The 144,179-nt window shown below is 39.4% G+C and overlaps 3 protein-coding genes and 2 long non-coding RNA genes across 7 annotated transcripts in view; 2 read left to right on the top strand and 3 right to left on the bottom strand.

Moving 5' to 3' along the window:
* Positions 1-43,308: 43,308 nt before the first annotated feature.
* LOC131382173 (uncharacterized) lies at positions 43,309-62,734 on the bottom strand. 2 transcript variants are annotated; one of them, XR_009211423.1, is made up of 3 exons: positions 62,701-62,734; positions 50,470-50,613; positions 43,309-43,407 (listed from the first exon to the last, which is right to left on the bottom strand). It is a non-coding gene; the product is annotated as an uncharacterized LOC131382173 (long non-coding RNA). The 2 variants fall into 2 exon arrangements; XR_009211422.1 differs by lacking the exon at positions 62,701-62,734 and adding an exon at positions 53,629-53,810.
* On the top strand, positions 52,625-106,879 carry DAPP1 (dual adaptor of phosphotyrosine and 3-phosphoinositides 1). The gene is made up of 9 exons (XM_032179273.2): positions 52,625-52,812; positions 73,699-73,821; positions 78,293-78,426; positions 91,465-91,595; positions 99,826-99,873; positions 101,260-101,322; positions 102,013-102,098; positions 104,220-104,307; positions 106,300-106,879. The coding sequence occupies exons 1-9, from the start codon at positions 52,712-52,714 to the stop codon at positions 106,366-106,368; spliced, it is 843 nt and encodes a 280-aa protein (XP_032035164.1). The 5' UTR covers positions 52,625-52,711; the 3' UTR covers positions 106,369-106,879.
* A 12,300-nt stretch (positions 106,880-119,179) lies between these two features.
* Positions 119,180-132,554, bottom strand: LAMTOR3 (late endosomal/lysosomal adaptor, MAPK and MTOR activator 3). Its single transcript, XM_032179189.2, has 7 exons — positions 132,383-132,554; positions 131,995-132,040; positions 129,969-130,003; positions 125,294-125,352; positions 123,518-123,651; positions 122,047-122,110; positions 119,180-120,036 (listed from the first exon to the last, which is right to left on the bottom strand). The coding sequence occupies exons 2-7, from the start codon at positions 132,001-132,003 to the stop codon at positions 119,963-119,965; spliced, it is 375 nt and encodes a 124-aa protein (XP_032035080.1). The 5' UTR covers positions 132,004-132,040; positions 132,383-132,554; the 3' UTR covers positions 119,180-119,962.
* A 61-nt stretch (positions 132,555-132,615) lies between these two features.
* LOC131382171 (uncharacterized) overlaps positions 132,616-144,179 on the top strand; it is a 13,501-nt gene continuing 1,937 nt past the window's right edge. Inside the window, exons 1-2 of the long non-coding RNA XR_009211419.1 lie at positions 132,616-132,719; positions 138,418-138,481. This is a non-coding gene — a long non-coding RNA (uncharacterized LOC131382171). The remainder of the gene's footprint in view (positions 132,720-138,417; positions 138,482-144,179) is intronic.
* Positions 134,288-144,179, bottom strand: part of DNAJB14 (DnaJ heat shock protein family (Hsp40) member B14) — a 48,613-nt gene continuing 38,721 nt past the window's right edge. For both annotated transcript variants that reach the window (XM_032179041.2, XM_032179141.2), the window contains 3 exons: positions 144,081-144,179; positions 142,067-142,239; positions 134,288-139,473 (listed from right to left, as the gene is read on the bottom strand). The exon at positions 144,081-144,179 is cut by the window's right edge and continues 11 nt beyond it. In XM_032179041.2, coding sequence (XP_032034932.1) covers positions 139,349-139,473; positions 142,067-142,239; positions 144,081-144,179 — 397 coding nt within the window. In that variant the 3' untranslated portion in view covers positions 134,288-139,348. The remainder of the gene's footprint in view (positions 139,474-142,066; positions 142,240-144,080) is intronic.

Here is a 144,179-nt window from a genome sequence, read left to right as displayed (position 1 = left end):
GCTCACGCCTGTAAACCCAGCACTTTGGGAGGCCAAGGCGGGCAGATCACTTGAGGTCAGGAATTCAAGACCAGCCTAACCAACATGGTGAAACCCTGTCTCTACTAAAAATACAAAAATAGCCAGGTGTGGTGGTGCATATCTGTAATCCCAGCTACTTGGGAGGCTGAGGCATGAGAATCACTTGAAACCGGGAGGCAGAGGTTGCAGTGAGCTGAGATTGTGCCACTGTACTCCAGCCTGGGCGACAGACCGAGACCCCATCTCCCAAAACAAATAATAATAAATAAAATCATGTATATAAAGCACTTAACCCAGTGTCTGGCAGGTGGTAAGCACTCAACAGTGAGCTATAATTATACCGCTTCTTTGCTGTACTTTTAAAAATCCACTGCCAGAAGGATGTCAGCTACTTATAACTAAGCACTGGCAGCACCTTCCAATCACCTTCACAAGATTGTCTCTTAAATATTTTTCCTGATATCTCTCTCTGCTAGTCACTTGATTGGTTTCTCAACCAGCTGGCACTAGGATACAAGACCCCATCATTGGCATCTTCTCAGGCACATTATATCATGGGTGATCTTAAGGAGAAAATTATATTTGTCTGTTGAAGTTTCTTCTATAGTCCTGAACATCATGAGTGTCTTCCCACACCCATCCTTTGGCACATTTGTTATTTCCCCACTGCTGTCTTGAACCTCTGCAGCATCCATGCCATGGCCTCTGCTATTCTTTGCAGCTTTGCAGCAAGTTTGTCTTGAAACCTCTTGGAACGATGTTTAAAATATCGGCAGCTTCCAAAGTCTAATTTTCTTTTGCTGAAGGGAAAAGACTGCCACTGTCCTTGCATCATTGGACTGATCATGTCTGTACCCAAGATTCTCAGCATCCCATGGGAGCCTGACCTGTGTAAAAAGGAACCTAAAAGCTCATTGCCTGAATGGCAAAATAAATCTAGGGTTCCAAGAGATGCTGTTGTTACTGTGTGAATCTGTCAGAAGGTGGGCATGAAAAATGGTGCAGTTCTAGAAAGGAGGATTCAGCCTCAAGGAGAGAAAATGGAAGAGACCCTAAGAAGAAGCCATAATATATACTAGCCAGGTTAAGTTCAGAGATAGACTCCTACAGCCTGGTGCCCAGAATGACGTCGTGTGAACTGATAGCCTTGAGAAGGGATTAAAGCAAAGAAAGGGAGAACTCTGGTTTGCTTAAACATCACTGCATCCAGACTCATGGTGGAAATGGTGATTGGTCTGGCAGGTGAGCAAGGACAGTGCACTGGAGGGAGAAAGTGTCCTACCACATGAGATAATTTTTGCATCTTTAACCTCAGCTATATTCAACTTAAAAGTGGCACTATTTTTGCCAAATGGCATATTGTCATGAGTGACTCAACCTTTTAGCAACTAATTCTGGCAAATTTGTTTCTGAAGTATGAGTCATCCTAGTGAACCCTATTGCAGGTCTTCTGAGTACCATTCACAGCATTTTTCTATGTGTGCCCTGGCTGACTCAGGCCATCGCACATGCCAACTATTTTGACACTGCTTCTTTATTATTTGACTGGTAACTGAACCCTAACTTGCATTATTTCCCTTCTCTCTCTACTTTTCCTGCTTCCAAAGCAGTCCCTTAAAGAATTCTGCTTTCAAAAAATCTGGTTATACAAAAATCATACACATAAAAATATATACATGTACATTAAAATGTTTACCTATATTAGTGGTTGTCCTTGGGTAATAGGTGTACTTGTTTCCCATTGACACATGGTTTGGCTCTGTGTCCCTACCCAAATCTTATCTCGATTTGTAATTCCCACATGTCAAGGGAGGGAAGTGATTGGATCATGCACTTTCATCCATGTTGTTCTCATGATAGTGAGTTCTCACGAAATCTGATGGTTTTTTAAGTGTTTAGAATCTCCTCCTTTGCTCTTCTCTCTCTTGCTGCTTTGTGAAAAAGGTGCTTGCTTCCCTTTCGCCTTCTGCCATGATTGTAAGTTTCCTAAGACCTCCCCAGCCATGTGGAACTGTGAGCCAATTAAACCTCTTTCCTTTATAAATTACTCAGTCTCAGGTATTTCTTTATAGCAGTGTGAAAAAGGACTAATACACCCATAGTTGTTGTAACAAATTACCACTAATATGTTTTCTTACAATGCTGTCATTAGTGATATGGTTTAGAATTTGTCCTCTCCAAATCTCATGTTGAAATGGGATCCCCAATGTTGAATGTGAGGCCTAGTGAATGGTGTTTGGGTAATGGGGTTGATCCCTCAAGAATGGCTTGATGCTTTCCTCACAGTAATGAGTGAGTTCTCACTCTATTAGCTCATGTGAGAGCTGTTTGTTTAGAAAAGCCTGACATCTTTCTCGCTCCTTCTCTTGCCATGCGATGCCTGCTTCCCCTTTGCCTTCCACCATGAGGAAAAGCTTCCTGAGGCCCACCAGAAGCAGATGTTGTCATTATGCTTCTTGTGCAGTCGGCAGAAATGTGGGCCCAACATAAACCTCTTTTCATTATAAATTACTGACCTTCATGTAGTATTCCTTTATAGCAATGCAAAATGGACTAATACAGTCAGGAAATCCAAAATGAGTTTCATTGGGTTAAAATCCAGATGTCAGCAAAGCTGTATTTCTTTCTAGAGGCTCTAGGGGAGAATCTGTTTCTTTGTCCTTTCAGCTGCTGGAGGCTGCCTGCATTCCTTGGCTCACGGCCCCTTCCTCTGTCTTCAAAGCCAGCCCAACCTTCTGATGCAGCCATCTCTCTGGTCTGTCTTCTGACTTCCTCTTTCATTTGTAAGGACCCTTGTGATTAAATTGGGCTCACCTAGTTCAAGAGAATAATTTTCCTACTTTAAGGCAGCTAATTAGCAACCTTAATTCCATCTGAAACTTTAATTCCCCTTTGCCACATAACCTATCATATTCAGAGGCTCCAGGATTAGGATATGGACACCTGTGTTGGCCATTATTCTGCCCACCACAGTAGGATCGTGGGTTGTTGTTATTGTTTATTTACCTCACATATATTTTTAAATTTCCACATGATAAACATATATTATTCACATAAATTTTTTAAATGAACTCACAAAATACTATAATTCTCTTATCCGTAATCTCCCTTTCAATGTTCCTCCCCTAACACTACTACCACCCTGTATCTTAAGCGAAAAACAAAGTCACTGAAATTTTCTCTAGGTGGTTACTCATGACCACTCGTGTCTTTTAACAGCTTCATTGTGTCCCCACAGTTGTCTTTGACTTGCTCTTTGGTTTTTACTATTTCTTCTACTTCTGTGGTTGGGAGCAGGGGCAATGTTTGTTTCTAAAATCTTCTCTATCAGAGTCACCATTGACACTTTACTTGGGAGTATTTTGACAGGTTTATAACATATACTTCCAGTCTCTGATATTTAGAAAAGAGAATCAGAATTCTCTCTATCAATCTTGCCTCTTAGGATAATAATAGCTTATACATAGCATTTATGATGTTTCAGGCACTGTTTTAAACACACGTTAGATATATTCAACTAACTCATTTGCCATACACAACAATCCAGTGAGACAGCTACTATCATTGTAGCCATTTTAAAGATAGAAATGAGGCATGGAGGAAGGACAAGAAAGTGTGGCACAGAGGATAAGTAACTTGCCTAAGGCCTCACAGCTACTAAGAGATGTAGCTGGAATTCCAACTCCAGAATTCATCCTCTTACATATTTTGCTATATTTATACTCTTATATTTTTATATCTTCCTGTTCCAACATTTAAAAAAATTGTGATAACTGTTTTTGTCTCTCATCCCCTCTGCTTAAATTAACATTTTTGGGGAACTAATTTCTTTTATTAGCATAGCAAAATTAGAAAACAAAGTACAGCATCAGCTGGGTGCGGTGGCTCACGCCTGTAATCTCAGCACTTTGGGAGGCCATGGCGGGCAGATCACGAGTTCAGGAGTTCAAGACCAGCCTGGCCAATATGGTGAAACCCTGTCTCTACTAAAAAAGTACAAAAATTAGCTGAGTGTGGTGGCACGTGCCTATAGTCCCAGTTACTTGGGAGGCTGAGGCAGGAGAATTGCTTGAACACGGGAGGTGGAGGTTGCAGTGAGCTGAGATCATGCCCCACTGCACTCCAGCCTGGGCGACAGAGTGAGACTTTGTCTCAAAAAAAAAAAAAAAAAGAAAAAAGAAAGTACAGCGTCTTTTACAATCTTTATACTAGGCACATAAATGCTGTGGATTCTGTTGGTAGTTATTCTTTTTTGGAAGAATATTTAAGCTGATTCTAAGTATTTGGTTTCCAATCACTTTTGTGTTATTTCTGGTTTCATTTGACTGCTTTCTGCAACATAATTAAATCCTGTTCTATCATAATCAAGACAAATATTATACAGCAAAATAGATGTTTCTTTTATATTAATTTTGGGAAAGAAGAAAGGAAACCAACATATATTGATTGGCTCTTAAGCTGGAAAGCAGAAAGTACTTTTTCAAATGTCTCATTTAACCTTTGCAATAGAGCTGTGAAACAGGTGGTACTATCCCTATTTTGCAGTTGAGAAATGAGACTTTGGAGAATCATTGTATCTACCCTTTACTGATGGCATCCACCACTTTGTTTTTATGCATTATTTTAGTTGATTCTTAGAACAATCATATGATGTGGTATTACAAATGAGGAAACTGAGGCTTAAGGAGGTTAAATAAATTTTGTAAGATCATATACCAAAGCTGGTTTCTCTGACTTCAAAGACTATTTGCTTTACTCTATTACACACTGGGATCTTGGCTCCAACTTCTATTGGAGAATCTGCTATTATTGTGCTCTTTAATCTTTGTCTTCATGAGTTTCTCTGAATTGGGATAAATTCAAATGCCTACATGGGCCCAGGCGGGTAACAAAAGGAAGGGAGACAAGCCATGTGTCAAAAACACAGTGTTGGGTTGGAGCAACCAAGAAGGCCGAATAGAAACAGCTCCACTCTGCGGGTCCCACCAAGAATGAAAATAGTGAGTGAATTCTGCATCTTCAATTGAGGTACCAAAGTTCTCTCGATGAGACTGACTACGTGGTAGACATGACCCACAGAGAGTGAGGAAAAGCAGGATAGAGTAAGGGACCATCTGGGAGCTTCACTCAGCAAAAAGAATTCCCTCCCTCCAGCCAAGGTGAGGGATTGTGCTACCCTTCCCTGAAAACCACACTTTTCCCACAGATCCTTGCAACCCATATATCAGGAGGTTCCCTCATGAGCCCATGTCACCAGGGCCTTGGGTCCCAAGCAAAGAGCTGTGCAGACTCACGGGGACTGCTCTGTGTGCAGCAACTCGAGCAGGCACTGAGACATGGGAGTTTTTGCATACTCTGGCTCCAGGAACCCCAGTGAGACAGGAGATCCATCCATTCCTGTAGGAAGGGGGTTGAAGCCAGGGAGCCAAGTGGCCTTGTTCCCATGGAAACTCACAGGCTAAAACCCACTGGCTTGGAATCCCCATCAGCCAGCACGGCAGGCTAGAGACTGACTAAGAAGACCAAGTTCCGGGGTTGGGAGAGGCAGCCGTCATCACTGCGGCTCCAGTTCACCATTTTCCCCTGCCACTGGTGCCAGTGAGACTGGGCAGTTTGGACGAGGAGTAATTCACCACAGCACAGCACAGGAGCTGGGACAGTTTGTGGCCAGACTGTTCCTTTAAGCAGGACTCCAATCCACTCCTCTTCACCAGGCTGGGGCTCCCTGTGGAAATTTCAGCATCCCCAGCCAGGGGTTTATGGACAGAACTCTGATATCCCTGAGACGAGCTCCTAGGAAGAGTAGTGGCTGCAGGATCATGGATCAGCAGTCTTAGTCTTTTCTGCCTGCTGGCCCTGGAGGGTCAGGGTAGCCCAGACGAGAAGGATTACCCCCAGGGCAGCACACTTGCTCTGCCAAGGGGCAGCCAGACTGCTTATTTCAGTGGGTCCCTGATCCCACACCTCTTGTCTGGATGAGATCTCCCAATAGAAGTCTCCAGACACCTCACAAAGGAGCATTCCGGCCAGCATCAGGTCAGTGCCCCGCATGGACAGAGCTCCCAGAGGAAGGAGCAGGCTGCCATCTTTTCTGTTCTTTAGCTTCCATTGGTGTTACTTCCAGGGGCAGGAGAAACCCAAGAAAATGGGGTCTGGAGTGTGACCCCAGCAGCCCTACAGAAGAGAGGCCTGACTGCTAAAAGAAAAATAAACAGAAAGCAACAACATCAATCAAAAAGACCCCAAAAAACCCTGTCCAAAGGTCAGCAGACTCAAAGGTCAAAGGTAGATAAACCCATGAAGATGAGAAAGAATCAACACAAAAAAATACTGAAAACTCAAAAAGCTAGAGTGTCTCTAATCCAAATGATTGCAACATGTCTCCAGCAAGGGCACAGAACTGGACTGAGGCTGAGATGGATGAATTGACAGAAGTAGTCTTCAGAAGATAGGTAATAATGAACTTCGCTGAGCTGAAGGAGTATGTTCTAACTAATTGGAAAGTTAAAAACCATGATAAAATATTACAGGAGACGTTCATCAGAATATCCAGTTTAGAGAAGAACATAAATGACCTGATAGAGCTGAAAAACACAACACGAGAACTTCACAATGCAAACACAAGTATCAGTAGCCAAATAGACCAAGTGGAAGAAAGGATATCAGAACTTAAAGATTATCTTGCTAAAATAAGACATGCAGACAAGATTAGAGAAAAAAAGAATGAAAAGGAATGAACAAAACCTCCAAAAACTACGGGATTATGTAAAGAGATTGAATTTATGACTGATGGGCTATCTGATAGAGATGGGGAGAACAAAACCAAATTGGAAAACACACTTTAGAATATCATCCAGGAGAACTTCCCCGATCTAGCAAGACAGGCCAACATTCAAATTCAGAAAATCCAGAGAACCCCATAAGGTACTACATGAGAAGAACAACCCCAAGACACATAATCGCTAGATTCGCCAAGGTAGAAATGAAGGAAAAAATGTTAAGGGCAGCCAGAGAGGAAGGCCAGGTCACCTATAAAAGGAAGCCCATCAGACTAACAGCAGACCTCTCAGTGGAAACCCTACAAGCCAGAAGAGATGGTGGACCGATATTCAACATTCTTAAAGGAAAGAATTTCCAACCCAGAATTTCATATCCATCCAAACTAAACTTCCTAAGTGAGAGAGAAATAAAATCTTTTTCAGACAAGCAAATGCTGAGGGAATTTTTTACCACCAGGCCTGCCTTGCAAGAGCTTCTGAAGGAAGCACTCAATATGAAAAGAAAAAACTGTTATCAGCCACTCCAAAAACACATTGAAGTACACAAACCAATGACACTATGAAGCAACTACATAAACAAGTCTGCAAAATAACCAGCTAGTATCATGATGACAGGATCAAATTCACACATAACAATATTAACCTGAAATGTAAATGGGCTAAATGCCCCAATTAAAAGACATAGAATGGCAAGCTGGATAAAGAGTCAAGATCCAGGACAGGTGTGGTGGCTCACTCCTGTAATCCCAGCACTTTGGGAGGCCGAGGTGGGTGGATCATTTGAGATCAGGAGTTCGAGACCAGCCTGACCAACACGGTGAAACCCTATCTCTATTAAAATACAAAAATTAGCCAGGCATGGTGGCACATGCTTGTAGTCCCAGCTACTTGGGAAGCTGAGGCAGAAGAATCACTTGAACCCACAAGGCGGAGGCTGCAGTGAGCCAAGATTTCACCACTGCACTCCAGCCTAGGTGACAGAGTGAGACTCCCTCTCAAATAAATAAACAAATAAATAAATAAAATAAAATAAAAAGTGTCAAGATCCATTGTTGTGTTGTATTCAAAAGACCCATCTCACATGCAAAGACATGCATAAACTCAAAATAAAAGGATAGAGGAAAATTTACCAAGGAAATGGAAAACAGAAAAAAGCAAGGGTTCCAATCCTAGTTTCTGCAAAACAAACTTTAAACCAACAAAGATAAAAAAGACAAGGGCATTACATAATGGTAAAGGGATCAATTCAACAAGAAGAGCTAACTATTCTAAATATATATGCACCCAATACAGGAGCACCCAGATTCGTAAAACAAGTTCTTAGAGACCTACAAAGAGACTAGACTCCAACACAATAATAGTGGGAGATGTTAACACCCCACTGTTGATATTAGACAGATCACTGAGACAGAAAATTAACAAAGATATTCAGGACTTGAACTCAGCTCTGGATCAAGTGAACCTGAAAGATGTTTACAGAACTCTTTACCCTAAAGCAACAGAATATACATTCTTTTCAACATCACATGGCACTTACTGTGAAATTGATCACATAATTGGAAGTAAATCACTCCTCAGCAAATACAAAAAAAAAAAAAAAAAAACAGAAATCTTAACAGTCTCTCAGACCACAGTGCAATCAAATTAGAACTCAAGATTTAAAAATTCACTCAAAACCACCTAACTGTATGGAAATTGAACAACCTGCTCCTGAATTACTCCTGGTTAAATAATAAAATTAAGGCAGAAATCAAGAAGTTCTTTGAAACCAATGAGAACAAAAAGGCAACATACCAGAATCTCTAGGATGCAGCTAAAGCAGTTTTAAGAGGGAAATTTATAGCACTAAATGTTCACATCAAAAACCTAGAAAGATCTCAAATTGACACCCTAACAACACAACTGAAAGCAAGAGCAAAGAAACCCCAAAGCCAGCAGAAGACAAGATCAGAGCAGAACTGAAGAAGATAGAGACACAAAAAACCCTTCAAAAAATCAATGAATACAGGAGCTGGTTTTTTGAAAAAATTAATAAAATAGATCACTGGCTAGACTAATAAAGAAGAAAAGACGGAAGAATCAAATAGACACAATAAAAAATGATAAAGGGGATATCACCAGTGACCCCATAAAAATACAAACAACCATCAGAGAATATTGTAAACACCTCTATGCAAATAAACTAGAAAATCTAGAAGAAATGGACAAATTCCTGACACATGCACCCTCTCAATACTAAACCAGGAAGAAGTTGAATCCCTGAAAAGATCAATAACAAGTTCTGAAATTGAGGCAGTAATAAACAGCCTACCAACCAAAAAAGCCCAGGACCAGATGGATTTATAGCTGAATTCTACCAGAGCTCCAAAGAGGAGCTGATACCCTTTCTTCTGAAATGATTACAAACAATTGAAAAGGGGGTACTCCTCCCTAACTCATTTGATGAGGCCAGCATCATCCTGATACCAAAACCTGGCAGAGATACAACAAAAAAAGAAAACTTCAGGCCAGACAAAAATCACAAGATTATCTCAATAGATGCAGAAAAGGCCTTCAATAAAATTCAACATCCCGTCATGCTAAAAACTCTCAAAAAAACAGGTATTGAAGGAACATAATAATAAGAGCCATATATGACAACCCCACAGCCAATATCATGCTGAATGGGCAAAACCTCAAAGCATTCCCCTCGAAAACCTGCACAAGATAAGAATGCCCTCTCTCACCTCTCCTATTCAATAGAGTATTGGAAGTTCTGGCTAGGGCAATCAGGCAAGAGGAAGAAATAAAGAGTATTCAGTTAGGAGAAAAGGAAGTCAAATTATTTGCAGATGACATGATCCTATATCTAGAAAACCCCATCTTCTCAGCCCAAGAGATTCCTAAGCTGATAAGCAACTTCAGCAGTCTCAGCATGCAAAATCAATGTGCAAAAATCACTAGCATCCCTATACATCAACAGGCAAGCTGAGAGCCGAATCATGAATGAACTCCAATTCACAACTGGTACAAAGAGAATAACATACCTAGGAATACAGCTAACAAGGGAAGTAAAGGGCGTCTTCAAGAAGAACTACAAACCACTGCTCAAGGAAATCAGAAAGGACACAAACAAATGGAAAAATATTCCATGCTCATGGATAGGAAAAAGTCAATATCTTGAAAATGGCCATACTGCCCAAAGTAATTTATAGATTCAATGCTATTCCCATTAAACTACCATTGGCATTCTTCGCAGAATTAGAAGAAACTATTTTAGAATTTGTATGGAACTAAAAAGGAACTCATATAGCCAAGACAATCCTAAGCACAAAGAACAAAGCTGGAGGCATCATGCTACCAAACTAAAAACTATACTACAAGAGTACAGTAACCAAAAAAGCATGGTACTGGTACAAAAACAGACACATAAGACCAATGGAACATAATAGAGAACTAAGAAATAAGACCACACATTTAGAACCATCTGGTCTTTGACAAACCTGACAAAAACAAGCAATGGGAAAAGGATTCCCTATTTAATAAATGGTGCTGGTGGAACTGGCTAGCTATATGCAGAAAATTGCAATTGGACACCTTCCTTACACCTTATACAAAAATTAACTCAAGATGGACTAAAGATTTAAATGTAAAACCCAAAGCTGTAAAAACTCTAGAAGCCACGCCTGTAATCCCAGCACTTTGGGAGGCCGAGGCGGGCGGATCATGAGGTCAGGAGATTGAGACCATCCCGGCTAACATGGTGAAACCCTGTCTCTACTAAAAATACAAAACATTAGCCGGGCGTGGTGGCAGGTGTCTGTAGTCCCAGCTACTTGGGAGACTGAGGCAGGAGAATGGCGTGAACCCGGGAGGTGGAGTTTGCAGTGAGCGGAGATCGTGCATCTGCACTCAGCCTAGGGGACAGAGCGAGACTCCATCTCAAAAAAAGAAAAAACCCTAGAAGAAAATATAGGCAATACCATTCAGGACATAGGCATGGGCAAAGATTTCATGACTAAATTGCCAAAAGCAATTGCAACAAAAGCAAAATTGACAAATGGGATCTAATTAAACTAAAGAGCTTCTGCATAGCAAAAGAGACTATCATCAGAGTGAACAGGGAACCTAGAGAGTAGGAGAAAATTTTTGCAATTTATCCATCTGACAAAGGTCTAATATCCAGGATCTACAAGGAACTTAAACAAATTTATAACCAAAAAGCAAACAACCCCATTAAAAAGTGGGCAAAGGACATGTACAGAAACTTCTGAAAGGAAGACATTCATGCAGCCAACAAACATGAATAAAAGCTTAACATCATTGATCATTAGAGAAATGCAAATCAAACCCACAATGATATACTATCTCATGCCAGTCAGGATGGCAATTATTAAAAAGTAAAAAAACTACAGCTGGTGAGGTTGGAGAGAAATAGGAAAGCTTTTACACCATTGGTGGGAATGTAAATTAGTTCAACCACTTTGGAAGACAGTGTGGCGATTCTTCAAAGATCTAGAACCAGAAATAACATTTGACCCAGCAATCCCATTACTGGGTACATATACAAAAGAATACAAATCATTCTGTTATAAAGATACATGCACATATATGTTCATTGCAGCCCTATTCACAATAGCAAAGACATGGAATCAACCCAAATGCCCATCAATGATAAACTGTATAAAGAAAATGTGGCACATATACACCATGGAATACTATGCAGCCATAAAAAGGAATAAAACCATGTCTTTTACAGGGACATGAATGGAGCTGGAAGCCATAATCCTCAGCAAACTAACACAGGAAGAGGAAACTAAACACCACGTGTTCTCACTTATAAAGAGGAACTGAACCATGAGAACACATGGACACAGGGAAGGGAACAACACACACTGGGGCCTTTAGGGGGGTTCACGGAGAGGAAGAGCACTAGGAAAAGTATCTAATGCATGCTGGACTTAATAACTAGGTGATGGGTTGATAGGTGCAGCAAACCACCATGGCACACGTTTACCGATGTAACAAACCTGCATATCTTGCACATGTACCCTGGAACTTAACAACAAAAATTGGAAAACAAAAACCAGAGTGATGGAGCTCAATGGAAATGGCAACTCATCCTAGTCCTCAACACCCAAGGGGCACAAGGATAGAACTGAATCACAACATAGTTGGTTTCCCTTGTAATTCTCTGTAGCATTTAAAAATACTATTCTGACAAGGAGGTCCACAGGGAGTCCATAATTGTGAGTCTGCATCTATGCGTCAATGTAAAGGTTAAGAAACTCAGCATCCAAAAGCAGTTGAGATTGGCTGGGGGCTCAGGGGCTGTGAAGTCCCCGTGTATGATTTCCACATAGGAACACCAGTCCTGTGTTCTAGATCTTCAGATTTTTCAAGACAAGCCAGAAAGTTAGACTTTTAAATTACACTTTTTAATTTTTCAGTGATGGCAGTCAATTCAGTTCTTCACTCTTGGGCCTCTGCTCTAAACATCCCCATGCTCTGTCTTGTTCATTTTACTTATTTTCTTCTTCTTTTTCCCACAATTTCATGGAATCTCTTTTCCTCATTTTTACACCGGTTTTTAAAGAAATGGTATATTTCTAACTTTTAGTACTACCTTTTATTACACTGGTAATACCTGTTCTTTGCAGATAAATCAAAAAGTACAGTCAACAGAATTGGTGTCTGAACCAGATCTGTTAAGATCTCACACATTTAATCTCAACCCTCCTATGCCTCAGAATATGCCATTAAAGGGCAATATCGTGCTACATTCAAATCATCTCTCTTCTGGTTCAGAAGTTCCCTCACCATGGCCGGGCACAGTGGCTCACGCCTGTAATCCCAGCACTTTCGGAGGCCGAGGCAGGCAGATCACGAGGTCAGGAGATCGAGACCATCCTGGCTAACACGGTGAAACCCCATCTCTACTAAAAATACAAAAAAAAATTAGCCGGGCGTGGTGGCGGGCGCCTGTAGTCCCAGCTACTGGGGAGGCTGAGGCAAGAGAATGGCGTGAACCCGGGAGGTGGAGCTTGCAGTGAGCCGAGACGGCGCCACTGCACTCCAGCCTGGGTGACAAAACGAGACTCCACCTCAAAAAAAAAAACAAAAAAAACCCGGTTCCCTCACCACTGCTTAGTCTAATGAAAGCCTCAGAAAGGCCAGGTGTAGTGGCTCATACCTGTAATCTCAGCACCTTCGGATGCCAAGGCCAGCAGATTGCTTCAGCTCATGAGTTCAAGACCAGCCTCGCCAACAGGATGAAACCCTGTATCTACAAAAAAATTCAAAAATTAGTTGGTCATGGTGGTGCACACCTGTAGTCCCAGCTATTTGGTGGCTGAGGCAAGAGAATCACTTGAATCCACGAGGTAGATGTTGCAGTGAGCTGAGATCACACCACTGCACTCCAGCTGGATGACAGAGTGAGACACAGACTCAGAAAAAAAAAAAAAAAACCTTCAGGGCACGACCCTGTGTTTTCTTGGGCAAATGTTACCAGCACTGTAGTTATTGATCCTCTTTCATTCGGGGCCAGATGGGTCTGCTTCCTGCTCTTGGAAAGTTAGTTTGTCTGGCTGTTCTTTGTTCATCATTAAGATACCACCTGACTTAAATCCTTAAATATTATATATATACAGTTAATACATTCCTATTGTGAAAACAAAACAAAGACTCATAAAGCAAATGATTCTTCATTCTCCTCCTCAGTCTCCAAAGTAACATGTGACTCCCTTCACCAAAAATTGTTGTAAGATTGGCTTGTATCTTCCAGTCATTTTCTATAAATACATATATATGTTCATATGCAAATATGTAGCTTGGATTTTGGACATAAATGGGATCATGTTTAATATTGAAAGGTGTTGCCTTTCTGTTTTTATATATTTGTGTCAATATATATACATCTACCTTGTTCTTTTTAAATACGCCTGAGTATTCCATAGTGAGCATGTACCATAGTTTAAGTAGTTTATAGGTGATGTGTATTTAGGTTTTATTCAATTTAGCCCCATTATAAATAATGCTTTAATAACATCTTTGTATATGTAGGGTAGCAGAACATACCATCCCCAAATATACCATTTTTGCATTAGGATTATTTTGAGCTGAAGGCAAGTGAAAAGACGCTATTAAAAATACAAATATTAGCTGGGTGTGGTGGCAGGTGCCTGTAATCCCAGCTACTCAGAAGGCTGAGGCCGGAGAATTACTTGAACCTGGGAGGCGGAGGTTGCAGTGAGCCAAAATCGTGCCACCGCACTCCAGCCTGGGCAAGAGCCACTGCTGTCCCCCTATTTGCCTAAAAGTAGGACATAAATTTGTAAAGGTGTCCTTCTTATCCCCTTTACCAGGAAGGACACAAGTTAATCACTGGAGACAATTCTAGACCCTTGTCAGCTGGAAGACTGCATCAACTTTATTAACTAGCCCTTATCTTCCATCAGTTTTCTTACAGGTTTTCCTTCTTACAATTTGCTGCACTAGAAACTCAAAATCTTTTTTTTTTGTCTTCTCATGGCTCTAAAATTTATTGTTGTCATTGAGATGCTGTATAAGTGCAAGTTCTGACTAACCTTTGAGTTACTGAACTCTGAGTGCTCCCATATGTATGTGTGATGAACATGCTAATAAACTTCTGTTTGTTTTTCTCTTGTTAGTCTAATTTACAGGGCCTCAGCAAATGAACCTAAGATGGGCAGAGGAAAAATTTTTTTCCTCTTCTACATATATATGTCTTTGTTTATATGTGGGAATATTTATCTACGACAGAAACTTCAGGATAGGATTACTAGATTGAAGATAATGCATTTACAATTTTGGCAGCTGCTACAAAATTACTATCTAGGATAGCCTTTTAAATATACATTTCTTTCAAGAGTTTCTAAAATGATATAATTTTATTTTTTAAATTTTTTTGTCAGTCTGATGAATACAAAATTAATTTCTCATTTTTAAAATTCACATTCTCCAAATTACTCTTCAGATTATGCATCTTTTCTATGGTTAACATCTATTAACCTTTTTGTTCTAATTTTTGAATTATCTGTCCATATTTTTTGCCTATTTTTTCTGTTGGGTTGATTGTGAATTTTGGTTATAAAACTTTGGCTCATTAAATGAGTCAAAAATATTGTCCACCCTCTGATGGGGTTCAGGACATGTTACCTCAAAATTTGGTGTGTTGGCATTTGGAAAAACAGCAGAAGCAGGAAGGTCTCTATGGCCCTCCCGCATCCTTATCCTCTGAAGCAGGCTATAAAACCTAGGAATGATTGTCTGATCTTTCCGTGAAGCAGGTCATAAGACTCTCAGCTGAGGGGTACCCTCCCTATACCTAGAGGAAAGGAACATCCTTATCTCTGAAGAAGAAAGGTCACAAGAAGAATATGAACTAATAGGACTTGCTAAATTTCCCTCAGTTTATTATCATTAGATTGTACTCTTTCTCCAATCCTGTTTCTCCACAACTATCCACTTCATCAAACCTAACATGAAAATACATACACTTAACCATTTCTTCAGGTCTTCCACTTCTTACAAAGGCTCCCATGTCGCATAAAACTTGTATTAAATAAGTTTGAATGCTTTTTTCTTGTTAATCTATCTTTGTTTTAGGGTCTTTAGCCATGAACCTAGTGGTAGATAAAGAAAACAATCTTTTTCCTTTTTTTACACCTCTGTCACCTATCTTTTCATATTTTTTATAATAAGCTTTGTGATATATGCAAAAATCTACATGCATGTTTTGGTCGAAGCTTTCAATCATATTTAAATGACTTTGAGGTTTATTTCTTGATTAGCAAACTTCTCCACTCCAAAATAATGAAAATTGTTTTCTATGTTTTGTATCTAACAATTTTACACGCTCTTTTCCCCTTTAACTATTTAATCTACCTAAAATTTACTACTAGTAAGTACTCCCGGTAATTACATTTTAAAAAGTGTTGTGTCTTTATCCTCCTTCCAAGCCAGATAAGTACCTTCCTATGCTTCCACTTCTCTCACTCTTCACTTCCATCTCCTCACACTGTCCTCCATGGTTAAGCCCTTCTGGAATTTTAGTTCTGTGTTGTCACCCTGACTCATCTTCCTCTCATACCTCACTTCCAATCTATTGGCAAATCTTGTTATCCTGATCTTCACCATGAATTCAGAATCCTACTTCTTATCACCATCTTCACCATAACCACCCTGGTCCAAGTTCCACCATCTCTTGCATAGGTGGTTATGGTGATCTCTTCTCGCATCTCCTGCTTCCATCCTGCCTTTTGTTGTGGGCTGCATTATGCCCACCTCAAAAATTTATATGTTGAAGTCCTAACCCCCAATACCAAAGAGGGTAGCCATATTGGGAGACAAGTTGTTATAGCAGTGATTAAGTTAAAATGAAGGCCTTAGGGTAGACTCTAATCCAATATGACTGGCGCACTTAGGAGAAGAGATTTGGACACAAATATGCAATTCAAGGGGGAAGATGAAACGAAAACACAGAAAGGAGACAGTCACCTGCAATCCAAGGAGAGAGGCCTGGAATGGATCCTTTCCTCATGGCACTCAGAATGAGCAGACCCTGCCTACACCTTGTTCTTGGACTTTCAGCCTTCAGAACTGTGAGGAAATGAATTCCTGTTGCTGAAACCACCTAGTCTGTGGTACTCTGTGAAGGCAGACTAAGAAAACTAATGTACCCTTTATCACCCTATGTGCAACACAGCAGCCTGAGTGACCTAGTTAAAACCTAGGTCAACTTAATACCTTTTCTGTGTTCAAAATTCTCCAAAGGCTAAGAGCCCGGCCACTTTCATAGACCCACTGTGATCTGCTACCCCCACCCCACCCCATCTCCACTGTCTCCTCTCCTGCAGTTCTCACCTCACCTGCTCTGCTCCAGCCACACTAGCTGTTTGGTGTCCGTCATCCTCCAGGCCCTGGCTCCTGCCTCAGGGTATTTGCCTGGGCTGGGCCATCTGCCTCGGGTGTTGGTGCCACAGATATTCACTGGGTTGTCTCTCCTCACTACCTTCAGGCCCTGTTCAAGAACAATCTTTTCAGTGAGGCCTTCCCTGGCAATTTTGCCTAAAATTATAATCCCCCCACACCCCACTTTCTGGCCCCCTTGGCTGCTTTATTAGTCTCCTTAGCCCATATTATTATCTAATATAGGGTATATTTTATTTATCTTTTGATATTGTCTGTCAACCTTCTAGAATATAAATTCCACTAAGAGCAAGGATTTTTGACTGTTGCATTCACTTTTTAATCTTCGGTGCCTAACACATAATTGGTGCTCAATAAATATTTATTGAGTGAATAAGTGAATTAGTGTATAAGGAAACGTCCTGCATCAACTAGAACCCTTCCTTCTTCCTAGATAAAAAGCCTTGGCAATGATACAGGATATTTTTGGTGCTGCTTCACCAGTCAGAAATCTCTGCGGTCAGTGGCACCTCTACCCAGGATGCGCTCGGCTCGTGCTACTGGCCCGGATCCCATGCCCACCATGGCTCTGGCTCAGTCTGCAGCTGGTCCAGGTGTGCTACAACCGGCTTCTGCCTTGGGCACCGGTGTCTGGATGAGGGGGACATGGTGCTGCCTGAAAACTAGGAGTTGCCAGCAATCAGTAGAGCCCCAAAGGGGTGTTACAGCTTTTGCTTGAGGAGTCCTGAGGTCTGAGCCCCTAGGAAGTGTCGTAGTTCATGTTCATTCCCTCCACACGCGGCTTCGGTGAATGGGGGCATATCACAGCTCATTCAGTCCCACCACTCGCAGCTTGGTGAGAGGGGGCGTGTGGCACCCAGGGGCTTTTTCTCCCCCATTGCTAGGTGAGCAGGAAGGAGGGTTAGAGTATTATAACTCCTTTCTCATCTACTGTTCAGGAGGTTCCAGATTCTTATCCAGCGTCCAAGAGGAAGGAGGTATGTGGACACCAGAGAGTGAGCAAGATGGAGAAGAATTTTGTTGAGCAACAGAAGGAAAGCTCTCAGCAGAGAGAGGACCCAAGAGCAGGCAGCCTTCTTTGTGAGAGGTGTCCCAAAATGGGTAGACTCATGTGCAGCAGAGCCCAGAGTTTTTATGGTCTCAGAATGGGGGAGTCTGTGCTACTTGGTCAATGAGCGGGCCTGGTAAAAGCACTATTTGATAGGCTAAAAGGCATGGAGGAAGTTCACGCTCCAGTCATGGACTCTACCACAAACTGGCAGCTCAATCTTTGGGCTTTAGGCTCTCTTTGGCTTGAAGGTCGGGATTCATCTGTACCTACCCTTGTCTGCCCAGGAATTTGTCTGCCTTCTACCACTATCAGTAATATTAATTTTATCATTCCCTTTCCACAAGTTTACACTGTAATGTAAAACTTTGCTTGGTAGTAAGACCACCTTTGCAAAATTAAGAGAAACCTGTAAGAGAAATCTGACATAGTTGACTCTACCTTTCTTCTAACCTCCAAGCTGTCCTTTGTCATTCCTGGGTATAGACCAAGCTAACTTTGGGAGAAATTTAATTTATAGTTTAACGTAAGGCAAGGATGATAATATTTCTTCCCAAAACTAAATTGCCTTTGTAAAACTAATAAAAGCCCACAAGATTAGGATTATGAGAGGGGCCTGAATTCTGCTAAAATGTATGTGCAGTGAAATGATAACCAACAAATGTTCCAGAGATCACAAGATTTGTAATTTCCCCAATTACTCCTGAAGATAACATCACTACTGTAGAACCTAAGATTGGTTTTTGAGGTTTTTTTCAGACATTTGCATTTCTGACAACGAGCTCAGCTACAACTGTCCACCCAGACCTGCAACTCATGACTCAACTGGTCCTGTGGCCCCTACCCAGAGGTGAACTCAGCACAGGGGGACCATTTTTCACATCCGTATAATTTCATCCACAACCAATCAACACTCCCCATTTCCTAGCCCACTGCCTGCCAAATTATCACTGAAAAACCTTAACCTTTGAGCCTTCAGGGAGACTGATTTCAGTGACAACTCTGTCTTCTGCATGGCTAGCCTTACATTAATTCAACTCTTTCTTTACTGAAATACCATGTCTTAGTGAACTGAGTTCTCAGTTAACTGGTTTTTGTTGTTGTTGTTGTTGTTGTTGTTGTTGAGACGGAGTCTTGCTCTGTCGCCCAGGCTGGACTGCAGTGGCGTAATCTTGGCTCACTGCAAGCTCCACCTCCCGGGTTCACACCATTCTCCTGCCTCAGCCTCCCGAGTAGCTGGGACTACAGGCACCCGCCACCACGCCCAGCTAATTTTTTGTATTTTTAGTAGAGACGGGGTTTCACCGTGTTAGCCAGGGTGGTCTCAATCTCCTGACCTCGTGATCCACCCGCCTCAGCCTCCGAAAGTGCTAGGATTACAGGCTTGAGCCACCACGCTCGGCCAGTTAACTGTTTTTAATCTGTGTAGTCGGCAAGAAGAACCTGTCGAGCAATTACGCTGTTTTTACTAGTGGCGTTAACTTATCACACCATATTTAACTATGATATAATATTATTTAAAACCTTTATCAATGTGAAACAGATAAGAATTCTTTCTTCTTCATAACTGTCAGTGGCTCTATATCATAATATATTAGATTTAATATATCAGCCCTTTCCCTGATAAATTAAATCTAATATAAATCAAATAAATCTAAAATAAATCTAATATCTTTGCTAATCCAAAATTGCCCTCATACCTATTTGCAAGGTTTCTTTCAGCAATAAAATTCAAATATTCCATAAATACATCCTTACTTAATAGAATTTGCATGGTGACAACTATACCATGGTGTTTTGTTTTGTTTTAGAGATAGGGTCTAGCTCTGTCACCTACACTAGAGTACAGTGGCACAACCTTGCCTCAATCATTGATTTTGGTTGTCAAACCATAGTTTCAACTTGACAAAAAAAGAATTAGAAACCTTGAATTTAAAAATACGTACAGGCTAGGAGCTATTGCTTATGCCTATAATCCCAGCACTTTGGGAGGCCAAGGAGGAGGGATCACTTGAACTCAGAAGTTGGAAATCAGCCTGAGCATCATAGGGAGACATTGTCTCTAAAAAAATTTAAAAATTAGCCAGATGTGGTGAAACTACCTTTGCAAAATTATAACTTAGACAGTGAAAGAGATCTGACCTAAGTAACTCTGTCTTGCTTCTAACCTGTTGACTGTAGTCACCCTGTTGTACTGTCAAATACTAGATCTTATATATTCTTTCTAACTATATTTTTGTACCCATTAACCATCCCCACATCCCGTACTCTCCCACTACACTTCTCAGCCACTGGTAGCCATAATTCTGCTCTCTATATTTGTGAGTTCAGCTGTTTTATTTTTTTTAGCTTCCACAAATAAGTGCAAACATGTGAAGTTTATATTTCTGTGCCTGGCTTATTTCACTAAACGACCTCAAGTTCCATCCATGTTGTTGCAAATGACAGGATTTCATTCTTTTGATGACTGAATAGTACTCCATTGTGTATATGTACCACATTTTCTTTATCCATTCATCTGTTGATGTACACTTAGTTTGCTTCCAAATCTTGGTGATTATGAGTAGTACTGCAACAAACATGGTGGTGCAGGTATCTCTTCAGTGTACTGATTTCCTATCTTTTGGGTATGTACATAGCACTGGGATTGCTGGGTCAGGGGTAGCTGTATTTTTAGTTTACTGAGGAAACTCCAACCTATTCTCCATAGTGGTTGTACTAATTTACATTCCCATAAACAGTGTATGAGGGTTCCTTTTCTGCATATCTTTGCCAGCATTTGTTATTCCCTGTCTTTTGGATAAAAGTCATTTTAACTGGGATGAGATGATATCTCATTGTAGTTTTGATTTGCATCTCTTAGACGATCAATGATGTTGAGCACCTTTTCCTGTACCTCTTTGCATTCAATGTTATTATTGATAAGTAAGGAATACTCCTGCCATTTTGTTATTTGTCTCTGGTTGTTTTGAGGTCTTCTCTTCCTTCTTGTATTCCTTTTAGTGAAGGTGACGTTCTCTGGTAATATGTTTTAATTTCTTTCTTTTTACTTTTTGTGTATCTGTTGTATGTTTTTTTATTTGAAGTTACCATGAGGCTTGCAAATAATACCTTATAACTCATTATTTTAAACTGATTACAACTTAACATAAACAAACCAACCAACAAGCAAAGAGAAAACTAATAAAAACTCTGCACTTTAACTTCACATTAATGAGTAATAAGAAATTATATGAAGGTACGAATCTCTTTTGTCTACTCTGACTGTATTTTCAAATAGCTTGTCTTCAAGCTCACTAATTCTTTCTTCTCTTTGATCAATTCTGCTGTTAAGAGACTCTGATTTATTCTTCACTGTGTCAATTGCACTTTTCAGCTCCAGATTTTCTGCTTCTTTCTTTTTATTTCAATATCTTTGTTAAATTTATCTCTCAGGATTCTGAATTCCTTCTCTGTGTGTTTTCTTGGATTTTACTGAGCTTCCTCAAAACAGTTATTTTGAATTCTCTGTCTGAAAGATCACATATCTTGGCCTCTCCAGGATTGGTCTCTGGTGCCTTATTTAGTTTGTTTGGTGAGGTCATGTTTTCCTGGATGGTCTGGATGCTTGTGGATGTTTGTTGATGTCTGGGCATTAAAGAGTTGGGTATTTATTATAGTCGTTGCAGTTTGTGCTTATTTGTATTTGTACCCAACCTTCTTGGGAAGGCTTTCCAGGTATTCAAAGAAACTTTGGTGTTGTAATCTGAGTTTTTGGTCACTGCAGCCGTAGCTTCTTTAGGGGTAGCCCCATGCCCAGTAATGCTGTGGCTCTTTCAGACTTGTGGAGGTATCATCTTGCTTCCAACCTATTCTTTTTCAATATGCCCCCAGTAAGCCCCTGAACTAATCCTGTCTTTTTTGGAGGCCTTCTCTGACTGTTTCTCTTCTCTCCATGCTACTAACAAAAACTGGGTCATGCCTAAAGTCCCTTCCACTGAGCCTCTATGAATATTATTCATGCTTGGTTAGTAACTGCCCACAAATTATTAAAGCTTCCATTTGTGCAAGATTTGTGTTGTAATATGTTCAGTCTTCAAGGAAATATGTTTTTAAGCAACAATTCAGTCTGCTTTTTAGTTTCCAAATGATTTCTAGGAATCAGAAGCATCATGAGACTGCTCTAGTAGTTGAAGCTTCAATTACATCATATTCTTTGACTCTATTTCAATGGCTTCCAATCAACCAATAAGTATTTACCATGTGATGCCATGATGGGTAGCAAAGGACATGCATTACCCAGCCCTAAAAATAATTGTCTTCTGGTCATGAAAATCAAATTAACAGTGAGAGGCAAAAACAAAAATGCAATTTGAGTGATTGAGATGAGTTGTGCAGAGCAGCTCAGAAAAAGGACAGATAATATGATCTGCATGAATCAGCAAGACCTCGTGAAAAGAGCATAGGGTCTTAAGTTAAATCAAAGGGTGAATAGGAAGGATAGGGTAGGAGGGAGAGCACTGCTGTCAATAGGAACAGCATAAGCAAAAGCATGGACATTTTCCTGAGGAATTCTATTTAGAGGACAAAATTCTCCAGCCTTCAGCCTTTTCCTCCTTTCCTCCAAAATGCATGGTTGCCTGGCCCTCGTGGGGATCTAAAAGTACCCTAAACTTAAAGTTTGAGATAATATGTGGAAGTCTACCCCTGAAATAGTAATGAGCAATCTCTTGGTTTCTCTACTATATTTTGAAGAAAATAAATGAACAAATGTCAGATTCAAATAGATCCCTCAAGAAGGATAATTTTAGTTGACTGGAAGCCTGTCTGGGCACGTACAAGCACACAGATATCAGTTACCTTTGGTTACTGAAGAAGAGCAGGTGTCTAAACAAAGCTGCTGCTAGTCAAACTAAATTAAAATGACATTGCGCTCCTCCACAGCCCTCGGGATTAGTGAACGTGCAGCAAGCCCAAGAGTGCCTTCCTTACAGATGGCTTTTGAGGACACCTGTACTTAATTAACTGCCACAGTCAATGGCTACATCTGAGCCTGACATTTTGTCTCAAAAGGATCACAAAGCTGGAATGGTACAATACTGTTGAGCTTAGAACCTGTGAAAAGTGACTCCAGGTCATTCGTCCCAGGTTCTGGTGACTTCTGGCACATTGTTAGGTCTCTCTTATCTCCAACTTAATTCTTAGTAAGTTAACCAAAGGCACAGCTTACTATTTCTTTGCAATTACTTTTCCAATTTGTCAAAACATGGCTAGTGAGCACTCACTCTGGGAAAGGCTCTCTGCCAAACGTTTGAGGGAAGAAGGAAAACAAAGAAGCATGAGGCAGTTGATGCCCTTAAAGAGTGTAAAATCTCTTGTGGCTACATGCAAGAAATACAAGCTACACAGGGCAGAGTAAGGCTAAGACTGTAAGAGATACAGAATATGCTAAGAGAGATGGGCTGGAAGGATTAACTTTGAGAGGTCTCTAGGATGATTCCTCAGAGGTATATTTTGGCAATATTCTTCTGGATTGGCTGGGAAGAGAAATGTTCTAAGACAACAGAAGCCAATAAATAAAAAGAGGCACAAGAATATACTGGTCAGGCACAGTGGCTCACACCTGTAATCCCAGCACTTTGGGAGGCTGAGGCGGGCAGATTACTTGAGGTCATGAGTTGGAAACCACCCTGGCCAACATGGCAAAACCCCATCTCTACTAAAAATACAAAAATTAGCCAGGCATGGTGGTGCACAGTTGTAGTCCCAGCTACTCAGGAGGCTGAGGCAAGAGAATTGTTTGAACTTGAGAAGCAGAAGTTGCAGTGAGTCAAGATCGTGCCACTGCACTCTAGCCTGGGTGACAGGGCAAGACTTCATCTCAAAAAAAAAAAAAAAGAATACACAAATGCATGATGTATTTGGAAAATAAGGAGGAGCCTTGTGTACCTGGAGAGAATATAACGAAAAAAGACATTTAAAATGTAGTTTGAAGGTAGATGATAAGGAAATTAAAAGCCAAACTAAGGAAATATAATTTTTTTCTATGCATAAATAAAAAGGAGTTATTCAAAGTTTTGAGCAGGAGACTGTAGTATAATCATATGTGGGCATTAGTTTGCTAGCAAGAATGTAAATGATGAAATGGAGACTTTTTTAAAAGGCTAGTTGAAACCAGACACCATATTCCTAGAGTAAGATGATAGAGGCTTGACCTCATCAAGAATGACCAAACATCAAGAATGACCAAAAAGAAGCAGATGCAATCTGTCCGCCAAGGTGCAGAGAGGAGCAGAGGACGGCTCCAACTTTCCGGTTTGAGTTGGTGTTTGCATGCCATGCTCCATAACACTTCTCATCTGCATCCCATCCAATGGAATAGGTCTGCAACCTATTTCCATTCACAAATAAAGAAATTTATACTTGCAGACCTTCTGAATCTGCCCAGACCAGAATTAACTATTAGTAGATGAAGACCAGTAAAGAATCTTGACTTCTGATCCGGTAACTGGGAAGTTAGAGATAATTTCAGGAGAGGAAGAGGAAACAAGTAGGAACAATTCCTAGAAGAAAACACTGGAGGACACATTGGATCTTTTATATATATATATATACTTTAAGTTCTAGGGTACATGTGCACAACGTGCAGGTTTGTTACATATGTACACATGTGCCATGTTGGTGTGCTGCACCCATTAACTTGTCATTTGCATTAGGTATATCTCCTAATGCTATCCCTCCCCCCTCCTCCAACCCCACAACAGGCCCCAGAGTGTGATGTTCCCCTTCCTGTGTCCAAGTGTTCTCATTGTTCAATTCCCACCTATGAGTGAGCACATGCAGTGTTTGGTTTTTTGCCCTTGCAATAGTTTGCTGACAATGATGGTTTCCAGCTTCATCCATGTCCCTACAAAGGACATAAACTCATCCTTTTTTATGGCTGCATAGTATTCCATGGTGTATATGTGCCACATTTTCTTAATCCAGTCTATCATTGATGGACATTTGGGTTGATTCCAAGTCTTTGGTATTGTGAATAGTGCCACAGTAAACCTACATGTGCATGTGTCTTTATAGCAGCATGATTTATATTCCTTTGGGTATATACCCAGTAATGGGATGGCTGGGTCAAATGGTATTTCTAGTTCCAGATTCTTGAGGAATCACCATGCTGTCTTCCAATGGTTGAACTACTTTACAGTCCCACCAACAGTGTAAAAGTGTTCCTATTTCTCCACATCCTTTCCAGCACCTGTTGTTTCCTGACTTTTTAATGATTGCCATTCTAACTGGTGTGAGATGGTATTTCAATGTGGTTTTGATTTGCATTTCTCTGATGGCCAGTGATAATGAGCATTTTTTCATGTGTCTGTTGGATGCATAAATGTCTTCTTTTGAGAAGTATCTATTCATATCCTTCACCCACTTTGTGATGGGTTGTTTTTTTCTTGTAAATTTGTTTGAGTTCTTTGTAGATTCTGGATATTAGCCCTTTGTCAGATGAGTAGATTGCAAAAATTTTCTCCCATTCTGTAGGTTGCCTGTTCACTCCGATGGTAGTTTCTTTTGCTGTGCAGAAGCTCTTTAGTTTAATTAGATCCCATTTGTCAATTTTAGCTTGTGTTGCCATTGCTCTCAGTGTCTTAGACATGAAGTCCTTTACCACGCCTATGTCCTGAATGGTATTGCCTAGGTTTTCTTCTAGGGTTTTTATCGTTTTAGGTCTAACATTCAAGTCTTTAATCCATCTTGAATTAATTTTTGCATAAGGTGTAATGAAGGGATCCAGTTTCAACTTTCTACATATGGCTAGCCAGTTTTCCCAGCACCATTTGTTAAATAGGGAATCCTTTCCGCATTTCTTGTTTTTGTCAGGTTTGTCAAAGATGAGATGGTTGTAGATGTGTGGTATTATTTCAGAGGGCTCTATTCTGTTCCATTGGTCTGTATCTCTGTTTATAGTTTAAGATCACTGGATCTATTTTTTGTCTATTTTTTTCTTTTATTTATTTATTTATTTTATTTTTTTTTTATTATACTTTAAGTTCTAGGGTACATGTCCACAACGTGCAGGTTTGTTACATATGTATACACGTGCCATGTTGGTGTGCTGCACCCATTAACTTGTCATTTGCATTAGGTATATCTCCTAATGCTATCCCTCCCCCCCCCATGTGTGATGTTCCTTCTGTGTCCAATGTTCATTGTTCTATTCCACCGATGAGAAATAGTGTTTGGTTTTTTTGTCCTTGATATTTGTTGAGAAGATGGTTTCACTTCATCCATGTCCCTACAAAGGACTTGAATCATCATTCCATGGTGCATATGTGCCACATTTTCTTAATACAGTCTATCATTGTTGGACATTTGGGTTGGCTCCAAGTCTTTGCTATTGTGAATAGTGCGGCAATAAACATACATGTGCACGTGTCTTTATAGCAGCATGATTTATAATCCTTTGGGTATATACTCAATAATGGGATGGCTGGGTCAAATGGTGTTTCTAGTTCTAGATCCCTGAGGGATCACCACACTGTCTTCCACAATGGTTGAACTAGTTTACAGTCCCACCAACAGTGTAAAAGTGTTCCTATTTCTCCACATCCTCTCCAGCACCTGTTGTTTCTTGACTTTTTAATGATTGCCATTCTAACTGGTGTGAGATGATGTTTCATTGTGGTTTTGATTTGCATTTCTCTGATGGCCAGTGATGATGAGCATTTTTTCATGTGTCTGTTGGCTGCATAAATGTCTTCTTTTGAGAAGTGTCTGTTCATATCCTTCACCCACTTTGTGATGGGGTTGTTTGTTTTTTTCATGTAAATTTGTTTGAGTCCTTTGTAGATTCTGGATATTAGCCCTTTGTCAGATGAGTAGATTACAAAAATTTTCTCCCATTCTGTAAGTTGCCCGTTCACTATGATGGTAGTTTCTTTTGCTGTGAAGAAGCTCTTTAGTTTAACTAGATCCCATTTGTCAATTTTGGCTTCTGTTGCCATTGCTTTCGGTATTTTAGACATGAAGTCCTTGCCCATACCTATGTCCTGAATGGTATTGCCTAGGTTTTCTTCTAGGGTTTTTATGGTTTTAGGCCTAACATTTAAGTCTTTAATCCATTTTGAATTAATTTTTGTATAAGGTGTAAGGAAGGGATCCAGTTTCAGCTTTCTACATGTGGCTAGCCAGTTTTCCCAGCACCATTTGTTAAATAGGGAATCCTTTCCCCATTTCTTGTTTTTGTCAGGTTTGTCAAAGATCAGATAGTTGTAGATGTGTGGTATTATTTCAGAGGGCTCTGTTCTGTTCCATTGGTCTATATCTCTGTTTCGGTACCAGTACCATGCTGTTTTCGTTACTATAGCCTTGTAGTATAGTTTGAAGTCAGGTAGTGTGATGCCTCCAGCTTTGTTCTTTTGGCTTAGGATTGACTTGGCAATGTGGGCTCTTTTTTGGTTCCATATGAACTTTAAAGTAATTTTTTCCAATTCTGTGAAGAAAGTCTTTGGTAGCTTGATGGGGATGGCATTGAATCTATAAATTACCTTGGGCAGTATGGCCATTTTCACAATATTGATTCTTCCTATCCATGAGCATGGAATGTTCTTCCATTTGTTTGTGTCCTCTTTTATTTCCTTGAGCAGTGGTTTGTAGTTCTCCTTGAAGAGGTCCTTCACATCCCTTGTAAGTTGGTTTCCTAGGTCTTTTATTCTTTTGGAAACAATTGTGAATGGGAGTTCACTCATGATTTGGCTCTCTGTTTGTTTGTTATTGGTGTATAAGAATGCTTGTGATTTTTGCACATTGATTTTGTATCCTGAGACTTTGCTGAAGTTGCTTATCAGCTTAAGGAGATTTTGGGCTGAGACGATGGGGTTTTCTAGATATACAATCATGTCATCTGCAAACAGGGACAATTTGACTTCCTCTTTTTCTAATTGAATGCCCTTTATTTCCTTCTCCTGCCTGATTGCCCTGACCAGAACTTCCAACACTATGTTGAATAGGAGTGGTGAGAGAGGGCATCCCTGTCTTGTGCCAGTTTTCAAAGGGAATGCTTCCAGTTTTTGCCCAGTAGTATGATATTGGCGGTGGGTTTGTCATAAATAGCTCTTATTATTTTGAGATATGTCCCATCAATACCTAATTTATTGAAAATTTTTAGCATGAAGGGCTGTTGAAAATTGCCAAAGGCCTTTTCTGCATCTATTGAGATAATCATGTGTTTTTTGTCTTTGGTTCTGTTTATATGCTGGATTACGTTTATTGATTTGCATATGTTGAACCAGGCTTGCATCCGAGGGATGAAGCCAACTTGATCATGGTGGATCAGCTTTTTGATGTGCTGCTAGATTCGGTTTGCCAGTATTTTATTGAGGATTTTTGCATTGATGTTCATCAGGGATATTGGTCTAAAATTCTCTTTTTTTGTTGTGTCTCTGCCAGGCTTTGGTATCAGGATGACGCTAGCCTCATAAAATGAGTTAGGGAGGATTCCCTCTTTTTCTATTGATTGGAATAGTTTCAGAAGGAATGGTACCAGCTCCTCATTTTACCTCTGGTAGAATTCGGCTGTGAATCTGTCTGGTCCTGGACTTTTTTTGGTTGTAAGCTATTAATTATTGCCTCAATTTCAGATCCTGTTATTGGTCTATTCAGAGATTCAACTTCTTCCTGGTTTAGTCTTGGGAGGGTGTATGTGTCAATGAATTTATCCATTTCTTCTAGATTTTCTAGTTTATTTGCATGTAGGTGTTTGTAGTATTCTCTGATGGTAGATTGTATTTCTGTGGGATTGGTGGTGATATCCCCTTTATCATTTTTTATTGCATCTATTTGATTCTTCTCTCTTTTCTTCTTTATTAGTCTTGCTAGTGGTCTATCAATTTTGTTGATCTTTTCAAAAAACCAGCTCCTGGATTCATTGATTTTTTGAAGGGTTTTTTGTGTCTCTATCTCCTTCACTTCTGCTCTGATCTTAGTGATTTCTTGCCTTCTGCTAGCTTTTGAATGTGTTTGCACTTGCTTCTCTGGTTCTTTTAATTGTGATGTTAGGGTGTCAATTTTAGATCTTTCCTACTTTCTCCTGTGGGCATTTCATGCTATAAATTTCCCTCTGCACACTGCTTTGAATGTGTCCCAGAGATTCTGGTATGTTGTGTCTTTCTTCTCATTGGTTTCAAAGAACATCTTTATTTCTGCCTTCATTTCATTATGTACCCAGCAGTCATTCAGGAGCAGGTTGTTCAGTTTCCATGTAGTTGAGTGGTTTTGAGTGAGTTTCTTAATCCTGAGTTCTAGTTTGATTGCACTGTGGTCTGAGAGACAGTTTGTTATAATTTCTGTTCTTTTACATTTGCTGAGGAGTGCTTTACTTCCAACTATGTGGTCAGTTTTGGAATAGGTGCAGTGTGGTGCTGAGAAGAATGTGTATTCTGTTGATTTGGGGTGGAGAGTTCTGTAGATGTCTATTAGGTTCGCTTGGTGAAGAGCTGAATTCAATTCCTGGATATCCTTGTTAACTTTCTGTCTCATTGATCTGTCTAATGTTGACAGTGGGGTGTTAAAGTCTCTCATTATTATTGTGTGGCAGTCTAAGTCTCTTTGTAGGTCTGTAAGGACTTGCTTTGTGAATCTGGGTGCTCCTGTATTGGGTGCATATATATTTAGGATAGTTAGCTCTTCTTGTTGAATTGATCCCTTTACCATTAGGTAATGGCCTTCTTTGTCTCTTTTGATCTTTGTTGGTTTAAAGTCTGTTTTATCAGAGACTAGGATTGCAACTCCTGCCTTTTTTTGTTTTCCATTTGCTTGGTAGATCTTCCTCCATCCCTTTATTTTGAGCCTATGTGTGTCTCTGCATGTGAGATGGGTTTCCTGAATACAGCACACTGATGGGTCTTGACTCTTTATCCAATTCGCCAGTCTGTGTCTTTTAATTGGAGCATTTAGCCCATTTACATTTAAGGTTAATATTGTTATGTGAGAATTTGATCCTGTCATTATGATGTTAGCTGGTTATTTTGCTCATTAGTTGATGCAGTTCCTCCTAGCCTCAATGGTCTTTACAATTTGGCATGTTTTTGCAGTGGCTGGTACTGGTTGTTCCTTTCCATGTTTATTGCTTCCTTCAGGAGCTCTTTTAGGGCAGGCCTAGTGGTGACAAAATCTCTCAGCATTTGCTTATCTGTAAAGTATTTTATTTCTCCTTCACTTATGAAGCTTAGTTGGGCTGGATATGAAATTCTGGGTTGAAAATTCTTTTCTTTAAGAATGTTGAATATTGGTCCCCAGTCTCTTCTGGCTTGTGGAGTTTCTGCCGAGAGATCCGCTGTTAGTCTGATGGGCTTCCCTTTGTGGGTAACCCAATCTTTCTCTCTGGCTGCCCTTAACATTTTTTCCTTCATTTCAACTTTGGTAAATCTGACAATTATGTGCTTGGAGTTGCTCTTCTCGAGGAGTATCTTTATGGCATTCTCTGTATTTCCTGAATCTCAATGTTGGCCTGCCTTTCTAGGTTGGGGAAGTTCTCCTGGATAATATCCTGCAGAGTGTTTTCCAACTTAGTTCCATTCTCCCCCTCAATTTCATGTACACCAATCAGATGTAGATTTGGTCTTTTCACATAGTCCCATATTTCTTGGAGGCTTTGTTCATTTCTTTTTATTCTTTTTTCTCTAAACTTCTCTTCTCACTTCATTTCATTCATGTGATCTTCAATCACTGATACCCTTTCTTCCAGTTGATCGAATCAGCTACTGAAGCTTGTGCATTCATCACGTAGTTCTTGTGCCATGGTTTTCAGCTCCATCAGGTCCTTTAAGGACTTCTTTGCATTGGTTATTCTAGTTAGCCATTCATGTAATCTTTTTTCAAGGTTTTTAACTTCTTTGTGATGGATTCAAACTTCCTCCTTTAGCTTGGAGAAGTTTGATCGTCTGAAGCCGTCTTCTCTCAACTCATCAAAGTCATTCTCCATCCAGCTTTGTTCCACTGCTAGTGAGGAGCTGCATTCCTTTCGAGGAGGAGAGGCGCTCTGATTTTTAGAATTTTCAGTTTTTCTGCTCTGTTTTGTCCCCACCTTTGTGGTTTTATCTACCTTTGGTCTTTGATGATGGTGACATACAGATGGGGTTTTGGTGTGGATATCCTTTCTGTTTGTCAGTTTTCCTTTTAACAGTCAGGACCCACAGCTGCAGGTCTGTTGGAGTTTGCTGGAGGTCCACTCCAGACCCTGTTTGCCTGAGTATCAGCAGTGGAGGCTGCAGAACAGCAAATATTGCTGAACAACAAATGTTGCTGTCTGATGGTTCCTCTGGAGATTTTGTCTCAGAGGGGTACCCAGCCATGTGAGGTGTTGGTCTGCCCCTACTGGAGGGTGCCTCTCAGATAGGCTACTCTGGGGTCAGGGACCCACTTGAGGAGGCAGTCTGTCCATTCTCAGATCTCAAACTCTGTGCTGGGAGAACCACTACTCTCTTCAAAGCTGTCAGACAGGGACATTTAAGTCTGTGGAGGTTTCTGCTGCCTTTTGTTTGGCTATGCCCTGCCCCCAGAGGTGGAGTCTACAGAGGCAGGCAGGCCTCCTTGAGCTGTGGTGGGCTCCACCCAGTTCGAGCTTCCCTGTGGCTTTGTTTAACTACTCCAGCCTCAGCAATGGTGGCGCCCCTCCCCCAGGCTCACTACAGCCTTGCAGTTCGATCTCAGACTGCTGTGCTAGCAATGAGCAAGGCTCCGTGGGCATGGGACCCTCTGAGCCAGGTGCAATATATAATCTCCTGGTGTGCCGTTTGCTAAGACCATTGGAAAAGCGCAGTATTAGGTTGGGAGTAACCCTATTTTCCAGGTGCCGTCTGTCACAGCTTTGCTTGGCTATGAAAGGGAATTCCCTGACCCCTTGCACTTTCCAGGTGAGGCGGTGCCTCACCCTGCTTTGGCTCATGCTTGGTATGCTGCACCCACTGTCCTGCACCCACTGTCCAACAAGCCCCAGTGAGATGAACCTGGTACTTCATTTGGAAATGCAGAAATCACCCGTCTTCTGTGTCGCTCATACTGGGAGCTGTAGACTGGAGCTGTTCCTATTTAGCCATCTTGGAACTGCTCCCCTGTTTTACTAAGATCATTGGATCTTAAACTGTGTCATGGTCATCAATATAGAGGTCACTCAATAATAATTAGAAATGCTCAGCTGATGTTCACTTATAGCACTGGAGAGAAGTTATGACTGTGTTTCAGAGACTTGCAAACATTGAGTTTTGGGTCATTTGTTTGTTTGGAAAATTAACCACTGGAAAGACCTAAGACTATTCTGGTTCTGGTGAATCTTCCAAATTGGAGACAGGACAATAGAAAATATTCTCAGATATCAGTTATTTTTCTAGAAAACTTCAGCAGCATATTGAGTCAAATGTTATGTGAAGTCTTGTAACACAGCTATGATGTCCACAATCTTTTGCCTTGTTAGAGGGAGACCAGAAATGGTCTCCTGATGGCACAAAATGAAGTTCATTTATTTTAATTTCAGCTACTAAGGTCCTTACTTATATAAGAAATTGCCCTTGGTATAGTATAACAAGTTATGCCTTACCTATATCTAATCTTAAAAATATCCTTTATCCCAAAGATTCTAAGGAGGCAAGGCTTCATCTGTGACCTTGGGGAGCTCCAAACAGGTGGCACACCTCTGCAATGGGCAGCCTGTAAGACCTGCCTTAGGAGCAAAGGCACAGCCAGCCCTCTGACCAAACAGCTTGCTGAAGGGTAACTGGAAGCAAACAGCTAAATGGAAAAATGTGATGAAGAGTTTTAATCCCTTTTAAAGTAAAGCTAATGCCCTCATGTATTTCCAGAATAATCATTAAAGTATTTATGGGTTGAAAATTTTTAAAGACTCAGATCATAGGGATTAATACCTTTAAGTGATCTTGCATAGCATCTAATCACCTTAAACAAATTAAGTAATAGCTTTTATTGCTTCCAAAACACTTTTATAACCATCTTTGAATGACAAAAATGAAAGTATAAAGCAGATTTGATACCCCAGATGTGGAATTTTGATGGTTTCATAGTTATATTTTGGCAGTGTGTTGAACCAATTGACATTTCATAATGATACTTCTTACCTGCAAAGGAGTATGCATAGCCTATGATTCCCAAGCAATTGTGAGTTTGTGTAAGCATGTGTGTGTATGTGTGTGTGTGTGTGTGTTTGATGCTCTCCCCTACTTAAGGCAGAAAACTTGCATAAGTTTGTCATTTTGGAGATGGATTTTATCCAAAAGAGTTCTTGATTCCTGTGCTATTTCATCATCTCATAGTTTTAGGAAGATGAAAAAGTCATCTGAAAAGAAAAATACACTTAGAAAATTCACTACTTTCTTTGCGTTTTAGGTAGTTTCCATAAAGCTGACATCAATTTTTATGGTTGTTTCTTTTACAAAATAAATGAGCAAATATATAACAAAGACAGTATTTTAACAAGACTAAGACTGACCAGTGTGTCTTGCCCTAAAACCAAACAATCGGAAAATACAAACTTTCCAAGAAAGGGGAAACCAACAACAGCATTCTTTGTAAAAATCCAATATTCACCTTCTAATCACTAATTTGAATGATTTTAGGTAATTATACCTTCCCATGATGCATGTATCCATGAGGCAGGGTCAGTGTGGCATTAGAGAGGGGTGGAAAGAACAGATCCTTTCTGGGAGCCTTGGACACTGTCTCAAATTAAGTCCTTTCTGCCCCAGGCCCTGTCTGGCTCATTCCCAAACCATGGCCTCTTCTGCTGAAACTTGTCTACATCTGACAGCTCCTCCAAGTCCCACACTTGGTGGAAAAATACCATCTGCACATGTTGCTCCCTTCCTCCTGAGGCTGGAAGACACACATAGTATTCCAGATTTCCACAGTCATTTCCAGTAATTAGCTATTTTTCATGGCAGTTGTCCATGAATCATTCCATTCTTATAGATGGTCAGGGTGAGTCCCAGGGATTTAATGACTTGCCCTCTGCAAATCTTTGACAGAGCAATGACAGAGCCAGGTTCAGAAGGTAAGGCCCCTCAAGAAATGGGTCACCCCACATAAAAATTCAGGAAATGAAAATGTGGCCATGAGCTCAATTTCAGGGGAGAACTTTTAGCTGGGCTAAATATAGTACCCCAATGTGGAAGACAGCCAACGCTCAGGGTGCCAGTTCCCAGGACTCACACAACAGCACTCTAGGATCCTTAATTGCCACAGGTGGGTCACATAGTTCTTATAAACCTCTCCTAAAAATAAACCTTCAATAAGTCTAATTCCAAGTGTTGATTGTATTATCATTTAAAATTCAGGATGAAAAGAGGTAGTGGTGAGGAGGAGGAAGAGGTAGTTATTCTTAGGAAATCAGAGGTACATTCCATGAGTTGCTGGGAAGTGCTTTTGAAAATTGTGAATGAAAAGAGTCAAACCCTGTAAAATATTTGAAGAAATTTATTCTGATTCAAATATGAGTCACTAATGACCTGTGACACAGCTCCAGGAGATCCTGAGAACATGTGACAAGGTGGTTTGGCTACAGCTTTGTTTTATACATTTTAGGGAGAGAAGACCTCAATCAATACATGTAAGATGTACATTGGTTCTGTCTGGAACAATGGGGTGGCCAAGGGGCTTCCAAGTCATAATCTGTTTGGCAATTCCTTGAAAGATTTATTTTCTAAAAACCTGGAATCAATAGAAAGGAATGTCTGGGTCAAGATAAGGAAGTGTGGAGAACAAGGTCCTTATACTGATGAAGCTTCCAGGTAGCAGGCTTCAGAGAGAGCAGATTGTAAATACTCTGGTTGAAGAGTCTGTTCTATCAGTCTTAAGGTCTCTGTTTTAATGTTTAATGCTGGTCAGCTGTGCCTGAATTCCAAAAGGTGGAGGGTATAATGAGACATGTCCAACCCCCACTTCCCACATGGCCTAAACTAGTTTTTCAAGTTAACTTTGGAATGCCCTTGGCTGGGGGAAGGTCCATCAGTTGGTTGGTTGGGGGCTTAGAATTTTATTTTTGGTTTAAAAAAAAAACAGATTTTCTTTATTCTTTTTATAAATTTCTTACAGACACTTATTTGATTTTGATTTTCTTTTACAGTATTTGCTTTGTTTTATTAAAACCTGAGAAATGTACTTGACGTTCTGTGATCCCTCTTTCCCCCAGGGATGAGGGATGAGGCTACTGTGTCTATCTCAAAATCACAGTTTCCTTCTTGCACCCTGGAGGCAGCAGTTCCAGTCAGGGGGAAGTGATTCCGGCATGTAGGCCAGCAAGGTCCTTCTCCAATCCCGGGGGAGCTCCTGACCTCCTTGGGGGAATCATGGGTGGGCAAGCAGGTGGGAGTGAGCAAAGGCCATGAGCCAGATAGACCCAAGTTTGAATCAGAGTTTCCCTCCTCACTGCCACTTCTGTGTGCAAGTCTCAGGTTATTTGTTTCTACCTCAGAAATAATGATACTGAGCCATCCTCATAAGATGCTGTGATAACCAGATGAGGGAATGGTTCAAAGAGGTTAACTAAGGGTTTGGCACAGGAGCCCCTCTCAGTATACCTGTAAGGAATTTTAGCATCTACATAATCATCATGAACAGTTTTGGTAATAGTAGTTACTGTTACTGCATCTGAAACACTTCTGTAAAACATAATTTAGTACAGAGTATTAGTTACAGGCTAGCATTAGTTTTATAAATGACAGTGATTTCGTGGTATAACTCATAGAGAATAACTTAGGATTATCAGAAACAGAGGGAAGACTCTATTCTTAACTGGCATTTCAAAAGCCTTCCAATTTTTGTTTGTTTGACTCCTAACTTAAAGTCAAACGAATGTTCTTCTTCACTAAAAGGTGAGTGAATTGAGGTGGCATTCCACTGTGGGACCCCAGCTATAATGAACTGGCTGTTTGTTTATGTGTTCACTGTAAACAGTGTTCCATATTTTCCTGTGCATTTTTTCCTTTCCTCAAAGCAGAGGCCATGTATGCACGTCTCTCATCCCCTGTGTAGGGAAAGGAAAATTTTCCTCCAAGCTTCCAGCATCTCCAGCTGGGACTGACATAAAACAGATTAAAAAAGAGAAAAGCATAAGAATTGCAATCGTTTTTTGCATATATACGGAAGACTTTACCAAAAAAAAACTGAAGACCCAAAGAAGCAGTTAGAACCAAAGGCTTATCTACTAGGCTTGACAAAGAGCAGCAAATTAAGGAAATGCAGCAAAACAAAGGAGCTTGAGCTCGGGCAGTTAACTGGGGAAAAGCGTCAAGGAAGATAAGGGGTCCTTTATCAGTGTTTGTTTGCACAGATTTCTCTTAGCCCCAACTCCTCATCTCTAGTGATAAGAATATCTTTCTTTTTCCTGGTACAAGGAGGGTACCTTTCACATGGGAGTTTTATTTCCTGCTTTCAGGAAGAAAAAGGCAGATCAGAGATCAGAGTGCCCTTCTGGCATCTGCTGTTTTTCAAACGCCTTTAACTGAAAACAATCAATATCCCAGAGTAGCCTCTTTTGAGGTGGAGTAGCTGAACTCCACCTGCTTCCCAAATCTAGCAACTGACTAGTGTTCAGTGAGCTCTTAGTCAATGAACTGTCAGATTTATATACAACCATTTACTACTAAGGGATTTCTCCAAAAGACACACTCTACAAGCTGAGTTTTCCAGCTCATCAAAGTCCTCAGATGAGCTTTTCCAGTCACAAGTTAAAAGAGGTCACAGGAACCAGATAGTTCCCCAGGTCTCAATTCACTCTTTCCAGCTAAATTCCTACCTTTAAACATAATCCTCAATAAACAAATAGCTTTTTTTTTTGCCACTATTTTGCCCTATTTTTGTTTGAACTTTTTGTTTCAATCTAATTCTACTCTTTTGTATTTTTGTCCTAAAAACTTTTAAACAAAGATTTTTCTCTGACACTTTCAAATTTCCTGAAGCTGTGCAGGCAGGCTCATGTGGCTTGTATTTGTTTATGTGCTTTTACAATTCTAATTATAACCCTTTGGGGAGCCGTTCTGCAAAGGGCTGTGTAAAGGAAGAGCTGGATGTGTGGCCCTCATGTTGGCAAGAATTGATCATACATGTCACTTGGGGCTGGATGCAGCTGCCACAGCTAATGCTCAAATAACTCCGGGACAAAGACTCCCCCCAGTACATTGTTACGTTTTATTGCGTGCTTAGGAGAAGATCTGATTAAAGCAAGGTGAATGTAGTGCTGTTAGAAATTAGCTGTCTCTCCAAGTTGATTTAGAGACACCAAAGTGTCCCTCAAAATAATCCCCTATCTTGTTCTCTGAAAATGGTCCAAGTCTTTTATTCTATAATTAAAATGTCAAGTTTGGAATCTAAAAATCCCCGCTAACATCATAGTGAGCCACCTTTTAAGAAGAGTGTTACCGACGGGTCAGGGAACTGCAATCAGGAGACAGCAAACCATCAAGGCTCTCAGAAGGAAAAGCTTTGCAGTAGGGAATTTATTTGCACATTTTATTACAGGGCTAGTCCAATGAAGATAAAATGAATTTTCTCATTAAGAGAGCCATGAAGGAGCCTCAGGATTGCTTCTCCTCTCCCAACCCACCACCCCCATTTCACTATAGAGCCTGGAATCCACCATAAACTATCATCCTCTTAGATTATGAACTACCTTTTGTCCTTCACTGACTATTTTTGTCATTGTTTGCAAATATAGGTAGGGGGGAGGGCAAGGAGCACATCAGGGTGCTCCCATACCCTTGCTTCTTAAAGTGGCCCCAGCAGAATCAACATCACGTGGACGCTTTTGTCAGTGACGCAGGCCTGAGGCCCCACCTCAGACCTATTGAATCAGAATCTGTTTTAACAACATCCCTGGATGATGTATATGCACATTAAAGTTTAAGAAGCACTGGCCACAGTTTAGAGTAGATTTATTCATTTTTTAGTTTGCATGTTGGGAAGACGATGTATCTTTTCTGGATATTGAAAGAGGATGTGAGAACACAAGAAACTGCAGCGGGCCAGGTGCAGTGGTTCATGGCTGCATTCCCAGCACTTTGGGAAGCTAAGGCAGAAGGATTGCTTGAATCCAGCAGTTCGAGACTAGCCTGGGCAACACAGTGAGACCTTGTCTGTACAACAATTTTTATTGTTTAATTTTATGAAACAATTAGTCAGATATGGTGGTGTGCATCTGTAGTCCCAGCTAATCAAGAGGCTGAGGTGGGAGGATGCTTGATCCTGGGAGGTTGCTTGATCCTGGGAGGTTGAGGCTGCAGTGAGCTGTGAATGTGCCACTTCACTGAGACCCTATCTCAAAAAGGCAAGGCAAGGCAAGCCAAGGCAAGGCAAGGCACTGCATCCTATTCTATATCTTGGTAGATTTACTTGAATATTCCCCAAGGCCCATCAGCTTTTCCATCCTAGGCAGTCATTATTTGTTCCTATAGTTGCTGGATTAATACCCTCCACCTGCTGGTGGATGGGTCTCAGTCCTTCCCATTCTTGTGTCTGTCTAAAAGTCCCCAGGAAAAAAGGGACAGTCTCTCACACACAGTTGGCCTCTGCCTGCAGCTCCGCTCACCTGCTACTCTAGCTCTTGCTCTGTTCTTGGGGCAGCCTCTGCTTCAGGTCTCTGAGGCTTTAATGCTGCTGCATCACAGTCTCCAACCACCCAAATAGTAAGAGGACACATCCCCGACCTTCACGACCCAGGGCAGTTGCGTGGTAAACTGATGTCACCTAGAGTTCTTTGCCATCTGCTTAATGGTCTCCAATGCTCACCTCCCTTTCAGGTGACAGCATTTCTCTTCAAATGACCGTCTCTATGCTGGACAGGAGGCCAGGGAGTGAGAAATTTGAGAGAAGAAAAGGTGCAGATGGTGGGAAGTAGTGGCCAGAAGGCAAAGCTTGTCACCGAATAGTGAGTGCTCTGTGGCGGAATTGAAGAAATTCAGCTCAGAGTCTGCCATTTATTTATTTATTTTTAGATTTTTTTAGAGACAGGATCTCACTCTGTCATTCAGGCCAGAGTGCAATGGTGCAACCATAGCTCACTGCAGCCTCAAACTCCTTGGCTAACATGATCCTACTGCCTCAGCCACTGAGCAGCAGGAACTATAGGCATGTGCCACCATACCTGGCTAATTTTTTAAAGCTTTTTCTAGAGACAGGCTGTCTTTGCTATTTTGCTCAGGCTGGTCTTGAATTCCTTGCTTCAAGCAATCCTCCTACCTTGGGCTCCCAAACTGCTAGGATTACAGGCATAAGCCACCGTGCTTGGCTGTCTGCTATTTAATGTTAAGTTTTTATGTAAGCTGTGTTATAATGCAAACTTTCCTCCATTTCTCTAAGCAAAACTTTAGTCAAGTCTGCTATCCTTGTCTGTTTGACAAGTCAGCTGCACTCAGAGGCACCATGTCTACTGTTTGGTCAGGTGGTACAGAGAGAAGAGAACAGGCTCAGAAGGCAGGCTGGCTGACTGGCTCAGTGGCTTAGATGTCAGTGGAAGCAGGAAGTAAGAGGAACAGAAACTATGATATTGTGAGCCCCCAGAATTCATAGAAATCTCACTGGATTGTCAGATCACTGGATTGGCCACAGCATGTGAGATAGGGAAGCCTGGAGGGGATATTCTTTTTATTAATTAAAGGAAAGGGTTAGGGGACTTGGATCCCCTCAACCCAACAGGCTGAGGTGACTTGGATCACTTAGGAAGCAATAACACTACTGAGCGTCATCATGCCCTTTCCTTCCAGGACACAAAATCTTGCTAGAGAGTAGGCAAAATTAGGCTGAGTTAAGGCCGAGAACAACCACCAAGACCTGCCTGCCCTTGGCTCTGAAGCCATGAATCCTGACCTATAAGGATTCTTCCTCTCAGGGACTCCCTTTTTTACTCCCATAAGTCCAGCTCCATCCCTTTCCTATTTGCCCTTGTCTGTCAGACTGGTTTGTATCCTAAGGCTGGATCAAGTTTAGTCACCCACCATGGGACCTCTGGTCATCTGGATCATCAGTGTCATCGAGCAACCTATTCCCCTAAGAAGGCCTTCTCTGCTGAGAGCACTTGGAGGATCTCCACAGGGAGCCACCAACTCCTGATGCCAGCATAGCTGAGTCTCAGCTGAGCTGCAGCCAAGAGATACTGAGACAAAAGAGCTTGTGGTTACTTAGTTGATACCTCCAAGCCCAAAAAGACCTCAACCTTTCTTGTTTTTGGAAGTCCTTCTTTCTATCCTTACACAGCCCATTGCTTGTGAGCACATACAGATGGTCCAAGGTAATGACAGACTTCTTTTGTGACAGGTGTTGACTGACACAAACGTGGATAGCTTATTAGGTCACGAGGTACCATCTTTTCTTGGCACAGGCTTATAGCACTCGTTATTGCTCCAGGAGCCCACAGACCCATCACCACATTACTTTTGGTCTGCAGGCTCTTCCACAGACTTGGGTGCTCTTCAACTTTTGCCGGACATCAGAATCGCCTGGGGCAATGTCCAAGATGCAGGCCCCAGGGCCCTGTGCCGTGGGGATTTTGAGGCTGGTGGTGCACAGCCTGTCCTGGGAGAAGCCCTGCTGGAGCCCTTGGCTTTCAGCTTCCAGTGTGTCACCTCCATGCTCCCCACCCTCCAGGGTCTTCTGAAGCTCCTCTTTGCTCTGATGTGACCCCCTTCAGGGCCAGATTCATCCTTTTTGCTTTGGGCGTATTACTGGTTCAGTCACCTATCACACCATCCTGTCAGTACTCTCTTTTATAGTTTTCCTGCTCTCTTCACATTTTTTTTTAACCGCTCATAGTTCCTCGTAATTCTGCTCTTCCTCCTGCTTCCATCCCCCACCTAACCTTCTGGATAAAATTCACTTTGTGTCTGGGCACAATGACTGATGCCTGTAATCCCAGCACTTTGACAGACTGAGGCAGGAGGATCACTTAAGGCCAGGAGTTCAACACCAGCCTGGACAACGCAGTGAGACCCCCATCTCAAAAAAAACATCTCTATAATGTCTCCTTTAGATAGACAAAACAAAAACATTTACATGTTAAGAGAAACTTCTCTTTAACACCCTTAAAATATTTAAAATACCAAAGATCTCATATTTATATGATTAACAGAGAAAACTCAGACCCATGGGCCAGCCAGGAACAGTGACAAAACCTACTTCAAAGTTGTTGCTGTGGCTGAGTGATTGTCTCTGTAATCGGGGAGCTGTTCCCAAGCTGCCTTCACTGTAACACTGAGAACCCTGAGGAATTTTCACTATTTCCAGTCACTGTTACTGTGACAGGGCTCTACGTTAGCAGTTTTAGAGTCACCTACATTCCTTATTTTAAATGAAAATTGAAATGCTTTGAAGATTTATATTTACCAAATGAGCTGAGGAAAAAGTAAGTGCTTAAAATATATTGCAATTGCTGGAATGAAAATCATTTTTAGGTATAAAATTGAATTTTTAGATTTCAATCACTTCCTACTCATTTAAATTATTTCAGTAAAGGTCTCAAAGCTTTAAAGGGAGAAGAGAGCAGAACTAAGAATTGAACCATTTAAAACTTGGTGAGACAGGTAATAAATTATACCTGAATCATTTAATGGTTTAATAGTCTGGCGTTTAAGCAGTCTTCTATAAATGTGGTGTTGGGTAGTATCATGTGAATTCAGCTACTTTAATAAAGAACTATACTTTCATAGAGAGGAAGGAAAAAGCGATGGGTCTAATCTTGACTTCAGATAAAACAGCTCCCCCGCGCCCCCCAACGCGGTATTACTGCCACCTAGTGGTAGCATATCCTCATCACAGAAGTCCTGCCTGTGGAAGTGGAGGGGAAGAGGTGTAGTAAGCACAGCCCGCAGGGCGAATCCACAAATTAAATACACCGGGGGTTGGGGGTGGCGAGGGGAGCGCTAGAATAAGGCTATACTTTCTATAATGTCCATTCTCATTGCTTCCAGGACTATTTTAAGAAATATTTATTTTGATGGGGTTTCAAAGTAAGTGATATGAGGACCTGTAAGCCACAGTTTTTACTCCCGCGGAGTTTGTTTTATGCAGGCTTCAAATAGACAAATAACATATATCTGAGGTTCAAGTTTTCTATTAATTTAATGCTGGCCTGGAAAACATTTTGTGATTTAAAAGAAAGCACTAAAGTTAGCTGTATTACTGGACTCAGCAAGGAAAGAATTGGGCTCAGTCAGAAGTGCCAGAACCCCTGTAACTAGGGGTGAAATCTCAGGCAAGTATCTTAATAGTTTCCAACCCCACTTGCCCAACCTGTTAAATAGGGGAATCGAAGTAGGTTCCCTCTAAGATGCTCTCCATGAAAAGCTCTGACTCCTCTTATTCATTTCTTAAGTCCTACCCCAAGGTAGACCAAACGTTCCGACATTTTGGCTGAGCTGCTCCATTCACTCACGTTATCATGAACGATTTCAAATTTTACCCATTTTCAAAAGCTGAATCTACCCTGGTGCTTCGTGGAAGCTAAGAATCTGGGAGATATCTCAGCTGGCCAGTTGGTCAAATGATCTTTGTTGTTTGCCATTAGCTCCCGTTAGTTAACACAGCAATCTTTTCAGATGAAGTGTGGCCAAGAAGACAAAAAGTATTTGGATAAGGCCCACAGGATCCAAAAGTGTGTAACCTTGTTTAATTTCATTTGGTTGAGTTAGCAGCTACTTTTGCAGACTTAAATGCAAAAGCTGGTGTGTTTGAAGTTTCATTTTTGTCCGGGGTTTCATTACTCAGAAATCAGTGCTGACACAATTAAGCATGACCTTTCCATGCAGATGGTGCCTTGCTTCACCAGCGCAAACAGCATCTGCCACATTCACCCGCAAGTGCACATGTTTGCATATTTTTAAGACACTGCGTCTAAAAATGGTAAAGCAAGTGCTGAAGTAAAGGCTTTGCAGAAGGGAGCATAATATCACTTAATCTGTTTGCATTACCTGTTAAGAAAGCCAGAGTGAAGTTCTAGGAAATTAGGAGACGTGTAAAACACAGCACTCTTCTTAAACCACACATGTGCTCTCTTAACATTATTGGAATAATGTATTAACACTGCTCTATCTGAAGGCATGTTGATTTGCTGTGATAAGAGGTGTTTGGTTAAATATAAATCATCCCCAGCTTCAGCGAGAAAGCCTAATATATATTATGTATGTGTGAAGGATAGCTTCAGCAACCCTGGGTATTTGTTTCTAAAGAGTCACATTATTTCAAAGTTAAAAGGGAACTTAAAAGTGACTTAGAATAACTTTCCTTCTAATATAAGAATCTTTTTTACCAGTGACATACAAAGGTGAAGAGGTGCGTGGGAGCACTTTAATCCCTGGTGTAGTCAATAAGAATAAAGAAACAGGCTGTGCGTTGTGGTTTATGCCTGTAAACCTAACACTTTGGGAGCCTGAGGCGGGAGGATTGCTTCAGCCCAGGAATTCAAGACCAGCCTGGGAAAAATGGCAAAACCGTGTCTCTACCAAAAAGTACAAAAATAAGCCTGGTTTCATGGTGCATGCTTGTAGTCCCAGCTATTCAGGAGGCTGAGGTGGGAGGATGGCTTGAGCTGAGGAGGCAGATGTTGCAGTGAGCTAAGATCATGCCACTGCACTCCAGCCTGGATGACAGACCAGACACTGTCTAAAAAAAAAAAAAGAAAGAAAGGGAATAAAGAAACAATGATAAAACCAATGAGAAGTCATTCTGCTCTTTATTGTCACCAGAAACCAGCAATTCTAACCAATGTCAATGATAGAATATACCTCTCAGCAGAGGCAAACCATTCCTCACTCCCTACCAAAAACTGAATATTTGTGTCCCACAAAATTCCTATGTAAAAGCCTAATCCCCAATGTGATGGTATTTGGAGGTGGAGTTTTGGGAGGTGATTAAGTCATAAGGTCATAATTCTCATTAATGGGATTCGTTTCTTATAAAAGAGGCCCCACGGAATGTCCCAGCCCCTCCCACCATGTGAAGACACAGCTAGAAGACAGCCAGAATCTATGAACCATGAATCAGGCATTATCAGCCCCCACATCTGCTGGTGCCTTGATCTTGGACTTCCTAGACTCCAGAAATGTGAGAAATAAATTTCTGTTGTGTGTAAGCTACCCAGTCTGTGGGATGGGGTGGGGAGAGTAACCCAGGACCCCTAGGGATGGGGTGGGGAGAGTGACCCAGGACCCCTAGGGATGGGGTGGGGAGAGTGACCCAGGACCCCTAGGGATGGGGTGGGGAGAGTGACCCACGTTATTCACAGTCATGTGAATAAGAAATTCACTTCTGTGTTGAAGTGTTAAATTGTGGGTCTTTCTGAAGTAGCAATTTAGCATACCCTGATGAACACAGGAGAGAATGAGGCAGAGTGAAAAGAACCTTGAGTGAAAATGTTATGTGCTAGTTATTCATCAATTGGCTTCAGCTCCACTTCTGACCTCCTCTCCTCCCCTGGTATCATAGGGGACTGGAAGCCCACAAATTCATTAATTCCCTTGCCAGCTGTCTTCCAGAAAGAATTTGCTAACAGGAAGACTGGAGAAAGGTAGAAATCTGTTTTTTTGTTTTTTTTTTTTTCTTCCTCAGGCAGTGCTTTCAGCAGCACGAGCAGCCTTCAGCAATGGTGGGCAGCTGCATGCTCCAAAAGCCTCAGTCCCAGTTTTCAGGTGCTTCAACAGAGTTGTGTCCTTCTGGTCCCACAGACCAGCAGTGGCAGCTAAATGTCTACAGTGGCTTCTCTTTTCTTAACTGGATAGTGACTGATGCACATAAATTCTCTTCCTGGTGCTGCTAATTTCTGACAATTTTCTTAACATTTCTGAGCTCCAATTTTCTTATCTATTAAAAAATAACAAGAATAGCGATACCTGCTCTGTGTCAATAACATAATGTTCATGATATACACATTAAAATGATTATGAACACTCATAATCTAAAGAAATGTATTTTTATGAATCCTGGTTAAGTTTGCTGTTATTGGTCACATCTTTCTCTTTCTAGACCTCCAGGAGCCCATTGAATGTTTCTAAATTGTGATCCAGTCAAATATGTTAGTTATTTTTTCATTTGAAAAGATGAATATAGCCTGCACCAACAGGGGGAGCTGTTCTTTTATAACCACTGAGAGTGGCTGTATTTCTTGTTTGAGGGCAAATCTTTAATTGTTTCAACACTGGCTACTGGGAATTGTCACCAGTGAACCAATTAGCCTGGCTTCCTGAACCATGTAGAACTGATTATCCAAGTCAGGCCGGCAATGGGCTTGGGTACAGGGTATATGGTAGACACAAATGAAGAGTGACCTCAATGTCCCATTAATGTTACTTGACTTGTGCTCACTTGACCTCAGGTTGCTTGTAAAAAAGGTAGGGTCTTAGCCCTTTCTCCCTGAAATCCTCCCCAGTGATTTCTGGGAAGGGCTGGCTTTTTATTTCACTTTAGCTCTCTCGTTAGGTAGGTGACTTTGCATAGTTATCTTCAGTGGATTTACTGTATTATGGTTTTTAGGATGCTCTTAAAATGAGAAAAAAAAATGTGCTTGAGGTAGACCAGGTAGCCCTTTTGATACTTTTAGCCAGGTAATTCTTTATTGTGGGGGCTGTACTGCACACTAGGATATTCAGCATCACTGCACACTAGATGCCAGTAGGCTCCCCAAGTTGTGACAACTAACAATGAAAACCACCTCAAAAATGAGGACCCAATTGAGAAGCACCATTTTAGGGGCTATGGATACTATATCAGTGAAGGTTCTCCAGAGAAACAAAACCAATAGTATGTATATATGTGGAGTGTGAGAGTGTGTGAGAGAGAGAGAGAGAGAGAGTGTGTGTGTGTGTGTGTGTGTGTGCATGTGTATAAAATAAGGAATTGCCTCACATAATTATGTAGGCTGGCAAGTCCAAGATCTGCAGGGTGGGCTCACAGGCTGGAGAACTACTTCAAGTCCAAAGGCTGTCTACTATAGTACCAAGAAGAGGTGATGCTGGGAATGAAGACCAAATGCAATCTACTGGAAAATTATGTTGCTTGGGGGAGGCTGGTCTTTTGGTTCTGTTCAAATTTTCAACTGGTTGGATGAGGTCCACCCACATTATAGAGAGCAATCTGCTTTACTCAGAGCCTACCATTTAAATGTTAATTCACTCAAAAACACTCTTACAGAAACACCCCGAATAACATCTGACCAACTATCTAGGCAACCTGTGGTCTGGCCGAGTTGACACATAAAAGTAACCATCAAAGATATAAGGTGATCAAGACCCTGGAAGTCCCTGCCTCTGGGAGCTCACATTCTAGGCATTGACCCAGATGATAGGCAATTGTTTCAGTTATCTATCGCTGGCTGTATTAGTCCATTTTCATGCTCCTGATAAAGACATACCCGAGACTGGGCAATTTACAAAAGAAAGAGGTTTATTGGAATTATGGTTCCACGTGGCTGGGGAGGCCTCACAATCATGGCAGAAGGCATGGAGGAGCAAATCATCTTATGTGGATGGCAGCAGGCAAAGAGAGCGCTTGTGCAGGGAAACTCCCATTTTTAAAACCATCAGATCGCGTGAGACCTATTCACTATCAGGAGAACAGCAGGGGAAAGACCCACCCCATGATTCAGTCATTTCCCATCGCATCCTTCCCACAACATGTGGGAATTATGGGAGCTACAAGATGAGATTTGGGTGGGGACATAGAGCCAAACCATATCACTGCCTAACAAACCATCCCAAACTTCATGGCATCAAATAGCAAACATCTTATTAAGTGCATGTATTCTTTAGATCCAAAATTCAAACAGGGCATGGTTTGTCTCTCCTCTTTGATGTCTGGGGCCTCAGCTGGCAATATGCAAACCATTAGGAGAGAGTGATTTGAATGGCTGGAGGCTGGAGTCATCTGGAGGCTTCTTCAATCAAGTCTGGCAGCTGGACTAGAATGATTCAGGCTGGGCTTATCTGGGACTGTTGACTGGAGCACACACATGAAGCACTCCACATGGATTGGGCTTCTAGGCGTAACAATTATGTTCCTAAGGGGAACCCCTGAAAGTGACATCTGGAGAGTGAGCCTTCCAAGAGACCACAATAGAAACTGCAATGCTTCTTCTGACCTAGCCTCAGAAGTGACCCAGTGTCACTTCCACCACGTTCTATTGGTCACAAGTGAATCACAGAGGCCAGGCCAGATTCAAAGGAGGGGAGTTAGGTGCTGCCTCTTGACAGGGAGCAGCAAGGTCACATTGCAGAAGAGCATGTGTGTTGGGAGGTGTATGTATGTATGTATGTATGTATGTATCTATCTATCTATCTATCTATCATCTATCTACTATCTATCCATCAAGAGAATTTGCCACAAGTAAGCAAGTATTCTATATAATTTCAGGTAGAGCTAAAAACAGAAGTGGTATTTAGACTGTTACAGATACAAAGGATCTTCTGGGGGTGATAAAAAGCATTCTAAAATTGTATTGCAATGATGGTTGCATGACTCTGCAAATTTACTCAAAATTATTGTACACCTAAGGAAAATGAACATTATGATATACAAATTATACTTCAATATACCTGTTAAATATACAACTAGCATGCCACAGGCACTGAAGGATAAGAACAGACATGACGCTGGCCTTGGTTCCAAAACAAGATTTTTTTTTTTTTTTTGAGACGAAGTCTTGCTCTGCTGCCCAGACTGGAGTGTAGTGGCATGATCTCGGCTCACTGCAAGCTCCGCCTTCCAGGTTCACACCATTCTCCTGCCTCAGCCTCCCAAGTAGCTGGGACTACAGGCACCCGCCACCATGCCCGGCTAAGTTTTTGAATTTTTAGCAGAGACAGGGTTTCACTGTATTAGCCAGGATAGTCTCGATCTCCCGACCTCGTGATCCACCCACCTCGGCCTCCCAAAGTGCTGGGGTTACAGGCGTGAGCCACCACGCCTGGCCCAGAGCAAGATTCTAAATGCCCCTTTCAGTTATACAGCAATAGATGTCCTGGGAGGGATGGGGTGGCCAAGATGACTGAGGGACATTCAGGGTCTCAGGACATCTACAACCACCACAGGATAGTGACTATTTACGAACTAGTATGAAAGTATTTTCTACCAGTATTAAGAGCTTTGAAAAGCAATAAGGCAGGGCAAGAAAATAGAAATGATAGGCTTGAGGCAGAAGGAAAAGCATTTTAGACACGGTAGATAAGGAAGCTCTTTCTGAGAAGGTGACCTTACAACAAAACCCCTGAATAAAGTAAGAAAGCCACAGTGAGATCTGGAGGAAGAGAGACCCAGGAAGAGTGAAAAACAAAGGTATAGCCCTGAGCCAAAAGTGATCCACGCTCAGAGAGGAGAAGGAGGAGGGGAGGTTTGATTGAAGAGAGTGAGGAGAACATTAAACATCTATTTGTTTTATCATGAAGACAGTTGTATCACTATTTAAATGGAAGAGTAGCTAGAATATTGGTAGAAACTGAGACAAAATCTGCAGAAGCCTTGAGCTTGATCCATTTCTGTGGCTCTTGTGCACTTTGATCTACTTTAGACACACAGTGGATGGGGGACACATATTGCCACTGGGAAGTCCTGGGAGAATGGAGCTTTTTCTTTGTGACACCCTACAAGGAAATTCCCAGGACACTTAGGTGTAGGACAAGGATTCCCTTCTACCCCAGGGAACTCTGTTTTCCATCTTTCCTGAAGTGGGTTTTATGAACTACACAGCAGTGCTACTTCTGGAGAACCTTCTCACACTTGAAGTGATATCAAGGGATGAAACCAAGTGACTGAACTGACAAATAGAACAAATACTTCACATTAGAGAAAGAAAGGTCAGAATGGAGTTCAAGACTGAGTGTTGAAAGTGAAAGGTGGGAAAACAATAGAGAAGAGAAATAAAGAAGAAGAAAAGAGGAAGGTTGGGAAGATTTCCACTTGGTTTGTTTCTGGCAGATGTCTTAAGTGTGGTTGGGAAGATTTCTGCTAGTTTGTTTCTGGCAGATGTCTTTGGTGTGCCTGGAGATGGTGCCTTCTAGTTCTGCTGCCCACACTCCCACCAAAGCTTTCCCTGGCTGTTCCCAGCCATTGTCTGAGCACAATGGGGCTACTAGATCTGGCTCTTTCTGCCCAATGCAAATGCTTGCTCTGGGGCAAATCCTTGCTCTGGGGCTCCCCATGGGCCTGACTGAAGCTTTCTTAGAACTGCAGTCCAACGTTCTATCTACCCAATACTCCCTCCCTCTCTCTCTTCACAGATGCCAGCTTATCCTGAATTGAATAATGGACCCCTAAAATTCTTGTTCACCTGGAACCTCAGAATGTGACCCTATTTGGAAATAGAGTCTTTGCAGATGGAATTAATTAATATGAGTTCATAATGGATTAGGGTGGGTCCTAAGTCCAATGACTGATGTCCTTATAAGAAGTCCAGGTGGAGATGCAGAGAGGAGAAGGTGGTGTGAAGATGGAGGCAGAGGTTAAAGTATTGTGTCTACAAGCCAAGGAATGCCAAGGATTGCCGGCGACTACAAGAACCTGGGAGAGAGGCCTGGAACAGATTCTCTCTCAGAGTCTCCAAAAAAACCCATCCTACCAACACCTTGGTTTAGGACTTCTGACTCCAGAACTGGGAGGCAATACATTTCTGTTGTTTTTAGCCATCCAGTGTCTGGTCCCCTGTTAAGCAGGCCTAGTACACTAACACACAGATCCACATTGTGGTCTGAGACTCACCCTGTCTGCTCTTCTCCTTCTTGCCTCTGTCCTTCATAGGGCACATCCACCAAATAAATCCCCTGCACTTTTAATTCCCTGTTGGTGCCTACTTTCCAGAAAACCTACACTGTCATACACCCCAAAATTAAAAAAAAATCCAAGTTTTAGGCTTTCAATCAAAAGCTTCAGAAAGAGACTCTACCACTGAGTCAACAAGAATACTGAGCTGCTAGTCCTCCCCACGTACTTGGCTGAGTGGAAGGTGTATAAAGATGAACAAGACAGAAACTCTGCCATAAGTGCTCTCTCAGTCCAATTAGAGGAGAGTTTTGTCTTGAGGACACATAATAAATCAAAATAAAATATCTCAATACAGTGGCAAAAATGTAATCAAGACATGAAGTACTTTAAGGCAGTGCAGGTGCTTAGCAACACGGAAGGTCACCTGACCCAGTATACAGAGGGGATAGCCAGGAAACACCTCTCAAGAAGAGATAACACTTATGCTGAGACTGGAAAATGCACAGGAGTTGGCTGGACAGAACACAGAATAGAAAAGCATTCTAGGCAGACAAAGAGTGTGGACAAAAGCATATGTATTCTTTAGGAGACTAAAATTAAGTTGATCTTAAGTCTCATCCACTTTGGGAAAAAAGAAAGGAGATAACATGGCCAGATAGCTTTTCAGAAGTGGTCTTAGAATTGTGCTGGACTTGAGCATACAATGTGGAGTTGGGGACATATTTCTTAAACCTCCCCCCACCCCTGACCCCTTGTCCAATTAGACTCACTCCTTGTTTTGCATGGGATTTTTGAGACTCTGTATGAAGTTGGGTTTTAGACATAACAGACATGACTGAGGGTCTAAGGCATCCAGCAGAACTCTGCTTAAAATCAACCTCCAATACCCGTGTGGAAAAAATTCAGTGCTGTGAACCAGCACCACTGAAAAGAGATTGTTGAAATAATAAGTAAATTATGTGATTTTTAAAAACATACCTTGTACTTGCTTGGAAGCAAAAGTTGAGGTCCCTTTAATAAACATACTGGATGCAGTGGCTCACACCTTTAATCTCAATATTTTGGGAGGCCTAAATGGGAGGACTGCTTAAACCCAGGAGTTTGAGACCAGCTTGGGCATCTCTAAAAAAATAAATAAATAAAAAAGTATTTAAGAATTATATCATTTGAATAATCTAATGTAAAACATATATTACCAAATATTTTTATGAAGGTCCAGCGTTTTGTTGAAACTATCTAGTAAGCCTCCTGTAGCTGTTACCACTGCAAAACTAAGTGTGTAGTTAGTGGAGCGGGCAGGGTGGTAGGGATACTGTGAAAAATTGAGTAAATGACAAAGTGGAACAATGACATCAAAGGAGAGGGCAACAGACAGGACAGCAACATGAGGAAGGGAGAAAGGCAGGAAGATTCAGACAGAAAAGCAGGACGATCTTAGAAAATTCTGCCATTTGCGCTTCCAAAAAAGTTAAGAAAAAGAATAACCAGAATTTGCTAAAAATGGGAATGAAATAGATACTAAAACACCAAATAAAGGGCTCTAGAGAGGGAACAGGAACTCTAGTGCCAAGGCTGTTCCCTGTCACTGCTGTGTGCATATTCAGTATCTCCCTGGCCTGCACTGGCCTCTCTGTTCAAGTGGGCCCTGTCCTCCTCTGTGAACAAACTGTAGCCAAAAGAATTTTAAGTGCTCATTTAGTCAGTTACATATGTATTATCAGAGCTTAGTCTTCAGCAGACTGCCTCTAGACACTCAGGAATTTCTCACTGGCAACCAGTGTTGCCCAGGGTCTCACCGATCCTGGGTGAACAGTGGTAATAGGGAGGAACATGAAGGATAGAACCATTGCACAGCAGCCTCTTGCAATCATCTAGTCCTTTAAGAACAGCTCTGCTGTGCTGCCAGTAGTCCTCAGGTCACACTGTGAGAACAAGTTACAGAGCACCGTGGTGAGTGCTGAGTGAGTCAGGAAGTAGAGATAGGAAGAGAGAGAGAGAAAGGGAGAAGGGGAGAGAGATCTGTAGTCCACAGAAAAGGCAGGAAGCAACATATGTCCTTGACTCATTTGATACTGCACTTTGTCCTACTTCCCAAGGATTCAGTCACTGCCATTTACCTTTAGCATTCCAGGCAGATAGAATCCTGCTCTACACATGAATCTGGGCACAAAGCCATGCAGGTGTGAGTACGCCCATGAAGGAAGTGGCACTCAAAGACTCCAGGAGTTCAGGCCAGGCGCAGTGGCTCATGCCTGTAAGCCCAGCACTTTGGGAGGCCGAGGTGGGTGGATCCCCTGAGAGTGAAACTCCATCTCTACAAAAATACAAAAATTAGCCGAGCATGATGGCAGGTGCCTGTAATCCCAGCTACTTGGGAGGCTGAGGCAGAAGAATCACTTGAACCCTGGGAGGTGGAGGTTGCAGTGATCTTAGATCATGCCATTACACTCCAGACTGGGTGACACAGCGAGACTCTGTCTCAAAAAAAAAAAAAAAAAAAAAAAAAAAGACTCAAGGAGTTCTAATATGCCCCATTAGGTGGACACCAGAATGGCCCCTTGTAACTTTTTCCTACCTTCTTCTCTCCTAATTCTTTTTCTGTGGAGGAAACAATAATTGTCTCTGAATCATCCCTATTCGGAGCATCAAGGATATATTAGAAGGTCTAGGTAAACAAGCAGAAATATTGCAAAAGTGCTAAAACATCAGACTTCAGGGTCGAACTTGTGGTTTGCTTCTGCTTTTTCTACCCGCTCTAAAGGTGTTCCTGATGTAGAAGCTTCCTCAGTGTTCCCTGTGTTGGTGTGCAAGGCAGAAAGAAGATGGGGTAAAAGAGTGCATGCATCCTCCCCTACAAACCAGAGGCTGATAGCATTAGGGAGAAGCTAGGGTTTGGCCTCACACAAGCAGTTTGCACTGTTGTCCAATCCCAGGTGGGGTGGTTGCCTCTTCATTTCCTTTGATAGCAACCGCCTGTTGCATGATGCAGTGTGGGTGTCCTCAGAGGTAACTACCTAAGTTTGCATACTTCCTGACTGACAGAACACTCCTGCCATTGCCTCCAGGCCAGGGTGGTGATGTTGGTGGGAGGAGTAAGTAACCAAGTTTCACTTCCTTGCCTTGGAGACTCAGAGCCTTAGCAGGCTGCTGTCTCACAGAGCGAGAGGGTGTCAGGAGCAGCCTAGTTGTCTCTCTCTCTCTACCTCTGTGAAGGGCGCGAATGGGCAGAGCAGAACTTCTAGAAGGGAAGATGAGCACCCAGGATCCCTCAGATCTGTGGAGCAGATCCGATGGAGAGGCTGAGCTGCTCCAGGACTTGGGGTAAGGCAGCAGATCTCCTTTCAAAGTACCTAGTGGGTGGACATTGACTCTGCACTCCCACCTGCATGCTTTGATTAATGACTATCTTCAGTGCCTTGTTGCCCTCTGCCACCTCAACTATTTATTTTTTTCCACTTTATTCATTTGTATCTGTTAAGCATCTTCTTGTTTAGGGCTAATTCCACTGGAAAAGCAGACATTATTTTTCTAGATGTGAAAACAAGTAGGTTGAGAAAATAGGAAAAAAAATCAAATGTTGGACATTCTTTGAGAAGAGGGACAGAATTGGGATGTAGAGGTGATGTTGCCTGGCTTCCTTGATGTTGCTCTGGTTTATGAATAAATGTGCTGTTCAAGAGTTTCTAGCATTGACCCAGGGACAGTAAAAGGACTGTGTTTCTGGTAAGATAAACAGAAAGTCTACTCTACTGTAAGGGAGAGGGACTTTTTCAAAAGATAGAGAATGAGGAAGTTTCTGCAACAGTCTCGCTTGAATGTTTCTTTCTCCTGATACTGCATTTGTGAGCTTTTATATCATATGTATGTCCAGAGAGCCAACTTTGAGCCTTTCAATACCAACAATCCAGGAAGAGGATAAAATTTCTGCTTCAAACAGGTAGTTATAGGTAGGTGGAGTCATTGGACCTCTGTCTTTAAGAAGGGACCCAGATGACAACTCATCCGGGTATTTAATAAGAAACAAGTATTACACAAGAGAGGAATTGGGGATTTCCTAGAGAAACTGCCTAATGCACTGGGAACATCCCAATGAAGGTGGCTTTGACACCTGTGCATGAGGAGAGGCAAAACCTTTACCTTCTGCCTGGATAAATAGCTCTAAATCTTCATAGCAATCCAATGACATAGGAGCTGTTGTCATCTTCATCTTACAAAGGATGAAAACAAGCACCAAACAGGTTTGAATAACTTGCCTGCTAGTCACATATCAATTACATAGCAAAGCTGGGCATCCAACCTGCCACAGGCTACGTCCTAAACCAAAGAAAAACCAAAATAAAGTTGAAATCTCTCTGTGTTAAGGCTGCAGAGATTGTATCTTTTTATGTTGTATTACTGTAAAAGTTTATCAATAATTCCTGTCTTTAGATTATAAAACTGAGGTCTTGGAATTGAACTCTACTTTTATTTGGCAAATCAGATAAAACACCTGGAATTTTCATTAAAGAAAACTCCCCTTATTAGGAAGCCAGAGCTCTAGAATCTCTCTATCCCTCTAGATTGAATCCACAAACAGAAGAGGTAAAAGGCCCTTCTGTGAGCATCCAGCACAGGTGTCACCAAGTCCAAAAGCTAAAGCTGAACTGTGGCCCTCAGTGCCTTACTGAACTATTAAGCTGCAATGCTTTACATGTTCTGTTAACTGTATTCCCAGCCCACTGTAATAGAAAACCCCACAGGAGGAGATAGAGGAATATATTCAATTCTGGTCTTTAGTTAAACAAACAATCCTAGAACCCAGAGTCTATGGTTGAGTACTGTGGGAACATGCTTAGATGACAAAGATGGGTTAGATGCTGTCTCTGTGCCCCACCATGATGTCAACAGCAAGAAGCAACTACAGGTGAACCCCACAGGTGAAATAGGACTATGTCTTTCCTCCATGTGCAAAGAATAGACATTGAATACAAAACCGAGTCACACCACTTCCCTGCAAAAAAAGGGTACATTCATGTCCAGATTTCCCTATTTCAGAGGCCTGAACAATTAATAAACATGAGGATGATTTCTATAGAAGTGGGCAACCTGCAGTTATCTGGGAAAACTGCTCTACAGTCCTGGTTCTTGACCTTGGCTGCACTCTGGAACAACTTGACACCCAAGCCACAGACTTGACAAATGATTTCAGTATCTCTGGGGGTGGGCATTTTCTTGTCGAACTCTCCAAGTAATTCCAAAGTGAGACCCTAGGTTGATGATTACTGCATAGAATATGTATCTACCAAATGCATTAGCTAAATGTGGTCTTATTTTTCATTTTAAGTCTGTTGGGTGTGTACTTGAATCTTAAAATTACTAATAAATGTTGATATTTTGTTTGTTGGTTTAGGGGCATTTTGATTAGCAACTTTATTGAGGGGTATTTTACATGTCATAAAATATGCCTGTTTCAAGTGTACAATTCAATACTTTTGACTAACTTTACAGAGTGATACAACCATCACCGTAAATCAGTTTTAGGACATTTCTGTTCTCCCAAAAAGAACTCTCAGATGTATGGCTTATTTAAGCATACTCAACAGTGTGCTGGAAAAACACCTGGGAAGAGTTGGGGTGTGGAGAAAGCCCTGATTTCAAGAACTTGCCTAATTCCCTGGTATAAGTACTCACACTATAGACAATTTCAAGCTGCCAACAATTTAACATCATTGAATTGAATATTTAATAATCAACTTGTGTCAGTACTTGCTCCTGCAGCACCTCACTGATACATTTTTTATAGATAACAATTTAAGAACTCTTGACAATGACTTGTTGCCTCTGCCAGAATACTGAACATAACTCGAATATTATACTGACTTTTTCTTTGAACCTTTAACCACTGGTGCAATAGAATCTCTACCAAACCTTCTGATTAATTTAGTTTCCAAAGACCTCCTTAAAAACAAAATGATTTAATGTAATTGATAGATAAAAGGTGGCTGGTTTTAATGACTTATTTTTTCAATTATTTTTAAGAGGTTATTTGAGTAGTTAGATAAATCCTTACATTTATATTTTTGATAGACATAAACAGATAAGTTAGTGGTTAAATTACAGAAATAGCAGAAGTCTTTGTTCCTGGGCCTCTGTTTTTTTCAGGCTCTGGAATATGTAAATCCTGTAAATTGAGCCCTGAACTACAGCAAATCCATCACTTGCCTTTCTAGGACATATACAACTTGCTCAGAGTACAGGTTTATTAATTTCTAAAATACCTAAATCAAGCAACACAGTGCTTTTCCATGTCTCATTTATAGAGTGTCAGCCTAAAATCATTAATTTTCTTTCATCTAAAATACATTAATGTATCCAGAAGCAAAGGAGAAATAAAATCATCTTAAATTGTTGCTCAGCTTCGCTTACACTTAGCAGTGGAGAGTACGGGCTTAGGGGAAAGAGAGATGTGGGGAGGGCAAGAAGTGAGGGTGTGGAGAATCGGGGGAGAGGAAGGAGGTGGACCACAAACAAGGAGATGGGTCAGGCTGTTTGCTGCTTGCAAAATGAAAATATGGCAAAATAAAACAAGTAACAAATACTGGAGATATCACCTAAGTAACAAACTGGTAAAGAATAGCTAGTTAAATTACTGAAAATTCCAGCAATTCTTTGGCTTTAACAAAGGTTACTATACTATTTCTACATATAGCTATATATATGTATAAACACAAAAGAAATAACATAAAATGAAGGTGTTTTAGTACACTTTAAATATTCAAATGATCTAGTCAGTCGTAACTCCAAGTGAGAAACATAATAAACGTTCTCTTTTTTATATACTTTCTCAAATCGAAAGCTGTATAAGAAAGTGCCAGTGTTTGGCTGGATTGGCCAGTGACAAAGAACCAGATTCAAAGCTCTGAATATTTAAATAAATTGATAACTAATTCTTCACATATAAGAGAAGGTTAGAGTAGATCATGGAGCAGCAAACCTTTTTTTATAAAGGGCTGGGTAATGAACGTTTTAGGCTTTGCAGGCCTTACAGTCTCTACCTCAACTACTCACATCTGCCATTGTGCAAAAACTACCAGAGAACACAGAAACAAATGACCGTGATGGCGTTCAAACAAAACGTCATTTATATACTGAAATGTGAATTTCATATAATTTTTATGAATATTCTTCTATTTCCCCCAAGCATTTCAAAATGTACAGCCATTCTTAGCTCCCAGGCCATACTAAAACAGGTATGGAAAACTGACAGGAATTAACCCTCAGCTGGTGGTTTGCTGACCCAAGGAATAAATGATAATAAACAAAATGAGTCCCTATTATAAGGCAGGCATTTTGTAGACACTAGCTCTGGTCTTCAAAAGGCACTGGTATTCCAGCTTTACACAGGAAGAGACTCAAGAGCAGAAAAATCAGGTTGCCTACAGTCTCAGAGTGTCTGTGTTCAAAACCCATGCTGACTTCACAAACCAGGTTGTTTCCCTGCTGTGACAGTCCTAATTTACTGACCACCTACTGTGTACCAGCACCATGCCATTCATGTGCATAATACCATTTAGCCTTCACAATAACACTTTCAATATGATATCACCATACTCATTTCATAGATGCAAAAGGTGACTTCAATAAGCTAAGTATACAATCCAGGTCACAGACTTTGTAAGTAGTGGAGCTGAGAGACACACCTAGGAACTTACCCCAGAGCTTTCCACTGCATGGTGCTGCTTTGTAGAGCCCACTGGTCAAAGGTATATATTCTAATAATGGCAATTAGTAATTATTGGATGCTTATCATGTGCCAAGCACTAGTTTAAGCCCTTTGCCCATGTGAACTTGTTTAATTTACACATTGCTGTGAAGTGGGTATTATTACTAATGTCATCCCCATTTATAGATGAGAAAAGTAAAGAACAGAGTTTTAATCACATGCTCAAGGTTCCATTCTAACATATCTTCAAATCCAAGAATTTTGCTCCAGAGCCTTCATGCTTGACTGCTAACGTAACCTCCTGGTTTTCATCAAATTTCTCTCATCTTATTGTACTAGTACATGTTCATAGTGCTTACTATGAACTGAGAGAAGCAAAGAAAGTTCTATGATTATAAAAAGTTTACTATAAAAGACATTATTCTTTCTATTCCTCACATAATATACATGCATATGTACACAAAGCCAGGCCAGCATCCTGGTTAATCAGAACATTATTGAATTTTGTGTAGATTCCATTTTCAGGACTAGAAAAATTTATTCAGCTAAGAAACTAAAGTCAAAATTTCAGTGGAACCTGGTTACAGAGGTGTGACACCAACTACAGCAATACAGCTTGTTCCTCTTCTGTGAACAACTCTGTAATCTTGGATTCTAAAAACGGAAGGTGGTTCTTCTGTGGTTGTATAATTAGTATGTAACTAGTGTACAGTTCCATCTCTTCTTAACTCAAGTGAATTTCCTCTTCAGTTGTGGTGTTTTTCTGTTCCTCTGAAGGGTGACTTCCTTCTACTTACAAGTGGAAATCTGTCCCACAGATTGTCCATGTTAGAGGGAGTCACTTTGTTTCATTCATTCACTCTTCTACTGGGTCATAGATCTATCTGTTGAATGATAACGCCAGGCAAGGCAGCATAGAGGAGACTACAATAAAGAAGGCATGGCTGTGCAGAGATGGAGGATTCATATGCGTGTAGCGTTAGAATGCAGTGTTGTGTGGGCTGAGGGCTGTGACAGTGTCCAGATAAAACAGCCTCCTATGGAAGGCTGTCTTCTCCACAGTGGAGGTGGAGAAGATGGCCTTGGAGCTGATATGATTTTTGTCAGTTGAAGTTAGAAGAGGCGAAATTTTCTACAGAGAAAATGGCACGAATAAAGGAGTGATGGTAGCAAAATATGCAAGGATTCAGGATTGAAAAAGCTCACATGAACTCAGACCCACCCAGTCCCCAAGACCCATCTGGTTTGTCAGCATTCAGGGTGGTCTGGTTCTGGTCTCTACCTCCATCAGTCTCGTCCTATGAGAAGCTTCAACTTGGCTTTTCTCTTGTAATTCTGCTTTCATGACCATACTCTTAGACATTTTGTTAAAGCTTGCATTAATTTCTGGCTCCTACCAACTCCCGTAGAGGATAAATTCCTATTGTGAGCCCATAGACCTCTGTTTCCTGCTCCCTGATAGAGGCCTGCCTCTACCAGGAGCACAGTGCACACTGCTGGGCCTTACTGGTGTTCCTTGCTCACCACCTCCTTCTCTATGGTCATGCTCCCCCTGACCCTGCCTACTAGTACCTGCCCCCATTATCTGCTGTTAGACCTTCTTTGTTTAAAAAATGTTTATAACTTTAAAAAGTGTATGAGTAATTGTTACGTAACAGGGGTACCTTAATGGCGCTGGTTTCAGGTTCTTCTCCCCTCCTTGACCAGGCACTATCTGAACCCGCCAAAGGAGGGCCAATCAGAAAGAAGCATCTCCCGCCTTCCCTTGGGCCCGCCCCTAGCCCAATCCACGTAGGCCCAAGGGATATAAAACCCAGCGCACCAGCAGCCCTCTCTCTCTTCTCTTCCTTCTCTGCTCGATACCTCCAATAAAGATCTCCTGACCGCGACCGTTGTAGTTTGGTCTCCGCCCGGCCCCTTTCACTGGTGCCGTGACTCGGATCGGGACTCCCCACCCCCCTCGGTGGGACCCAGATCCCTTTTGGGCTCAGTCCAGACCCCGGCCGGTCTTCGCTTATTTTCCTGTTCGCCGACCTCTACGCCCAACACCAGTCTCATCTCGGTAAGTCTCCCCTTCCGGTGTCTGACACCAGTCGACCGGCTCCCGCCTCGGCCGCCCACACGGCTGCCGTAAATCCTGTTTTAGACTCGGCCTCCAGGGAGCGGGGTTCCCTCCTTTTCCTCCTCACTCGCCAGGCCTGGGCCCCTTCCCCTTTCTCACTCCGAAAATCCTGGTACCAGGTGGCCCACGGCCCTCGGCCTCCTAGAGGCCCTCAGTCCTTTCGTTTCAGTGACGACCGACTCGAAGGGTCTGACTCACAGCATGGTCATCGGCTGGTAGGGGACGCCCTGCCCAGCCCTTTGCCATATATTTCCGTAAACCCTCTCTTCTCATAATGGGAGCCTCTGCATCCCTGCCCGTCTGACTCTCCCTTACAATGCCTTTTAAATAACTTATCAGCCCTTGGTTTGGCTGCTGATCAAAACTGGCCCACCTACCCCCTAGACAACCAAAACAGATGGCCCACTTATGGGTCCTTTGATCCCAACCTTCTCCGGGACCTCTACAACTATTGTGAGTGAACAGGAAAATGGGCAGAGATCCCCTACATTCATGGCTTCTTTCTTCTACGGGACAAACCCAACCTCCGCCTCCCTTGCAAGCCGCAACACCTTATCGCTGCTCTCAAGCTACCAACCTCTCCTTCCGCTCCCGACTTTGATCCCGCTAACGAACCCCCCCCCATACCACCACCCTCCACCTCATCTTCCAGTCGCCGCTCAACCGGTTGAAACCGGCTACCAACCCGGACCACACAAAGACCAAACTGCTTATGCCCCGCTCTCATGCATCTCCTAAGTCCTCTTCTCTGGCTTTCCGCCTCTCACATCTTTACACTTTCCTCCGCTGGCAGGCCCTCTTCCCAGCCCTATTCTCACTATGATAGAAAACGTTTGGGACCCTCTCTTCCACATGTTCCACTTCGCCGTCTGGCTCCCACATCAACAAACACACCCCCTTCCTATGTTATACCACTAAAAACAACGCCTCCTCCAGAGCCATACATATCGACAACCCCGCCGACCCGGTCTGGGGCCAGTCAGTTACGGGAGGCATATATCCCAGCAATGCCTGGGCATATCCAACTCAAACCATAACTATTTCCCATTCCCTCAGAGTCCATCTCTAACCAAACCTTTAACCAGCTTCTCCTCAGAAACTACCAGCTCCTAGTGACTTGTGAAGACACAGCAGACTCCAGAGACAGTCTCACACCCTGCTGACCTCTTAAACGGCCAACGACCAGCAGCAGATACCCAGGATTGGAGTGGGGAGGGGGTAGGCCTGCCCTCGCACCCTAAATTAACTACCATCTTCTTTTCTCTTCGGGCAGACCAAACTCTACCCCTAGTACCCCAGATGGCTACAGCAAGCCGATTCTACCAATTCTTAAACACCCTTCGCTCAGACAGCTGGCTCATCACCGACCCCTCCCTGCCCCTTGGCTGCCTCACGGCTTGGCATAGACTTCACACCCAAGGAGGTGTTCATATATAGCGCCCTACTACTTGGCCTTATACTCCTACTGTGCCCTGTCCACAACCCTCACAGTCCTCCCTTACCCCTCCCCCACAACGCCCCTGTTCAGCAGGAAGTAGCCAGACGAACTACAACGCCCATTTCCCCACTTCTTAAAAAACAAAAAAGGGAGGAATGTTAGGTAACAGGGGTACCTTAATGGCGCCGGTTCTGGGTTCTTCTCCCCTCCTTGACCGGGCACTGTCTGAACCCGCCAAAGGAGGGCCAATCAGAAAGAAGCATCTCCCGCCTTCCCTTGGGCCCGCCCCTAGCCCAATCCACGTAAGCCCAAGGGATATAAAACCCAGCACACCAGCAGCCCTCTCTCTCTTCTCTTCCTTCTCCGCTCGATACCTCCAATAAACATCTCCTGACCGCGACCGGTGTAGTTTGGACTCCGCCCGGCCCCTTTCAGTAATCACTTGTTTTGATAACAGTATGATGATTATTTAAAAGAATGTCACTTTTTAGAGATGTATGTTGAATTATTTAGGGTTAAAGTGTCAGGATATCTGTAATTTACTTTAAAACTGTTCGTCAAAAGAGTCAAAATTAAACATTGTATTAAAAATGTGGCAAAAGGTTAAAAATTATTCTACCTAAAATATGGGTATTATTTAAATGCAGTAACATTCATGCTATTTTTCTACTTTCCAGTATATCTGAATTTATTTATAATAAATAGTTGAAAATAATAGTAATATATACTAATTATTAAAAATTAGAGAGATAAAGAGAAGCATCAAAATATAAAGAAAAGCACTAAAATGTCAGCCATGTACTACCACCTGAAATAACATTGTTCATCTTGATTCCAGTTTTTAAAAAATGTTTTTCTGGACACACACGTACACATATACAGAGATTGAATTGTCATCATATTATATGTATAATTTTGCTTTTGCTTTTTGGTAGGATATTTTTCCATCATCTCCTTCTTGATCTGTCTCAAAGTAGGCTCTTGTTTCCCTCTGAAAGCATGGATATTTAGGTTGATCTAGATTCCAGAGGGCCTAAAATAGGTTTGGTCAATGAACAATGTGGACTCACTGAAGGTTCGTAGGAATGTGGAATTACATAGTCATCATGTTTTGTTTTTAGGGAGATTAATCTGGTAGTTCAGCATGATGGGTGGCAATGGGGCTAGAGCCAAGACAGTGGGTTAGTGAGGGAGTTTTCAGATTGGTGAGTAGGAAACTAGAGTACTGACCTGGGAATAGTCAGGAAGGAACAAGGGTAGAATCCAGCAATTCCACTGAGCTAAGCAAAATAAGTGACCCATGTCCAAACAAAACTAGTTCTACTGCTTTTGTGTACATTTTCAAAATGGTATCAAAGAAATTTTGAAAACCTTAATGTCTCACAAATATATTATAACTCATTGTTTGCTTTATCACTATAAATTACTAAATTTTCCTGGGTTTCATGTTACTGCTCCTAGAGTTCTGACTTATACAACTTGATTGCTTGTTTGGGTTGATTCACCAAATAATCTTGAAACCACTTTGCAGATGTCAGTCCTGAGGTACTGAGAGGTTTAGCCACCTGCTTTGGGCTAGAGCACAGTAAACTCCTTTTAATGGTGAACTCCTTAGGAGCAGGACAATGGGTTATTCATCTTTGCATTCTCCATCTGAGCATACCATTTGATAAAGAGCAGATGTTTAAATGTTTGTTGAATTGCCCCAAGTTGAGTCAAGGCCAAGACCAGAACTCAAGCCTCCTGACTTAAGCCAGTGAGCTTTCCACTGCACCAACGCTGATGATGTACTTGCATTCATCACTTTCAGACTCACTCAGTCCCCTTATGCTCAGTGGTTTTTACTGGTGGAATAAACTGACGTTGGTTAGAGGTATCGCCTGAACCATGGAATAGGGAAGAGATAACTAATGAAACAAGAATCTGCCTGTATTTTTTTTTACAGACCCCAATGTTCTTGTAGCTCTTTCTTGTAGCTGAAGCTTCCTGAAAGTGACCCTCTCTGTCTCCTACACTAGCCCATAATGGTAGGTTGTCGATGGCAACCACAGTTCGAAGACAATTACCCTGAACCAGCACTTTGTGAGGGATAAGTTACAAGAGTAACCATAGTAAGCCTAGAGTCGAGCTTGATTTTACTTGAAGATGAGCCCTCTTAAGAGAACCTCTGATTTTCATTCCCTGCCTAGTCATTCTAGGGCTTTTCATGGTTTTTTCCAATCCGAATAAAATGTTCCCTGAGCCTCAGTTGATGGGGAGCAGTGGTGCTCTTTTGGTCTTGCAGCCATTCCTGTACTGTGAAGGCTTCCCTGGGGACCGAACAGAAGGATCTCAGCACAGTGAGATGCAGTTTTCACGCCTCCCCAAAGTAGTGGCTCTGTCCCTGAGGTCTGTCCAAGTCTGACTTCCCTGGGTATGTTGGTCCATCTCTGAGTCAGACTCTGTGGATTTTTCTTTATCTTTAAAGACACATCTTTATCTTTCACTGTTTTCTCTGCCCCTGTCTCCTGGATCACTCTTTGGGTCTGCATGTGCGTTCCCTAAGTCTCTGTCCCCATGTGCTTCTGGCTATCTGTGTGAGCTGGTGAGTCTATCTTGGTCTCTTGAGTTTTGTATCTCAGTCTCTGTCCCCATGTGCTTCTGGCTATCTGTGTGAGCTGGTGAGTCTATCTTGGTCTCTTGAGTTTTGTATCTCTATCTTTCTAGCTGTCTGTCTGCAGCTCTTTGACTTTTGTGTCTCTGAGACTTCGTGCCACTCTGTCTCTGAATCTCTGAGTCTCCATCTCTGTCTGTCTCTGTTTTCATCTTCCAGAGCTTCTTGCCTCATTTCTCAGACTTCTTCAAGAACCGGTCCATCCTGATCTCAAACTCCTACATAATTCTCTCCTCCCTTTCAGTTTTGATTTCCATTAGCTGAGCCTTGACTCCCACCAAAAAACTTGGGACCTGCCTTTAACTCACAGATCAATGAGATATTTGCATGCTCCGCCTCTGTCATCACTCAGGTCTGTTCTCTAAAGCCTGGGGCAGCTGGTCTCACCATTTAGCTCTGCTCTTAGCTCATGTAAACGTGGGCATTTAGAAAAGTAATTTTGAAAGATACAGCCCTGCTGGTTCCATCACAGAAACCTCTCTATTGGAGAGACTCTGGAGAATCTTTCTTGGCCTCCCCTGTATATCACACTACACCTGTCTGAGACCATGTAAGAACTTCCAAAATCCTTTATAAGGCTTTGGCTTGATTCTCTCTATTTGAACAGGGTCCATTGCTATTATCAATGGAAAAATAAGCCCACACTTGTGAACATGTGACTTAACGAGCTTGTGTGGGCAACACCATCTTTCTTAGATATGCCACAACCTGATTCTAATATAAATTACAGCACTGGTAGCTCTTGAGTTACATAAGACACCCTAAACCCATGATTTCTAATGGCATAGAGGGCCAAACACTTTACCTTTCACAAAATCAAAGTATCTAGCACCGACCCTATGAACAAATGAGCATGAATGAAATCAGCAGCCAAGCAATCCCATGGAATAGTTCAAGTGGTAAGAACAGATTAACCCTTAGAGCGTGAATGCCTAATAGATTCATCTTTGTTCTATCACCATTGTGTTCAGAAAGATTGTGAGGCTAAGTATAGTCTCAGCAAGAAAGACACATCAGTTAGCTGTGCCATATATGACCTTAGAGAAGGGATGTGGTATGTATGTTATGCATTTGTCATCTTTGGTCTAGATAGTTCAGAGGGGTGTCAGTGTCATACAAAAGTGAGAACAACTTTGAAAATGAAGAAATAAGAGAAAATTTTCTAAAGAAGAATACTTTTGTTGACTGTTCAACTCCAGGGCATTTGGGCTGTTTTAACACAATCAGGAACTTTTTTTCCCACTTTGCGTTGAAATATATGTCCTCTTTATAACTCTGATGAAACAGAATTGAGGTTCTATTTCATGTATCTTTTTCAGGCAGGGAAAAATGTATCATTAAATATGTGAACAATCTGTAGACATGAGTTACTAAGAAATTTTGTTGTCAAGAAATATACTATCTAAATGGATGTGTGGCGTGTGTTTTAAAGTGCAAGACTGCTTTCTGTGTCCACCAGTTCTTCCGGAGTTATTTTGCATCACTTCCCAACAGGGACCCTGTGCTCCAGCTAGGCATTTGGTTGTCCATACACACCAAGCACATGTCAACTCCAGTGCCTTTGCTTATGTCATTTCTCCTCTCAGAATGCCTCTCACTGCCTCATGAATCCTATATTCATTCTTCAAACTGCAGTTTGTCATTTTCCCGCTCCATGAAGTTTTCCCTGATCATTCCAGCCCACTGTGAGCTCCCCTTCCTATGCTATAATATTTACTGTCCATATCACTAAGACAGCAGCTATTTGGTGATTCTTCTATGTTAACCTGCAGATCCTTCTCTTTTCCATTCTGTTGGTACTGAAAAGTCACTTAGTACTTTGCTTTGCCCTTCTCTTCAGATGCCAAATTCTATGAACTCAAACTGTTCACATTATTGAAGTGAATTAAAGTTTTCAGGCCCAAGAGTCCCTCCCATGCATGCTCCTCAAACTCTAAACGGCATAACAATCATGTGAGACTTAGCAGGTTGAGGGAGGGGGCTGAGGTGGTGTGTGGTCCATGTTGGCTGCTCATTAGCAACTCTTTTCACTTGGCATTTCCCAGTAGTAAAAAGTTTCTTATTGCACTTGATTTTTTAAAACCACCACTCTTGGCCAGGCGTGGTCTGTAATCTCAGCACTTTGGGAGGCTGAGGCGGGAGGATCACGAGGTCAGGAGATCGAGACCATCCTGGCTAACAAGGTGAAACCCCGTCTCTACTAAAAATACAAAAATTAGCTGGGCGTGGTGGCAAGCGCCTGTAGTCCCAGCTACTCGGGAGGCTGAGGCAGGAGAATGGCGTGAACCCGGGGGGCAGAGCTTGCAGTGAGCCGAGATCGAGCCACTGCACTCCAGCCTGGGCAACAGAGTGAGACTCCGTCTCAAAAAAAAAAAAAAAAAAAAAAAAACCATCACTCTTATAAGTGCAGATGAAGGAAATGACCTAATTGGCATCAGTAAGTCCAATGTGAATCAGCTGTGTGATGCAATTGTGAAGAAACTAATGCATTCTCGGGCTGCCTTATGTGTGCCCAGCAGCCAGAATAAGGGAGCTCCTGTGCTGCTTTGTTTTGCAGATCAGAGCTTAACATTAAGATAGATTTTTTAAGTTTGAAAGGTTTTCAGAGGAAATGAGGTCTCTGGGTGATAAGGTCCCTGGATGATAAAGGAACTTAAAGCCTGTCATAAAAGGAAAAGTTGAAGATGATGGAAAGAGAAGAAGGTGCATTCTAAATGCTTTCAACTCTTTCTATAAGTATCATCTATGTAACTCCAAGAAGTAGCTCTGAAAACATCTGCTGAAAGCCATCTACATAGCAAAAAATGGCAATTCATTGTTGCCCAAGAGTTTTCTAACCATGAATCACGAACATATGGATTGAGCTTGCCTATACAAGTACTGAGTTGCCCATCATTAGCAATATGTAGGCAAAGATTGGATAAGAGTACTATAGAGTTTAGAAATTATTCAAACACTGCTGTTGTGCATTTGTGACAAGATCCCAGGTAATGCTGATGCTGTTGGTCCATACTCTGAGTAGCAAAGCTTTGCACTGTGATTTAAACACCAGGTACAACCCGTTAGTAGGGTTAAAGTGAATTTAATGGGTCACATCAATATTCGTTCAAAATAAAGAGAAAAGAATATATTCAAGTTAATAGCCTATAGAAAGATAGGTGTTATGTCCTGTAACTTTTTGTCTTTTGTGTGTGTTTGTGACATATGTATGTTTATACATACACAGAGTGATATAAAATGTATTTTGTACCGTGAGTCAATTCAAAAAATTTAAAAGCCTCCCCTTTAAAGAACAGAACAAATGAGGTATAAAGTTAGATTAGTAAATTAAAACAGTAAAACCCAATGGGATAAGAAACTATGAAGTTTCCACTATTCTGGAGCAATTTTCTGGAAGATTCTAGCTCAAAGAGGCCCCAGAATGAAAGGAAAGGAAGCTGAACTGAGGACCAGCTTTCTGGATCCAGCCTGTCTGCATTCTCTGTGGCTGAGTTTATTTTCTGTACCTTACTAAGAAGCAGCTATGAAAATTCTTTAGTGGGCGGGTGTTTCCTAGTTTTTTACTGTATCATGGAAAGGATAATATCACTGTTTCCTTCAAGTTGAATTGCTGGTTTTCATAATCGTATAAACTCAGTACAGATATTCTTTTGGAGCTTGATTAGTCTTTCCTCTGTTGACTCTATCAGACTTGAGACATAATTATGGCAATGTGTGGGCCTTGGGGAAGATAGAGACTATTAACATTCTTTCTAATAGGAGTTTCTTGCTCTTTTTTGCTTCTTCAGGGAAAATGAGACTAGAAGACTTTTTTTTTTTTTAGTTTCAAAAAATGAACCTATTCCCAACTGCGTAACAGTGTGTTCCTACCACTTTGCAAATGTCTAGCATATTAATAATACATTGTTTAATTTAGCAAATGTTTTTTTCTGTAAAAGTTAAAGAATTCCGTAAAAATTTATGAAAGAAGAAAATTGTTCCAATACATGAAAATAAGAAGGTTTTCTGGCCAGGTGCAGTGACTCACGCCTGCAATCCCAACATTTTGGGAGGCTGAGATTGGCAGATCACCTGAGGTCAGGAGTTTGAGACCAGCCTGGCCAATATGGTGAAACCCTGTCTGTATTAAAAATACAAAAATTTGCCAGGTGTGGTGGTGCATGCCTGTAGTCCCACCTACTCAGAAGGCTGAGGCACGAGAATTGCTTGAACCCGGGAGGTGGAGGTTGCAGTGAGCCGAGATCGCACCATTGCACTCTAGCCTGGGTGACAAGAGCGAAACTCCGTCTCGAAAAAAAAAAAGAAAGTTTTTTTCCTAGGCATTCTTACTAGTCACCTTGATGGATGAGAAAACTGAGGTTGCTACTTGCCAGGGGGTCACATAGTGAATAAGGTAAAAATTGTTGGAGCAGATGGACTACCTGAGGGAACGACCAGAGACAAACGCATGGCCTCTCCTCACCAACAATTATAAAAACTTCATTACTAATCACATTGAGAAGCTGAACATAGCTTTTCTATACTATCAAGAATGTTTTTAAAGTGTTCTAGATGAAAGACTGAATTATCATTCCATTCCCCCTATAGAAAATTGTATTATTAAATTATTACATGAAGAGACAATCAAATACCAGACAGCAAAAATATAGAGAAAAAAATTATAAGCTTTGATTCAACAGTTAATTAATACAAATAAGTTATTTTCTCTGTGTTGTGATGTTTGTGATATTTTTCAGTTTTTACGGTTTGTAATTTGTGATTTCTCATTTTAAATAAATATTCCTTTCTTTTTTGTAATTTTGTATAATTTGTCTTAAAGAGACCTCCAGATTTTATAAGCTTCAAGACCATTGAAATCTGCCTCTTCTCCCTAATACCTGGAATATTCAAATTTTTTAAAACTGAATATAGTTCTGGCCCGGCACAGTGGCTCACGCCTGTAATCCTAGCACTTTGGGAGGCCAAGGCAGGGAGATGACCTGAGGTCAGGAGCTCAAGACCAGTCTGGTCAACATGGTAAAACCTCATCTCTACTAAAAATACAAAAATTACCCAGGCGTGGTGGCACATGCCTGTAGTCTCAGCTACTAGGAAGGCTGAGGCACGAGAATTGCTTGAACCCAGGAGGCAGAGGTTGCAGTGAGCCAAGATCATACCACTGCACTCCAGCCTGGGTGACAGAGCAAGACTCCATCCAGGAAAAAAAAAAATCGAATATAGATCTAATTATAGAAACTGTAAGGTCCATGCAATTAGATTTTATATAATAAGCTATTGGACATGCATATTAAGCCACAGGCGGCTCTATAAACATCAGACAAGGAACTGTCAGTATCCAGTGTCACATATACGGCCTCAATATCCTCCACCTTCATCTCTCACCATTCCCGACTGCTGTCCTTCATCACTCACTTTGAATTCTCACATGACTGCATGATATTCTGATTCTCATACACGCTTGGCATTCTCTCACTTCTAGGCCTTTGCTGCTGCTATTCCCACCCATGTTATATCTCCCTGAGCAACTGCCGATCCAAACCCCACCAGACTTTTAATGGGAAAAAGCCAAACTCTCTCTTTCTCTCTCTCTCTCTCTCTTTCTCTTTCTCTCTCTCTCTCTCAATCTTCACCTAAGTGCCTAGGCCAGTCCAAGTACTCAATAAGCAGTAGTTGAATAAATGAAAGAATACAGCAAATTATTAATAAGCTTATCTCTGGAAGTTGGATTAAGGAAGAAATTAGCTATTTTCTTTTTTTCTAATTAAATTTGTAGTTAATTAATATAGAAATCTATTGTTTTCATTAGAATAAGCTAATTTAGAAAAATCTGATGAAGCTAAACTCTCCTTTGAACAAATTCTGGTTCCTTCTACAAAGAAAATCATACTTATGAATTTGGTATATATTTTTTTAAACTCTTATTTTATGTTTTTATATATCTTAATATATAAGCGTATTTTTGTTGTTGATTTTTTATAGGGGAACGTGTTAAAACCAAGTGGTAACATTTGGTGTCTGCAACTGGTTCTTCTAACTTTACAATATATGTTGGGATCTATCAACTTTGATGTGTGTGTGTATACCCACACATCTTCAGTGATTCTCAGTGGTGGGGTGTAATTGACATCATGAACAAGACAATTCTTAGTTCCTCAAGACTATCATTTGTAGGATGTTAAGCATCCCTGGCACCCTCTCACAAAATAACAATAGCACCCCACCTCCCTGCCCTCATTATCTGGCAACCAAAAATATGCTCACACATTTTCAAACACTTTTGGTTAACTTTTTACATAATCTCATCCTTTTAGCACTCTGCTTTATTTATCATCTCCGTGTCAATGGACATTTAGGATGGCTCTCGATTTTTTACTCTTACAAACAATTCTGCAGTGAACACCCTTGTTTATATTTTCTTCTGCTCATGTATGGGTGTTTCACTAGGTGGGAACTAGAAGAGGAATCACTGGTCATATGTGCAGGTTCAGTTACACCCTATGTGCTAAATTCTCCTCCAACTTAGACGCTTATCAACAATGAACAGTAATAGCCATTGCCCAAATTCTCCAATACTTAATACTATCCAACCCTTTCATTATAACCGATCTGGTGGATAAAGAAAAATATCACATTATTATTTTAATCTGCATTTCTCTGATTAATAGTAGGATTATTTATTTGAAACACATCTTTCTTCTTCTGAAAAACACATACTTTCTCTTCTTTACATGTATATATTTTAACTTCTACTATATATGCTTTATAATCAGAATAAAAGGTAACACACCCTTAAAAAAAAAAAACAGGTTATCTTTCAAGGCCTATACAGATGTTGGCTCATTCATGGAACCTGATTTCGATCTTTCTTTTTAGAACATCCCTTGGGTGCTTTATTCTCTCTTGGATATAGTTTGCAATATGCTTTTCTTATTCTCCTGACTAGATTAATGGTTATTTGTCACCCAGTCTGAGGCTTTTCTATTTTTGTTCCCTTTGACCTGCCTAGCACAATGCCTTGCACAGATTTGAAGCAATGATTGAAGGCAGAAAAGGTTGATTATGGGAAAACTACCAACTTAACTCTATTTTTAACTTTTATGGACACAGTCTTGAATCATCCTTATCAAAGGTGGACATATTTCTATAAAGAATACAAAATGTCATTAGGATACGTATTCACTCCCCTGGAAGAAATGCTCATCAGAATGTTCCAGGAAAGGAATGCTTAACTCAATTGAAAGGGGAAGTTTAGGTTTTTGTGGAAAAGCTATTTGGGGAATGAGGATCCTTATTGCACCATTGACATCATGGAATGTAGGTGGCTGCCTGGAAAGCTCTATAATGGGCTTGCCCAGGCCCTGGAGTCTGTAAACTCCTGAAAAGGCAACATTGACTCAAGCAAAGCTGCCACCAAAGAATTGCAGTCTCCAGTAATTTTCCAGACTGCAGCATAGTGTGATTCTTCTTGCATTATACTCAAGTATTTCTTATGTATTTATGGTATATAGTTATTGTTTTTTAAATTGTCATTAAAACATTATTAGCGAAAATTGTTATCAGGCTATAATTAGATGTCAAAAGAATTCTATAAATGCTTTAAACACAAACTTCCAATTCTATTGAAAAGAATCCAAAGGAATGTCCAAATCCTTTAAATGTTTTGGAATTTTGTGAATCAAGTATTGCTTTAAATAAACAATCTGCTGGCTCAAACTGAAACTTATGCTGAAATGTTTATTATAAAGTTAATTATTGGCAAAATATATCTAAGTTTTTATAACCTTGTGGAAATTTCACCTATCAAAAAGAATTAGAATTTTGGCTTCAGTTGAACTTGAAGTTTTTTATTGCTTCACTTATAATTCTTCCAATTGTTCTTTGAAAGCATTTTGTAGTGGACAGATTTGAACTTGTCTGGGAATCAGTTCAGTGAATGGAGCTGCTTTGGGTAAATAGCTCTGTGATTATTCTTATAAAATGTGTTTCATGCCATTGCTTTCAGCTAGCAAATATATTTCTAATATAGGATGAAAGCCTCTCTGCCCCAAAGATAAAATATGCTAAGAAACATGCATTAGGAAATGCAGATTTAGAAAATAGGCATCTTGGAGACCTATGTAAAAACTTCCTTCCACAGGTGCACTTACGTTTACTCTTTATTACTCAGGCTAAAATTTTATGCCACAGGGATGTCTCAGTGGATACCAGTGTGGTTCGTGACAACAAGATCCCTTAATGCCAGAATAGGGCTATTCCTCAAAGCTTTTTTACACTATACACACTTCTTTAATAGCATTCAGTTCATCACACTGACATTATTTGTATAATTGCCTGTCTCTCTTTCATCTTCACTGACCTAAACTGTGGTCCCTAGCAGTCAGCAACTGCCTCTGCTATCTAGCTTTCTGTTATCTGATCTAAATAAAAAGTAACAAAAATTATATTTGAGCAATAGGAAAATCATGCCACAGAAGGTAAATTGAAAGTTACAGCTTTGTGGATCTCAATGGCTTTCTGGTAGCAATTAACGCATACTAAGCACTACTTTAGTTGCCAGGATTTATGGAGCACATCTCACCCATGTTAATGTGTGCAGGACTCACAACTGGCCTATGCCGTATGCCTATTAGTCATACTATTTTAAACATGAGGAAACAAAGCTCAGATTGGTTAAGTAACATGTCCAAGGCCATACAGCTAGTAAGAGGTACCACCTGGATTGGGATCCAGGCAAAGCAACCCCTGGGGCCACAATCCTAATCATCACATTGTATGACTCTGACATCATTTAAAAGAATGTGAATGACCTGTTATTGGAGAAAAGACAGATGGTGCAGAGCAATATGCCTAGAAAATAAAAATAATAAAAAATGCTCGTATGTTTGTACAATCAGGAGTGGAGGTACACATCCAATGCCTCTAAATGTGTAAACTATCTCTTAAAAGGAAGCACAGGAAAATGGTTACCATGGTGTCCTCTAGGAAAGGAACAGGGAGCCTGAAGGCCAAAGGTGAAGAAAACATGTTTTGCTATGTCTCTTTTGGACAATTTGAATTTTTTTTTTTTTACCATAGATGTATATTACTTTTTCTAAGATACAAAGATCAGTTTGAATCTCCTTGAGCATTCCCTAGCTCTTCAGATACTTGTCAGGCTGAAACAGTACTTGGTGGCGTGTACTTCATATTATAATTCCTTCCATCCAGCTTCGTTTCACTCATGACAATAGACTTTAGTATTATAGCTCAGAGGTTTCGCCGTGAAAAGGTACCACACTTGAAAAAGAGTGTGAGAGACCAAAAAAAGGAGAAGGAAATTGGTAAAAGCCTATTCTTATGGTATTTTGACTTGGACTTTAAAAAGCAATTCTGATTACAAAGCAACACTGTATTAGTTTGCTAGGGCTGCTATAACAAAAAACCACAGCCTGGGCAGCTGACTATAAGAAATCAATCGATTTCCTCACAGTTCTGAAGGCTCAAAGTCGGAAATCAAGGTGTCAATGGGATTGGTTCCTTCCGAGGGCCGTGAGGGAGAATCTGTTCCAGGCCTCTTCCTGTGGCTTGGAAGTGACCGTCATGTTCATGTGCTATTGTCCCCGTAGGCAAGTCTGTCTCCTGATTTTCACTTTTTACAAGGGGACACCAGTCATATTGAATTAGGGCCTACCCTAATGACCTCATTTTTTTTTTTTTTTTGAGATGGAATTTCACTCTGTTGCCCAGGCTGGAGTGCAATGGCATGATCTTGGCTCACTGCAACCTCCATCCCCCAGGTTCAAGTGATTCTCCTGCCTCAGCCTCCCGAGTAGCTGGAATTACAGGTGCCTGCCACCATGCCAGGCTAATTTTTGTGTTTTTAATGGAGACGGGGTGTCACCATGTTGGCTGGGCTGGTCTCGAACCCCTGACCTCAAGTGATCCACCTGCCTCGGCCTCCCAAAGTGCTGGGATTATAGGTGTGAGTCACCACACCCAGCCATGACCTCATTTTAACTTGGTAAAGACCCTGTCTCCAAACAAGGTCACATTTTGAGGTACTGGGAGGTTAGCACTTCTACATAACTTTTAGGACACAATTCAACCCATGTCACACTACTATTAGTCAACTCTGTGCTCTCCTTTCAGCCCCACCCAGGGATTTCCTTGTCCTGATGTTGCGACTGAGAGCTGGGTCTCTGGGCTACTTATCTTGAAGAATGTTGCTAGGTAATCTTTGCAAGGAAAAGCCAGTGCAGGGGGAGTCATGCCATGGTTTGGCCTGAGTGAAAGCGCTGTTCCCTCCTTTCTAGGTGGTATCACGGCAACCTCACGCGCCATGCTGCCGAAGCTCTTCTCCTCTCAAATGGGTGTGATGGCAGCTACCTTCTGAGGGACAGCAATGAGACCACCGGGCTGTACTCTCTTTCTGTGAGGTAAGGTGCTTCAGGGCTCTATGGCTTCAGCGTGGGCTCCTCTGTCACTTACTGACTTTATCATCACTCAAATTGCCGGACAGCAAAACTTCCCAATTCCTGTTGGACCACCAGGTTAAAGGATTCCAAACTCTAAATGATGAGGTTGTAAAAAACATTCCTGCTCCATTCATTAGCAGGAAAAAAATTGTTAGAGCTGGAGGAGACATGAGGAATTATTTGATAGAAACCTTTCATGGGGCTGTTGAAGAATGTGAAACCCAAAGCGGTGGATGTCTGGTACCTCAAAAATCAACAATAGAAGCAGTGCCAGAATCCAAATTCCTGACACCTGGCTCAATGTCCTTTTCACTCTTCTTTGATTTTTCTGTAAGTGCAGAATGATTTATGACTGTACAGCTTTCATAGTCACAACCTCAAGGAAGCAATATTGCAACTTTAAAATTTTTCCTATAGTGGGCTAGCTTTTCTTATTGAGTCTCCATTTCTCCCAAATGGTAAGAAAGTTAATCCAGTCCCCACCAGGTTCATACAGCCAAATGCAGTCATTGTCCAGCTCTTTCAGGTCCTCCCCACCCCACACCCCCTTCTTTCTGGCTGGCGCCCCAGATCAGAGAGGCTGACCAGGCTTCTGGTAGTCAGGGGAGGCGTCTGGTTCTCAGTCAGGATCTGACACTCTGGCTTCCACTGACATGTAGCAAGTATTCTTGGGTTTTTTAGGCACTTCTCCATGGATTAGGCAGGGGATGTAAGGACTCCATTAAATTTCCCTCAGCCACCCACCCATTAGGCTCAAACTGTTATTGTGTTACTGTTCTGATGGCACCTCCATATACCCTGGAGAGTCACTCTTCCCTTCATAGTGCAGTCCCTCAAGCTAATCTGGCCTCAGAGGCTCTCTCACTTCTTTCCCAGTCTACACGGTCACTACTGGTCACTAACTCAGTAGCAGCATTCACATTGTCTCTCTGGGCTCTGGGCCTTGTTTCTATATTCATTTTCTATACTACATAACAAATTATCAAAAACTTAGGGACTTAAAGCAACACAACTTGATTATCTCACAGTTTCTGGCTGGATTCTCTGTCCAGGGTCCTACCAGGCTGAAATAAAGGTGTTAGAGAAGCTTGTGGCTCTGATCTGGCATTTAGTGTCTTTTTCCTTCATTTTCTCTTTTCCTCTTCATTCTTTTTCATCCATTCCCTTGCTGCTGTAGAACTGAGGTCCTCATTTTCCTTTTAGCTGTCAGCCAGGGGCCATTTTCAACTCCTAGAGGCTACCCACAGTTCTTTGCCACATGGCACCCATGGCTGTTTACCACATGGGTGTTTGCTTTCTTGCATGCCAGCCAGAACACATCTCCCTGACTTTTTCTTCTGTGAGCAGCCAGAGAAAACTCTCTGTTTTACAGGGCTCATGTGGTTAGTTCAGGCCCACTCAGATAAAGTCCGTATCTTAACATCAACTGACTTGGGACTTTATGACTTGCAAAATCGTTTCCCAGTAGCACGTAGACTAGTTTTTGATTGAATAATTGGGATAAAGTGTGTGTACTCCAGGGGCTGGGATTTGGGATCATCTTAAAATGCTTCCTGCCACAGCTCCTATTCCTGGAATAGTGAAAATCTACAGGCCTACTTGAAGTGGGTGTGCGAAACAGGTAGAGGGTGATGGGGTAAGTAGGGGTCACAGAAGAAAAAAAAAGCATATTCATTAATATTTCTCATGTCACCCTGTTATATTTTATTTATAAATTTTCTGAATAACATAGATGCAAAAAATATTAATCCAAGATGGAATTCTGTTTGAGTGGCAACAAGAATTGTGCTTTCTCTGCTCAACAGCAAATGTTAAAAGTTCATCTAATGGTTAAGTTGTAGATGCTTTATTGCACACATCAGAGGTCCTCAACCTTTTTGGCACCAGGGACAATTTTGCCACAGACCGGAGCAGCAGCAGATGGTTTTGGGATGATTCAAGTGCATTACATTTATTGTGTGTTTTATTTTTGTTATTATTACACTGTAATGTATAATGAAATAATTATACAACTCACCATCATTCAGAATCAGTGGGAGCCCTGAGCTTGTTTTCCTGCAACTAGATGGTCCCATCTAGGGGTGATGGGAGACAGTGACAGTTCGTCAGGCATTAGATTAACATCAGAGGCACACAGCCTAGATCCCTTGCATGTGCAGTTCACAATAGGGTTTGCGCTCCTGTGAGAATCTATTGCCTCTACTGATCTGACAGGAGGTGGAGCTCATTGAGAATGCAAACAATGGGGAGCCACTATAAATAAAAATGAGCTTCGCTAGCACACCCATCACTCATTTTCTTGCTACATGGCTGGCAGCGGGATGGATGGGGACCCCTGGCATGAATCTTCCAAAAATGAAAAGTGAATTAACTTTTCACCTATGTATGTCTCATCTGAGCAATTAGATCATAAGCTTTTTATAAATCAATGACATATATTTCATATACATAAAAAATAAAGAATAAATTATTGATTTTCATTACAAGCACTGGAGAATGCTTATTTAAAAAATGACCAGCAGAGGTGACAAAAACCACAGACTAATTCAGGAGAACAACTATTTTTGTTTTATGAACAAATATTCACTTATTTGTTCATTCTTTTAATGATGAATATTTGAAAGCATTGATTCTGCACCAGCCACTTTGGTAAGTGCTGCAGAACAGTGGTCCCCAACCCTTTTGGCACCAGGGGCTGGTTTTGTGGAAAATGGGGGTTCAGGATGAAACTGTTCCACCTCAGATCATCAGGCATTAGATTCTCATGAGGAGTGTGCAACCTAGATCGCTTCACATGTGCAGTTCCCAGTAGGGTTCAGGCTCCTGAGACTCTAATGCCATCACCGATCTGACAGGAGGCAGAGCTCAGGCAGTAATGCTTGTTCACCCACTGCTCACCTCCTGCTGTGCGGCCTGGTTCCTAACAGGTACCCAGTCTGCAGCCCCAGGATAAGGGACCCCTGCTGTAGAAGATTCAAATACCTTATTTCGGGGAATTATAGCCTCACAGAGCCAAAAAGACCACATACAAATAACATACTACAAAGTAGAGGTTGATAAATAACATAAAAGAAAGCAAGATAAGTGTTTAGGTGGTTCAGAAGGGAAAAAGCAATTAACTTAAGCTGGAATTATCATGTAATACTTGACAGAGGAGGTGGTACTTGAACTGCAACTTAATGAGTGGCTGGGATTTCTACCAGCAGAGACAAAGAGAAAGACCGTTTCAGGAAAAAGGAACAGTATGAACTAAGGGACAGAAGTGGAAACTCCTTGAAGAGCAGTAGGTCCAGTTGGACTAGGGCAGCAGTTCTAAAGGTGTGGTCCCCAGACCAGGTGTGTCACCTGAGAACATGCTAGGAATGCACAGTCTCAGGCCCCATCTTGGATCTACTGAATCTGAATCTGCAGGGGTGGAGGTGGAGGTGGCAGCAAGCTGGGTTCTCACAAACCCGTCAGATGATTCTGATGCATGCTAACATGGTAGCATGGGCTGCAGTGAGAGGAATAGCAGGAAGTGAGGCTAGAAAGATAGAATGGGGTCAAATAAAGTGAAGAGGCAGATATATATATATATATATTATTTAATACTCTGCCTCATTTCAAAAATGAAGTGGAAAATGACAATGTAGGAAATTTGATATTTTATTCAGTAGGCAGTGGAACATGCATGGGAGGAAAAGGGCTGGGCTCACATAACTAATCAAGCAACAGAGCTGAATTCTGATTGACTCCCAAACAAGCAAGGGAGAAAAGCCCAAGGCAGAGGAGAGTGTGGTGAGGGTGTCACATGTCATTTCTATCATTCCTATTCTCTGCCCTTCTTAAACTCATGCCCCTTAGCAGCATAATGTTCAAGGACTCTTTTGGTAAGTCTAGGAGTAGATAGGGAGAACAGTCTCTTGTCTTCCATTAGAGTGAAAAGTTGAGGCTGGGCGTGGTGGCTAATGCCTGTAATCTCAGCATTTTGGGAAGCTGAGGCGGGAGGATCACCTGAGGTCAGGAGTTCAAGAAAAGACTGGCCAACATGGCAAAACCCAGTCTTTACTAAATATACAAAAATTAGCCAGGCATCGTGGCAGACACCTATAATCCCAGCTACTCAGTAGGCTGAGGCCAGAGAATCACTTGAATCCAGGAGGCGGAGGTTGCAGTGAGCTGAGATCATGCCACTGCACTCCAGCCTGGGCGACAGAGCAAGACTGTCTCAAAATAATAAATAAATAAATAAATTAATTAATAAAAGTTGAAAAGAGCACACTCTGCCAAAAGAAACTAGTGATGCTCTTTAAAATTGTCAGTGGTTTCAATGATTACCTAATTCTCAGCTCTTAGAAAGGGTTAATAGTGATGCTAACACCTAAGATCATATTTCCCTTCAACAAGATATTTATCTGTTAAATAATATTAAACACTTCTTTTTCCCTTTTAGGGCCAAAGATTCTGTTAAACACTTTCACGTTGAATATACTGGATATTCATTTAAATTTGGCTTTAATGAATTCTCATCTTTGAAGGATTTTGTCAAGCATTTTGCAAATCAGCCTTTGATTGGAAGTGAGACAGGTAAGCTATGAGCAGACACTTGACTTATGAAATATTGTTTCGGGATGGAGGAGAGACAAGGCAGATTTCAATTAAAGAATGTCATAGTTGTCATTTATATTTCAGCATTATCTTGAGGAGAAAACAATGTACTTTGTATAAAGTAGATATTTTCTCAGAATCTGTTACTTACTTAATGGATTGATTTAAAGCACACAATTTCTTTAAAATTGGCTTACCATTTTAAAATAGCATATACAATACACACAAAAAGAACAAAGGTAAAAATGACTTTTTGATTACTCATAATTTCAGGTATAGGCAGTTTGCATATGAGTGAGACCCACAGAAGTAAATTTTGAGCATTTTAAAAACTAAAATTCCCACTTAAATGTTCACAGAGATCACTGAATATTGAAAATATTAACTAAGAAGTGCTCTCCTAAGTTATAAAATTCTGTTTCTATTGTCACGGTTTTTTAAATAAAATTTTAAGCTAGTCTTAACTATGGCTGGAAAAGTTTGAATTTTCCTGTTTGAATGGTTAGAGAATTAAACCAGAAAAAAATTCATGTTTAAAGAAAAAAACACAAAAAACAATCTATCTTGGCACTTGAATTATCTAAGATTGAACATCTTGTTTATTTATATTATTTTAATTAAGTAAAATATCATCCCTGTATTTGTGATATAGAATCACAACACTTTTGTCCTAAATAATGATAAATCTTAGTTAATCAGAGACTAGGAAATTCCAAGAAACTGTGGCACAAGAGGAACTCAAGACTTAATAACACAACCAGTTACCATGAGTTTGTACATACGTGTTTTCTTGGCAAACTTGCCAGTGGGCTTTCTGTTAACTTCAGTGTGGTGGGAAGAGATGGCATCATTGGCTTCTGTCTTTTCTGCTACTTATGTGGCATGGATAGTCCCTGATGTGACTCACACGGTGTCTAGTATACATGAAGTGCACAGCGGAAACTAGAAAATAGTTGCTCTGCTTTATACTGACCACACCAAGCCTAAGATAGAAAATCCAAACTACAAAGTGAAGCTATAACCTTTTTTTCCTTCTTTCTCCTGGTATAAATTCTCCCAATCAACACGGAAAATTACTTCACCATTTAACAAGCAGTCATTCTCATGAACAAATGGCCAGTGGAGGTGTATTTATTTCCATTGCTACCTTGGCCTTGGCAAGCATTTCAGTTTCTCAAATCCCTTCACTTCAGTCTCCTTTCCTACTTGCATCCAATTCCACACTTGATTTTGTTCAGTTATTGGTCACTGGCCATGGAGAGGAGATTTTTAAAGCCAGGGTTTTGTTTTGTGTACCTCTAATTTTTGTCTTTCATATCCGCCAGGTCCTGGCCTACTGCAGGGCATTTTGGATGAATAAATAAATGAATAAATGGATAACTATGAGTAAGAACTCTTTGTAGTCTTCAAAGCCACTAGAGTTGTCATTTTTCTACTTTCTCTTTTTCCTCTAACCAAAGACAGCTCCCTTCTTTTAAACTCTTCTCCTAGACTCTATTTTCAACTTCTTCGATCATTCCCTGTGCTCCTTCCTGGGCCTTCTCCAAGTTAGGGAAAAGATACATATTCTGCCTACTGGCAGATTTCAAAACATTTAAGATCAAAGTGAAGGCAGTGCTTTCTGGTTGAACCTTTCTGGCACTGATCCAATCATCAGGCAAGAGGATCACCTAAGGATGCTCCAAAATAAAGATGTTTTGATATTGCATTTGGGACAATGATAAGCTTCCTTGTAAATACACTGTTCTGAAGTAAAGAAGCCTTTTGATTAATGCATTAGGGATTGTAAGGATTTGTAATCCAGACTTCTACAGTAGTTTCTCTAAAACTCAAACTTGCTGTATTATTATCTTGACTACAATTACCATTTTATTTATTACAATATAACTCAGGAACCTAATATTTTTATCCTCTCCACTGCCTCTCCTCTGTTCTATTCATTACCCAATGAAGAATTTGCTGCTGTTTGAATTCCTGCTTCTGGCCCCTCGTGCCGATGGATATGCACTTGACTTGCTGGCTTCCAGCCCTTGAGTTAGAGTCCACTAGCTTTATTCCTCTTATCTGTCCCAGCCAGATGAAGGGAAAGCCATCAGGGCTAGGAACAACAGGCAAAACCCATGACAGATGAGTGTTCAAATCTTGCCCCTCTGAGAGTAATAGGCCTCGGGAAACAAGATAACGTGCTCAAGTCATGATGACTTGTAAGCTCAGAAAGTCCTCGAGGTTACGGAGTCAGCACTGCAGACTATAAAGAATGGTGAATGGAAACTGACATGCCACCTTCTAAAAATAGGCCTTTTTCTTCTTGTTCATTTAAGCATGGGCTCCTAGTATTGGCTCCCAGTGATCAGAAGATCTTCAGGCTAATGGTTTCATGTTCACCATCAGATGAAGTACAAATACTTCTTATAGTTTATGTTTGATTAACATCACCAGGAAAAGCATTTGTCCACACAATGGACAAGCCCCTCCCAGGGCTCTCAACTTCAGATTACCAGAATGACAAGGACTAGAATTGGATATTTCAGGCCACTCCTGTCAGCCAGACCCCACCCAGGCCCAGCCTCACCCTGCAGGGCCTAGAGGGTAAGTTTATTAAAGAGTGACTTTCTTATAATACATGTATCTACTGGCACAAGTGGCATTACCTTTGAGGGCAACAGAAATGATATCCAAATAACTAAAACTTTACACTTTTGCCTTGCAGTTATATATAATGCATTTAGTAGAGTGAAACCCAGAATATTTGATTTTGGGTCATAAGAAAATTTTTGCACTCAAAATAGATAAAAATGTTCACCTAAGGGAATTAATGCTATTTTAAGATATCTTTTTTTCCTATTCCCTACTCTTTTACGCTCTTAGGATTTCTGTTTGCTAATCTGAAAAGCAAGGATTTCCTAAGCAACATCTAAGCCTCTTGCCAACTTTAAGAGTATGTTATGATAATTTCCCTTTCCCTTGCCATAATCTCTATTTCATCTCTCTAATCTCCATTAAAGTTTGTGTTCACTCTAATTTCTTTTTATCAATACCCATAAACACTCTTAAGATACTTCCAGCCGGGCGCGGTGGCTCACGCTTGTAATCCCAGCACTTTGGGAGGCCGAGGCGGGCGGATCACGAGGTCAGGAGATCGAGACCACGGTGAAACCCCGCCTCTACTAAAAATACAAAAAAAAAATTAGCCGGGCGTAGTGGCGGGCGCCTGTAGTCCCAGCTACTCGGAGAGGCTGAGGCAGGAGAATGGCGTGAACCCGGGAGGCGGAGCTTGCAGTGAGCCGAGAGCGCGCCACTGCACTCCAGCCTGGGCGACAGAGCGAGACTCCGTCTCAAAAAAAAAAAAAAAAAAAAAAAAAGATACTTCCAGTTCTCAAAACCTAATAATTTCCCGAATACATGATAGAGATATACAATGTACTCTCTTGCTTTATTTTTCTCAATGGCACTTTTACCTTCTGACATATATAATTCACTTATTTAAAAAAAAATACCTTTTTTTCCACACTAGTGTGTAAGCTCCATGAAGAAAGGGACTTTTGTCAGCTTTGCTTCCTGCTATGTCCCAGGACCTGAAAAAATAAATACTAATCATTTCCACAATATGTCATGTTGGATGCCCCATTTCCAATGCCTGCATTGCAGTTTTTTGCATGCCAACATCAAAACTAGCAAACTTTTGACAATTTTAATTTTCAAAGTTTATGAAAACATAATTTGAAATGATGTTTTGATGTTTTGTGTTGCATGTATGCTCAGTGATGATTAAATTCAGAATTTGCCTTTCATTTGTGATAGTGTTGCAGGATTTTTCCTTAGTTCAGCTAAAGATTGGGTCCCTCTCCATCCCATGGCCACAAAAATTTAGGCTCGCAGATGGTTTGAAGGGTGAGTGAAACAGGGTTTTACTGGATGAAAAGAAAGAAAAGAGGGAAACAGGGAAGCTAGAGCGCTTCCTGCCCAGCAGTTTGAATTCCATGCTCCTCACAGGAAGAGGAGGGGCTAGGCTCCTCCCCACTGCAAAGGACAGGAACTTCCTAAGGCTTCACCTCAGTGGGCAGGCTGGTTGGAGTTTTTCTGTCTCAATAGTAGGATATCAAATAAAACATATTCATGTCTGTGCATGAACTCTAAACTCAACTCAAATAGACTTGAAAATCTGAGAAACTTTTTTATTAGTATAAGTATGTTTGGTCCATTATTAATTTTTTCGTAGCCTCTTGTAATTAGCTAAGTTTCATATATATAGTCTTGAAAATGTAGATGGCATTTATCTTTATGCTTAAATGTCTAAATATGATTAGAACAAAAAAATTACTTTTACCATTACCTTTTGTTTATATTTCAATAATTCTTAACATGAAATTGCCATGTATAATTTATTATATTGTATTGTGACTGTAATCACCTAACTGGCATGAAAAAAATATAATACAAGTCAAGTTCTATGTTTGTGCTTACCCTTTATAATAATTGGTTCTCAATTTTAAAGATCGCATCTGGTTTTTTTCTAAATGTCAAATCTCCATTTCTCTTTTTGTTTTGATATGGGGATTCCCAATCTTTTGACGACAGCTACCGCTATTATTATTTTATTTTGTGACACCACCCAGGTGGTATTTTTAAATAATGTGGTTAAAATTAATTTTAATTTGAGAATTGGGTGGTTCTTCAGAAAACAACTGTGACAACTTAGAATTTTGCCAAACTTCCTTAGTTTATGTTTGCCAAAAATACAAAATGTTCTGTTTATAGATGAGTTTTGTTTGAAAAAGGAAAAAGCAGCTGAGGAAGGGAATTAAGCCAGCATTTTTAGAGTGTTTGCTAGGTTCCAGGCATTCACTTACATCAACTTATTTCATCTCAACCACCCACAATAATGCATACAACGGTGCTATTTTCAGATGAGGAAATGAAAACTCAGAGGTTTTAAGTCACTTGCCCAAGTTTTCACTGCTGGTAAACATCAGGGCTGAGATTGGAATCTGGGCTAATCTGGTTCTAAAGCACAGATGCTTTCCATGTACCTTGCTATCTTTTGAAACTGGTCCCACAATAACAATACATTGTTGCCATGGTACAGCCTGGCCGTAAATGGATTTGGAAGAATTCAGAGCTGAGATTGGAATCTGGGCTAACCTGGTCCTGAAGCATAGATGCTTTCCATGCACCTTGCTATCTCTTGAAACTGGTCCCACAGCGACACTGCAATACATTGCTGCCATGGCACAGCATGGCCTTTAATAAATTTGGAAGAATTCCTGCCACAGTAATGTAGTAGAATGATTGTAGGATATGGCAGGGCTGTAACACATGTCTTAGTCCTATCCCTCAGTCTCTTCTTTATCTCTTCTTTAAAGTCTGTATTAATGTGTTTGGTACATGAAGTAAACCTATTGTTCTAAAGAGTGTGAATCAACTTTAGCTTCTGCCTTTGTATTTATTGTTATTCCCATTTTATTTACATGAATTGCTATTTCAGAAATTATACCAGAGGAAACTTTAAAACATAAAAAGACTGAAAAGAAAACATCCCCCCAAATATGCAGGCTCATCTTAGTCATGTGTCTTCAGCAAGGATATCAAACAGCCTATCTAAGTATAACAAGGTAAAATAAAATTTAAAGCTTGAGAGAGAAACTGAAAGAAAGAGAAAATGAAAGGTAAGATCAAATGACAGCAGGAACAAAGTATTTCAAATGAATATTGTACATTTACAGGAAGCAGTACAAGCATTTGGTAACGAAGCTTCTTGATGTTTTTTTCCCCTTATTTGGGCCTGTATGCTTAATTAGATTTACAGGATGTTAGAGTTGAAAGGGAGCTCAAGGACTATTGCATTTTTCCTTTATAAATGAAGAAACTGAGGCCTGGTTAGAAATGGGGAAGCAAAAACTCACATCTCCTTTCTCAAGCTGCCTCCTAAAGAATCAATTTCTTCAAACTTTGATTTATACATGTCAACTCTTGCCCACAATACAACACAGTATTTCACATGCCCTAGAGGTTTCCATGGTGACTAGATACAGGCTGAGAATAATTATGCTATAATGAGTAAACACACGAATTCTAAGTTTCAACTCCAGCCTCTGCCATTTGCCGGCTCTGTGTGTCTCCTCAGGCAAGTTACATAATCTCTCTGAGCTTCAGTTTCATCATCTTATGAAACTGATTAGATGGTAGTAGCTCATACTTTAATGACTTATTGTGAAGATTGAATGAAATTAGGCACACAGGACATTTGGAATGATTCTTAGCATAGTATAAGTATTCAATAATTATTATTTATATTTAATAAAACCCTTTTATGGTTATTAATTCCATCAGATTCTATGCAAAAGCTGTATGTTCTTTGATAAATAATAGTTTAGGGACAATTGAATTTGCATTTATCAAATGTTTGTGATGTCCCCTTTTTCAAACTTTAATCTAGTTCCATAGTGGACTCATATAAGTGGTAGAATCAAGTGAGCACTCCAAAAAGAGTGACTTGACTTGGATATTTGAACAGAACTTTCTCTTACACTGACTAACTGGTATGTCTCTCCTAGTTCAGTGCACTTCACCCTATGGGACTGGAAATTAAATATTAAAACCCCTTCACATGTAAATGAACAGGGCTTAAAGTCAATTTGCAGAGCAGGTGGCAAAGAAGGAAGGAAAAAGATCTTGAATAACCCTATTCTCTCCCACCAACCCCAATAAATCTACTTCTCATTGGAAGGAGGGGAGAGAGGAACTCACCCCAATAAATCTACTTCTCATTGGAAGGAGGGGAGAGAGGAACTCATTATGCCAGTTGCAGAGCTTATTTTCTGAACCTGAGGGCAGTAATGAAACACGGATGGACATGATCTGATTTTAATTTAATTCAACAAAATGTTTTGAGTGAAATGGCACTGTGAGCCACTGATAACATAGAAAGATAAATCAGATATTATTCTTGCCTTCAAACACCTTACAGGATAGCTGGGGTACCTGATGAATAAGCACTGACCTCACTGCATAAAATAAATACTCTAAACAAAAGTTTTTCTTTAGGAGTTTTGTGTACCCTATGCTACACTCTATTTCAGATATCAAACCAAAGCCTAAGAATTGAGACTGTTCTTACTCTCTTTCTGAGTTCCTGCTGGAATACAAGATAAAGGGTCCTTCAGTGCAATTTCATATTATTGCATGCAGTTATATATGTAACTCTTACACATAACCGTAAGTTAGCATTCAGTCAAAGTAAATGGAAATGCCTGCCTCGGTCCAGCTCTGATCATCTCAAAAACATACCTCCACTAAGCATGGCTGAAACCAGGTTTCATGTCAAAGGCAGGAAACAATAGTCACCTTTACATAGTTCAGAAACTGAAGTGAAACTTACAGCCAAGTTTCCAAGGCCTGTGGTTACTGGTCTTCCTCCCTCTTCTTGCTCTGCTACCCCTGCCTCCTGTTGCCTTTTTCTAAATCTCCTAGCTGAATTCTGGAGTTCATTTGGTCTGAATCTCAGTAACCCAGAGTCCCTTTCTTCCCGAGCTGAGGCACTATCTTGGACCTTGGATGCAAAGTATTAAGACTCTGTGGTAGCCACAGCAGATAAGTTTGTTTGTTTGTTTGTTTGTTTTGAGACAGAGTCTCACTCTGTTGCCAGGCTAGAGTACAGTGGCGCCATCTCGGCTCACTGCAACCTCTGACTCCCTGGTTCAAGCGATACTCCTGCCTCAGCCTCCCGAGTAGCTGGGATTACAGGCATGCGCCACTATGCCTGGCTAATTTTTGTATTTGTAGTAGAGATGGGGTTTCATCATGTTGGCCAGGATGGTCTTGATCTCCTGACCTCATGATGTACCCCCTTGGCCTCCAAAAGTGCTGGGATTACAGGCATGAGCCACCGCGCCTGACTGATAAGTTTCTTTTGATTGGAAATGACAGAAACCAACTCTGGCTAGCTGGGTTTTTTTTTTTTTTGGTCTTGTTTTTTATTTTGTTTTTAAGTGAATAGGGTACAAGAACAGGAGAACAGGAGCAGAATTTTTTTTTTTTTTGTGATGGGGTCTCACTCTGTTGCCCAGGCTAGAGTGCAGTGGCACGATCTCAGCTCACTGTAACCTCCGCCTCCCAAGTTCAAGGGATTCTCCTGCCTCAGCCTCCCAAGTAGCTGGGACTACAAAAGCATGCCACCACGCCTGGCTAATTTTTTGTATTTTTTTTAGTAAAGATGGGGTTTCACCGTGTTAGCCAGGATGGTCTTTATCTCCTGACCTCATGATCCACCTGCCTCGGCCTCCCAAAGTGCTGGGATTACAGGCATGAGCCACCGCACCTGGCCCAGGAGCAGAATTTTTTAAAAGGATATTAACAATATACCCTCCCAGAATTTAAGGGCAAGTTGAACAACCAAGAGACAACAAGGAATCTGCTTAGTAATCATGGCAACTCTGAGGCTTTCAGTCAGTTGATGTGTCTGTCTTGATTCAGCTCTGATCATCTCAGAAGTGTACCTGCACTCAGCCTTTCTGAAACCAGGTTTCATGTCAAAGGCAGGAAACAATAGTCTACTTCATGTAGTTCAGAAATTGAAGTTGGTGGACCTTCTCTCTAGAGAAACAATTAAGTGGATCCCCAAGAAGTGAATCCAATTAGTGTGACCAGGTCAGGTGTTCGAAGGCCACGCCAGGTCTGGAGGTATTACATGGTTGTAGGGAACCTATCTCTGTATACTGGGAGGTACAATCTCTGCAGAAGGGGAAATCATTAAGCCTCACAGCCATGCCAAGATGTCTGTATATTGGTTCTTCCTTGGGCAAGAATAGTCAGCTAAGGAGAACTGTCTTTTAGGACACCAGATTTTTATCAGCATAAGTTGCCGTTTTATAAGTACTTTGTCATCTTCTTCATCTCACAATTTAGTTTAGCCTCATTTGTGGGGTTACTAGTTAAAATCAATCTACAGTCGGTTTTACTCTCCTGATTGACTCAATACCATTTTCCTTTGTTTCACTTTTGTTGAATTAAACTTTAGAGGAGGTTTTCAAAATAGAATTTGGGTTCCTCCAATAGAGATTTGAAAAGCTGTGCCTAAGGTTGTTGTCCTTTCTTGCCTCAGGCCTGGAGAATTGTGGACCTGGGAGGCTGGTTCATCCCAGGCTCTTTCCTGGTTCAAGCCTGCATTACTGTAGCATTCATTCATTAATTCATTCACTCATCTGCCTTCATTATGTCAGAAACTCTACCAGGTGGTAGGGATACAAAGATAAATTTGACCGATATGTGCGCTGAAGAGGCTCACAGAGGTTGGAAATGCACACGTTGGAAAGGCTGTGGCTGTCTAATACCAAGAGGTGAGAGCACTGCAGGCTCAGGTAGCAGCCCAGCCCAGAGATCCGTACCCTGCAGCACAACTGGCCCCGGTGGCTATTTCAACTCCAGGGACTGATACTGTGGTAGCAGGATAATGCCCCCACAAGACGTCCACATGTCTCCCTGGACCTGTGAATGTATTGTTACATGGCAAGAGGGAATTAAGTTTGCAGATGGAATTAAGGCAGCGTATCAGATAACTTTGGGGTGGGGAGATTATCCTACATTGTCTAAGTTAAGACCACTGTAATTGACAGGGTCCTCATAAGTGGTAGGGAGCCAGAACGGGGAGAACCAGAAAGATGGCAGCAGGAGAAGGATCTGACTGGCTGTTACTGGCTTTGAAGACAGAGGAAAATGGCCACAAGTCAAGACATGAGGGAACCTCTCAAAGCTGGAAAATGCAAAGCAATGAATCCTCCCTAGAGCCTCCACTAGGAAAGCAGGCTTGCCGGTTTTAGACTAGTGAGACCCATTTCGAACTTCTGACTTCCAGAACTGTAAGATGATAAATCTGAGTTGTTTTAAGTTGTTATGTTTGTGGCAATTTGCTACAATAGCAATAAAAAATTAGGCCAGACACAGTGGCTCACGCCTGTAATCCCAACACTTTGGGAGGCCGAGGCGGGTGGATCACCTGAGGTCAGGAGTTCGAGACCAGTCTGGCCAACATGACGAAACCCTGTCTCTACTAAAAATACGAAAATTGGCCTGGTGTGATGGTGGATGCCTGTAATCCCAGCTAGTCGGGAGGCAGAGGCAGGAGAATCGCTGGAACCTGGGAGGCAGACGTTGCAGTGAGCTGAGATCATGACATTTTACTCCAGCCTGGGTGACAGAGCAAGACTCCGCCTCAAAAAAAAAAATTAACACAGGTATTATTATGTGAAGTGTGTGCCTGGTCGTATCAACTAAGTACATCTTTCTGGAGTGTCATTTAAAGCATTGTTTTCATATTAAGTATTAAATATATGAAGTAGAATGAAAATTAAGCATCAGCTTTGAAGATAAAGCATAAGAGTTCAAAATGTATCTAATTTGGGAGCTGCTTTGAACCCAAGGCTTCAGTTCCCCTCTCCTCTTCTGTAAGGTAAAAGTGTTTAAGAGGCACCGATTTAACTATAGTTAATCACAAGTAGTGATTACTAGACTACCACCAATTTTATTCCCAGCAGAAGGTTGCATCTAGGTCTTTTTTAAGGTTTCAAAATCCATGTCCCCAAAGATGCAATCATTCAAATTTTATTTAAGGATTTAAAAATATTCTGTCAAAGAATAATAATATCTAATATGTTATCATTTTCCCACAAACATTTATTTGGTGCCTTCTGAAGGAAGCATAATTATTCTCACTAGTCAGAAAAGGAGCAGAAGCTTGTAATGATTGTCCAAGGCTGATAAGTACTGAATGGTGGTAGTGACAATTGAACCCTGTTCCTCTGCCTGTACATCCAGTGCTCTTTCCAAGGGTCCAGAGTGACTATGAGGCACATCACTGGGAGTGTTTCTCAGGGGTGGGAGCCAGTGCTGAATTTACCATGCATCTGCAATGTGAGCACTGTGTTCACAGAGCCCCTGAGCCTGCACAGCAGCTACTCTTGATATAGGTACTGCTGCTTTCATTCTGACTGTAAAACTGTAGCCGGCCCCTTCTCCTTGTATGACTGGATCTGTTCTTATGGGAAGATCACATTGACAAAAGAGAGCACAGACAATGTGCAAGAATGGGACTGTTCTGATAATGGCAAAATCCATTTTTCATTGTGATCCCAATGCTGCAATGCCAATGAGAGGCAGAAAGAGGAAGGGCCAGAGGCTTTCATTCTTCTCTGAGGTCGAGATCAGACACCCTCTTCTGGCTTTTCTCAACAGCTTTTCATTTTACAGCAGCATCTTATCTGGGCCCAAGTATCAAAAGCCACAGTTCTGTTTTTGCAGTCAGACATTTTATGTATTCAACTATCATAGAAGGGTTTTGTTTTGTGTATATATTTTTTTTTTTTTTTGAGACAGAATCTCTCTCTGTCACCCAGGCTGGAGTGCAGTGGTGCGATCTTGGCTCACTGCAACCCCCGCCTCCTGGGTTCAAGCAATTTCCCTGCCTCAGCCTCCCGAGTAGCTGAGACTATAGGTGCCTGCCACCACGCTCGGCTAATTTATTTTTATTTTTATTTTGTATTTTAGTAGAGATGGGGTTTCACTCTGTTGGCCAGGATGCTCTCGATCTCCTGACCTCGTGATCCACCCACCTCGGCCTTCCAAAGTGCTGGGATTACAGGTGTGAGCCACCGCGCCTGGCCTGTTTTGTGTAGATTTATCATTAACATTAGGGTGTTTTTTAACCACAGAGGAGATATTTTTGTTTTTCATTTTCTCTCTCTTACTCTAATTCAGGTTCTATACTTTCCAGAATCTTTCAAATCTTTTCAAAGATGGCCTTCCTGATGACCCTTGTAAAATATCACCCTCTCCCAACCCCACCTTTTTAATTCTCTATCCCTTTACCATGCCCTATTCATTTTTTCCACAACACTTCTCACACATAAAATATTTTTTAAATTTTTTTCTGTCTCCTCTACCTAGAACATAAGCTCCATAAGAGCATTTAAACTCCTTTGTGTGCTGTTGTATTCCCAGTACCTAGACAAGTGCCTGGCACAGTGCGGAGCTCTGTAAATATTCGTTGAATGAATTGCTGAATTCTTTACATCTCTTCCATGTCTGGTACAATCTTAGGCTTGCTATAGAAAAGACCCTAGTAAAATTAAAAGCAAGAAACCATAGCAAGAAGAAAAAAAAAATCCCCTTAAGTTGCCTCTTTTTGTAGTTAGTTTCTAGTTTCTGATTGACTGATTGATTGAGGGAAGGATTTCAAGAAGGAAATGTCAGAAACATAGCCTCAGAACTGCTCTGAGCTCTTGGAACAAAGTTCCCCAACCCCCCATGCCTGGACCCCCTGGGCTGAGCCCTTTTTCTGCCTGGAGGCTCCCCACTCCAGATGGAATGGGAAGGAGGCAATCACTCATGAGCACCAGCTTGTTCAGGTCATGTTCACTTAGTAATGCAAAGACTTTGCTTGGTTACTTTCATTAATTGGGTAGTATCAGAGAGTAGGGAGAATGCTCACTTTTTTGAAATCCACTGATTTGTTACACGTTTATTCTGAAACTGATAGGAAATAAGGGCAATGGAATGGATCTTCCTCTGCCCCAGTGCATTTGTTCAGTCTTGTTCTCATGGCTTTCATAAAGCCTTCCTGGAAAACTTGCAGTAACTACTTAAGATCTAAATCAAATGTCACCTCCTTTACGAAAGCTGTCCTGAATCCTCTCATGGAAAGGTTCTTCAGGCAGCCTGGGGACGATTATCATGCTTTGCTCACATGGCTGCCATTGGTCTCATCACCCTGTTCATTTAAACGACCATATCTGTTACCAGTTCAGAGCACAAGGAGGCCAAGGAGCATCTCCATCATGCTTTATAGCTCAGTGTCCAGCTTAAGTGCCTTATACATAATTGGTATTTGATAACTGTTGAGAAAATGAGTGAGGGAATACATGAAAAAAACAAAAGACTTTCCAATCCAGCCACAGTTATCCAGTTAGCATTTGGACCTTCCTTCTGGGAACACTGTTCAATTATATATTTTTCGTCTTCATTCAGGCACTCTGATGGTTCTAAAACATCCCTACCCAAGAAAAGTGGAAGAACCCTCCATTTATGAATCTGTCCGGGTTCACACAGCAATGCAGACAGGAAGAACAGAAAATGACCTTGTGCCCACAGCACCTTCTGTAAGTGACCTTCAATGTGACCACAAGCTCTCTCACTGTCTAAAATCAATCAAGTTCAATAAAAGTTAATAAGAGTGTATTTGTTCACATAAAAATTCTAGCTTGGAATATAAAACTTGGAAAGGAATGTAAGATTTGAAGCCTATGACTCAGTTCATCTGGTCCTGGGTAGATCATAAAAATTATAATGCAGCCAGACATGGTGGTTCATGCCTGTAACCCCAACATTTTGGGAGGCCAAGGTAAGAGAATTGCTTGAGCCCAGGAGTTGGAGACCAGCTTGAGCAACATAAACATCTCTACAACAAACTTTTAAAAATATTAGCTGGGCATGGTGGCATGCACCTGTAGTCCCACCTACTCAGGAGGCTAAGGTGGAAGGATACTTGAGTCAAGGAGGTTGAGGCTGCGGTGAGCTGTGATTGCGCCACTGCACTCCAGTCTGGGTTACAGAGTGAGACCTTGTCTCAAAACGAACAAACGAAAGCAATGTAATAGTAATAGGATTTTAAATACTTAGAAAATGGAACTTAAATCTCTGTCCTTAGTTAACCAAACAACTTCGTAGTAGAATGGAAAAGAGAAATTTGCATTCACATAGTTTACTAAACTGTTTTCTCCTACAATTTTCTTATATTAAGAAAATATATTTTTTTAAATATTTCAACTATCTATGGAAGACAAATATTCTCCACCTTTACTATAAAAACTCTGGGTATTATTTTTTCTAGCTTTTTTTCCTTTACTGACTGAAGTTTACAGACAGAATACACTTGTGCTTCTTTGCAACATGAGCCATTGTTCAGTTTCAGTGCAATTGGAGCACTCATTGTTTGTCCAAGAGTCCATTTATGTTTGTTCTGTGAACTGTGACTCTGCAGAGGTCCCTCTCCAACACCCTTTTCCCTTCATTATTCTGAAGGCTCTTCTATTTGTTGTCTCTTCCTTGTTTGCTGAATACTCCTGGTATAAGAAACCTCGATTTGGGCAGATGATAAAGAAGATAATACCCAAATAAATATCAAGAACTAATTCTGGATAGTAATCATGACACTTGAAAAATAATCACTTGAAGATATTCAGCTACAAATTATATTAAAATAAGTGTAACTTTCTATATCTGCAGTACTTTTCTCTACCCTTGACCAGAGAGATCTTTCTTAAAAAGAAGCCTTGCCACGTGACCTCTGCTTTACATCCTTTGATGATGCCCTTTGTCTTCATGGCCCACCTGGACCCTGCTTGCCTCTGTCTTCATCTCATGCTACTCCCACACTCACACTGTGAAACCTGTCTCTCTCGACATTGTGCTCCTTCTCCTCTCCCTACATCTGAAATGCTGCCAACACCATTGCTATCTACTCATCCCTCAAGACTGGTATCAGGGATCATTATCTTCCAGGAAGCCTTTCTTCACCCCCACTAGCTTCTTTTACAATGCTCCTCTTCTGTGCTCCAGAGCACCCTCCGCTTGCCTTTATTCTAAAATTACCATGCTGTGGGCTAATTACCTTCACATCTCTCTGCCCTCCCCACCAGCCAGAAACATCTAAGGACATGAATCATTGCTTGTCCTTGCAGCTTTACAGCCTAGCCTGGCTCATGGCACATCTTACATTTTCATTGCAGTGCTACATCTCCTCAGAAGTAAAAATCCTGAAAATTGACTGATAAATTTATTTTGGCTTTGTTAGAAGTGGGGGAGAAGGCATCAGAACTCAGAACTTGAGAAATTTAGGAGTGCAAAACAATAAATAGGCCAAAGGCAGAAAAGACCAAAGAACAAATCAAGATCTACTCTGCAACCAATTCTTGTTTTCCACTTGACCAGTCCCTTCATAATTTCCTCTTTACCCACCCTTATTCTTAATATAGATCACCAGTCACTTCAACATCTCTTTCATTTGCACTGTTAGTTTAACTTCACATTCTCCTCTGCTACACTTCCCCTAAAGATCTCCACTCAAGGTCAAACAAACCATGTCCTACTAGGTGTGTTCTTTATCAGCAATAAAATGCAGATAATACCTAATTTGTGAGATTGGTGTGAGCAGAAGATATAGTATCCTTATGCAGAAATAAACCTCTTTAAAGTACATTCTGGAAACCTTGTTTCTTACCTTCTTTGCTCACTCCAGCTATCAGATGGATTCACCTCTTTTAAAATGGAGTTTTTAAAATAGTGGTGAGTGATTGGTTGACAATGACTTGAACTCACACTATATAATGACAAGCTTATGAAGTTGATTGTACATCACTATGGACAAAAAAACTGTAAAGGTTTCCTAGAGGATCTGAAATGTTTCTCACTACTTCTCATTGGGGAATCATTGGTGACTGGACCAGTATAGCTGCTGAGGAAAGAGTTCTGGTCTGATCAGAATGCTCTTGTCCCTTATTGAACACAAGTTCTAAGCCTTCATTTGCTACCCCAAATGGCTGCATGATGCTGCACCTCCATCTCCAGCCTGAAAGCCCTGAGGGTTTTCAAACTTCTGCATTTTCTTTTTGGGATGTAGTTCTTGCTCAAGGTCTAGCAGTGGAGGAAGAGAATTAAAAGAACTTCTTGTTTGAAGCAAAAGTGAAAGATGCCCCACTGCCCAGAAATGCAGATGACTGTGTAAAACTGTTTAACATCTTTTAGTAACTGCATTTGGGGAAATTGCTATTTATGTCTTGTAAACAGCATAACATTGAGTTCCCATGATAGGATTAAATTTAATTAATTCATTTATTAAGCAAACTTTTTTTTTTTAAAGTGCTTCCAATACACTCAGAACTGTTTTAAGCACTGGGAGTTTGGCAGTGATTTTGACAAAGGTCCTCCTCCCCTCACTGAGTTCACATTCTAGTAAAGATCACAGACAATAATCAATGCAGTAATCTAATACCAGACAGTAATATGTCATGAAAAGAAAAGTAGGATAAGGGGAGAAGAGGGAAGCAGGGGAGGCCTCTGTGAGGAGGAACCATTGGTAAGAGACTTCACTGAAGGGAAGGAGTGACTCACGTCAAGATGTGGAAAGAGTGCTGCAGGCAGAGGAAACAGTACAAAAGCCCTGGAGTGGGAACAAAATTGAGGTGCTTCAAAGGCTAGAAAGGTAGAATTACGGGATGCAGTGAGCTAGAGGAAAAGTTGTAGAAGGTGAGATTATTGAGGTAATGAGGGATCAGATCACATACGGTAATGGAGTTTTCAAAGAGCAGCACCTCCCAGCTGAGCATTTAGAAATATGAGTGTTTCTGTTGGTGCAATGCTTTGCGGCACTACTATCATGAGTGAGTGTCAAGAGCCATGAAGAGTCTGACTTTACTCTGCTTGCAAGCTAACAAGTTGGCCTGCTGCAGTTTCATGGATGCTGATGGATGACACAAGACTTCTAGGTAAGAGTTGAAAAATAGTTTGCTATTCACAGGAAGAGCAACAGCCAGGATATCAGTATTTGTGCTAGTTCCCTGTGCTGAGCCGAAGTTCCCAAAGGGCAACATTGAAAGGGCCAGGTGATATCCACAATGGGTCGCCCTACAGGAGAGGAACCCTGAGCCTCAGGAACCCAAATCTTTTCTAATGATCAGTAGACATGTCTTTTGCTCTGAAGGGAAATATTTCTCTATTCCAAGGTTGCTTGTATAAGCATACTTTAAATATCAGTCTGCAACAAAGAACTATTAATGCCTTGCTCATAAGACATTTGGAAACTTGACAAGAGACCCGAGGAGAATTATTTCCCCACAGTGATCAGGGGCTAACTACTCTTCAAAGAGTGGTAGAGAATTATCTTGCCCAAAATCTCAGTAGTACCTTTTGTACGTAACATGAAAATTCTTTACCTTCTGAGCTTGTTTAAAAAAAATTCTTGCAGATGGATTGAATGTGATACATGAAAGAAAGAGTAGCAGAGTCATGGCAGAGAAGCCCTGCTATTTACTTAGAAGGCTAACTCTGCAGGAGGGGTGGGTTGAGGGGATGAGAAAGAAGAGCTCTATTCTGGACATGTTAAATGTGAACTACCAGTTAGTTGGCTTGGTAGAGATTGAGATTAATATAGTTCAAGTTCCTGACATAATATGTCCTATCTAAAATGTTAGTTTCCTTAGCTTCCCTTTTGTGGTATTTGACATTTTTAACAACTCCCTCCTTCTAAAAATTCTGTTTCCTTAGCTTTGGCAACATCTTTCTCTCTTTATTCTGTAATCTTTGACACATTTTATAGTTCCTCTTCTTGGACACTTTCCTTGCATGTTGCTCTTTTCCAGTATTTTGTTTTTGAAACTCTTCTCAGGTTTAACATTTTGTTTTTTATCCTTTCAGTCTTTCACTTGGAAAAAAAATGTATATATATACATATAAACACACACACACACATACATAAAATAATGAGCTCTTCATTGTAGAGTTGTAATATTCTTGTTTAATTAACTATATATTTAAAATGTTTTTCAAGTAATTACTTAGTTTTCTAAAACACCATTAAACAAATTCCGTAATTTTCCACTGAGTATATAAATTTATTCAGTTAATCCGCTATTATGTTTTAACATGCTTTTTTATTCGAAATAATGTCAAAGTTACAGAATAGTTGCTAGAATAGTACACAGAACTTGGTTTTCCCCAAACCATTTGAGAGTAAATTGCCTACATGATGCCCCGTCACCCTGAATATTTCAGTGTGTGTTTCCAAAAATAAGGGCATTTGCCTACGTGACCACATAGAGCCTTTCAAACTAGAAAATTACCGTTGAGGCTGTGCCACTGTTTCATCCACAGATCTCATTCAAGCTTCACTAGTTTCCTCAGTAAGGTCCTTCAGAGTAAAAGGATCCAGTCCTCAAGCACAAGTTGCACTTATCTGTCCTGTCTCTGGAATATTCTTCACTTTGGAACACTTCCTCAGTTTTTCCTTAATTTCCTGACTTTGACACATCTGAAACTTAAAGGCCAGTTATTTTGTAAATTGTTTCCCAACTTTGGTTTATATGATATTGAATCATGATTAGATACAGGTTTTTTTGTGTTGAGTACAAATACCACAAAAGTGATGCTGTGTTTGCACTTCTCACTGCATCTTCTCAGATGGAACACAATTGCAATCTGTCGCATTGTGGTGTGTTTGATTACTTAAGTGGTGTCTGCCAGGTTTCTTCACTCTAAAGTCACCATATTCCCTTTGTTATGAAAATATATTTGGGGTGAGGTTATTTGAGACTATAAGAATATTCTGTTACTTGTTAAATTTTTACTTGCCAATTTTAGCATTTACTGATGTTTCTTGGCTGTTTTAATCATTACTACGATTGTTACCAAATGGTGACTCTCTGATTCTCTTATTCCTTTTTACATTCATTGGTTGTCATTCTACTGTAAGGAAAAGCTTTTTATTGTTCAAAATTTTCAATCATTTTTATATCAAATGGTTATAATCATGACTATCATTATTTATTCTGATCCTTCAAAATTTCTCTGATTTGGCCAGTCAGGGAAAGAGCCCTTTCAAGTGGTGTCTGTGTTCATACGACCTCAAAAATAATTTTTTTTTTTTTTTTTTTTGGAGACAGTGTGTCACTCTGTCACTCTGTCTCCCAGGCTGGAGTGCAGTGGTGTGATCACGGCTCATGAAGCCTCGACCTCCTGGGTTCAGGTGACTCTCCCTCCTCAGCCTCCTGAGTAGCAGGGACTACAGTTGTGCACAACCACTCCCAGCTAATATTTGTATTTTCTTTCTTTTTTTTTTTTTGTTTTTTGTTTTTTGTAGAGTCAAGGTTTCACCATTTTAACCAGGCTGGTATCGAACTCCTGGGCTCAAGCAATCGTCATGCTTCGGCCTCCCAAAGTGCTGGGATTATAGTTGTGAGCCTCCGTGCCTGGCCTGGCCTCAAAATTCTTTTAAGAACTTTCTTACTTTCTGAATAGCAAGAAGATCCGGACTTATCTTGTTTTTTCTTTGTACCCAGCTCTAGAATCAGCTATCTCTCCAAGAAACTCTGCTCTTTTTCCACGGAATAGTACTTTAGAAATTGACATCTAGGTACTATGTGCTTATTGTTATCAGGATGTCACTCTCCCAGCCCACTCAGTGAGGAGAGCTGGGAAAATATGTATGTATATACATATGTACACATACATACTTTTACATTTGTATTTATCGATTCATTCATCCATCCATGAGTTCACAACAATACTTCCAGTACCACAAAGTTCATTCTAGTGTTTTCCCTTCTCCCACAGTGAGAAAATATGGATCTTCTCCTCAGTACACTTACTCATGTGATGATCAATTGAATATACGCAATCTCCTATTGCTGTTTCTGCTATCCAGCCCCTACCCCGACACTCCAATCACCCAGTCATGCTTCAATGCCCAGTTCCAGGCCACTGCTGCTCCCACCCTCACTACAGATGCCCACCTAGCCCAACTCAGCTCTGAAACGGTGCAGTAGCTGCCACCTCCACCCCTTCATGCAGAAGCCCTCCACACCCTGCCAGGCTTCAATGCCTCGCACACAGCTGCTGCTGCCACCGTCACTGCCATTGTCCACACAGAGGCTCTCTGTGCCCTGCTTGGGCTCCACCGCCCAGTACTAAGGTGCTTGAAAGCCCTCCACTCACACATCGATGCCTGCCTTGCTTCACCTGACCTGTTGGCTTCTGACTTCATTTAAGGCTGGTAGGCAAGTAGGTAGGTAGGATGTCAGGAAGGACAGTCCTTTGTTTTTGAACATTTAGATGGTACCCCAATGGGGGCTCTTATAAACAGCTTTTCTACTACAGATCATAGATTTTTAAAGATAAATGTGCTCTATAATTATTTACTTTCTTACATCTTGAGACTCTGAATAAAATTAATAGTCTCATTGCTTTCCCATGCAGCCTTCTACTTACCTATCAAAACCTTAGAAAAATACTACACTTATAGTATATTGTTTGGGTGGAGGTAAGATAGGATTATTCCCCAGCTTGGTTTTAGTAAATAATTCTATCAGGATCTTTTATATAACAATTTACTCCTAGTTATTTTGCCTCTACAGGTTTTAACCTGCAACAGCCCAAAATAATTACTTTTTGTCATTGCTATAACACCTAAACTCAATTGAGTCAATTCAATTTATTTAATGTCAAAATAAATCACACCGATTATGAGATATCAAATTCACCAATATTGATTAATATTATTTAAGTGAACATTTGGGTAGTTTATCCTTACTTTTATATCATAAGATTTTAAAAGAAGTGTTTGCTTATTTCCTGCTTTAACTCTTTTTATTGTGGTAGAGATGGTTGTTCCTCTTTTTATTTGGTTGGGAAAATTCACCTCAGAAAAAAATATTCTGGAAATTACCATAGAAAGAACCTTGTTGTCAACCAAATCACTTCCCAATTTTTGTTAATTTTGTTTCTTACTAAGACATATGATAACATCACATTTGAACAAAATATTCTACCACAAATTGAATTTCTTCTGGAATTTATGAAATGATAAATTTCTTGATGTTAGGCTACTTTTCTTATGCAAATTTCTGTTCACACAATTCTCCAGCCTTCCTTATATTTCATAGGTGCTAGGTAAGTGTGTGCTATTATTTTTACGTTTGAATTAATGACAACATGAGTTAAAAGAACTGGTTCATTCTTATTTCAGATTCATTTTGGATAAATCACGTGTAAATAAATCTACACTCCTGACCGTCTGTTTCTTGGAACATGGATCTCAAGAGAGTGTGGGGGTGGGGAGGAGGATTATGTGATAAAATAGATGGTAAAAATGCTGTTTCTAAGGTTCCCTCTTAAAAATTTACAAAGTATATTAGCATAATACAGACTCTGGGAAGCCCTGAAGTAAAAACATCCTTTTAGTTTTCTTAATCCGCTCTCCCAAACGTATTGACAGTAGATGTGTGCGTGTTTATGTGCTAATAACCCTGTAACAATCCAAACAGCTGGATTTCACATGACACACTTTGACAAACACAGACTTTTATAAGTGAAACGATGTGGTTTATTGTTTGCAAATTGCTAACTGGAGTTAGTAGCTACAGAATGACACCAGTAGATCCAGTCTGAAAACAATCTCTCACAGCACATGGAAGCTTTTCTAGTCCCTAGGTGAAAAATGATAGACAGTAATTTAAAGATCAAAGGCAAACATTCTTCATTTAAAAACAGGATAGGAAAGGAAGGACAAACGTCTTGTTGTGACAGTTCTGGGCTTCACTCAGTGCTTTTCTTTTTCAGCTGGGCACCAAAGAAGGTTACCTCACCAAACAGGGAGGCCTGGTCAAGGTAAGGAAGTGTGGTTTTGCTCATGCCAGCCACAGAAAAAGCGAACACGTCATGTAGACTCAATTCTCATCTTGATAGTTTTTCTTGGAAGCATAATTGCCTGCTTATTTTAACCCACTTGTAATATTTACCTGACTCAAGAGTTCATTTTTATGGCTTATTAGTCAAAATTCTGGAAAATGACTTGACTATTTTTTGACAAAGCCCTGCATAGGTGTAGCCTGCAGTTAAAAGTCAATAAAACATAGTCCTCTGAATGGAATGATTGAGGATGAAGATAGCAAGTTAACTCTAGAACATCTTTCCTTCTTTTTCTAAAACAAGGAAGAAGTCAAAATTGTATAAAATGTTTCCTTAAAGATAGGCCAAAAACATCACTGATGCTACTGAAACTATGTTATAAAATCCAAAGAAAAACACAATTTAGTTCTTACAAGTTCAGAGTATCCAAATCTTCCCCATTTATGAGACTGTACCTTTAGAATTTCTTTGTTTCATCTCAATGTGCCAAGAAGACCTTCATGGAATGTATCTGCTCCTTCTTGTTTTAAGAGTCACGGTATTTAACCTCTCACAGACACTGGCGTGCTTGGAATTAGCCTAAATAATTTCATTATTTGTGTCCCTTCTAGATCGAATGCTCCCTGAGGACAGAGAGTATTCATATTCATAGCATACTTATGTTTAAATCCTCTGTTACTTCTTTTAACTGGGCACATTGCCACCCAGGATAGAGTAGGATGCTGTTTGTATAGGTAACAGCAGGCAATGACGGTTTTTACCACTGATACCTTGGAGTTCTTAGGCAAGGTTTAGAATATCACGTGAGTCAGGGTTCCTAAACCTCAGTTTTGTTATTTGTAAGACAAGAATAATAATACTGGCATTGTTTTATGAGGATTGGATATAATATATAAAGCCTCCAACGATAGTATATCGTCCATATTAGGTACTCAAAGAACAATATTTATTTTTATTATAGAGTTAATAAAATGGAAATTGTAGTGGTTTGTTATAAGTCACATTGAATATTTATGATAGACTAATTCTTTTTGTATTTAAAAATATACTAATGATATATCTGCCTTCATTTTTGTTATAAATCACATTGAATATTTATGATAGACTAATTCTTTTTGCATTTAAAAATATACTTATGATATATCTGCCTTCATTATGAGCTTAATTAAGCATGAAATTATTTTAATTTTTATAGATATTTTGAAACTTTTTTCTCAGAAATGACACACAAGAATTTTTTCAGGGTTATAGTATTTAATTTTTTAGGTACTTTTAAAATGAAAGTAAATCATCTGGTTCAAATATTACATTCCTGTATTCAAAACTTTGTGTGTGTGTGTGTTTGTATGTGTGTGTTTTTCTCAGACCTGGAAAACAAGATGGTTTACTCTGCACAGGAATGAACTGAAATACTTCAAAGACCAGATGGTGAGAAACATGATAATATATTTTTCCTTTAAAAATCAATTATCTAGATGAAAGAAACTTATGTCTTTAAAATCTCTGAAATTATTTTTATATCCACCTGAAACACCTAATAAATGATTGGAGTTATGAATTCTTGGTTCCTGAAATGAGCAGTTATTTTGCAAAGATGAGATGTATATCCCAGAAATTGCTGTCTTGGATTGGCTAAACTATAGTTCCCCAGGGCACATAATTCCCTCTGTTTCGGGCAATGTAATTATTCTCTTGCCACAATTTATTAACTGTCTGTCTGCAGCAATTTGTCCCTTTATTAAAAATACAGTTTCTCTATTTCCCGTGCCCATTTCATTAAGCCAATTTAAAATTATTTTTTCTCACTTTTCTTATATAACATTTCTAAGAAAGTAGAAGTTTTAAAAAATGAGAGAAAAATATGCCCCTCTTCCATGTGTTAAAATCTATCTTCATCAGTAAATTGATGAAGGTAGTATCTTAATGCCCAGTTTTATGAAAGGCTCATTCCAAAACCAAGGACTTCCCTTGGTAGGGCTTTTCTATTGTCAGTCCTGTTAGTGAAAGGAAATTTGACAATTGCACATAGTAGAAGACTTGTCAGAGGAATAACTGAGGGACAGATTTGTCTGTTTTTTTTTTTTAATGATGACATATGTTGCTTTTTATTTTATTTAGTCACCAGAACCAATTCGAATCCTTGACCTAACAGAATGTTCAGCTGTACAATTTGATTATTCACAAGAAAGGGTAAACTGTTTTTGGTAAGTTATTTTATAAAGAAAACGTTTTTTAATGTCTTCTTGCCAGACACTTATTTTGGCTAAGGAATAGAAAGCTGTATATCTTAATGTCTACAAAGTTTAGATCTGAGGGGCATGCCTACATGTAAGGAGTGTTTTCAGCTGAGCGTGACATAACACCTCATTTAAAGTAGCTTAAACAAACAGGCAGGTCAGCTCAGCTTACGTTGTGTGCTGGAGAAGTATGACTCACATAGAGGATGCCATTCACATCTTAGACAATTTAATTTCTTTGAGGTTTTCTCTCTCATTTTATTTATAACTTTGTTGACTCTAATGATAGGTGATTTGTATTGTTTTGACAATTTCTGGCAGATGGCACAAAAATATTTTGTTCTAACGTAATCAGTATGTTATAAAAATGTTCTAACTGAGAGAAGAGTCTTGATAAAGGAATGTCTTATTTCCCACTACCTTTTATTTTAAAGTTTTTCAAGCATACACAAGTTGAAAGACATATGTTTATATACCCTCCATAGCAGTTATTAATATATCTTACCATATTTGCTTTATCCTAGTCTATCTACTTTTTTTTTTTCCTGAACCAATTGAAAGTAAGTTGCAGACATCATGGTACTTTATTCCTAAAGACTTTAGTATGTGTCTCCTAAGAATAAAATATCACATATGGGACTACAATATCATTTTACACCTGAGGAAATTAATGTTAATTCTATAATATCAACTGAGAATGGGTGTCTTTTTAAAATGTGCGTAGACATGCCCTGTGAGCTAGCAGACCTTTATTTTTCGCATATATCCAAAAATCAGGAGGCAAGCAGCTGTGGTGACAAGACCAGGTCCAGGGTCTCTACTGTTCTGGCCTTTTCTTATGCTGGCTACTTCAGGATTTGAGTGTCTACTACACCTGTAGGTCTCATGTTTTCAACAAAGTACAAAGACAGATGTAGGGATGATATCATCCATGTCTGTCCCTTTTTATCAGGAAAACCAATGTTATTCCAGAAACTCCCCTATGAGACTGGGTGCCATGGCCATCCCCAGCAGCTGATCATAATTGGCTTAAACAAATTAGGATTTATTGCTGGGGTTCTGTTAGCAAGAGAAAGGGATAATTATCTCTATTAATAGACAGTTAATAATGTCTCCCATAGGGAGTACCAAACCATGACAATGTCAGAAACCAGTTTTCGAGTATATGCACTGTATCACTCCCTCTCCACCACTGTCCACTCGCCCTCCACTAGACCTCACATCAAGGTATTACAAACTTCTATGCACAGGGACTTACCTCTTACCTATTCAACTTTAATTGCTGGTATCAACAAAATATACTGCTTAGGCTTTAAGATATAGAAACCCTTCTGAAGGCTTTTTCACAAAAAGAAAAAAGATTTTTGGTATTTTTGCATCTCATCTGTAAGTACAGGAAGTATGTTCAGTATGTAATTTAGGGCTGACCTTATCGCTTACATAATTTTAACTAGGTAATCAGACACAGTCAAATGAAAAATTACTGTACATCTAGGAAAAGTATTTTGTTCCAGTGGGAAAGTTCTTACTTCCTGCAGCAGAGACTGACTCTTGGCCAGAGATGGGAGAAATAACTAATTGAGTTTTATTGTCTCTTTTTATTGTCCCGATAGTTGAAATTGCCTACAACCACAGAAGGCAGAGTTATCCTCATTGAAGCAAGCTAACACAAATGAGTTCTTTTTAGCAAACTTCTCTGTCTTGCTTATTCTTTGGATCATAGCACAAGTTTTTGAGAGATCTTTGAGAGATCAGCTGAGTAAACACATAAGTATTAGAGTTAACCTAAGACATGAACTAGAAAAGGATCTAGGGGTGTCCTGAACATGTTTCTTTCTTCTTCAAAGTTTTATTCGAGTATATACATCTGACTTTGAATAATAATATGAATCTACAACTTCCTTAACATTTCTGCAGTTTGCTGGCAGGAATAGGTGCATATATACCAACACTTCAAGGTACTTACCTGGATCCTTTATCAATTCTTTTTTCCCTTGCAATACTCTAATTAGTGTTCAACTAATATATATATATATATATATAGCTAATGATCTGCAATATCTTATGTTCTTTCTTTTGTCCTATTAGTTTGGTATTTCCATTCAGGACATTTTATCTCTGTGCAAAGACCGGAGTAGAAGCTGATGAGTGGATCAAGATATTACGCTGGAAATTGGTGAGATTTTTAAGCCTTCAGATGTCGAGTCTTGAGAAATAACATGTTGATGATTTCAAACATATTTCTATGAAAAGAGTCAGACTAGCCCCGAGAATCAAAGAGATGTCTGGATGTCTACTTCTAGGCTTGCGGAACAGTCTGTTAATTCTTCTGGGACGTGAGAAGAGATGGAGACAGGGTTGTAAAAAAGAAAGAATTAAGCCATATTTGGGTCTTAGACGTAGAGCCTTAGCCTAATAACCACCTATCAGACTTCCTTTAAGGTGTGTCAGTGAGTTCAGTTTTGTCTGGAGGGGGTCATTTGGAACCAGAAGGTCTGACAGAGGAAAGCTGACATATTTCTCTAGTTGAAAAGCCTTTTAAATTGTTAGAGAAGAAAGTTTGCCAGAGGAACTTAGCTTAGTTTCCAGTGTAAGCATCACTTTGTGCAGGTCAGGGACAAAAGCTGGTTTATTTTGTCTGCTCTCTGTGTATCTCCCGGGGAGAAGACTGAGTGAGCACTTATAAAACTTCACCAATCTTCTGCGTGTTTTTCATGTGCTTGCAAGTTAGTGAGTTGTTAGCCTAGAACTTGTCCTTAAAGCTGACTAAAATTTCCTATAAATACCATCTTGAAAGCTTTGATGATTTCTTTTTTTTTTTTTTTTTTTTTTTGAGACAGAGTCTTGTTCTGTTGCCCAGGCTGGAGTGCAGTGGTGTGATCTTGGCTCAGTGCAACTTCTGCCTCTCAGGTTCAAGTGACTTTCGTGTCTCAGCCTCCTGAATAACTGGGATTATAGGAGCTCACCACCACGCCTGGTTAATTTTTGTACTTTTGGTAGAGATGGGGTTTCACCATTTTGGCCAGGCTGGTCTCGAACTTCTGACCTCAATGATCCACCAGCCTCAGCCTCCCAAAGTACTGGGATTACAGGTGTGAGCCACCATGCCCAGCCAGATGATTTCAAACATAAAACATTTTTCTTAATTATTTTTTGCAAAATTTTCTGATATATATGAAAATTCCTTTCTAGATACTGAGACTTTTGCTTTCAGTTATCTTTTCAGCTTGAAATTCAAATAAATATACCATTCATTTTTAAATTGTTCCAATGTATTTATTATTCAGTGAGGGATAATTTGTCTTGTGAAACCTTTGTTCAGATATGAATTAATTTCTTATTCTTTCTGTTTTTAATTATCAAAGTAACACAAAATCATTATACAAGAATTATAGAAAAATATATCAAGTATGCACACTTTTAGACTTCTCTCTTTACACATAAATATTTAAAAACAAAATTTAATCACTTGCTAGAAGTAAAAACCACAATGATGTATCACTACACACCCTTCAGAACAGATACAATGAAGACTGTCAATATCAAGTATTAGCATAAATGCGAAGGAACCAGAACTCTCCTACATTGCTAGAGAGAATGAAAATGTGTACGGCTACTTTGAAAAATTTCTTGGCAGTTTCTTTTAAAACTATACATATACTTACACTATAATTCAGCATTTTCATGCTTAGGTGTATATCTAAGAGAAATGAGTGCATGTATTCACTAAAAAATGTTACAGTAATGTTCATAGCATCTTTATTGATAATATACAAACTACAAACAAAACAAATCACTTGCTAGTGTTCTATATTTGCTCACTTCACTTAGCAATATATTATGGACATTTTTCCATATTATTAATTTTAGATCTATATCTTCCTTTTGACTCGTTGACTAGTATTATATTTTATAGATTACTATAAGTATTAGACCAATTCCCAATTTGTACATGTTTTAGCAATCACTTTACAATATGTGTCCTAAAAAAAAATACAGAAAACTTTTCTGGACACATGGTAATTAGCTTATAGTTGGGGGTGAGCACATGATAATTAGAGTTGTATGACATCCTTACTAATCAACATGTCGTATTTAATATTTGTTAGAAGCCAGGGTTCATTACAATCACTCAGTAATGGATACACATGTGTGTACTTTATTACAGTCACAAATAAGAAAACAGCTCAACCAAGGGGAAGGCACGATCCGATCTCAGTCGTTCATCTTTAAATAGATCTTTCTTGCCAAGGAATGCTCTGGCCCAGGAGCAAGGTGGAATGTTCCCTGATGCTGTGATCTGCAGCAGGCTTCAAATGAAAACCGACTAAGGATTTTCTTTCAAAAACAAATCAGAAGCAGATGCTGATTGGGACCCATATACCACGTTGCTGACTCACGTTGCTGCCCTTCCATGATGTTGCCATCTCCTTGAGAATACTGAAACAATCACCATTCTGATAGAAAGTGCTTAAACCACCACTCTTAGGTCTGCTCACTCTTAGAACACACAATGGAAGAGTAAGGGCTTTTGTTTTCACTCATTGTGGTCCCCAAGCCTATTGACAGTAGTTGCCTAGAGTCCCACTCTGAGTCATGGTCAGCCTGTCTGACATCCAGGTTGTGCTATTAACCAGGAAGGAAACAGATACTTGGAGGCTTAGATGACTTCTGCAAGATTTATACTGAGATAGCAAACATCAAATATTTTCAGGGGAGAGTTTTGTTTTTTTTTAATTTTTCCCCCTTTATACAAAAAAACAAGAACATTTCCAAAACTAAAATGGAAAATGCTTGTGGCATTTATTTTCTCTTTTTAAAATGTTCAGAAATTTGGCAGGTCCTTTGCTTCTAATGATAAAACTGTGAAAGCTAGATGTCCTATGGGCAATTAGGTAGTATAATAAAGGTAAATGAAGGTACAATTTTTAAACCATTATTTTCACCCTTTTGGGGTAAATGTTTTAAAGAGTGAAAAAACATAAATTGAGAAAGGGTGATAAAGTAGTAGATAACTTTTAGTTTAATAATAATTATTGTTATTATACTAATAATAATAGAGCACTTGTAAGCGCAAAGTTATCTTTATCCAACATTTCTCCAAATGAGCTGAAAGAAACTTTTCAAGGACAGTGTATTATAACAATTCCTTTCCCAGATTTAGTTGTATAGGGTTGGCCCAAGAGATGTAAGAAAAATCTTGCATTGCTCCCTAAGCACCCTGGGCCTTATTAAAGAGCAACTTCTATTTCCAGTTGGGGGAGTAACACTAAACTACAAGAAATATGTAATAATGATAGGTAATAACGTGTTCCAAAGCTTTTTCAAACTAGAATAAGGAGACAAATAGAAGAATGAGATACTGGTGTCCACAGTTCATTGGCAGAATCTAACCCCTTCTGTTTTTTTAATACTATTTTTATTTAGATAGAAGAAGATAAAAATGCTTGAAGAGCCTGAGAGTAAAAAGATTATGCTGCAAAGCTATGATATAAACTGCTCTTGCAGTCCAAAGGGATACCTGGTTAAAGAAGTTTCTTATTTAAACATCTCAGATGCAAAAATTACATTAAATTTTTGTATATTTCAACAACATTTTAAATGTATTTTGTTATGTTTGTATTATATAGGATAAAGCAAATGTCAAGTTAAAATGTATTGTGTTGTTTGTAAAGTAAGAAGTTACTGGCCAGGCGCGGCAGCTCACGCCTGTAATCCCAGCACTTTGGGAGGCCAAGACAGGCATATCACTTGAGGTCAGGAGTTCGAGACCAGCCTGGCCAACATGATGAACCCTTGTCTTTACTAAAAATACAAAAATTAGCTGGGCATGGTGGCAGGCGCCTGTAATCCCAGCTACTCAGGAGGCTGAGGTAGGAGAATTGCTTGAACCCGGGAGGTGGAGGTTGCAGTGAACCAAGATCGCGGCACTGCACTCTAGCCTGGGTGACAGTCAGGTTCCGTCTCAAACAAACAAACAAAACAAAACAACAACAACAACAACAAAAAAACAGAAGTTACAAATGAATCCTCACAGATATGTGTAGTTTTATGTTTGTTTTCTTAGAAACAAATGTGTTTCTTTGAGTGGGTAATACTGTTTTACTATGTTTACCTTTTATAAAACATAACCTGTTTATTTATATTCTTTGGCTTTGTTTATTAAAAAGAGCATGATTTTGCTGTGCATGTACTATTTTGCTATTAAAATTTATTTTTAATATTTGTAACTTGAAAGAAATATACAACTGATTAATATCATAAATAGCAATGAAGAATTCACTTCAGTTAGACTATTAACCACAAAGGATTGGAAGTTGAAGAAATAGTCCAAGGCCTCAAGGAGTTCTTAGTTGAATATGGAGAGAACAATAAACACACACACACACACACACACACACACACACACACACACATATATATATATGACAATATATAGCAGTAAATAAGATCATTAGTGTAAGAGAAGTACACAAAGCTATATGATGGAGCAGGTTTTTCAGCAGGGGATACAACAATTTGTTGGAGGGTTTTGACATGAAAAGGGTGAGCTAACATGTACCTGCTATGTAATTAGTACTAGACTAGGTGTTTTGCCTGCCCTCAGCAGTCCTGCAAAGAAATGATTCTAACTCCTAAGTGGAGCCTGTGAGGGTTCCTCATCTATTTCTCCAAGTCCAAAAAGAGGGAGCATGTTTTGTGCCAATGGCAGATCAGAGCGGGGGAATATAAGAGAAAAAGAGAGTGGGCTATCTGCATTATACTCTGTCTGCTAACAGGTATGAGCTTATCATTAAGACAGAGTATTCACAGTTATTCTCAGAATTCCCTCTGGGAAAATCCCGGTCCACAAGAGCAGTTTTGTCTGGACCAATGGCGACACCAACATGGTGAGGGAAAGCTAATACAGATGGTCCCTGACTTATGATGATTTGATTTAGGATTGTTCAACTTCACAATGGGTCTATTGGGGTATTAAATGCATTTTCTCCTTATGATATCTTTGACTTAAAATGAGCTTATTGGAATGGAACCCCATCATAAGTCAAGGAGCATCTGTACTGTTTCTGGGGGAAACTTTCCCCCTAAGCCAGAACACCTGGATATCAGAGAACTCACTGGGGCAGGATCCTTCTTTTCCTAACCACATGGCATGCAAGAGAGTGAGTTCCTCTCTCGTTATTTCTCACAAGGGCTTGGCATGCAGGTCAGGGCATTATGCTGTGTCCCTGTTTCAGGCAGAAAGCAAGAGAACTACTATAAGGAGAAGGTCAGTTCTACTTCCTTCCCTCTCCACTACTTCAGATCCACTGCAGCAAATCCATGTTTCTACCAAACTCTTCCTAGCCAAGTATACTACATAGCAGAGTGCCAGGCTGAGCCTACGGTCTGCTCACTATGAGTTCAGGCTGTCTGACCATGATGTCAAGCAGAGTTTCTTAAACCATCTGTGGCAAAGGATCTGATTTTCTTTCTTTTTTTTTAAATTTATAATCTATCACAGACTGAGATTTCATAGAATTCAATAAATTATTAGAAAAATCCAGCAAAAAATACAAATATCACAATCCCAGTTTATTATTACCAGATTCAATAGACGTAAAGTTACTATGTCAAATTGTTGTAAGTTTTTCAACACTTAAAATTGGCATTTCTGTACTTACCTTGCTAGCAAACAGTGTGCACAATAGCCCAGTCTGTGGACCACGTTGTGAGTAGCACGGGTCTAGCTGACTGGCAGGTAAAAGGAAACAGCCTTCTTGAGAAAGAATTCACCTGAAGACAGGAAGGGTTGAGGTGCACATGCTTTGTTGATGGAATATAGGCATCATTAGACGGGAAAGGTGATTCAGAGCACATTCTTGACTGTTTACTCAGCCCCTCCTCAGCAAAATCTAAAAGAGCTATTTCACCAGATCTCCAGTGCCTGGACAATGAGATTGTAAGTTGTGTCACATTTTCAGCTGTGAACAAAGATGGCACCCTTGGCCTTAAGCAAGGGTTGTGCGCCCTTGTAGACAACAGCAGCCACAGCCTGACTTAGCAGTAGCAACAATGGCCAGGGTTATGGGGCATAACCATCCCAGAGAGCAAGAACAAAGAAAGAAAAATGGCAGATGCCATGTAGTTTCAGGAGTACATGTGAAGGGTCTATGAGGACTTCCAGAAATGTCTGGGAGGCATTTGAGAATGACCATATTTTCCACAGAAAAAGCAAGATTGGAGCCAGAGAAGTTAGACCAGCAGGTCCCTGATCCCATCCTACAGTTATTTCCCCAGTTCCAGATGCATCATTGGTATAGCCATCCAGGCATACCTTGAAGATATTGCAGGTTTGGATCCACACCACCGCAATAAAGCAAATATTGCAATAAAGTAAGTCACACTATTTTTTGGTTTCCCAATTCATACTAAAGTTATTGCTAAAAAAGATTATAATGATCATCTGAGCTTTCAGCAAGTTGCAATTGCTTTGCTGGTGGAGAGTCTTGCCTGGTTGGTGATGGCTGTTGACTGATGAGGGTGATGCTTGTTAAGTGTTGGGGTGGCTGCAGCAATTTCTGAAAATAAGACAAAAATGGAGTTTGCTGCATCAATTGATCTTCCTTTCCTGAAAGCTTTCACTGTAGCATAAGATGATGGTTGACAGCATTTTACAAACAGTAGAATTTCTTTCAAAATTGCAGCCAATCCTCTCAAACCCTGCAACTGCTTTATCAACTAAGTTTATGTAACATTCTAAATCTTTTGTTGTCATTTCAAAAGTTCATAGCATCTTCACCAGAAGTAGATTTCATCTCAAGAAACCACTTTATTTGCTCATCCATAAGAAACAACTCATCATCCATTGAAGTTTAATCATGAGATTGCAGCAATTCAGTCGCATCTTCAGGCTTCACTCCTAATTCTAGTTCTCTTACTATTTCCATCACATCTGCTGTTACTTCCTCCACTAAGTCTTGAACCCCTCATAGTCATTCACAAGGGCTGAAATCAAGTTCTTCTCCACTCCTGTTAATGTTGATATTTTGACCTCCTCCTGTAAATCACAAATGTTCTTATTTTTGTTTGTTCTTTGGGTTTTGTGTGTGTGTGTGTGTGTGTGTTTTTGTTTGTTTTTTTTTTTTTTTGAGATGAAGTCTCACTCTGTCACTCAGGCTGGAGTGAAGTGGTGTGATCTCAGCTCACTGCAACCTCCGCCTCCCAGGTTCAAGCGATTCTCCTGCCTCAGCCTCCCGAGAAGCTGGGGCTACAGGTGTGCACCACCATGCCCTGCTAATTTTTGTATTTTTAGTAAAGACAGGATTTCATCATGTTAGCCAGGCTGGTCTTGAACTCCTGACCTCCTTTTGGGAGGCCTTGGCCTCCCAAAGTGTTGGAATTACAGGTGTAAGCCACTGTACTCAGCCACAAATGTTCTTAATGGCATTTAGAAGGGTGAATCCTTCCTGGAAGGTTTTCAGTTCACGTTGCCTGGATACATCAAAGGAATCACTATTTATGGCAGTGATAACCTTATTAAACATATGCCTTAAATAATAAGATTTGAAAGTTGAAATTCAAAATTACTCCTTCATCTATGGGCTGCAGAATGGATCCTGTTACTAGGTATGAAAACAACATTAATCTTATTGTACATATCAGAACTCTTGTGTGACCAGGTGCATTTTCAATTAGCAGTAATACTTTGAAAGAATTCTTGTTTCTGAGCGGTAGGTCTCAACAGCAGGTTTGAAATATCCAGTAAACCATCCTGTGAACAGATGTACTATTATCAGGCTTTGTCTCATTTATAGAGCAGGGGCAGGGTAGATTTAGCATAACTCTTAAGAGCCCTAGGATTTTCAAAATGGTAAGTAAGCACTGGCTTCAGGTTAAACACTAGCTGTATTAACCCCTAACAAGAGAGTCGGCCTATCCTCTGAAGCTCTGAAGGTAGGCATCAACTTCTCTTTAGCTATGAAAGTGCTAGAGAGGAGAAGTCAATGACTGGCTCCAAAGCTTCAAAGGATGGCATCTTCTTCCAATAGAAGGCTATTCAGCTACATCGAAAATGTGGTGTTTAGTGTAGGCACCTTCATCAATGATACTAGCTAGATCCTTTGGATACCTTGCTGCAGCATCTACATCATCACTTGCTGTTTCACCTTGCGCTTTTGTTATGGAGATGGTTTCTTTCCTTAAATCTCATGAACCAACGTCTGCTAGCTTTGAACTTTTCTTCTGCAGCTTCTTTACCTCTCTCAGCCTTCATAGAATTGAAGGGAGTTAGGGCTTTGCTCTGGATTAGGATTTGATTTAAGGGAATATTGTGGCTAGTTTGATCTTCAATCCAGACCACTCACACTCAAACTTTCTCCATCTCAGCAACAAGGCTGTCTTGCTTCATATTCATGTGTTGATTAGAGTAGCACTTTAAATTTTCTTCAAAAATGTTTCCTTTGCTCCGGGCGTGGTGGCTCACGCCTGTAATCCCAACACTTTCGGGGGCCGAGGCGGGTGGGTCAAGAGGTCAGGAGATCAAGACCATCCTAGCTAACACGGTGAAACCCTGTCTGTACTAAAAATACAAAAAATTAGCTGGGCGAGGTGGTGGGCGCCTGCACTCCCAGCTACTCAGGCGCCTGCGGCAGGAGAATGGCGTGAACCCAGGAGGCGGAGCTTGCAGTGAGCCGAGATTGCGCCACTGCACTCCAGCCTGGGCCACAGAGCGAGACTGCGTCTCAAAAAAAAAAAAAAAAAAAAAAAAGTTTCCTTTGCATTCACAGTTTTTTGGCACAAGAGGCCTAGTTTCTGGCCTATCTCAGCTTTCAACATGCCTTTTTCACTAAGCTTAATCATTTCTAGCTTTTGATTCAAAATGAGAGATGTGAGACTTTTCCTTTCATGTGAACACTTAGAGGCCATTTTAGGATTATTAATTGGCCTAATTTCAATACTGTTGTGTCTCAGGGAAGTGGGTGCCCAAGGGTAGGGAGAGAGATGGAGGAACAAGTCAGTGAAGCAGCGAGAAAACACACATTTATTAAGTTTGTTGCCTTATATGGATGTGGTTTGTCGCACCCTAAAATATTACAATAGTAACATCAAAGATCACTGATTACAGATCACCATAGCAGATGTAATAATCATCAAACCAGTTTAAAATATTGCAAGAATTACCAAACTGTGACACAGAGACAAAAAGCGAATATATGCTGTTGAACAAATGGTGCCAATAGACTTGCTCAACTCAGGGTTGCCATAAATCTTTAATTTGTAAGAAACACATCTGCAAAACACAGTAAAGCAAAGAGCAGTAAAACAAGGTCTGCCTGGGTAGATGAACTTAGTTATTCAAGACAGCTAAGCACAGCCTCAGACAATAAAGTATCCTTCATGTGATGAAACCAGAGTAACCGACAAGTCCAGCCTGGTTTGTTTAAATCAGATACTGAAGTTGGCCTTTATTAAAAAAAAAATTAGGGGCAAACTACGATCCAAAAAGACAGGTCTCAAACAAGGGCAAACTGCATGATCAAAAAACTTACAATTTTTTTTTCTTCCCTACACAAAGATACCATCTGCAACAATTTCATCATCTTTTTTTTTCTTAACTTTTCCTGAAATTTTCAAAATATCATCAATATTTTGCCATATTGTTGAACTCTCCTACACTTAAAAATTTCTTTTTTCTGTTTGGAACACTTTAAAGCAAATTCTAGACATAGTTAATAAATGAGGTATGGCTGTACTCAGCAACTGACAGAACCCCAACATTGGCTCCCTGATCTATAGAGTGTGGGCTATTATAATAGGAAAGGCCAAGTAGAAACCACTAGAACTGCCTCCATCTGGAAAGATAGTAAACCGAAAGCAATCCCACATTCCCAGAGGGACTTAGAGGTTAGTGCCACCATCAAGGACTTGATGGATGCAGTGGTGGTGATTCCACCACATCTCCATTCAAGCCACCTATTTCACCTAAGCAGAAAAAGATAGGTCTTGGAGAATGAGTAGATTATCACAAACTTACTCATGTGGTGACTCCAGTTGCAGCTGCTTTTCCAGATGTGATTTCATTGCTTAAGCAAATTAACACATTCCCTGGCACCTGGTATGCAGCTACTGATCTGGCAAATGCCTTTTTCTCCATATCTGCCCATAAGTCCCACCAACAGCAGTATGCTTTCAGCTGGTAAGGCCAACAACATACCTTTACTGTCCTACCCCAAGGGTATATCAGCTCTCTGACCCTATGTCATAATTTCTCCACAAGGTCTTTGATCGCATTTCCCTTCCACAAGACATCACACTGGTGCATTACATTGATGATATTACGCTGATTGGACCTAGTCAACGAGAAGTAGCAAATACCCTAGACATATTGGTACGACATTTGTCTCAGAGAGTGGGAAATAAATATGACAAAAATTCAAGTGCCTTCCAGTTTACCAAAATTTCTAGGGGTCCAGTCGTGTGGGGCATGTCAAGATATCTCTTCTAAGGTAAAGAATAACTTGTTGCATCTGGCCCTCTGACAGTAAAAAAACAGTACATACCTAACAAGCATCTTTGGATTTTGGAGGCAACATTGTTTTCTATATTGCTCATGTAATTCATTGGTCTTACCATGTTCCCCATCATCCTGGAGCAGCTGGCTTGATAAAATGGTAGAATAGCCTTTTGAAAACTCAGTTACAGCACTAGGTAGGTGGTGATATCTTGCAGGGCTGGGGCAATGTTCTCCAGGAGGCTATATATGCTGTAAAATTAGCATCCAATATGTGGTGTTCTTTCTTCCATAGCCAGGATTCACAGATCCAGCAATGAAGGGGTGGAAATGGGAGCCATGCCACTCACTTATCACCCCTTGTCCACTACCACAATTTTTGTTTTCTGTCCCCAAGTTCCTATGCTCTTTAGGTCTAGAAGACTTTGTTCCAAAACCAGTAATACCTCAAACAGGAGACACAATGATTCTATTAAACTGGGCATTAAGATTGCCACTCTGCCACTTTGCACTCCTCATGCCTCTGAATTAACACATGAAGAGAATTACTGTACTGACTAGGGTAACTAGTCCCGATTGCCCGGGGAAACTGGGCTGCTACAGCACAAGGAAATAAGGAAGGGTATGTCTGGAATACAGGAGATCCACTAGATCTGTTTTGCCAAGCCCTGATTAAAGTCAGTGGAAAACTTTAAAACCTATTATAGGCAGGACAATGAATGGTTCAGATTCTTCAGGAATGAAGGTTTGGAATACCTCACCAGGCAGAACCACAAATAGTCAAGTTGCTTGCTGAGAGCAAGGAAATATGGAATAGGCAATGAAAGGTAGTTAAAAATACCAGCTACAACCACACATCCAATTGCCAAAACAAGAACTGTGATTGTCTATTTATGTATACAAATATGTATATATTACACATACACACATATATACTGAACAAATCTTTTTCCCCGTCCTTTATCCTCTTAGCTAATGTAAGATATATTAACAGTGGTATCCTTACATCACAGTATTAAGGTACAGGATAGCAAGGAAAAAAGTGATCACCAAAGGACTTTGCATCCTCCTTTGGGGAATGGATTGCATCCTCTTCTGAGGAAACCTCCTCCAGGGAATATTTGCGGTTGTACATGTTAGAAGTACAACCTACTTAGTCTTTATTTGGAGACTAAAATATGGTTTAAGATGCATACAGGCCGGGTGCGGTGGCTCATTCCTGTAATTGCAGCACTTTAGGAGGCCAAGGCAGGCGGATCACCCGAGGTTGGAAGTTTGAGATCAGCCTGGCCAACATGGCAAAACCCCGTCTCTACCAAAAATACAAAAATTAGCCAGGCGTGGTGGTGCACATCTGCAATCCCAGCTACTCGGGAGGCTGAGGCAGGAGACTCGCTGTAACCCAGGAGGCAGAGGTTGCAGTGAGCTGAGATCAGGCCACAGCACTCAAGCCTAAGTGACAGAGTGAGATTCTGTCTCACAAAACAAAACAAAAAACAAAACAAACAAAAACAAACAACAAAAAAAAAGATGCATACAGGTGCCAAGCTGACTAGGAGTGGACTGTGAAGGTTAGTTTTATCCATCAACTTGGCTAGGATACATTGCCTAGTTATTATAACATGAATCTAGGTACTGCTGTGGATGTATTCTGGAGATGTACTTAATATTTATAATCCCTTAAATTTAAGTAAAAGAGATAATACTCCATAATGTGGGTGAGACTCATCCAGTCAACTGAAAGGCTTTAAGAGCAAAACTGAAGTTTCCAAGAGGAAGAACTTCTGCTCCGAAACCGCAGCCTCAGCTCCTACCTGAGACTTTTCAGTCTTCTGGCCCGTCCCACAGACGTTAGACTTGCCAGTCCCCGCAATCGCATAAGCCATTTCCTTGAAATAAATACACATATATCCAACCGGTTCTGCTTCTTTGGAGAACTCTGAGACAACTTTCTTCCCCAAATATCCTATTTTATTGTTTGTTGAAATATTTCATTTCTATTATTTTTGAACAGTTAAAAACTCAAAGTACAATGAAGTTTACAATGAAAAGGCTCACTCCTGGGATCCTTATCCCCCAGGTATCTAGTTCCACTCCTTGGAGACTACCAATGTGATCAGGTTCTTCCATGTATGTCTTCAGAGACAGTCTACCATATACAAATAAATAGGAATACATACATATTTTTTCTTTTTATACATCAATTGTAGCATGCCATAGTTTGACACCATGCTTTTCTCAATAAACATTATTATGCCTTAGAGATCCTTTCATCTCAGTACCTAAAGCACTTCTTCATTCCTTTTTCCACTGGGCAAATTAATGTTTCACCAATCCTCTATAATTTATTATCTAAAGTGAGACATTGAGAGTGAAAGCACTATTAATAATTATCCAAGAACAGCAGGTATAAACTGGTAGTCTTCAAAAAGCCAGAGCATATGGTTATCCTACCTATGGCAGATATTTAGGTTGCTTCCAATTCTTTGATATTACCAAGTTGCAAAGAATATACTTGTAAATACATACTTTTGCACGTCTATATGCTTTGGTAGGATAATTTCTAGTAGTGGAATTGCAGGGCAAAAGGTTATGTATATGAATTTAAAAGTTTCACAGACTGCCAATTGCTGTACGTAAAGAGTATAACAAGTTACACTTCCCTAGCAGGCATAGAGAATGCTTGCCCTACTTATTGAATAATCCTTTTCCCATTGTGATCCCATCTTTATAACAATGTTTTAAGCCCTCACATGTATGTACTGGTCTTTTTTCTGGGTGAGTACATACCATTGATATCTAGTTGTGCATTCAGTTCTGTACTACCTTTCAAAAATAGTTAATCTAGGTTTATATTACCCTTTCAAAAATTTCTTACCAATTTTCACCAACTTATTTTTCTAGATGAACTATGGGATAGTTTATCTATTATACTGCCTCAGAAATTTTAACAGTGGCAGCATTCAACATGTAAAAGTTAAGTAGCTCCATTTATTATCATTTCTTTTTCTAGGATTTTTAGATAAACAATTATTACCTGCAAATAGAAATCTGGCCACCTCATTTCTAAAAGACATTGTTTCATGCACCATTGCACTGGCAAAAATTTCCTGAACAATATTAAATAATCCAGATAATGGGAATTCTGGATTTCAATGAGTACATCTAATATTTCAATTGTAACAATTAACTACAGTCATGTGTTGCATAACAATGTGGATACGTTTCGAGACATGCTTTGTTAGGTGATTTCATCATTATGTGAACAGCATACTGTACTGACAGGAGCCCCAGATGGTACAGCCTACTACTACACACCTAGGTTATGGTATAGCCTGCTGTTCTGACCACCCTCGTATGTGGTCCTTCACTAACTGAAACATCATTATATGGTACATGGCTGTATTTATAGCTCTTTGCAGGTAAAGCATTGTATCTCTTGCCTCTATTTTCTTGTCCATTTTAAGGCTATTTTCTTGCCCATTTTAGGTGCCCCTAGTCTGTGGTTCTATACCATCCTATGTATAGCTTTATCATAGCACTTTCTATACCTACTTCCTTTACTGAACTCTAAGTTCTACAAAGGAAGGTATCAGAAATTAATCTCATATTTACACTGGAAGGAGGGAGGAAGGATGGAAGGAAGAAAAAGTAGCACATGGCCCAGTGCAGTGGCTCACACCTTTAATCCTAGCATTTTGGGAGGTCAAAGCAGGTGGATCACTTTAAGTCAGGAGTTCAAGACAAGTCTGGCCAACATGGTGAACTCCTGTCTCTACTAAAAATACACAAATTTGCCAAGCACAATGGTGTAAGCCTGTAATCCCAGCTACAAGGGAGAATGAGGCATGGGAACAGCTTGAACCCAGCAGGCAGAGGTTACAGTGAGGCAAGATCATGCCACCACTGCACTCCAGACTGGGCGACACAGCAAGACTCTTGCTTAAAAAAAAAAAAAGAAAGAAAAAGAAGCAGCACGGCACCTAGCCAATTGCCTCACTGCACAATTCTAGGGATAACAATCACACATATTCTACGCGAAAGACAACTCCCAGAGCATAGATGTATGATGAGACATGAATGGTGCTTCTTAGAATTGTGCAATGTGATAGCTCTGCTGACTGGCACACAGGTGCTCAGTGAATATGTACTGAACTGTTCCAGGGAAAAACTGATTGTCAAAGAGCCTAGAAAGAAATTAACTCTGAATGATAGACTGCATTCCTGAACATAAAGGGCATATTCTAGAACTGCAGTACCTCCTTCATGCAGATTAAATTAGGTTCATGCCTGAGGTTTCTTGGTTTCTTTTCTTCTTTGTTTTTGAGACGGAGTCTCTGTTGCCCAGGCTGGGGTGCAGTGGCGCAATCTCGGCTGACTGCAACCTCAGGTTTCTTTTCCAATTAACAGTTCATACTACCATAATACAATCTCCAAACCAATACCTACAAGAAACACTCATTATTTATTCATGTGGCTGAAACAGTAAATTAATTATGTTTAGATTTTTGAAAAAAGTCTGAACAAAAAAAGGACCTACACAGTGCTCAAACTATATTTTTAAAAATACTATTTTATTTTTACTCACATATGAAAAAAATGGCTGTACTATCATGTTTACATACATACTAACATTGGAAACAGAATAACGAATTGTATTTAAATTTTATAAAGAACACACAAACATTAAAACACTGATTGGTTACAGAAAGCAGAGTTTGAGGAAAAAACATTAGCTATAATTTTCATTTTCATTAAAGAGCAGCACCCTCTGAGAATAATCAAACTGATTAGTAATATTCATCTATACTGCAAAATAATACGTACAAAGGAAAGTTAGTGATTGTACTGATTTTATTACTTTTACCAAGCCATTTTATGTTCCTCACTCAATTCAAAGAAATAAAACATAATCTGAAGAAAAATATGTCCTTATTACTATTCACAATAAAAAGGTGGCTTCATTCTGCAAGCCTGGGCATATTGTACAATTGGGAGCACTTAACGGCTCAAGTGGATCGATGTACTAGTTTGATTCTGATCCACTTAATAGAATCTCTCATCCATATCTGGCGACCAGACTAACTCCATGGGAGCTGTGATAGACTGAACCATTTCTGTGGTATCCCTAGATCTCACTAAATAAGACCCTACACCAGAAAATATAGCAACTGATCTATCTATAAATTACATCTATATGCTAGCTCTTTAGTGTAAGTTGGAAAAAGGGGCCCTTTCTTGAGCATATGGATAAAAGTATTATTGTAGTCTAAAGATTGCTGGATTGATATTGTGTTGTTATAATGAAGATAAGGTACACACTGAAACCACTGTCAGATTAAGAAACTTCCACAACTTGTCTCAATTCTTCAAATAATGGAGCAAGTTCCTTTTCTAGGCTGACAATTAGTCCTAAAATAAAGAGATTAAGAAAATTACATGTTAGAAAAGTGTTCCTCAAAGTCTGAAACTCAAATTTCCTTATGTCCAAAATACACAGTTACCAAAAGTAAATCAGAACATAGTTTATTTCCCACGACTGAAATAAAATACAGGTTGACCATCCCTTATCCAAAATGCCAGGTACCAGAAGTGTTTTGAATTTTGGAATATTTGTACAATACTTACTAGTTGAGCATCCCTAACCCAAAAATTTCAAATACGAAATGCTCCAGTGAGCATTTTCTTTGAATGCCATATTAGTGCTCAGAAAGTTTCAGACTTTAGAATGTTTTAGATTTCAGATTTTTGGATTAGGGATGTTCAACCTGTACTATAACCCTAAATAAAGCAACCAAAAACTCTGCAGTCATTAAGTTTATTTTCAGCATCTATTACTAAAGTGAATGAGTGAAAAATATGTAAGTATACATAATATACATAAGTACATTAGGAAATACAGAGTAAATTATATGCACTATAATTTGTTAGAGTTTTGAAAGGAAAATCTTAATTTATACCTTACTGCTTCAAAATTTGCATTGACTCAGAAATAATACATACAATTTTTACTAAATAAAGCATACTTTTGTCTCTAAGCAAATTTTAACAGATTACATCAAAAGATAGGTAGATAGGCTGCTTCTATATTGAACAAAGGAAATCAGAAATTTACTTTTATAAATTCAACAAAGCTAAGACATAAATACTTCAAATGAAAAAGTATTTTAAAAATAAATGGTAGAGTACAAAACACACTGGAGTTCAATGATGAACCTGGAAGATAAACATCTAGAAATAAGCATATCTTGCTTCTCCTTAGTTTACTAGAGTGAAAGGCTATCTACCTCAAACAGAGCCTGTTTTATGTTCAAACGAATAAAGGTCTTTCTCTGTCTTATAGAATATAAAAAGCATCTGGACTCTCAAGGAAAGGGTCCAAGTACTAAAACAGTGTTCTGTACATTATCATAATATATAACAACTGGTGACTTAGTATGCGATGATAGGTGATTTATCAAAATTTAAGTATATTTCATAAATATACTTAAAATCTTAACACCATTACTATCCTATATAATTCAGAAAGTGTTTTTACATACAGTATTTTACAGATTCCTAAAATGTTTTGAAATGGAAGAGATCTAATAGATCATCAAATCTAAACCTCTCATTCTAAAGATGAGGTATCTAAGAACAGGCTTCAGTGACATAGCTAGAAGAACTTGCTCAGCTTGGGAGAAAAAAGAAACAGTAAAAAATATGTTACAATTCTCAACAGCAATCAAATCTAATGGAGACAGACCTTTTAATAAAAATCCTACTTTATATAAAATGAAGTAAAAAAATTACAACCAAGTGAATAGTCATTATTTTACACATAAATATCCAGTGAAGGTATTGGATACAATGGAATTTTACTATTCTCTGTAAAGGGTACAGCTTCCTAGAATTTGTTCTCAAATTCTTCAGTTCTCAAGAAGAGTGAGACTATGTTCATCCTATTCATGCTCTTTAAATTCTCAATCATGTTCATTTTCCCCATTAGGTAAAATTTTAAAAATTCTAATTTAATAGATTGGTCTATAACTCATCGATCATTTTAATGCATTTTGTTGGGTTATCTTCACCTTGTTTTCTTAAACTGCTGTAATGGGAGCAAGATGTAGCACTCAAGATAACATTTAATTTTCCTGTCTCCAAAAAATAAAAATAAAAAAATCACTTAACCATACACTGTCTCATTTGAACTAGAAAATAACACTGTAAGATGGAGAAAGCGTATATTATCTCCATTATACAGATATGGAAACCAGGATTCAGAGAAATCACTTTTCCCAAGACATGGAAAAAAGATAGTGAAACTGGGCCACAAGTTCAAGATTTTTGGCTCTAAATCTACTATTCCTCTTAAGGTATGGTAATTAAATTAATTTTTTAAAATTAAGGATTAAAAGTGATATTTAAGGTAATTAAACAAACCTGTATTGGCACTGCTGCTGGCTATGAAACTCACCACCAAAGGTAAACGATTAAATTGAACCACCTAAAAAGAAAATAAGAGCCAAATAATATGTTGCATTATGAAAAGGTAGTATAACTAAACTGAAATGTCTTAATCTTTCAACAACTTTAAAATCATCAATGTTTTAGCCCAACATCATGGTATTATATTATGAAATAGGAAGGAACTTTATATTTCAGTGAATATTTCCATAAAACAGAATTAGTGATGATCTCTTAGAGACATTAATACCATGTAGCCTGGAAAGTTTTTAAGGTGAAAACATATCTCCATCTTTTTATCTCTAAAGCCCAACAGAACGTCAATTACATCGTAAGGACTTAATAAATAGATAGTTGATAATTAAATGGATAAATGCAGTATTTCTCAGTTATTCAAGTAGTTTTGTCTTCATGTTATTTTCTGGCTCTTGTGTATTACTGTAATTTAAATTAAAGTAACTTTAAATCAACTATCTTCAAAAAAAAAAAAAAAACTTAGTTTCAACCTAATCCTTACTGATGAAATTAAAGGTCAGATGGTTTGGTTATCTTTTACCTAATACACATTAAAATATATAACTTTTAAAATAAAAGATGGGCCTGGCACGGTGGCTCACGTCTAATCCTAGCACTCTGGGAGGCTGAGGTGGATGGATCACTTGAGGCCAAGAGTTCAAGACCAGCCTGGCCAACATGGTGAAAGCCTGTCTCTACTAAAAATACAAAACTTAGCCAGGCCTGGTGGCACATGCCTGTAATCCCAGCTACTTGGGAGGCTGAGGTGTGAGAATCACTTGAATCTGAGAGGCCGAGGTTGCAGTGAGCTGAGATCATGCCACTGCACTCCAGCATGGGGCAACAGAGCCAGACTCTGTCTTGGAAGAAAAAAAAAAAAAAGAGTAACTTAACATCAGTTGATGAGGAAACATCGCTCTAAAGCACAAGGAATTAATTTAGTCTTAAGAAAACGTAGCTTGAGATCAAGAGACATGCAAAAACTAACTTCTTTCCCACAAATAATAACCTCATTTATTACATATATATATTTCAAAACAATGAAGGAATTAGCAGCAAGAGCAAATTTAATAAACTTTCAAGGAAAGTTTTTTTTATCTGTTACTACAACAAAAAAAGTGTGTCATCTGAGAATTCACAGTTGTTTAGCTAAGGGCACCATCTACTGGAGGTAACAGTGACCTGATGTACTCTTTTTAGGATAACATGTACTTTATTAAATCACTTAATTACTTTTGCATAGTAATTATTTCCTGGTATAAAATGTGAAGAAAATTACAACATTTTAATACAACCAATTTGAAGGCTAAAATTTTACAATTTCATCCGCTTCAAAACTAAAATTGAGAACTACAACACAAACTATTTTATATATAAAAGTCACAAAAATGACAACTGAAATCAGCAAATCATTTGATAATTATGAACTTACCTGGTAGGTGTTATAGTAACAGATGATACTTTTATTTTTTGAAAGTCCAAGTTTGCTCCCTTGGTCTGTTGCAAGGGCAAAAGTGGATAAGAAACCAGGTCGCAAAGCATGCTCCGGAGCATTGTCATTGGCCACTAGAAAAATAAGTGATTTAAATAAAAATTATGCAGAGGATATGGTAGAGAGATTTACAGCCCTTTTTTTTTCATAAACCTCTTTTCAAAATTGAGCACAAAGGTTATGTTTCACAATACTGAAAATCATACCACTAATGGGGTCTCACCACTAATCAGGAAAAATTGCTCAATCAAAAGTTCACTGATCACAAGTCAGAGAAGAAATGCTGACTCTCACAATTTTGTTAAATTTTAAAAAGAAAACTAAATGTTTATATTTCCTTGATATCTAACTTAAAACATAGATCAAGTACATTTAACTGGTTATCTGAGGACTAGGCTAGAATAAACTAATGAAAAAAGTTACAAAACTTCTGCTCTTATAAAACCCACAGCAGCAGTATCGCTCATAGATATTAACAATCTGCAGCTGGTTACCTGTTTCATGTTTCCCTCACTCATTAAAAGGTCTGCATGGAGTTTGTTATATTAATGAGCGCAGGGCTCAAGGCTTTAACACAGAGATCCTCATGAAGAACATTAGAGCTGGAAAATCTGAGATTATTTTGTTCCAATCCCTCATTACAGAACTAAGAGAAGGCAAGCAATCTGTCCACATCCATTCAACAGCCATTTTATAGTGCGTTAGAAAGCACACTGGACCACATATCAGGAGATGATGGGTTCTATTACTGTTTTGTTACTGACTCATGTCCGACTTTGGACAGCAATGTCCAAAGATTATAAACCACAGGACCTCCTTCGTTCTTATAATGTGTTTGCCAAAATTCTCCCAGAAATGGAATCAATGTGTATATAGAAATGTTTGTAATCTTTACAAATTCATGCAGTTTATTAATAAGAATCTAAGACATAGCTAACTCTCCATTAAAACTGCTAAGAAGTCCAAATGTCTTTGCACTTTATCACCTTCACTTATAAAATGAAACAACTACATTAGTTGACTTCTAAACCTCCTTTCATTTCTAAAGTCTAAAATTATCTGATATATATGACAACTCCAGGTGGAAAATTGTAAACAAAATATACAGAACATTATCCAATCTTTAATCTCTGATAAAGCCATTACAGTGTCCCAATAAAACTAGGAACATCCATTCTCCTAATACCATAAAATAGAAATAGTAAAAATTGTCTGAATCCATACTGACTCTCTGTGACATCATGTTTACTTATGATCCAAATACATGGGTATTATCCTAAAACAACTAGCAATTTGATAAAATTTGTGTATGTATGTACGTATGTGTGTGTGTGTGTATATACACATATATATATACATACATATATATGTAGGGATGTCTGTGTGTATATCCAGCTGAATACATGCTCACTCTCATCACTTAGATTTACTAATGGTTTACGTTACACTGTAAATGTCTTTAATGGGAAATGGATCTGTGATAAATCCATGCTTAAACTCTAGATGTTAATATGATACATGTGATACATAATACATTGTAGATTCAAATTCAACCTTTAACATACAAAAGCAAACACTTTCCCCAATACTAAGACCATCTCCCAAATTTACTAAAATGAATTTAACGTGTTTGCCTGCTGTACTACTCAGATGTAAATTACACACATTTTTAGTCAAAAGCAAAGAAGACATTTGCATTTAAATGTTCAGTTTTACCTTTAATAACAGGTACTCCATCTCTATCTGATACAACAATGGCATGGAGCCCTTCAACACTAGAAAAAGAAAATAGTTAAAATATAAAAAAAGTTAAAATATAAAATTTTAAAAAGTTAAAATATAAAATATTTCATTTTCTCAAACTATGCACCTCAAAGACATAGTAATTCTCATGTATTTTCTGAAAAACCACAGACCCCAAAATTCTCCCAGAAATGGAATCAATGTGTATTACAGAAATGTTTATAATATTTACAAGTTCATGAAGTTTATTAGTAATAATCTAAGACATAGATAACTCTCCATTAAAACTGCTAATGAATGATCAGTCCATGGTACACAAAAGCATGAAAGATTATTAGTGGCTATAGTGACAAAAAAGAGCCTTTTTCCTTTTTCATTCATGCAAATATTAAGCGGCCAGTATTTGTGGCACTTAATACTTTGATACTATGAAAAACAGAAATAAGCACAATGATTGCCTCCACATGGCTTACAATCTAAAAAGTGAGTGTGTTATCAATAAAATAATCTCACAGTAACAAACGTAAAACTAAAACTGGTGGCAAGTGTTAAAAAGTTCATAGGGATATGAGAACCTAGAAAAGAGGAGGTTGATGTAGATAGACAGTGGGCCAGAGAAGGCTTTCTTGGAAGCAGTAATACATCAGCTGAGATGTTATGGCACTAAGTGAAAAGATGTGGAAAAACTGTTCCTGGCTAAAGAAACAGGGCAAAAGGAATGAAGGCCATGCAGTAATCCTTTCAGCCATGCTTACGTAAGAAGTAGTAAGCGGAATGGTCAAGCTATAGCTCTAAAGTTAGAAAGATCTGGGTTCCAGTCTAGGCTCTGCCACTTATTATTTATGCTATCTTGGGCTAGTTATGAAACCTTTATAAGCCTCAGATTAACAATCTGAAAATAGGAATAACTGTACTTACTTAGATATTGTGAAATTTAATAATACAAGGCACGTAAAGTGTAGGCTGGCACATAATTCAAAAATATCACTTATTAACTAATACCAATGGTGTCAATTGCACACACTGACAATGACATAATTTATCACTACAGTTTAAGTACTAAATTATCAGTGAGAATCCCTGGGAAATTAGCAATTAAGAAATACATACGGTAGAGCACAAAAATACTGTGTTAAAAAATATAAGGTGACACTCCTCAACTTTCAACATTTACGCAAAACCCTTTCATTATAACATAAAACTTATAGTCCTGTAACTATCTTATGGTATCTATAAACTACAACTCAGAGATTTGTTCAATGTCCTTACAGCAACCCGGAATGATCTATTCTTTGTGTTAACTTTAATGTATTAACTAAGGAATAAGAAATACTTATATTAACCTAATGTTTAAATACTGACATTAAATTTTTAAAATTCCCATTGGCAAAAACTTTTAAGTCAGAGAAGTGTTATTAAATGTGAGTGGAAAATGTTACAAACAAAATCATTTGTCTTCCTTACATTAAAAATAAGAATAAAATAACTTTATAAGTGACTTTTATACTGTTTTTATCCTATTATTGGCATGATTTCCTATTCATTCAATCCTAAACTTATTTATGGATTAAAATATATCTCTAAGATTAATACATAACATAGGCCGGGCATGGTGGCTCACGCCTGTAATCCCAGCACTTTGGGAGGCCAAGGTGGGCAGATCACCTGAGGTCAGGAGTTTGAGACCAGCCTGGCCAATATGATGAAACCCTGTCTCAACTAAAAATACAAAAATCAGTCGTGTGTGGTGGTGCTTGTCTGTAATCCCAGCTACTTGGGAGACTGAGGCATGAGAATCGCTTGAACCTGGGTTGCAGTGAGCCAAGATCGCACCACTGCACTCCCAGCCTGGGTGACAGAATAAGACTCTGTCTCAAAAAAAAAAAAAAAAGATTAATACATAAAATAAATATATTCTTCTAAGTTAAAAACTAGATTATATAAAACATATCCTACAGATATTTGTAGATATGCCAATTATTTTGTGCAGTTACCAAAGCAACATCATTTGAAACAGTAAAGCATTACAAATCCAACTGTCCATCAAGAAGGACAAGGTAAGTTATGATATACACCTACAAAGGAGTACTCTGCAGCCATGAGAAAGAGGAAGTTCTCTATGTACCAGGAAAGATTACTCTCAAAGTTACATTCTTAAGTGAAAAAATACACAGTTTAGAACAGAGTATAGAAGAAGCAATAAATTATGTACCAAAATGTGCAGGCATATATGTATGTTGTGTGTATAAATACGTGTATATACATGTCTGCTCATAGGTACATAAAATATCTCTGTAGGTAATGGTGGGTGCCTCTTTGAGGGGAAACTGTGCATGTGGCTGGAGAGGAAGGATGGACAGCTTCTCACTCTATGTTCTTCAGTTAAGTCTTGAATCTGAACTTTGTGAATGTACTACCTACCCCCAAAATAAATTAAAAAGCAGGTAAAAAGAGGACCACAAAAATGTTTAGAAAAATTAGTGCCACCACAGGTAGCTTCTTTTTTTAAATTTCCACGGAAATTACTTTAAATACAACTAATGCTCCAAAGAAAATAAAAGCACTTTCTTTTTGATGGACTTCACGGAGAAATGAATTCAAGAAAGTAGAAAAATTATTTACACTCTTAAGTATATAATTGCAGAAATCAGGTCACAAATATAAAAGCTGTTTGCAATTCTACATACAATGCACAAAGAGTAATATGAATAGAATTTACTAATAATTAAAAATAACTGGCTCATTAAGAGATATTACACTTTTAGAAGAAATGAATTAAATTTTGTAAAATATTCTGAAGAAATCTAAACCTTATGCTTACTAAAACAACCATTTTTTCTAAAAACAAATGTTGCATTACTAATCAAAGACATCAGATTTAGTTTTATACACATAATTATGAAATATTTGGTTGTTTTAAAACATACAAAATGGGATTATTAAAGCCTGAGACTGCTTTGGGTCACAACCAGATTTTAAATTGCAAATGCAAGAATGATATTTTGCAGAGAATTCAAAAAATGCACAAAAACACACATTCCATTAGTATCCGTAGCTGGCTGACTTTGTTACTGAGAGGCACTGAGGTACAACAGTTAAAAGCATGAATCCATGGCTCCGAAGCAGGATGCCTGCATCCAAACCGATACATCTAGCAACAAATCAAAGTGTATATTCTACTATTCTTCATAAATGTTCAAAACATTATTATTTCTTCATTATTATTGTTCTGGGATGCAGTAAGCCTGTTTTCAATAAATGATATTATGAGTTGAACTGGCTTTTTTTCATTATTAAAAAAAAAAAACAGTACTAATACCTTTCCTGCCATTATGAAAGATTTTCATAAAGCTTTTAACAAATATCCTTTAACTGAATTTATTTCTTGGATAAGCACAACAACCTGATATTTCCCCTTTTGTTAAAAGATAAAAGACATCCGAATTCAAAGAAGAAGCATTTACTTTCCAACTATTTTTGATCAACATTAGAACTACTCAGTAATATAATAAATACTTTTGGTATTATTCTCTAATTCCTTTATACAGGCAGCTTCACCATACCCAGTGTCACACGCTATTATGATTTTCAGAGTACACTTAATAGTTAAAATGAGATCCCCACTGTCTGAAACATTTTTATTGCTTATAATCACAGGTGATGTAATTAGAATCAATTATTGCTTTATTTATTAGATCTCCAGGTGAATAATGAGTATCTTTCTGGTGGGTTTATAACTTCAGAACACTGAATGCAATTTTGCTGTTTCTTCAATAAGAGATGCTAACACTCAAAAAAGGATTGTAAATCACTAAGACTTCTAAGTGAATTAACTATGCACTATTAACTATTTCATCATATCACCAGTGTAGTGGGGTATCTCTCCGTCCCAATTTGAGCGCCCTTTCATTATGCTAAGGTAACTACAGAAAAAAAACAGAAAGCCCTCATTTTGCACAGTTCCAATATGCACATTTTAGTTCCTATGGTTAAGTAACACCACTCCCTGCAGAAGAGCACAGGTCAAATATTAGTTAGGATGGCATAATACCTCAATAACTACATAAAGTATAAACTTCTCTCTTTAGTCCACAAATCACGACATAAATAATTATGTAATTAACAGATGCACACTCTCATCAGTAACAAGCCACATCATTTCTTTCAAAGTATGTTGATGGTTGGTCACTGTGCATCTGTTATGCAGTTCATGCAGAGATAGCAAAGCATGTAGTTTTGTACCTCCTTGTCTCCCAATGATAAAGTATGTGACATTTAGAAAAAGAGATAATAAAGAGAGGAAACTGGCCAACAAAGACGAAATACAGCAAAGAAATGAAAAGTAATAATGCTGGAAGTGAATTTCAAATAGAAAGTAAAGAGTTATAGAAGAAACAGATGACCAAGGGAATGCTGATACTATCGCTCTAGATACACAGAGAACTCAGTGAAGGCAAACTTGTTGACATAAATGAGGAAAGCGGTTGTGATGAAAATTTTCCAGAGGACATGATGCTGGCAAAAAATATTCATATTAAAGGAAATCTCAGAGATACTTCACAACATTGAAAATACACAGACAAAATACTTCATAAAATTAACATATGGCATATAGAATGTATTCAATAACAAATTAAACATTTCTTACCTTGGTAACTTTTTATACAAGAATCGCTTTAGGTCCTGAAAGAGAACATTAAAAAAAATCATGTTATAATAATAGGCCTTCCACTGTGTTCTAGATCCTGTCCTATCCAAATTTTAGGGAACTTCAGTTATCATTCATAACCTTTCTTGCTGTGTTTTATCTTTCTCTGTCTGATTTGGGTGTTTACTAGTCATGCAACTTGGAGTAAGTTAACTAACCTTTTTTCTCTAAGCCTATTTCATTATTTGTTGAATAGGGCTAATATAGAACCTACATCATAAGAGTGTTGTTAAAGTTTATTGAGAAGATGCATGGATTAGCGTACCTAGAAATGGGAAACACAAATACATTTTAGGCATAAAATTACATCATAATTTTCATACTAGTGTTTTACATCCTGTTGCTATTGTGTTCACTTGAGAAGACATTATAAACATCTTTCCATGTTCAAAGACAGACTTTCCACCATCATTTTAATGTTCTTGGGTAAGATGATAAGACTTCTGTAAGACTGTTGTCTAACGTGACTATCACATTATAAAAATATGCCTTCCATTGTTTCATTATTTGTTGAACTCACCTACTCAACAAATAATGAAACAGTGTAAGGCATATTATTATAATGTAATTTTTAAAATATTCTGTTTAAGGACCTAAAATAAATTCTGTATGACTATGTGAGGCAACATTTTTTTTTTTGAGACGGAGTTTCGCTCTTGTTGTCCAGGCTGGAGTGCAATGGCGCGATCTCAGCTCACTGCAACCTCCGCCTCCCAGGTTCAAGTGATTTTCCTGCCTCAGCCTCCCGAGTAACTGGGATTACAAGCACCCACCACCACACTGGGCTAATTTTTTGTATTTTTTAGTAGAGACAAGGTTTTACCATGTTGGCCAGGCTGGTCTCGAACTCCTGACCTCAGGTGATCCACCTGCCTTGGCCTCCCAAAGTGCTGGGATTACAGACGTGAGCCACCGAGCCCAGCCTAGTCTTACAGAATATAAGATAAATGACAATGTGTGTCAAGTGTTTAACATGAAACACAGTTAAGACTAAGGAAATAGAAGACTATTTTATTTTTCTAAGCTGGGGCTCACTGCAACTTCCAACTTCTGGGCTCAAGCAATCCTCTCGCCTCACTTCCAGCATAGCTGGGACTACAGGCGTATCAATGTGCCTGGCTAATTTTTAAATTTCTTTTTGTAGAACGGGGTCTTGCTACGTTGCCCAGGCTGATCTTGAACTCCCAGCCTCATTTTGAATTCCCAGCCTCAAAGTGATCCTTCCATCTCGGCCTCCCAAAGTGCTGAGATTACAGACTAAGAAACCGCATGGGCCAGAAGACTATCTTATTTTGTCTCATTACTCTCTCTCATCCCAGGAATTTCACTGACAATTTAGGTATCAATTTTGACCTCACATGGATTAATCAGATATCTGTTGTTTTGAGCCTCCAACACTTACCATTCTCCAAACCCGAATGATCATTTTATTTCATGTTATGACTACTAGCTTACTTTTGTTCTCATCCTACACACACACACACACACACACACACACACACGTTACCATGTTTCTAAAGAGGCATGGGTTAGAAATCATCGTAAATTGCTACAATAAACCTAATGAGACATTGTTACCACTTACTGGAAAAAAGTATTGTGGGTACATGTCCTACTGACCGAATTCTGACAGGAAAAGCAGCAAACTATCATTCAGAATTTCAAATGGTAAACATACAGAGCCTCTCTTATGCCCCAGCTGGACTGGGGAGTAGGGAGAATATAATTTTCTCAGTCTCAAGCACCTTAGTGTCCTACACCCCCATTCGAGGCAGAAACTCAGGATCCTGCAAATTCATTCATATTAGTCTCCCACTTCAGATATCAGAGAAAATAATTAACTGGGATGAATGGGGCTGGGAGGATCAAAACAAATTTCTACTTGGGAAGCTCTACCTCTCCCCGCTCAGTATTCCCCTCAAAATTCCCCACTCTTCCCTTCCTCTTATGTAGGGGTGTCACTCACATCCGCCATGATGAACCCCCTTCTCTCGCAGGATCAATCTCCACGCCTGGAAGAGAAACTCCCGGTGACTCTTCCCTCTTCGGCCTCCTCGTCCTCCCCACCCACAACTTAATAAGCGAGATCAGCCCTGGTCAGAACCAGGTAAAACCCCCGCGGTTCTAGAGCTTGGCCCAGCGAGCCCAGCGGGAGTCGGAGTGCCCCAACACCCCCAGCTGAGTAAGGGTACTCAGCTGGCACGCCTTACCTCAGCCCACCCCATCCCTGACCCTCCACCCCAAAGAGCTAGGCCCAAAGAAAAGAAGAGGGGGTCCTCTCCTTCTGTTTAATCTCACCACTCGCGCCACCTGCGGGACTAGGCCTCAAAACCAGGCAAAGTAGCGCCAGTTACCTCGGGTTTCTGGGCTCTCTGGTTCTCTCCGCTGTTCACTTAAGGGACAGCTTTAAAGACAGGTTCCTCCTCAAGCCACCGTCACATGATTCATGAACTCTTCTGCACTCCAGGAAGCACTTTTTACGCCGCCGTCGCCCCACGATATGGGATTTCCGGAGAGGCCCGGCGGAAGCTGCGAGGGCGCGGCCGCCGGCCGCGCCCCGCCCCTTCCCCGCCCACCGCGGGCCGCGTCTTGCGCCTGCGCCTTGTGTCACGGGCCGAAGGACGTCAGCTGTGGGGCAGAGGATTTGTACGAGATCGCTGGACTCTAAGAAACCCAGAAAATGCAAACAAGGTTATGTGTTACAAGACATTCTTGTGCAGAGAGGGTGTATAAATGTCATTAGTTTTGCAGGGTCCGTTATCTTAAAACCTTTTCTTGTAGATGAAGAAATTTGAGGGGATGGTGTGATGAGCTGAAGAGCAAGCACCAGATTGCCTGTGATTGGAAGTACCAGGTCCACAGGTTTCTGACCTGTTTGCTAGGCTCTTGTGACTTCCCCAAGGGTGCTCTTTACTCAAGGCCTTATCTAGATTGAATGGGGAGGAGCCATGGGTATTCTGGAGCACTTCAAGCGTCTACTTTTAACATGCAGACACTGATTACGGGCACCTTCTATGTTCCCTTTTACATCAGAATTTTTAAAAATTACTAAGGTCTCATGTAATAAATAATAATTGAAAAAAATAAAAGCCTTGCCGGGTGCGGTGGCTGACGCCTGTAATCCCAGCACTTTGGGAGTCCGAGGCGGGACGATCCTTTGAGCCCCGGAGTTCCACACCAGCCTGGCAAGATAGGACCCCATCTCTACAAATAATAATAATAATAATAATAAATTATCCGAACGTGGCGTGCGCCAGGTACTCGGGAGGCTGAGGCAGGAGGATCCCTTAAGCCCAGGGTTTGAGGCTGCATTGAGTGGTGATTGCCCCACTGAACTCCAGCTTGAGTGACAGTGAGACCCTCAAAAGAAAAGCTTCTTTAGAAATCGCATCCTCTTTCAGCTACCAGCCTGTTTTTCCTCTACTCCCTTTCATAGCCAAATTTTCAGAAAACTTTAGCCTGGTTTTTAATTGCTGCTTCCGTATGTCATAAATCTAATCAGAGTTCTGTTGATTCTACCTCCTATCTTTGAAAACTATTCACCTATCTATATTCCTACCCTAGTCCAAGCCATGATCATCTCTCTTTTGACAATAACCTCCTATTCTTCTTACATTCTCTTTTGCCCTCCAGTCTCCACAGCAACAAAAATGAGTTCTAAAAACCCAAATCAGATAATTTAACTCCTTCCTTGAAAATCAGGTTTATTGACTTAGGATAAAGTTCAATATCAGCATCATGGTTTATATATCATTCTTACGGGGATCTGGCCCCTATCTTAATTCTCTCACCTACCCTGGATTCCTTATGCTATGCTCATACAAGTTTGTTTTCACTTCCATAAAGATTTTTATCACTTTACCAACTTAGCACATTCTGCCTGAGATATTTCTCTAGCATACCTTAATCCTACTAATCTCATCTTTTGCATTTCAGCTTAAATTCACTCTCAGAGAAGCCTTCCCTGACCCTCACTGAATAGTTTAGGTCTTCTAGATAAATGCTTTCATTGTACCCTGTAATTTTCTTTGTAGAATTTATCATAATTATAATTAGTTATTTACTTGATATTTATTTTCTTTGCTAGATGTAAACTCTTTAAGGTTTTTGTCTTTCTTATTCAATGATTAATTTCCAGCACCCAGCTCACTGCCTGGGATGTAGCAACCAATGACATACTTGTTGAATAGTTGAATGAATGAAAGAGTGGCCATATTAAGAGTATAAAACATGATAAAAACAAACATTTTACAGTGAGAACAGACCTTTTTATTAATATATTGAGATAAACTACAGAGACTGAAAGACAAAAATTCATATTTCATTCAGAACATTCATCAAAAATCAAATGCATTTACTTTGAGTTCTCACAGAAAATTTTATTTAAGTCTGATATAACATTAAATATTTTACAAATCAGACATTTCATTTTAAAATCTAATTTATAATCCTGAATGCATTATAGACAAAGTAAGCTCTCCTTTACCAGTTTCATTTAACTTATACAAGGCTTCCATTATAATTCCATCAAACCTTAAAAATTACCTGCAGCTTTTAAAAACACATAAAGTAAATAGAAAGAAAGTCTTATGTAGCAATCCAAAAACCAATACCAGAAATTGGCAAGAAGCATTTCTTAATACAGATAAACTGCAAAATATCATTTGTGGGCCAGGCGCGGTGGCTCACGCTTGTAATCCCAGCACTTTGGGAGGCCGAGGCGGGCGGATCACGAGGTCAGGAGATCGAGACCACGGTGAAACCCCGTCTCTACTAAAAATACAAAAAAAAATTAGCCGGGCGTGGTGGCGGGCGCCTGTAGTCCCAGCTACTCGGAGAGGCTGAGGCAGGAGAATGGCGTGAACCCGGGAGGCGGAGCTTGCAGTGAGCCGAGATTGCGCCACTGCACTCCAACCTGGGCGACAGAGCGAGACTCTGTCTAAAAAAAAAAAAAAAAAAAAAAAAATATCATTTGTGTTTCTTTCTTCTCATTGGTTTAATCATCCTATTCAAAATAATTTTTTGAAACTAATAATTACAATACTCCAATGTCACTGAAAATCTCTATGATTTTAATGGTGTACTTAAATGGCAAAGTAGAATATCAGATTGAAATGTACAGTCTTGTGCTGAAGTGAATGAGACTTGCCATGCCAGATGTCATCTGCTATGTAGTTACAAGACATCTTGGCAACTAGTCGTCCCAGTTTTTACTAACTTACTAAACAAGGACATTTCAAGAAATACTTCTTACCCCTATATATTTCCAGATGGCTGGATATAGAAAGATATAATTATGTTTGAAGCATGGGCCTTATAATAGGAATCTCTGCATTAAAATATGAAAAAGAGCAACGGAAAGAATTCACACCAATGAATTTGTGTTGACTGATTTTCAAAGTTAGAAATAAAAATATCCACTGCTAATGGAAGCCCTGCTCTGTGCAAACATAGTGTGGTATATATTAAACAATCACACATTTGAGGTATTAGCTGGAAAAAAAAAATATATATATATACACCTATACATAGACATATCCACAGAATATTCACAAATCTATTGGCCCCAACACCAGCAGATAGTCATATTAAATGAAAAAAATCACATACCAACAGGAAAAAGTTACACATAGGGAATTTACAAAAAATATGGTGCTATAATCCTTAATATAAGGAGTATGTTTTGAATTAATGTTTTGAGGAAAAGTGTTTCCATTTATATGAAAGTATCTATTTAATAGTAATAAAACCAAAAAGGAAGCTGAATTCTAGGACTGTTTTGCCTGCCAAATAATTGAAGGGATGAGCAAGAATTCCTTGAAAAGCCTCATTCTATCCTTTTTCTTTGTAACTAAAAATTAGAATTTAAAATGTTGGAAATTATTGCCAGACAAGTTTCTTTTCATTGGTTTATAGAGAATTTTATGGATTTTAACTAGGCAATGGTCCAATGTGGTCAACAGACATGGTTTTTCAGCTGTTGAATGAAAATTAAAATAAAGATTTATTGTTGATTTTCATTAGTTTTTCTGTTCAGATAAGAAAAAAGATTATGAATTCCCTTTCAGTTTGCTTCACTAATTATGAAGATGGATAGTAATAGGATAGTACTGAACCCAAGCTTCACACGGGGAAGCTCAACAAATGTACAAATTCTCCTCTTAACCATTTGGTCCTCTGACATAAAACTTGCTTAACTGGCAAGATGGCTCACTTGGTCCTCAAGCCAACATCAAGAAATATTTAGCTGTCTTAATACAGGTGGGAGATTTTTTTTTTAATGAAATACATAGGAATCCATTAAGTAACATTAGCATGTCATATGTGTTAAATAGCTTCATTTAAAAATGTTACAGATCAACAGAAGGGAAATCAAAAACTTAATCATTTTTCTCAGTAACTACTTTACATACTAGTGTAATTAAAGATTTAACTGGAAGAAAAATTAAGCATAAAAGTATAATTAAAGTAAAAAGCTGGTATTCCACATTCCTGTTCCTATGAACACCTGAGCTGACACAAAAGCTGAGTAGTTTAATGCATTGGCATATATATGCCTTAAGGACTGTATTTGTCTCTACCAAATCTTTGTAAATCATAAACAAGCATGTAATGATTATTAAACAAATACTTATTTAGGCATTCAAATGTAATCTGTTTACCAAATATATTATTTTCACTTATTAGATGAATTCAACTTGACATTTTTCATTGTTGAGAATTCAGTTCACATTTAATCAAACTACATTCTGAAATTTACAAATAACTAAATGACTAGCACCAGTCTATTTGGGAACTAAGGAATCAAAGGAAGAGGAGAAAGGTACTATTTTCATTTCCCCCAAACCCTCACAAGGACAATAATGTTTGTGTGTATATGCATGGGTGTATTTGTGTTTATGCAAAAAAGGGGTAAAATGTAAAGCATTAATAAATACAACTGCTGCTAAACTGTTAGAATACCAGTTAGAGGAGCTAATAAAGCAATATTCAAAGATTGAGGACTTTTAGGTAGTCATTAGAATGAGCCAATGAAATTGCGAAGTTCATGTAGCTAAAAATAAGATGGCAAAATGTTGGGATTTTTATTATAAAAAAAAGCAGCAAACATGAAAATCTTTTATCTCAAGATATCTAAACTCTTCTTACTTTATACAATTAACTCCAAATTATAAGACACTTGTTGAGCTTTTATACCATGATATAGATGACATTAAGGACTGAATCTTTACTTGCATACTTCATATGTGGCTTAAATTGTCAGGCACTCAGTCTGTCATTTCTCACTGCAGAAAATTTTATCGAACACATTTTCCCTAGCATTTTATGAAATTTAATGGAATGCAGCAATGCAACTGAAATATAATACTGTCCAAAAGCCATGTATGACTTTATAATATATACTTTATGGTATCACTTAACTTTGCAAAATAGACCTATCTCCTTAAAGCTGGGATTAAGGGAAAAAGAATCAGTCAACAAGAAGGTAAGTTCACAGAATTATCAGCCATAATAGTGTAAATTTGCCATTAAAATTAGAAAAATAAATAGATGAAATTTTTTTCACTCGTTTTCATAAATTTTCTGATGCATAAGAACTTTCAAAGTTAATTAAAATGCTATGAACTTATTTTTTTAAAAACTTACTCTACAGGCTCAACAAAATATTTAAAATTGTATTTTCTCTTAAGCACTGCTTTTTTTCTTTTAACATTTCTAAGAGCAAGTTGATTAAGCTGTCCAGTTTTCCTATGACAGTATGTTGTTTAGTTTAACCTACTAATTCAATCAGGCATTTCTATTGATTCACCTGGAAAAGGGGATACAAGAGAACATTTTTAAGAAGTCATTTTAGCAATTTTATTCAACAGATGCCATAAATTAACTACATTCAGAAAAAAAATTTAAACAAAGAACAAAGCCACCCTATCTAGCATTCTCTCACTCACAAAGAAGTATCAAAGATATGTTTATGTTCCATTAACTGAGTATGAAGCAAAATCATTAATATATTACAACTGCTAAACACAGAAGACTAGAAATCAAATAGTTTCATATCCAGTATACAGGCACCAAAAACTTCAATTTTCAGCTGTTTTTTTTTTCTAATTCATATTATGGATTTACTTACAAGGAGCTTATTCCTATAGGATTAATTCAGTTACTCAATGGTGAATAGATTTTAGCTCAGAATTTTTAAAGGATGACTTGCTTTAAATTACTATTCTACCTGCTGCTATATTTCTGCTCACACTTGCATGTGGCCAAACAGATCATGCTCTGATCAGATAAGTATACTGTAATCTACTTATATGTTTAGGAGTTGGCATAGAGTTAAAAGGCACAAAGCTGTATTTCAGTACTCATTTTTCTTATTACTTATTTGTAGAAGAACTTCTTTGGATCCTGCTTAAATGATCACCAAGAAACTGCAAATTCCTATGGGGGAAAATGTGAGTCCTCTTTATAAATTTTAGCAGCCCTTCAAGGACATATACATCAAAATTTGGTGGCCTTTAAAGTATTGGAATTGTAAATGACATAACTGCACTTTACTGTTGAAGACCCTTTTAGTTTAATATTTATAGCCATTTCCTCATATTTTCTTTAAAATCTATCAGTATAGTATTTTCATTTCTATGCATGTATATGTATAGTAATTCATAAAACTAAATGGCAAACTGATATTCTACACCAGTTCATTTATCTCAATATATATTTTGGAATATAACGGCAATATTAAAAATATCAATTCCCTCTAAGCTGATAATACTATAAGATTTTACACAAAGTTAAAGTTTTTGTTTTTTCTTTTTGAAAAAGTTTCATTGTTTAAAGTCCACATATTTGACACCTTGATAAGGAAAATGTAAATGTGTCATATAACATTTATTCCATCAATTTAAACTGAAGTGTCTCATGGAGCTAAACACTAAAAGAATTTAAACAAAAAAGCAGTAACCTGTATGTACACAAAATGATCATTCCATAAATATTTACATGACAAGGGAAAAAATGGGGAATCACTAAAACTGGAAATTGCTACAGGTGTGATAATCCTTTCTCAAGACATTTTAGTTAGGAATCATGTAAGCTTTTAAAATGAAAATAATTGTAGAAGCGTAACTAAAATATTCCATTTTAGTTTTCAGTTACTATTTAAAGGAGCCAGTAGGTCATAAACAGTCCAAGATTTCAGGAACCAACTGTTCAGTTTAGTTTTCAGTATCAAATCTTTTCCTTCATCTCTCATGATGAAACCAAACTTACTTACAGAAAAAATAAAGAGTACGCTAAAAGGTATAAATAAAAATTCCAGTTCATCCTCCTTTATAAAGACTGGTAAGCCGCTCTAATTCTTTACAGTTGTCCATGCTCAAGGCATCTGCCTTCCTTCGGAGTCGATCATCACGGTATACTTTTGCTGCATACTGCATATCTGTTTCTGTTAACAAAGAAAAATATTTTGCTAATTGAATGAAATTTTTGTCACCTAGTTGCTTAAGCTCAAGTGATGCTTTACAGGAGCCCTTCGACATATTTTGATTAACTGACCTAAAAAAATTCCAAGTACAACTCCTAAAAGCCATTTTAGTAGGAAAAAAACTTTTTATGAAAACTTTATCTGAAGTCTAGCAGGTAAAACAAACACAGAAAATAAATAAGGATAGAATCCTGTCAACTCATGTTGGAATCCTTTCTCTCTACTCCTGTTCCCCAGTGGTTTAAAAACTATTCCTCTGAAGCATCATCTTGGACTCTTTTCCTAAAAATATTATATGCTTTTCAATACTGCCAGTGGTTGTTTTTGCTGTGGCCTTCTGTTAAGATTTCAGATTATCCCAAGACTTAAGTATTTAATAAAAAACTTAAAATCTTATTCTGAGTTTACTTAAATTAAAAAAATACATATAATAATGTTACTGAAGGAACACAGATTAAAAAAATGCTTGTTATACGATCGTAATATTGCTATTCAGCAAATAAGTACTTCTGAGGCTTCCTTCAGTGTGTGGGACAGCACAGCTACTAATGATATACAGACTACAAATCAAAATTCTTCAAGGAGTATTTCTTGTTTTTTCCTGTTACTCTCAGTCATTTCACTGTTTATTAATACCTGTAAAGACTAGGAGCACTTAAAGAAGATGTAACAGAAAAAGAAATCAGTTACTTTCTGGAACACAATGGCCAAAGTAGAAGACATCTGCTTTATATGGATTAGTCAAGATCACATTCAAGATACACTCACAGTTAAGACAGTATTCCATTTGTAAAGATCTCCAGAAATAATCTTTACTAAATCAACTGGACTAGGATTAACAACTCAATCAATATTATCCTATGCCTTTTATTTACACATAATGTGCTTATATCTATTTACAGATGACTCTTCCCAAAGAAGAAATTTGAGACTTAGATAAACCAAAGTTCACACTGCTAACGAATGGCAGAGTCTAGATTCCAATCCAACTCTCCAATGCCTAGCCTATATTCTTTCCATTATTTCAAAGTACTGCTTGGGCTGGATAATTTTTTTGTTGTGGGGGGCCTGTCCTGTGCATTGTAGGATGTTTAGCAGCATCCCTGACCTTAACCCGCTAGATGCCAGTAGCAATCCCTTTCCATTCCCATCCCATGATGACACACAAAAGTATCTCCAGACATTACCAAACATCTCTAGGGATGGGCGGGGTGGGGGAAGGGTGGCAACTCACTCCCAGCTGAAAACCTAAAAATCACTAGTCTAATGTAACCTTCTCCACACTGAGGACAGACTGATTTCACAAACTCATTGAGTTAGAAGTCAAAGAGGTCACATCTCTAACTGCCACTATATAGAGGAGAAAACGAAGACCAGAGAGGTTAAGGACTCTCTTAGAAGTTACATTTTATCAACTTTTCCCTAGCAAGGGGGAGATGATGATAACTGCTGACACTTTCTGAGCATTTACTATGTGTGAAGTACTTTATTGCCTGATTTAATTTTCAAAACAAACCCCATAAAGTTGGTTATTTCTGAGAAGACTTTGGAGCACAGGGCCTGGATTCTAGAGACAAATTGTCTGGTTTTGAATCACAAACGACCTCTATGACCTTGGGCGAGTTAGTAATCTCTCTTTGCTTCAGTTACTTCCTGTGTAAAATGAGTATAATCTCACAGGGTTGTTGTGGAGATTAAATGAGTTAATACTTATAACGTGCTTGGGACAGTGACTGAAACAGTAGGCATTATATAAATGATAGCTATTATTTCCTCTTCCCACTCATCATCACCCATTTTACACATGAAATAAACTCACAGAGGTTACAATTTGTCAGCTAAAAATTTCAGAGCTAGGATTCAACTTTACTCAGTTTAATTCCAAAGTCAGTTCTCCTAAGACTACACTATATGGTCTACATCATTATTCGTAACAATGGTCACAAAAACAAGAACCACAACACTCAATTCACATGCAACATCTCAGCAGATTCTTATGTCAATCTTTATAGATGGAACTGTTCCTTAAATTAAGAAAACGGAGGCTGGAAAAGCCTAAGCAAATTAAGTGTTCTGAAGAGCCTCTCTGTGTACAAAGTAAAGAAAAAAGAAATGTCAAAAAAACTCATTGTACATTAAATTCTAAATACAAAAGCTAAATTAATAAAGAGTTTCAAACTTAACTCTGAAAACAGGATGCATCTTAAAATTGATGACATAGTTTATCTGCCAGGATTTTTTTTGTTTCTTGGTGGTACATAAAAGAATGATGTGTCTTATGATGGATATTATCAATACAATAAAATTTGGTATTACTTATTCAACCAAATATTTATGGATAACAACAATACACAAGTACTATTTATTAAGGCCTTACTATGTGTCAATTCCTGTGTTAGGCCACATGTATATAAAACACATGATCTCATTTAAGTACTATGCTCCAATTATGTGCCAGGGAATTCCAGAACATTCCTTGAATAGGGAAATCTATATTAATCAGTTCTAAAGACTGTGAATAAGTTTTAAAATGTTAAACACATGACAAACTTACTTTGTTGTCTTTCTTTCCAGCAGTTATTTCGAATATTAGTCACATAATCTTCCTCCACACTCTTTTCTACCTTTTGTAATAACATTCCTTTATATTCATTTTTAAAGTCCTTGTTGACATAATAAACAACACCCAAGTTTTCTGTCTGCATTTTAATAGTTTGCCCTGTTCCACTGTAAAAGAGATGCATCATTATTTTAATTAAAATTGGACATTCCAATATGCTACTGTAAACGAAGCGAACAAAAACAATTAAAAATCATTGAAAAGTTAATATTGGTAATACAGGTTGAGCATCCCTAATCCAAAACTCTGAAATCCGAGATGCTCTAAAATCTAAGACTTTCTGAGCATCGACAAGATGGCACAAGTGAAAAATTCCAAAGCTGACCTCATGTGATGGGTCACCTTTTAATCAAAACACAGCATCATAGGTGGAAACTAAAAGCCTGTAGTTGTTTGTCGTTGCTATTGTTTAACAGCTCACACAGGTATTCTGGTGATGCTAATATGCTGGTTATTTAACCCTGAACACATTATTTTTTCACTGTTAAATACTTATATGTGAATTAGAGTAAGAAGGTGATTGGCTGGGCGCGGTGGCTCACGCTTGTAATCCCAGCACTTTGGGAGGCCGAGGCGGGCGGATCACGAGGTCAGGAGATCGAGACCACGGTGAAACCCCGTCTCTACTAAAAAATACAAAAAATTAGCCGGGCGTGGTGGTGGGCGCCTGTAGTCACAGCTACTCGGAGAGGCTGAGGCAGGAGAATGGCGTGAACCCGGGAGGCGGAGCTTGCAGTGAGCCAAGATCGCGCCACTGCACTCCAGCCTGGGCAACAGAGCAAGACTCCGTCTCAAAAAAAAAAAAAGAGAAAGTGATTGCTTATCAGTAGCATATAAATTCAGAGTCAGGAATGATGCCAAACAACCACAGGCTGTCCACATGGGTGGCTGAGATAGTAATACCTTTGCTTTCTGATAGTTCAGTGTATACAAACTTTGTTTCATGTGCAAAGTGACTAAAAATATTGTATAAAATTACCTTCAGGCTGTGTGAATAGGGTATATATAAAACATAAATTTCATTTTTAGACTTGGGTACCATTCTCAAGACATCTCATAAAATATACGCAAATATTACAAAATCTGAAAAAATCCAAAATCCCAAAATCCAAAACACTTCTGGTCTCAAGTATTTTGGATAAGAAATACTCAATTTGTAATTTATTTACGTTCTCTCAAATTGCCTAAAACTATGATTTCATGTCACAAAAAGTAACCACACTTTTAAATATACTATGTTTTTATAAAGTTATCTCAATTTTTTGTTAATAAAAATCTTATTTGGAAGAAATAAGGTAATTGTTATTTTTAGACCAATGTGATTTTAATACTGTAAAATCACTGATTTTTATTATTTTTTCTTTATATGTTTTTTATTTATTCATGCTGCTATAACAGCCAATATGATGTTACAGTTTCTTTTATGTTCACTGTATTAAAGTTGTCTAGATTGCATGCTGTATTAAATTTCCTTTATTTCCTGACCTCTTATACATAAAGTATATGGTGAAAAAAATACATCATAAAAAAGTAATATTTGTTTTTATTTAATTGATATTTTGCAAAATGAAGAGTAAAGTCATTTCCCCCTTAATGATATAAATCTATGTAACATCAATCATTGCTCTTTCTGTCTTTAGTTTTGTCCTTTAGAGTATTTTTTGCCTTTAATGTCAACACGTTACCTACCACATTAAATTGTTATCAAGTTCAAATACAGCATTTCTGTCCTTATCCACAGTGGAAGAATAGAAATGTAAATTAACAACATAAGACAAATTTATTACTTAAAGTAACTATTTTAAAAATTAGATAGAAATTTAAAATCTGGTACACTTGCAGTAATAGATTTGGCACTTAAAAGTTTACAAGAGCACAAGCTCTTTAAAGGAAGCTAGGTCAGAAATAGCAACAATTCATTTTTGTAAAACTTTATTTAGCTACTTACGATCTGGGATATAAGGAATAAGGAGGATTAGAGACCATCAACTGGCTTAATAATGATACGAGGATCAATACAATTATGGGCATCAGCTGGATAAACACA

Source organism: Hylobates moloch, unplaced genomic scaffold (assembly GCF_009828535.3).
Source record: "Hylobates moloch isolate HMO894 unplaced genomic scaffold, HMol_V3 SCAFFOLD_2, whole genome shotgun sequence".
Taxonomy (NCBI): Eukaryota; Metazoa; Chordata; class Mammalia; order Primates; family Hylobatidae; genus Hylobates; species Hylobates moloch.
Note: the sequence above shows the minus strand (reverse complement) of the source record. Positions and strands in the feature narration are given on the sequence as shown.

Bases quoted from the DNA above. Each gene is read 5' to 3' on its own strand.
- DAPP1 (XM_032179273.2), top strand. From the start codon at position 52,712: ATGGGCAGAGCAGAACTTCTAGAAGGGAAGATGAGCACCCAGGATCCC. The intron at 101,323-102,012 runs GTGAGAAACATG...TATTTTATTTAG, and splicing joins AATACTTCAAAGACCAGATG to TCACCAGAACCAATTCGAAT. The intron at 102,099-104,219 runs GTAAGTTATTTT...TTGTCCTATTAG, and splicing joins GAAAGGGTAAACTGTTTTTG to TTTGGTATTTCCATTCAGGA.
- LAMTOR3 (XM_032179189.2), bottom strand. The intron at 122,111-123,517 runs GTAAGTTCATAA...TTTTCTTTTTAG, and splicing joins GTTACTATAACACCTACCAG to GTGGTTCAATTTAATCGTTT. The intron at 120,037-122,046 runs GTTTGTTTAATT...TCTTTATTTTAG, and splicing joins CAGCAGCAGTGCCAATACAG to GACTAATTGTCAGCCTAGAA.